We start from the raw sequence: 138,497 nt of genomic DNA on the forward strand, positions 1-138,497 counted from the left end.
CTAATCTCATAGTGATTTGCTGAAATCATTATCATCATTCCAGTTATGAATATCATCACTGGGACTCGTCCCATTCATCCTCATTGTGGTTTCGCTCAGCTTATTACATTTCAACTAAATTTCGAAAATCGTCATTTTTCAATCAGAATCCAATTCAATTCATCAATTCTCAAACAGAATTAAAAATCATATCAACCACATTCGAAATCATCATCTGGATAGCATTAACGCTTATAATTTCAAGTCTTAGATTTACTCGTATATACTATCGGTAAAGAGCTGCAGTTATACCCTCGGTATATACGGATAGTCATGATACTCGAAACTATAAGGTAAATACCATCATGTCTAGGTCTCAAGCAAGTCAGGGTTCCATACAATTGTGGTACTTCCAATTGAAGACCCAATTACTAATTTACGAATTTCAATTTGAATTAACAATTTGTATGAATTATATCAAACAATTACAACCTTTTTGTGCGTCTTGATAAACTTTTGACATAATTTGCTCCTCAGTTGATCTTATTGGAGATCTATGACTTAAGTCTGATAAATAGATTTTTCTTTATCCGATCGTCCGTAAAAAAAACATTTGTATATTTATATACAAGTTGCAATAATTACATAGAGTGGTTCGGCTCCAAAATTCAAAATCTCTTCGAGAGACGTATAAGACGACGGTACTGGGCCATAGTCATGCCCTGTTACATAAGTTCTCTAACTGCGAAGGAAATTATTATTTTCTCCTTAGGGATAAATCGACTAAGGAGTCTATAAATTTGACATGAAAGTCTGAAATTTCGAGGTGTCGAATGATATAGAATGACACCACGCACCATTTTCAGCTTTAACAGGATCATAGTCAATGAGAGATTCTGCCACAGCATTGTACGGCGGTTGCAATGAGCGTGGACATATTGCCCTGCAACCCACTTATGTTGTATTCTCTCCACTGGGGTAGGAAAATATAAATCCTTGAAATGGCGTGCAAGTCTTACTCGGCTTGTTTGAGTTGAAGCGGAAGAGATGAGATGCTCGAAGGCAAATGCAATCATATCTTGAGACTGGGTGAGGTCGGGAATACCAGATAAATGTGGAACTTCCATCTATAAAAACAATTTCTTTGATTAAAATTTCTTCATTAAAGAAGCTTACGGGATGAAAATACATTATGAAAATGCTGTTTCTGAATTCTTATTACCAATTTCAGATAAGAATTTAATTATCTTTATTAGCTTTCAAAAGCGGCTCTGATACCAACTGTGAGATCCCTGTTCCCCACCGATCAACGGATTCGGGGTACTAGCAGCGGAAGTAGCACATCATGCGTGGGTAGGGGTCTCACACTCGGGGCCTCGCCCACGGATATCCGGACAAGAGACTAATCCGTCCTTTATGCATGATATTAAAATTCAATTTCTCCATGATTATAATGAAATTCTTTCAATTAATCTAGGATGATAATTCCTAGAATATGGTAGGAAGTCCTCTTTTTATGCTTTGAATGAAATTATTTTATGCATATTTTTTATAAAAATTTTGCCATAGCTCCGCTGCTATGACTGATAAATCTCAATTTTTTCTAAGGGATAAAGCTTATCATTAAGGAAATAATTAAAATGATCTCTAATTAGATCATTAATCTATAATGGATTGAATAATATTTTATTATAAAAGTGTTACTTTTAGCATAATTGAATTTCATGCATAGAGGTATGCATAAAAGATATGGGAAGTGATAAGATATGATAAGATGCATGTGGATGTGGATATGGATGTGTATGTATGAATGTGGATATGGGATGTGGATGTATAAATGAGGATGTGAAAATGGAGATAAGCATGTAGATGTGGATGTATGGATGTGAATGTGGATGTGGATGTGGATGTATGAATGTGGATGTATGGATGTATGAATGTGGATGTATGGATGTGAATGAGGATGTAGATGTGGATGCATGGATGTAAATGTGGATGTGGATGTATGGATGTATGCATGTAGATGTGGATGCATGAATGTGGATGTATGGATGTGAATGAGCATATAGATGTGGATGTATGGATGTGAATGTGCATGTAGATATGGATGTATATATGTGAATGGGAATGTGGATGTGGATGTATGTATGCATGTGTATGTGGATATGGATGTGTATGTATGAATGTGGATATGGGATGTGGATGTATAAATGAGGATGTGAAAATGGAGATAAGCATGTAGATGTGGATGTATGGATGTGGATGTGGATGTATGAATGTGGATGTATGGATGTATGAATGTGGATGTATGGATGTGAATGAGGATGTAGATGTGAATGCATGGATGTAAATGTGGATGTGGATGTATGGATGTATGCATGTAGATGTGGATGCATGAATGTGGATGTATGGATGTGAATGAGCATATAGATGTGGATGTATGGATGTGAATGTGCATGTAGATATGGATGTATATATGTGAATGGAAATGTGGATGTGGATGTATGTATGCATGTGGATGTGGATATGGATGTGTATGTATGAATGTGGATATGGGATGTGGATGTATAAATGAGGATGTGAAAATGGAGATAAGCATGTAGATGTGGATGTATGGATGTGAATGTGGATGTGGATGTGGATGTATGAATTTGGATGTATGGATGTGAATGAGGATGTGGATGTGGATGCATGGATGTAAATGTGGATGTGTATGTATGGATGTATGCATGTAGATGTGGATACATGAATGTGGATGTATGGATGTGAATGAGGATATAGATGTGGATGTATGGATGTGAATGTGCATGTAGATATGGATGTATAGATGTGAATGGAAATGTGGATGTGGATGTATGTATGTATGTGGATGTGGATGTATGAATGAGGACGTGATAATGAATGTATGCATGTGGATGTGGATATAGATGTGTATGTATGATGCGGATATGGATGTGGATATGGATGTGTATGTATGAATGTGGATATGGGATGTGGATGTATAAATGAGGATGTGAAAATGGAGATAAGCATGTAGATGTGGATGTATGGATGTGAATGTGGATGTGGATGTGGATGTATGGATGTGGATATAGATGTGAATATATGATATGTGATGTGAAGGAATCTGAAGTGAAGAGATGGAAAATGATGTGATTGGATGAGTACACATATAAATGAAATGTGGAATAAGTAATGTGGATTGTATGAGGGATAATGTGGAAAAATGAGAGTTAACATAGAAATTGTATTTGTAAACTGTTTGTAAATGCTGTCTGTAAATGGCTGTTTTATGTCAAGAATGTTGGGAAAGCATTTTGACCGTCTTGTGATTAAGGTCGTGGAGACCTAACTGATAAAGTTGCAACTGCTGACGGAGAGTCAATGGAGGACGTCTCACGTAGCAAGGTCGGCCGAGGTCTTGACCAGCCTCGGTTCGATTAAAATGGTGAGCTTCCGGTACGGTGGATGAGGGACCAAGGAAGCGGCCTATGAGTGAAGCTCTAGGTCACCTGCGAAGGATCCTAGAGGGTGCTGACCATACAGTGCTCGGGCTCTGGGTCGCCTAGGATACCCACGCGTGCGTCGAGGAAGATATTGGAACAAGGAGTAAGAGTTGTTTTGTGAAACCGGGCATGGATCTGGTTGATTGACCTTGCTGGTCTTCAATGGATGAGTCCATGGCTCTTTATATGGATCTGTTGGTTGATCTTGCTGATCTTCAACGAGAGTCCATCTTGATTTTTATAAGTGATTATATTGCCGAGTATTATGGGCTAGGAACTATTGAAAAGGCCCCTGTGTGGACAGGTGGTGAGCGTTCTAGTTGCCAATGATGCCATAGATACTCTGATGAAGGAATGATGGGAAATTATGAATCAATTGGATAAATTGGAAGATCGTGATCAGTGGTACTATGGTTTCATTAAAGGATTGTTTTAAAGTTAGCTGATGCTAAGAAAAGGCAATTTTCATATTGGGTGTGTAAGTGGTGTGGCTAGTTTTATGTTTGCATGAACTTCCGGCTAGGGTGCCTTGGAACTCTTTTCCTTGGTACCCGGGACAAAACCTAACCAAATTCCAAATTGGATCCCATCACTACAGTGGTTGGGTGGTTGGCTAACCCATGGGATCGGATGGGGTTAGGCTGGACTGATGGATCCATAAATCGAGATTTAATTTCTATTATTACGATAGATGAAGTAAATCCCGGATAGAAATTGTTCTATGGATAGGAATCAACGGCTGTGCCTCTTGATGGGGAAAAAAGCGTTGATCCCAATGATCCAAGTGCAAGTTTCTTCCTTGATTTGACCAAGTACCGTTAAAGGTGCAGTCAGATCAGTTGATTCGTAATGATCTTGACTACGTTAGAGTAAAGAGTTATCCTGGTGGAATCGCCCATGCTTTCCGGGTAAAGGAAGTTTTTCCGGTTTTGGTTTTGGACAAACCGACGGATTAGTCTCTTGTCCGGATATCCGTGGGCGAGGCCCCGAATGTGGGACCCCTGTCCCGCGCGAGAAGTGCTACTTCCGCTGCCAGTATCGTGAATCCGTTGCTCGGTGGGAACAGGGATCTTACAGTAAATCCAATATGATAAAAGTAACACTTTTGATATAAAAAAATTATCCTTTATGCATACTTCTATGCATGAAAATTAAAAATGATAAAAGTAACACTTTTGATATAAAAGAATTATCCTTTATGCATGATATTAAAATTCAATTTCTCCATGATTATAATGAAATTCTTTCAATTAATCTAGGATGATAATTCCTAGAATATGGTAGGAAGTCCTCTTTTTATGCTTTGAATGAAATTATTTTATGCATATTTTTTATAAAAATTTTGCCATAGCTCCGCTGCTATGACTGATAAATCTCAATTTTTTCTAAGAGATAAAGCTTATCATTAAGGAAATAATTAAAATGATCTCTAATTGGATCATTAATCTATAATGGATTGAATCATCAATATGCATAAACTAAAAGCATATGAAAAAGCCATTAATTTGGCCTCAAGCATAGCTTAATCTTGGATTAAGGAAAAGCTTTATGAAAAGCCTCATGTGGATGGAGAATGGGTCATGAGTATGACCATTTCTTGAGTGAGAGAGAGAAATTACATAAAAACCATTAGAGTTTAAACATAAATAAAAATTAACTTCAATAGCATTTATTAAATTATGTAACTCTTCACTACTATTCACCAATTAACTTTAATAGCATTTAAAAAAACCATACCAATTAAGCTTCTCAAGCTTGAGAGGGGTTGAGAAGAGAGAAACATTGAGAAATTATAGAAAAGAGCAATATTCACTAATTACCTTACAAATTGCTTGATTCTTTGTTCACGGTAGAGGCCCCCAACCAATCAATTGGTTAAGTATGTTGATGGAGCCACTAATGGGGATTGAAGAAAGAGGGAAGCTCCAAAAACTAGTGAATTATTAAATGAATTCACAGTTCTTGGCTTAGGTGGAGTAGAGTAACGATGCATAAACACTATATATTTTTCAACAAGGGGGAGGCTTCTATTTATAGGAAAATTTGAGCTCCTAACCAAACAAACTGATTCTAGAATTTTCCAAATCAGTTTGGTCAATTTTTGACCATTTTTAGGTCAGTTAAGCTAATTTTTTGGAACTAGACTTGAATGAGGAGAGAGGAGAGATGAAATATCTCAATTTTTATGAGTTTAAAACTCATTCAAGCATGTGAAATATGCACCTCCTTTAAAGAACTCCCCTTCCTTACATATGTCATATTTTTAATATTGCTCATAGTTTTTTTACTAATAAACCTTGTACATTTTCAACTCTTCATCTTATGTGAAATATGCACCTCCTTTAAAGAACTCCCCTTCCTTACATATGTCATACTTTTAATATTGCTCATAATTTTTTACTAATAAACCTTGTACATTTTCAACTCTTCATCTTATGTGAAATATGCACCTCCTTTAAAGAACTCCCCTTCCTTACATATGTCATACTTTTAATATTGCTCATAATTTTTTACTAATAAACCTTGTACATTTTCAACTCTTCATCTTATGTGAAATATGCACCTCCTTTAAAGAACTCCCCTTCCTTACATATGTCATACTTTTAATATTGCTCATAATTTTTTACTAATAAACCTTGTACATTTTTAACTCTTCATCTTATGTGAGCATTTACTCATTTTTGGGTATCTTCTTTTACAAATAGGATTTATCTCCTCCCTACACATGGATTGATGCTATTGGCCCATAGGAACCTTAATTGGACCATAATCCAAAAATTTCTGAAAATCTAGACCCTTAGGCTAAGGTCCTTTATACCCATTTCTAATTAATTCCAATTGCACATTGGAAAGTTCTTTTTGAATTTCTGTTTCAGGGGAACTTATTTTAATAAGATGAGATAATTTTCTATCCAAAAATATTCAAAATCTGAATATTCTCTCTCTAGAATATTTTCTCTCTCTAGATTAAAACAGTTAGAAACAAGTCTTTTATATTTCTGAAGAGGGATTGATTATAGGAGAAGATGCTGGACATTTTGAGAGGCTGGGGAGGAATCTTACATTGTCCTCATCTCGCAAACTGGGATAATTTCGCAAGATGCACGAATATGAGACTTAGAGAAAAATTTTAATCAAGATTAACCACCAAGATAAGTCTTAAAGAGAGCAAGATTCAAAATACGAACAAGATTTAAACTTTATTCATTCTCGAAACTTATACAGTAAAGATAGAGGAACTCTTTACACTTCCATAAGCCCGTCCATCATATGGTCACAAAAGCAGTCCTCACAAGCTGCACAAGTATAAGGTAACTCATCTATGGGAATGATTCTGTGGGTTATTGCTGCGCCTATCTCAGTGGTATTGTGACACGAAGTTGGGGTTTGGACTTCGATCACTTCTCAGAATCAAAACACACTTGTATGAAACCTCACAGCCTCCTCACCTCCCTTTCTCTCCCTAGATTAGGATAAAGATATACACATCAAAGGTGAGATCATAATTCATGGAAGGAAAGATGAAAGGCTCCGGAGAAGCAAGAATTTCTGCCAGTCTTGCAGCTCCAAACAAAAGGGCGATTCTTTGTTGGAAGAAAATCTTCCGACTCAGGATTATGTGAACGGAAACATATGGGGAATATTGGTAAGGTTCATCTGTTCGAATTGGGCGATTCGGACGGAACATATTAAAGAAAATGAATATGGCAATCACTTACAAGAGGATAAGACACATGGGGTTTGCCTTTTGATAAGGGATTAGGAGAAATTAATCATGATTAAGAAGAAAGAATAGCCAAAAAGCTATAAAAACAGAGATACACAGAGAATTGCAGTTTTTAATCCATAAAGGCTGTGCAAGAGAGGATTATATAGATGCGTAGAGCTTGAAGAGAGCTTCGCGCCTATATAAAAACTTTCAAAAACGGGCAACCGAGCGAAAAGTTATGAGCATTTTACTGCAAGACTATAAAACTGCCAAAATTCTATAAAAACAGAGATACACAGAGAATTGCAGTTTTAAATCCATATAGGCTGTGCAAGAGATGATTAGATAGGTGCGTAGATCTTGAAGAGAGCTTCGCGCCCATATAAAAACTTTCAAAAACGGACAACCGAGCGAAAAGTTATGAGCATTTTACTACAAGACTATAAAACTGCCAAAATTCGCCTAGAAATTAGCAACTTTGGGAGAAATTCTAATCATCAATGAAGTAAGTGATTAAGAAATTAGTTACATGAGTGGAAAGAGCATAGAAAGAGCTTCCTAGCCATATGATCAATTTAAGAAAACAATACCCGAGTGATGAGTAATTACCGGTTGAAATTTGGGTATTGGACCACAAAAAACTGCACTTCTCTCTCTTTGAATGAAACCTCAATTTTCACATAGCCTCTTGCCTTTCATCTCCTTCATGATTCAAGCTAGAGGGTAAGGGTTAACATTGCTCAGCGGACAATCGTGAAGATTTACCTATGGTCCCCAAAGTCTTTCCACATGCTCATTACCGCTAAAACCATTGGTACCTCCAAAGGAGGGCGGCAATAAGGCAAGGGCTACCTTGAGAAGTCACAGGCCCGCCAAGATAATAACTCCTTATCCCCCTTATCATGAATCATCAAAGAGGTCCAAAATTGGGTTAAGCATGAGGAGCTAATGCTAAATGAGACATTCACATGTAAAGAGAGTGTTTGAATAAGGGTTTGAAAGATAAGGGAATGGCAATGACACAAAATGCTCAATTGAGGAGGCTCATTCCTTGATTTGAAAGGGAGAGGAGGGCTCCTTTTATAGGTGGAGAATCACCCTCTCTTCCATTGTTACAAATTACAACATAAAAAACTTCAACCCTTCAGTGACATAAGGGTAGATGTCACCATCAATTGTCTTCTTAGGCTAAGTCTTCTATTGATTATTAAATTGAAGACTTTTTGACTTTGAGGGTGTGATGAGATAATAGCCAAGCCTAAGTGGCATGTAGGTGGAGATCCCACTTACACATGGCGGAATTCTCCTCTTCCATGTAGGCATTCTAGAAGAATCTTTCCCAATTATGCACCTACACACACTCCTCCACATGCCTTCCACACTCCCCAACTTGTAGCCTTATGGTGAATACCATATTAATAATACAATTAAAATCCATGTGAGCATGAAGGCCCACTTTTATTTTCCACATCACTAGCCTATCTACCATACCAAAGTATTTATCAAGCATACTTGTGGCATTTACAATGTGTGCACCCTAAATCAAGTAAAACCATTATATTTGAAGATAGAATGTTGTTATCGGGGTAGCCGCCAAGCCGCCGCATCACCACGCCGTTATTCCATTGTGGGCGCCGCAATCTTCTTGGACAAGCTTCCACCTTATTACCATTGCGAAACCATCAAAATATGCACAAAATTGACAATGAAAGATATTAATTTTTCACGTCACATCTTTCCCCCCCCAGCAGATCCTCCATGCTTGTCTGGGGGGTCTGCTGGCCATGGTGCTCGAGGGTAGAATATCTTTAGCCGGTACTCATTGGCACGTCCGGGAACCTCCTGGCCACTTGCATCCTCTAGAAGATAGGTGTTATTTTTGAACTTTTGCTTTATCCTGAAGGGGCCTTCCCAACGTCGAAGAAGCTTCTTATCTAGCCGTTTCTCCACACGGCCATCATACCTCATGACTAAGCTTCCTTGCTTGAGTTCTGGCTTCTTCTTCTTCCTCACGAGAGTGTCATGCCTTGCCTTGCGCCGTTGTTGTGCAGCCTCCAGATTTTGAAGTGCCTGAAGTCGCCTCTCATCCAAGATCTCCAGTTGTGCTAGGCGTTGGACATGTGTTTCTTCTGCATTATTCAAGCGTGCAAAAGATGTGCGAAGGCTTGTGATTTCCAATTCTATTGGCAAAATAGCCTCCATTCCATAAACTAACTGAAAAGGTGTGAAACCAAGAGAGAGTTTGTGAGTTGTCCTATAGGCCCATAGGACCTCTGGCAAATGCACATCCCACTTTCTCTTCATAGCATCCACTAGCTTAGACAAAGATCCACAAAGCAGTCCATTAGTTTTTTCTACTAAACCATTGCATTGGGGGTAATAGGGAGTTGACATAGCATGCTTTATTTTTAATTTCTGCACCAAAGCTTCAATCAAGTCATTCCTGAAAGACCTCCCCCCATCCGTAAGGATTTCTAATGGACACCCAAATCGGGCACATATATATTCCCTGAGAAAGGATGCCACAGCCACTGCTTTATTATTGACCATTGCCTTTGCTTCTGCCCACCTTGTTGCATAATCTGTGGCTACCAATATGTAGTACTTCCCATGTGAGGAACGAGGAAGTGGGCCCACAAAATCTAATCCCCACCTTTCAAATGGACCATAGGCTGGGATAGGGTTTAAGGGTCCGGGAACCAATTGCTTATGCCCATATGCCTGGCATACTTCACAGCTTCTGCACCACTCATGGACATCTTTGCTGAGTCGAGGCCAATAATACCCTGTGTTAAGGATCCTCCGAGTTGTGCTGGCTGAGGCAAAGTGACCTGAACATTCATGACATAATTCCATAATCCTTTTAGACTCCTCTAGGCTCACTACCCTCCTAAGAATCTTATCCTTACCTTGCTTGTAAAGAATATCCCCTAGAATGGTGTAAGGATGAGCTTTCCTGGTAAGCCTTTGTTTTTGTTGAGGATTCAATCCAGGAGGGAAGTATCCTGTATCTAAATAGTGTTGAACGTCTTGGAGCTCAGGCCAACCTGTATCCATTAATGCAAGAGTAGCTTCTTTGAAAGAAGCCAAGGTTTTAGTAGCCAATTCATCAGCCTTTTGATTATCCTTCCTGTTAACATGCACAAATTTACAAAACTCAAAAGCTTCTTTCAACTCCATTGCCCTTTTATACAATTCTTGGAGATTAGGACTCCTTGCCTTATACTCTCCTTTCATTTGTCGGATGACCAATTGTGAATCCCCTTTAACCTCTACCTCTTCAATTCCATCTTTTATGCAATCTTCTAATCCCCAAATTAATGCATTGTACTCAGCCACATTATTTGATATAGCCTTTGGAAATTCCCTACCCTTGGCCCATACCTCTTTTCCTTCTGGATCAAATAAAACTATCCCCCCAGCCCCACATTGCCTGGAAGGGCTAAAGGCTCCATCAAAATGCATAGTGAAAGCAGTTGGTGGCGTTTCCAAATCTTCATATACCTCTTCCTTTGCTCCTGTTTCTTCTTCCTCTTCCTTCCTGGTAAGCAAATCTGCAAGAGAGGCTCTAGTGGTGTTTTCTGTGATAAAAGTGAAAGAGAATTCTTGAAGCTCACAAATCCACTTTGCAAACTTTCCTCCTGCAGGATTGGGCTTGCGGACCAAGAATTGTAAATAAGGTTGAGATGTGAGGAAGAAAAAAGGGCGAGGTAACAAGTATGACCTGAACTTCTTTACTGCAAAAACAAGAGACAAACCACCTTTCTCCATTTCATCATACCTCTCCTCGGCATCAGTGAGTTGTCGGCTTGCATAATACACTGGTTGCATACGCCCTTGCTCTCCCTTTTGCAAGAGAATAGCACCCACTGAATGTGATGAGACACTTGGGTTCACATAAAAGTCCTCCCCCCACTTAGGAGGCTGAACAATTGGACTTTGACTCATGCATTCCTTGAGCAAACAAAAAGATTGAATTTGATCGGGCCCCCATTGGAAAGAAACATTCTTCTTTGTTAACAGATTCATAGGATACATCTTTTCAGAGAACATGTCAACAAAGCGTTGGTAATACTTTGTTTTACCCAAAATCCTCCGTACCTCCCTTACATTGGTAGGTGGTGGGAGGGCCACAATTGCCTGCACCTTCTCAGGATCCATCTCTATGCCTTCTTCTGAGATAACATGTCCCAAGAGAACCACCTTCCTTCGTGCCAAGCGGCATTTTCCAGGATTAAGACACCCTTTTGCATCATCAATACTTTGCAAGGCCAACCTCAACTTTTCCAAGTGATCCATGCGGCTTGAATAAATGCAAAAATCATCCAGAAAGACCCTTATAAACTTCCCCAAGTAAGGTGCAAATACCTGACTCATGAAGCGTTGAAAAGTTGCTGGTGCATTGGTCAAGCCAAATGGCATCACCCTATAGGCATACACTCCCCAAGGGGTGATAAATGAGGTTTTCCTTTGATCTTCTTCACAAATCCGGATTTGAAAGTATCCAGAGTATCCATCACACACTGAATACAACTCATGACCTGCAACTTGATCCAAAATCTCATCCTGAAAGGGTAGAGGATAATAATCCCTCTTTGTGCATGCATTCAGAGGGCGAAAGTCCACACACACACGCCATTTTCCACCCTTTTTTGGAGTGACTACAACTGGGGAAATCCATTCTGAATTCTCTACTGGAAAAATAAATCCAGCTTCAAGCAAATTTGTTACCTCCTTCTTAAGCACCTCTGCTTGCAGTACTCCCAAACGCCTTAGTCGCTGCACCACTGGCTTACTTTGGGGCTTGAGATCAATCTTGTGCTCTACTAAGGTAACTTGGCGTACTTGTGAGTAGCTGTTTGCAAAAAGGTTAGGAAATCCATCTAACATTTTTAAGTAATCCTCCCTTTCAGTACCTGCTATGGACTCATCAAGAAGAAGTTCATTTTGTTGGTGAAGACTAGTGAGGTCCACATCTCCTTTCTTGCACATGGTTGAAGAAGCTTCCCCTTCCAAGGCTCCATTGTCTTCAGCATCCCCTCGATCCCTTCCTAGGGAAAGACCAAATGCAACTCCCTCCACCTCTCCTTCTGAGATGGAATCCTCGGAGCTACCACTTGTCTCTTCTTCATCGGATGACTCTGACTCTGAACTTTCGGAAGTTGAAGGTTCACCTCTTACCACCTTCTTGCGACGACTCTTAATGTTGTAGTGGACCTTCTTATTCTCACCTTGTAGAATAAGATCACCTGTCTCCCACTTTTGAATTGCCTTCACTTGGCGAAGCCATGGCCTACCCAATATCAATGGGTAAGCCCTAGCATCAGGCTTTGTAGGAATGACCTGAAAAGTTGTAGGCACAGAAATACCACATACATCCACTCCCAAATTCCTGACAATTCCTAAGGTTTTCACCCTAGTATTATCAGCAAGTTTGATGCGATAGGGAGAGTTGGTAGAAGACAACTTTAAATCAGCATCTTTCATTGTTTTTTCACTCATGACATTGATTGATGCACCTCCATCAATGTATGCATTAGAAATTGTCTGCCCTTCAATGATGACATCAATCACAGGCACATCATCTCCTACATCAATATCCACCTTTTGAACCATAGGAGTCCCATTATCCCTCTTCTTCTTTTTCTTAGATTCCCTTGTGCTAGCCAGCTTACCCCATTCCTTTCTGAGCTTTGGAGAGAGTGCCAAAAGCTGCCCAAAGGTGATTTGTGCCGTTTTCTCCCTAAGATCTGTCAAGAGGTCATAACTAAGAGATCCTTGTCCAAGAGGAAAGTCAGATTGTCCAATTTTTCTCCTAGATGACTTCTTCTTCTTCTTATTTTTCTCCTCTTCTTCAGATTTATCTTCTTCTTCTTCTTCTTGACTCCTAGTTTTACGACCTCTTTTTGCCATTAATGGCATCAATGTTTCCTCTTCTTCTTCTGAGCATGTTTCCTCTAAAAGTGCTAAACTTTTATCCTCACTTTTCCTCAATTTTGGACACTCAGTACGATAGTGCCCCTTCTCTTGACATTCATAGCATGTGACACTACTTCTATCCCTAGGTTTATCCTCAGCTCTTGGAACCCTAGGCGGCCTTGCATTGACTAAGTGTAACTTCAAATCAGCAAATTCTGCCATAAGTTGTGCAATGTTATGATCCAAGGATGGAGCTTGTACCTGAGATGTTGAGGCTATCTCTACTCGTGGTGGGGTTGGCACACTTGGAGAAGATTGGAATGTGGACTCAATATGAAGAGTGGCCTCCTTCTTCAAAGCAATACGAAGGGCCTCTTTAAAACTAGTGGGATCTTTGCTAAGAACTTTTCCATGCAAGCGGGGATCCAAAGCCCTAATAAACTTGCTCATCTTAAGGTGCTCCATTGCTAAAGAACTCTTTGAATCTTCCATAGAAGGTGAAGAAGAAGAAGAAGCAACAACATGTAAAGCAGCTTGTTGATATTTGATAAATAAGGCTTCATACCTCACTGAAAAGGCAGAAACTGACTCTCCATCCTTTTGGAAAATTTGATCCAATTGCAATAGTAAAGCATTTGGCGACTCCACTGTCCCAAATCTCTCCTTCATTGCTTTGGTCAACCTTTCCCAATCATTCTTGGACTCCTCTGGCAAAGCCTCATGCCAAGTTAAGGCCATACCCTCCAAGAAATCTGGAAGTATTTCTGCCCTCTCCTTCATAGACCAAGCCGTCAAGCGACATGCTCGGTTAAACTCTCGGAGATAACTCCCCGGGTCTTCTCCTTCCGATCCACGGAACACCGGAATGTTGAACATCTTGCACCAAAAGATGAGTAGTGACAAGGGAAATTTACTTGTTTCAAAACAACTTTCCTTTAATCATGCAGGACCTTGAGGTTAAAATAGAATAATTCTAAGTAAAACCTGCCCGTCAACTCCACCAAAAGATGTGACACGAAGTTGGGGTTTGGACTTCGATCACTTCTCAGAATCAAAACACACTTGTATGAAACCTCACAGCCTCCTCACCTCCCTTTCTCTCCCTAGATTAGGATAAAGATATACACATCAAAGGTGAGATCATAATTCATGGAAGGAAAGATGAAAGGCTCCGGAGAAGCAAGAATTTCTGCCAGTCTTGCAGCTCCAAACAAAAGGGCGATTCTTTGTTGGAAGAAAATCTTCCGACTCAGGATTATGTGAACGGAAACATATGGGGAATATTGGTAAGGTTCATCTGTTCGAATTGGGCGATTCGGACGGAACATATTAAAGAAAATGAATATGGCAATCACTTACAAGAGGATAAGACACATGGGGTTTGCCTTTTGATAAGGGATTAGGAGAAATTAATCATGATTAAGAAGAAAGAATAGCCAAAAAGCTATAAAAACAGAGATACACAGAGAATTGCAGTTTTTAATCCATAAAGGCTGTGCAAGAGAGGATTATATAGATGCGTAGAGCTTGAAGAGAGCTTCGCGCCTATATAAAAACTTTCAAAAACGGGCAACCGAGCGAAAAGTTATGAGCATTTTACTGCAAGACTATAAAACTGCCAAAATTCTATAAAAACAGAGATACACAGAGAATTGCAGTTTTAAATCCATATAGGCTGTGCAAGAGATGATTAGATAGGTGCGTAGATCTTGAAGAGAGCTTCGCGCCCATATAAAAACTTTCAAAAACGGACAACCGAGCGAAAAGTTATGAGCATTTTACTACAAGACTATAAAACTGCCAAAATTCGCCTAGAAATTAGCAACTTTGGGAGAAATTCTAATCATCAATGAAGTAAGTGATTAAGAAATTAGTTACATGAGTGGAAAGAGCATAGAAAGAGCTTCCTAGCCATATGATCAATTTAAGAAAACAATACCCGAGTGATGAGTAATTACCGGTTGAAATTTGGGTATTGGACCACAAAAAACTGCACTTCTCTCTCTTTGAATGAAACCTCAATTTTCACATAGCCTCTTGCCTTTCATCTCCTTCATGATTCAAGCTAGAGGGTAAGGGTTAACATTGCTCAGTGGACAATCGTGAAGATTTACCTATGGTCCCCAAAGTCTTTCCACATGCTCATTACCGCTAAAACCATTGGTACCTCCAAAGGAGGGCGGCAATAAGGCAAGGGCTACCTTGAGAAGTCACAGGCCCGCCAAGATAATAACTCCTTATCCCCCTTATCATGAATCATCAAAGAGGTCCAAAATTGGGTTAAGCATGAGGAGCTAATGCTAAATGAGACATTCACATGTAAAGAGAGTGTTTGAATAAGGGTTTGAAAGATAAGGGAATGGCAATGACACAAAATGCTCAATTGAGGAGGCTCATTCCTTGATTTGAAAGGGAGAGGAGGGCTCCTTTTATAGGTGGAGAATCACCCTCTCTTCCATTGTTACAAATTACAACATAAAAAACTTCAACCCTTCAGTGACATAAGGGTAGATGTCACCATCAATTGTCCTCTTAGGCTAAGTCTTCTATTGATTATTAAATTGAAGACTTTTTGACTTTGAGGGTGTGATGAGATAATAGCCAAGCCTAAGTGGCATGTAGGTGGAGATCCCACTTACACATGGCGGAATTCTCCTCTTCCATGTAGGCATTCTAGAAGAATCTTTCCCAATTATGCACCTACACACACTCCTCCACATGCCTTCCACACTCCCCAACTTGTAGCCTTATGGTGAATACCATATTAATAATACAATTAAAATCCATGTGAGCATGAAGGCCCACTTTTATTTTCCACATCACTAGCCTATCTACCATACCAAAGTATTTATCAAGCATACTTGTGGCATTTACAATGTGTGCACCCTAAATCAAGTAAAACCATTATATTTGAAGATAGAATGTTGTTATCGGGGTAGCCGCCAAGCCGCCGCATCACCACGCCGTTATTCCATTGTGGGCGCCGCAATCTTCTTGGACAAGCTTCCACCTTATTACCATTGCGAAACCATCAAAATATGCACAAAATTGACAATGAAAGATATCAATTTTTCACGTCACAGTATGAGGTGTTCTAAGAAAAGGACATCTGAGAGGCAAGCCAAAAACGGGGTAAAGGCATATCTTCTCATGAGGAAGAAAACACGCCAGTAAGAAAACCCGCTCAGAAAACCCAGGATGCCTTGATCTCATGATGCAGTAGTATCGGGGACCCAAACCCAAAGCTTCAATAACCATGGCCAAGCGGACATTGTTACGAAAGTGCTGCTGACCCCAGGGTGTTACCCTAGTTATGTCTTGATAGGTCCGCCATTTTGTCTGCGCTACAGAAGTTCCCAAGTGAGGGAAAAGTGAGCGCTCATACTGCTCTATAAAATCTTTCTTCACAGACTCCCTTGCGTCTTGAAGGTGAGAAATCATCATGGATAAAACTAATTCTTGTTGCCAAGCCATGAAGGAGATTAAGAAAGAAAGGAGATCGATGGAAGTAAGATTACTGTGAACGACAAGTAAAAGTTACGACTTATATAAAGGAAGGAGCTAGCGTAACTTAGAAGCCAACGGTAACTTGCCACTGAAGTTTTACCGTCTTTCCATGATTTGGGTTTGGCACATTTTTCTATAGAAGGCATTCAAACTTTGAGATGAGGAGATAAAAGAAGCTCGTAAGCTAAATCACCTACTTTCTTTGGTCCACAATATCTGGGAGATAACTTCTTCCCAAGAGATAAAGAACTTCTTTTGGGCCGTACTCGAATGAAGACCAAAACCTTGATATCCAAAACATCGATTCTCCTTCTGAACTCATTGTTCTGAATCTTAAAACAGGTGGGACTCTTGAGAAGTATTCAGGAAAAAGGTTCTTCCTTTTTTAAACAGAATCTTTCTTTTATTTTAGAGAGAGAATAATTATAAGATCAGAAAGGGAGATTCTTACTCCTGTATACCTCTAAGGCTGGGGGAGAATCTTACATTCTACCCCACTTGAAAAGTGCGAGATGTCCTCATCTCGCAAGGTAGAGGACAACTCTTTTTCTTAAGATCCAATTTATTCTGGGGTTCCTTATATTCTGGTCAACCCAACAGAATACGGGGATAATTATCCCTTATATAGAACTCATCATTAAATAACAATTCATTCAGATCATATCATTCATATCTTTAACACGATAATGGTCCATTAGTCTGAAAATTTTCCTTCTGAACATTCCTCCATAGGAATTTTAGTTAAGCAAGTTCTCAATTTGTCATCCCTTAACTTAATCTACCGTCTCAAGTGTTAACAGTAGCAATCTGACAGCACAATCCACTAATCTCATAGTGATTTGCTGAAATCATTATCATCATTCCAGTTATGAATATCATCACTGGGACTCGTCCCATTCATCCTCATTGTGGTTTCGCTCAGCTTATTACATTTCAACTAAATTTCGAAAATCGTCATTTTTCAATCAGAATCCAATTCAATTCATCAATTCTCAAACAGAATTAAAAATCATATCAACCACATTCGAAATCATCATCTGGATAGCATTAACGCTTATAATTTCAAGTCTTAGATTTACTCGTATATACTATCGGTAAAGAGCTGCAGTTATACCCTCGGTATATACGGATAGTCGAAACTATAAGGTAAATACCATCATGTCTAGGTCTCAAGCAAGTCAGGGTTCCATACAATTGTGGTACTTCCAATTGAAGACCCAATTACTAATTTACGAATTTCAATTTGAATTAACAATTTGTATGAATTATATCAAACAATTACAACCTTTTTGTGCGTCTTGATAAACTTTTGACATAATTTGCTCCTCAGTTGATCTTATTGGAGATCTATGACTTAAGTCTGATAAATAGATTTTTCTTTATCCGATCGTCCGTAAAAAAAACATTTGTATATTTATATACAAGTTGCAATAATTACATAGAGTGGTTCGGCTCCAAAATTCAAAATCTCTTCGAGAGACGTATAAGACGACGGTACTGGGCCATAGTCATGCCCTGTTACATAAGTTCTCTAACTGCGAAGGAAATTATTATTTTCTCCTTAGGGATAAATCGACTAAGGAGTCTATAAATTTGACATGAAAGTCTGAAATTTCGAGGTGTCGAATGATATAGAATGACACCACGCACCATTTTCAGCTTTAACAGGATCATAGTCAATGAGAGATTCTGCCACAGCATTGTACGGCGGTTGCAATGAGCGTGGACATATTGCCCTGCAACCCACTTATGTTGTATTCTCTCCACTGGGGTAGGAAAATATAAATCCTTGAAATGGCGTGCAAGTCTTACTCGGCTTGTTTAAGTTGAAGCGGAAGAGATGAGATGCTCGAAGGCAAATGCAATCATATCTTGAGACTGGGTGAGGTCGGGAATACCAGATAAATGTGGAACTTCCATCTATAAAAACAATTTCTTTGATTAAAATTTCTTCATTAAAGAAGCTTACGGGATGAAAATACATTATGAAAATGCTGTTTCTGAATTCTTATTACCAATTTCAGATAAGAATTTAATTATCTTTATTAGCTTTCAAAACCTGGCTCTGATACCAACTGTGAGATCCCTGTTCCCCACCGATCAACGGATTCGGGGTACTAGCAGCGGAAGTAGCACATCATGCGTGGGTAGGGGTCTCACACTCGGGGCCTCGCCCACGGATATCCGGACAAGAGACTAATCCGTTGGTTTGTCCAAAACCGAAACTGGAAAAACTTCCTTTACTCGGAAAGCATGGACGATTCCACCAGGATAACTTTTTACTCTAACGTAGTCAAGATCATTACGGATCAACTGATCTGACTGCACCTTTAACGGTACTTGGTCAATTCAAGGTAGAAACTTGCACTTGGATCATTGGGATCAACGCTTTTTTCCCCATCAAGAGGCACAGCCGTTGATTCCTATCCATAGAACAATTTCTATCCGGGATTTACTTTATCTATCGTAAAAACAAAGTTGAGTCTCGATTTATGGATCCATCAGTCCAGCCTAACCCCATCCGATCCCATGGGTTAGCCAACCGCCCAACCACTGTAGTGATGGGATCCAATTTGGAATTTGGTTAGGTTTTGTCCCGGGTACCAAGGAAAAGAGTTCCAAGGCCCCCTAGCCGGAAGTTCATGCAAACATAAAACTAGCCACACCACTTACACACCCAATATGAAAATTGCCTTTTTCTTAGCATCAGCTAACTTTAAAACAATCCTTTAATGAAACCATAGTACCACTGATCACAATCTTCCAATTTATCCAGTTGATTCATAATTTCCCATCATTCCTTCATCAGAGTATCTATGGCATCATTGGCAACTAGAACGCTCACCACCTGTCCACACAGGGGCCTTTTCAATAGTTCCTAGCCCATAATACTCGGCAATATAATCACTTATAAAAATCAAGATGGACTCTCGTTGAAGATCAGCAAGATCAACCAACAGATCCATATAAAGAGCCATGGACTCATCCATTGAAGACCAGCAAGGTCAATCAACCAGATCCATGCCCGGTTTCACAAAACAACTCTTACTCCTTGTTCCAATATCTTCCTCGACGCACGCGTGGGTATCCTAGGCGACCCAGAGCCCGAGCACCGTATGGTCAGCACCCTCTAGGATCCTTCGCAGGTGACCTAGCGCTTCACTCATAGGCCGCTTCCTTGGTCCCTCATCCACCGTACCGGAAGCTCACCATTTTAATCGAACCGAGGCTGGTCAAGACCTCGGCCGACCTTGCTACGCGAGACGTCCTCCATTGACTCTCCGTCAGCAGTTGCAACTTTATCAGATAGGTCTCCACGACCTTAATCACAAGACGGTCAAAATGCTTTCCCAGCATTCTTGACATAAAACAGCCATTTACAAACAGCATTTACAACAGTTTACAAATACAATTTCTATATTAACTCTCATTTTTCCACATTATCCCTCATACAATCCACATTACTTATTCCACATTTCATTTATATGTGTACTCATCCAATCACATCATTTTCCATCTCTTCACTTCAGATTCCTTTACATCACATATCATATATTCACATCCATATCCACATCCATACATCCACATCCACATCCACATTCACATCCATACATCCACATCTACATGCTTATCTCCATTTTCACATCCTCATTTATACATCCACATCCCATATCCACATTCATACATACACATCCATATCCACATCCATATCCGCATTCATACATACACATCCATATCCACATCCACATGCATACATTCATTATCACGTCCTCATTCATACATCCACATCCACATACATACATACATCCACATCCACATTCCCATTCACATCTATACATCCACATCTACATCCACATTCACATACATCCACATCCACATTCCCATTCACATCTATACATCCACATCTACATCCACATACATACATACATCCACATACATACATACATACATCCACATCCACATTCCCATTCACATCTATTCATCCACATCTACATCCACATTCACATCCACATTCCCATTCACATCTATACATCCACATTCACATTCATACATCCACATTCACATCCAACGATCCATATCCACATTCCCATTCACATCTATACATCCACATCTACATCCACATTCACATCCACATTCCCATTCACATCTATACATCCACATCTACATCCACATTCACATCTATGCATATACATCTTCATGTATACATCTATTTTCACATTCATACATCCATACTCCCATCTCCACATCCACACATCCATATACATACATCCATTTCCACATTCCCATTCATATAACCCCATATGCCTTCACATCTAATCTTTTACATCACATCCATTCTTGCCCTATCACAACCCATATACATCTTATCCTATCACATACACTTCTTACCTCATCCCATACACATCTTATCACATCTTAATTCATCTTATCACCTCTTATACACCTCTTATCACATCCTATCACATCTTAATTCATCTTATCACCTCTTATACACCTCTTATCACATCCTATCACATCTCATATCTATTTATAGAATACAAGAGAATTCTTATATTTGATATAAGATTTCTTTACACATTTACTTATCCATAAATTCTATTTAAGGAGATTAATACTTCCGAAGTAAAATCAATCTTTTATGCATCTTCCTATGCATAAATTCATTTTAAATGAAAATGACACTTTTGAATTAAAATTCAATCTTTTATGCATCTTCCTATGCATAAATTCAATTTAGATGAGAATGACACTTTTGAATTAAAAATCAAATTTTTTATGCATCTTCTTATGCATAAATTCAATTTAGTAGGAATTACACTTTTAGAATAAAAGAATTTCTCTTATGCATCTAAGTTATGCATAAAATCCATTTATGAGGAAAATCACACTTTTAGTATAAAAAGAATATCTTTTATGCATACCTCTATGCATGAAATCCAATATGATAAAAGTAACACCCTTACAATAAAATAATCAACTTTTTATGCATACCTCTATGCATGAAATTCAAATTTGATAAAAGTAACACTTTTGATATAAAAATTTATCCATTATGTATACTTCTATGCATGAAATAAAAATGATAAAAGTAACACTTTTGATATAAAAATTTATCCTTTATGCATACTTCTATGCATGAAAATAAAAATAATAAAAATAACACTTTTGATATAAAAATTTATCCATTATGCATACTTCTATGCATGAAAATAAAAATAATAAAAGTAACACTTTTGATATAAAAATTTAAGCATTATGCATACTTCTATGCATGAAATAAAAATGGTAAAAATAACACTTTTGATATAAAAATTTATCCTTTATGCATACTTCTATGCATGAAAATAAAAATAATAAAAATAACACTTTTGATATAAAAATTTATCCATTATGCATACTTCTATGCATGAAAATAAAAATAATAAAAGTAACACTTTTGATATAAAAATTTAAGCATTATGCATACTTCTATGCATGAAATAAAAATGGTAAAAATAACACTTTTGATATAAAAACTTATCCTTTATGCATGATTAAAATTTAATTTCTCCATGATTATAATGAAATTCTTTCAATTTATCTAGGATGATAATTCCTAGAATATGGTAGGAAGTCCTCTTTTTATGCTTTGAATGAAATTATTTTATGCATAATTTTTATAAAAATTTTGCCATAGCTCCGCTGCTATGACTGATAAATCTCAATTTTTCTAAGGGATAAAGCTTATCATTAAGAAAAATAATTAAAATGATCTCTAATTGGATCATTAAACTATAATGGATTGAATCATCAATATGCATAAACTAAAAGTATAGAAAAAAACCATTAATTTGGCCTCAAGCATAGCTTAATCTTGGGTTAAGGAAAAACTTTATGAAAAGCTTGATTTGGATTGAGAATGGGTCATGAGTATGACCATTTCTTGAGTGAGAGAGAGAAATTACATAAAAACCATTAAAATTTAAACATAAATGAAAATTAACTTCAATAGCATTTATTAAATTATGTAACTCTTCACTACTATTCACCAATTAACTTTAATAGCATTTAAAAAAAAACCATACCAATTAAGCTTCTCAAGCTTGAGAGGGGTTGAGAAGAGAGAAACATTGAGAAATTATAGAAAAGATCAATATTCACTAATTACCTTCCAAATTGCTTGATTCTTTGTTCACGGTAGAGGCCCCCAACCAATCAATTGGTTAAGTATGTTGATGGAGCCACTAATGGAGATTGAAGAAAGAGGGAAGCTCCAAAAACTAGTGAATTATTAAATGAATTCACAGTTCTTGGCTTAGGTGGAGTAGAGTAACGATGCATAAATACTATATATTTTTCAACAAGGGTGAGGCTTCTATTTATAGGAAAAATTGAGCTCCTAACCAAACAAACTGATTCTAGAATTTTCTAAATCAGTTTGGTCAATATTTGACCATTTTTAGGTCAGTTAAGCTAACTTTTTGGAACTAGACTTGAATGAGGAGAGAGGAGAGATGAAATATCTCAATTTTTATGAGTTTAAAACTCATTCAAGCATGTGAAATATGCACCTCCTTTAAAGAACTCCCCTTCCTTACATGTGTCATATTTTTAATATTGCTCATAGTTTTTTTACTAATAAACCTTGTACATTTTCAACTCTTCATCTTATGTGAAATATGCACCTCCTTTAAAGAACTCCCCTTCCTTACATATGTCATACTTTTAATATTGCTCATAATTTTTTATTAATAAACCTTGTACATTTTCAACTCTTCATCTTATGTGAAATATGCACCTCCTTTAAAGAACTCCTCTTCCTTACATATGTCATACTTTTAATATTGCTCATAATTTTTTACTAATAAACCTTGTACATTTTCAACTCTTCATCTTATGTGAAATATGCACCTCCTTTAAAGAACTCCCCTTCCTTACATATGTCATACTTTTAATATTGCTCATAGTTTTTTTACTAATAAACCTTGTACATTTTCAACTCTTCACCTCATGTGAGCATTTACTCATTTTTGGGTATTTTCTTTTTACAAGTTGGATTTATCTCCTCCCTACACATGGATTGATGCTATTGGTCCATAGGAACCTTAATTGGACCATAGTCTAAAGATTTCTGAAAATCTAGACCCTTAGGCTAAGGTTCTTTATAGCTATTTTCAATTAATTCCAATTGCACATTGGAAAATTCTTTTTGAATTTCTGTTTCAGGGGAACTCATCTGAATTAGAAGAGATATTTTTCTATCCAAAAATATTCAAAATCTGAATATTCTCTCTCTAGAATATTTTTCTCTCTCTAGGCTAAAACAGATAGAAACAAGGTCTTTATATTTCTGAAGAGGGATTGATTACAGGGAAAGATACTAGACATCAAAAAGGGGGTGGGGGAGGAATCTTACAGGTCAAAGAAGGTGTGATTGCCAATACTAGTGGAGCTTCATCTTCGAAGCAAGAGAATGCCTTAGTGTGACTGGTGGTATTGTCATGGGGTAGAGGTAGAGGCAACATGCGAGGTCGTGGTGGTCGAGGCCAAGGCTGAGGTGGACAGAAGAACTATGACCAACATAGTCAACAATTTTAGCAGCAAAATGGACCATATTGGGGTGCATATGCTAGAGGCAAGGGGAGCAATCGAGGCCACGGTGGACAACACCACCAAGCACGAAAGCCAGGTTCATGTAACTACTGTGGTATACCATGCGTATGAATGTTGGAAGAAGCAAGCTGATATACCGTCAGGCAAGCTACCGCAAAGCAATTATGCATCTAGTGATCAGTCTCACAAGAAGCAGGGGATCTTTTGGTTATAGATCATGTCATGAATGTGGTGCATGCATGTGAGGATGATTGGTATATGTAGACTCTAGAGCTTCCAATCACATGACACCAAATGCAGAGTGGTTTGAGAAATTGAAGCCAACCCAATGTACATAGTTTGTGCATACTAATAACTCACGGCATGAGATTACACATATGGGAAATGTGCCAATTAAATCATTGTCTGGAAAGAGTCAAAAGCTTGCCAATGTTATACGTGTGCCTGGCATAAAGAGGAATCTTGTCTCAGTGGGTCAAATGACAGAAAGAGGCTATGAAATTTGGTTCAATCAGAAGGATTGTCAAGTGTTTGACACAAATCAAAACATGCGGGTAGCTTCCCCCACTGGAAAAAATATTGGTCGTGTGTTTAAATTGGAAGCGGTAATACTAGAAGTAAAAGCCCAAATGTATGCCTTAACCAATGCTGAAATTTCAAACATAGAGATGTGGCATAAACGCATTGGTCACATGAACTACCAAAGGTTTAAAATGTTGCCAAATTCTAGTCTTGTGACAAGTATACCATCCTTTAAGGTGGCTGGTCCGTCATGCGTATGTGAAGCATGTCAGTTTTGTCACGTGCATCCCGCACTTGGATGCCACGTAGACATATATGAACAAGAAGGTACAGGACCTGGGGTGGAAAACTAGTCCCATGTGAGCCCAGTTAGGGATGAGTCAGCTAGGGTTCCACTCCATTCGTGCGAGGTTAGGTGTGCATTGTCCTGCACATGCATCCAAGGTCAGGTGTGCATTGTCCTGCACATGAAGCAGTGCCAGTCCACGCTGTGAGTCTCCCTCTGTAATGATGTCAGTTGCTCTGTGTGTTTGGTCTGTGACCAGATGCTAGACAACTGTATAGGTTGCATCATGTAGAAGGGGGCATCCATTAGGGCTACCCGAGAAAGGGGTATTATGCCCCATGTTTGGGTAGGGGGTAGGCCTTAGGCCACCCCAAGGGGCCCATGGCCCTTGCCCACTAGCCTAAGGAGGGGTTGGGCAGGCTGTCGGCTAGCCCAAGAGGGCTTGTCCAGGCAGCATAAATCAGTCGACCAGCATCCTAGAAGAAGGGGTATATAAACCCAATGCATAAATCAGTCCTAGCTATCTCATATTTCACCAAGTGCTTAAGCCACTCAAGGGTCCAGAACATCCAAGGAGAAGCTAACACAAGGGTGGAATCTGCAGGTTAAGGGTAGAGGATTCTCCTCAGTCAAGAAGGTTCAGATTCAGTCTTTTATTTCAGATTTTGCATCATTCTAATAAAAGCAAATACACCATCCGCCCGTAGTGGGGGCCCTATAGAGGGTATTCAGGACCCAATATTGTGTCCTCTTCTCCCTCCCTCCCTCCCTCCCTCTCTCCCTCCCTCTCTCTCTCTCTCTCTCTCTCTCTCTCTCTCTCTCTCTCTCTCTCTCTCTCTCTCTCTCTCTCTCTCTATTTTATGCACATCTATATTCAGTTTTGTGCGTTATTCTTGTCGTGAAAAGTGTGCTGATTTCTGAGCATTGATGTTACCGATCTTCCCTGAAGATTTCGCATGTTATAGTGGTATCAGAGCCTACTTCAAGTGTAAAGATTTAGCAAGAAACCAATATTTTTTCTCGCGCATGTGGTTGGTTTTTAGACTCCGGTGGACCATCCCTTTCAGAGTGACTCTTGTCTCTTGAAGGACGGTTGGTTTTCAGCCTCCGAAAGTCTCCCACACACACATAGTGGATGGTTAGATTGTGCTCTAGAAAGGAGGTGCATTTTCCTGCTATGGCGAGCTTCGACGACGAGAGAGACCAAGAACCTTGGGACCAAAGTGCACCAGGCAGCCCAGCTAGGGCATCAGGCATGAGTGTAAAAGAGATGTTCTACCAAATGATGCGAGCAATCGCAGAGACGAGAGTACCAAGTTGGAAGAGCAAAAGGCATAGATACTAGCTCTGGAAGAGCGCACCCATTCTCCAGTTGCTCCGCGTTTTCCATCTCGTTGGAAGAGAAAAAGGCATAGATACTAGCTCTGGAAGAGCGCACCCATTCTCCAGCTGCTCCGCGTTTTCCATCTCGTCCTCCCTCTCCTTCTGTTTCCCAGATTCTAGATCCTCTACATAGGGACTCTCTTGAAGGGTCATGACTGTAGCAGCCGAGTTCGATGCTTGGGTTGCAGATGCATGCATTGGAGAACCGACAACAACAAGAAGATGATGCCATGTGACGTGTGGAACATGAGCGATACCTTGCGGCTTTGGATGCAAGATTGATACCAACGGCTTCCTCAAATCATTTTCTTGAGAAAATTAATTTCAGGAATGGTAAACTCGACCCCACAACTCTTTATTCATGGTTACATCAATTTGAAGCTTAATTTGCCATAGTTAGAAAAAATGATATTGACAGGGTGATCTTAGCTAGTTGGTACTTGAAAGGTGAGGCCGTTCCTTGGTAGACCCAGTGGGCTCATGCCCACACCAAATTAGGTATGGCAGCTTATGTGGACGAGTTTGTTCGTGACCTTAAGCAGCAGTTTCTATCGCCCCATTACCTTGAGCGACTCGAAGATGCATTTAGGGAAGCGCGTCAGAACACGCAACTAGTCCTTTAGTTTGCCAATAAAATTTTAAACTTATGTTTGCAGTTAGGCTTATCTGATATGGACAAGAAAGGGCAATTCCTGTATGGTCTTGATAGGAAAATCCACTAGGAGGTGCATATGTTTAGGCCAGCCACCTTCGAGGATGCACTCTTGCTTGCGCAGAGTGCTGAAATGAACCACAATGGCGGAAAGACCGACTTTCTAGCCGGCTACTCCCAAGGCTACCACTCAGGGGGGAAAAAGGCCAAAACCAGATGGGTTCTTTCCCAGGACAGAGCACGGGAACCTGTGGCTCCAAGAACTCGACCAATACGTCCAAGCTTACTCTAGACCAGAAAGCGAAGGCAGGCAAGACCAGTGGTGGCAAGTTGAGTGTTGAGGAGATTTCTCAGTGTACGAGAAGGAGGGTAGGTGTTTATTTTGTCATACAAAAGAAAACACTTCTCGGGAGTGTCCTAAGAAGACTACTGCTCCAAAGAATGCTGCCTCAGCCTCCACGGCTTCAGTGGGGTGAGCCCTGCTCCCAAATAGCAAAAGGGATCCCATGACCAGGAGTATGAGTGCAATGAATTGCTCAAAAGAACTTTGGCTACATAGGTGTCCAGAGAGTCGTTGTCTTGTTTGACAGTGCGGCGGTAACGTGGTCATGGAACAGGCCGCTTGGCGTGCCCGTTTCGTCCTGACTTTCGTGGACAAGAAAGTTGAGGGTTTTAGCACAGGCATGATAACGTGCGTCAAGTATGAAGCTCTTGGTGCTAATTTAGTTATTTAGGGCATAGCGTTTGTGCGTGATTTTATGGTTTGCCCTCTTGTAGGAGTAGACATAATATTGGGCATTCAGTGGTTTCACAAGTTCCTTCCTGATGTCAAAAGTGGGACAAGCACACTTTCCAGATTAGTTGGAATGTGTCCAACGCCCCAGTGACCATTAAGTGTGAGCTAGGAATCCTGAACTTTCCAATCATAATCCACTTATTACAAGCTAAACGAGCAATTAGGAAAGGCACACATTGTGCGATGATTTACATCCATACTGCCTAGACGGTAGCCAGTGCTTCCGGGAAGTATTTGGCTCTCCATGAAAAGTTCCAGAAGATTTTTCTTCAGGATAGTCTTCCTCCCTAGATCCCCCCGTGAGGACCATAAGATTGATCTCCTCCCAGGCTCAGAACCCCTGAGCAAGTTTCCATATCGCCTTTCCAAGGCAATGGAATCAGAGTTGGACCACCAACTCCAAGAATTGTTGCAATCTGGCTTCATTCTCCCCAGCGTGTCACCATTTGTAGCACCGATCCTGTTTGTCAAAAAGAAAGATGGGTCTTCTCATTTGTGTGTTGATTATCGTGTACTCAATAAGATGACTATCAAGAGTAGATTCCCGATGCCTCGAATAGATTATATTCTTGAGAGGCTGAACGGGGCTAAGGTGTTTAGTCCTGAAGTTGTTGGAAAGCAACGAGCTCTATGTCAATGAGAAGAAGTCAGAATTTTATTTGTTTGAGGTTCATTACCTTGGATACATAATTAGTGCAGAAGGCATTCGACTTGATCTAGCCAAGGTGGCCTGAGATTGTAAATTGGAAAGTACCTCAGATCACTTATGACCTCAGATCCTTTGTGGGTATATGCCAGGTATACTCCACTGACATAGACAAGTTTTCTGACCTCTCGTATAGCGGATCTCACCACCGATCCACTAAAGGGTGTCAAGACTAAAAGGCAATGGATTCGAATGACTCCACGAGCGTTGAAGGCATTCAAGAACCTCAAGGTGGCTTTATCAGAAGCGCCTTGTTTAGCACTTACCTTGTGGGACGAGCCATTCTAGGTGATCATCGATGCGAGTAACATCGCAATTGGAGGTGTATGACAATAGAATGGTTATCCAGTAGCTTACATGTCTCGTAAGTTATTGCCCGCACAGAAAAGAATTACTCCATCTACGATTGGGAACTCCTCGCAGTTATATAGGCCTTGAAACATTGGAAACATTTTCTTTATGGCCGTGACTTTGAGGTTCGCATTGACCATCAAGCATTACACTGGATTTAGACAATGCCAAGTGCACAGTGGAGTGATCGATAGCACCGCTGGAGCTAGATATTCCAACAATTTGGTGGTATGACTGAGTACCTTCCAAGAAAGGCCAATCCAGTGGTGGCCGATGCTTTGAGTCGGAAGGGACATATAACTTTGATTTAGACCATTAGACTCAACCTTGTTGGTATGGGACTAAATGACATGAAGCACACGTACACGGATTCTGAGGAATTTGGTACACATTGGGAACATGTATTGGATGCCATAGGATCATGACACTTTTTGATACGTGATTGGTTGGCTTTTCTACTACAAAGGCCAACTGTGTGTCATAAAGTCATTCAGGGAAACTCTTCTCCTCCATGACTTCCATGACACCATTATTGGTGGTCATAGGGGCATGAATTTGACTTTGGAGAAGTTAGAATGGTAATACTATTGGCCAAAGATGAGGTGAGATGTGTTTTCATATGTATAACACTGTGATATTTGTCAAAAGGTGAAAGGTCCTCATGGGAAGAAGATAGGGTTGTTATAGCCCTTGCCAATTCCTGAGGGATCTTTCCAAGATATTTTGATGGATTTTATGACGAATCTGCCTCCCAGTGCGGGTAAGCGTAATACTCAGTGCTTGACTATAGTTGATAGATTTAGCAAATTTCTTATGCTTATTCCATGCAGGGCCAATGTGACCGCCAAAGATGTTGCCCATTTGTTCATTCGGCATTGGTACCCGATTGGCGGGATCCCTAGGAGCATAGTGTCAGACCGAGATGCCAAGTTTACCAGTCATTTTTGGAGGGCATTGTTTGATAACTTTGGTACTAAATTGAAATTTTCCAGTGAATTTCACCCACACAGACGGACGGCCAGACAGAAATCTACAACCAGTTGGCCTTTGATGTGCTGAAGTGTTATGTCCATGATCAGGTCCACGATCAGCAAGGTAAGTGGGAATCTTGTTTGCCTTTAGTTCAAGGTGTTTTTTGAATGATTCTTTTTCTCCAGCTATTGGCAGGACTCCATATGAAGAAGTGTTTGGAAGACCATTCCATCTTCAGTACTTGAAGCGAACAGATTGATGAAGACTTACGAGGAGATTTTAGAGTCAATAAAAGACAAGTTAGCTAAAGCGTAGGAGGCCTACACTCGACAGGCCAACAAAGACCAAAGGGATATGAAGTTTTCAAAAGGTGATTGGGTGTATCTTTGGATTATGAAGCAAACGTTGAAACAGGTGGGCAAGCGATGCCCAAAGTTGTCATTTAGGAGCTTCGGACCTTTTCCCATCTAGAGAAAGATTAACAAGGTTTGAATGAAGTTGAAGCTACCTCCGAGTTGGACTATGCACGATGTGTTCCATGTCAGTTGGTTAAAACCGTATGTAGGTCCGATCCCTTGAGAAGTGAAAGACGAAGCGGAACCAGATATCATCGACGATGAAGCTGAAGTGATGGTTCTAGAACAGATCCTTTTGTACCGCTTCAAGCATTGCTCAAGCGGAAGGCAAAGACAATTCCTCACAAAGTTTCAGGACTGAGGGACCCACAAAGTTTCAGGACACTGAGGGACCCACAAAGCGGTATAGCTTGACAAAGCGTTTATCTGGCTTTATTGATTGACAGATTATTTGGAGGCTATGCAGCTTGCTTCCATCACATTAAGCAGAAGGGGATGCCACATGCATCCTGCACGTGGATGCCACATACATCCTGCACTTGGATGCCACAAAGACATATTTGAATAAGAAGGTGCAGGACCTAGGGTGGAAAACTGGTCCCATGTGAGCCCAGTCTGGGGGGATGAGTCAGCCAAGGTTCCACTCCATTCGTCCGAGGTCAGGTGTACATTGTCCTACACATGAAGTAGTGCCAGTCCGCGCTGTGAGTCTCCCTCTAGAATGATGTCAGTTGCTTGTGTGTTTGGTATGTGGCTAGATGTCAGACAACTGTGTAGGTTGCATGTAGAAGGGGGCATCCATTAGGGCTACCCCAAAAATGGGTATTATACCCCATGTTTGGGCAAGGGGTAGGCCTTAGGCCACCCCAAGGGGCCCAAGGGTTGGTATGTGGCTAGATGTCAGACAACTGTGTAGGTTGCATGCAGAAGGGGGCATCCATTAGGGCTACCCCAAAAATGGGTATTATACCCCATGTTTGGGCAAGGGGTAGGCCTTAGGCCACCCCAAGGGGCCCAAGGGTTGGTATGTGGCTAGATGTCAGACAATTGTGTAGGTTGCATGTAGAAGGGGGCATCCATTAGGGCTACCCCAAAAATGGGTATTATACCCCATGTTTGGGCAAGGGGTAGGCCTTAGGCCACCCCAAGGGGCCCATGGCCCTTGCCCACCAACCCAAGGAGGGGCTGGGCACAGCAGCCCAAGAGAGCTTGTCCAGGTAGAGGACTTGCCTCTGGGCCAGCCCAGCCAATCGGCTAGCCCATAGGGCAGCCAATACTACTGGCAGCAGCCAGAGCCCAGAAGGCTGCCCATCAGCATGCACAAAGTGGCCAGGCATTATAGGTGTGAACACATGGTATTTTTAACATTTAATGCTCCTTTAAACAGGTTGTGGGTTTTTTCTCAGCAAACCAATTTGGATAAAACCAGTCGACTAGCATCCTAGAAGGTGTATATAACCCCAGTGCATAAATCAGTCCTAGAAATCTCATATTTCACCAAGTGCTGAAGCCACTTAAGGGGCCAGAAAAGCCAAGGAGAAACTAATGCAAGGGTGGATTTTGTAGGTCAAGGGTAGAGGATTCTCCTCAGCCAAGAAGGTTCAGGTTCAATCTTTTATTTCAGATTTTGCATTATTCTAATAAAAGTAAATACACCATCCGTGGTGGGGGCCCTACAGAGGGTATTCGAGACCCAATACTATGTCCTCTTCTCCCTCTCTCTCTCTCTCTCTCTCTCTCTCTCTCTCTCTCTCTCTCTCTCTCTCTCTCTCAAGTCATACATGTCACATTTGAAAGTATTTGGGTGCATATGCTATGTACACATTTATGATGAGAAGAGGAAGAAACTAGATCCGAAAGCTGAAAAGTGCATCTTTCTTGGTTATGCATTGAATACAAAAGGTTACCAGTGTTACAATCCGGCTTCGCATGAATTGCACATAAGCTGTGATGTTGTAGTTGATGAATTGAACTCATGGTACAAAACTAGTGAATATAGTGTTGGAAGAGAATGCTCGAGATGCATCTCATGGATAGCCTAGTGCAAACACTCAGATGGCAAGTGATAATGGAGTTACTAACAATAATAATGTCAATCCATGGTTAGGTAGATTAAGGGGTGATATTACAACTTGGAGCACGTGGAAATGCACGAAGTATGGGTGATATTATAGCTGAAAATCAGTAAATAAATGCTAGTGTACATGGTCATCTTTGGCGCCAACAAGTCTGAATGCATATAGAGTTGGTAGTACTAAACAGATGGGCAAAAAATTACAGTTGATGGTAGCCCTACTGTGACCAATGGTGCTGTTGTTTTAGAGGATGAAATGGGCTTAAACGGAAGCCATAATGATGTATCTTAGAGTAATGCACTATTCAAAAGCACTAGAGTGCGATACCCTGTCAATAGGCTTACCTATGGTGGTTTTATGAAAGCACATTATGCATACATGTCAAAGGTAGTGCAAGAAAAAGAACCAGAGATGTTGGACGAAGCACTTCAAAGCCCAAAGTGGATTGAAGCCATGGATGAAGAAATGAATGCATTGGAAAAGCAGGGTACTTGGACACTTGAAGAACTACCCGAAGGGAAGACATCTATCGGATGATGCAAGTGGGTGCATAAGATAAAATGGAATGCTGATGGTTCAGTGAGCATGTACAAGGCAAGGCTAGTTGCCAAGGGTTATGCTCAAGAGTATGGTATAGATTATGAGGAGACCTTCAGCCCCATAGCAAAGATGGCTATAATTTGCACAGTGGTTACATTGGCCACAACCAACAAGTGGAAATTTCATCAAATGGATGTTAAGAATGTATTTCTTAATGGAAAATTAATAGAAGAGGTGTACATGGAGCAACCATCGTGGTATGTTCCCCATGCATTAGCCGATCGCCTTAATTCGTCAAACCGCGAGAAGAGCTGCTGATTTTTGTGATTTCGTCGGTGCCCTGTTTCTAGAGAAAACCCTAGACCTACACTTACAGAAGGTGAATTAATCTAATTCCTCTTAGCCCCTCCAGGGGTTTTCAAGAATTCTCTACAAGCCTATGACCTCAGAATCTTGAAATTCTTCAAACGAGAAGTGGAATCTCTGCATCAAATCTTCAAGTGACTTTGGTAAAATAGAGATTAAGCATTTAATGTTTGGTCAAATCTTTTGTTTCTTGGCTTGATCCTCTACTAGACTAACTGCTATTGATGCCTTTGAAAGGATTTGAGCTCATTTGAACTCTAAGGTACCAGATCTGGTCTCCCCGTACACTCTATTTTTTTGCACACAAAATAGGAAATTATTTCACTAATCAATGATTAATTAGCACTAATCACTACATTTTGGTGCAATTGATGGTTCTAATTTACCATTGGGTATTTGATACATATCTCTATCACTTTAGATTGCAATTTGGAGATGGTTTGATATCCCAACCATTCAGTACAAATCAAATACCCTTGGCTTTATGCAAATTTTGGTGTATTCATGCTTGTAAATCTGTTGTAATCATCATTTAACACCATATTTGAGTTGTAAAAGGGTAGATACTACCCTTGAATCTTGAATTGGATCAAGAGGTAAGACCCCCTTCACATTATCATCAGCACTGTACAAGAAATAGCTAAATTTAACAAGGAGCAGTTCCATACATGGTGGCTAACAAAGACCATGTATTTGCTCATGAGGAAGAATCTGTGGGGGCTAGTTGAGGGAAGAGATGAATGTCCAGAGGAGCATGGGAAGGATGAGTGGAAGAGCAGGAATGAGAAGCATAAGGGCTCATTGTACTTAGCTTAAATGATGAAATCATTCACCACATTGCAGGGATACAATGGGCTAAAGATGCATGGGATGAACTTAACAAATTGTTTGGCACTCAAGCAAAAAATTCAAAGATAAATCTTCTAATGCAATTCTTCAAACTTGACATGAAGGAAAGTAAACCTCTAACCACACACTTGAACAAATACAAAATCATTAAGCAACAATTGGTAGCCATTGGGAAGAAGGTAGAAGATGACGAGGCACTAGCAGTGCTTCTAAAGAGTGTGGACAAGGGAGAGTATGAGAACATTGTGGAAACCTTAAAGAATGTACCAGATTTGAAGCTACATGAGATAGAAGGAGCTCTACTAGAGCAAGAGAATAAGGTCAAAGAGAAGAAAGGGTTGGACCCCACAACTGGAGAGGAGAAGGCATTCTGCACCCAAGGAGGCCTCGCACGAGGACGAGGACAAGGACGAGGAAGAGGCAGGGGAGGAGAAAGGACCTTCACTTTGCCACAACTGTGGGGGAAGCCAGGACATATGGCTAGAGACTGCTCAGCAAACCAAATGAAGAAGGATCGACATCAGCAAACTTCATGGTGGACCTTGGAGTGGAGGTTGGTCCCTCACACGATGGAAGTAGGGTGGGTGTGGCTACTAGTCCTTGCACGACTAATAGCCCAAGTATGGGAACTTTGCATATTTTGATGTGAAGCCATGGGATGACCTACATTGGTTTGGTGATGTGGCTACACCTGATGCTTTGATACCAATGTTACATAGTGGAAGCTTTCATGCCTTTAATGCCCTTAAATACCTTGTAGGAATATTAATGCAAAACACATGAAAGAAGAGAGAGAAATAAATAGGTTTTCTAGTATATGTATTATGTACATGTAAAAAGGTTACATTTATGCTTGGCCATAGGGCTACTAACTACTTATGACCAATTTTCCAAAGGGAGAAAGGTAAAATGTTGCAAAAGATGCTACTTCTATCATATAGTCTTCTAGAATGTTGGTCACATTGTGATGGTGTCGGGCCTATTCTCGATGTCCATAACTGAGGAAAATGTAACATTAAATGATATGTTTCTCATGTGTGGGGTATTCATGTTGCCCATTCTCCATATGATGCAGCCATTAAGATGCTACATGCCCTAAATGCACCTAAAGCTAGCTAATGAGGGATTTAGATCTAGGATTAGCCATGGTACTGCCTTGTGCACCTGACATCCCCTCTTGCCGCCTGAAGGAGGCTAAAGGAGGCTTAAGGAAGGCTTGGGACTACATAAGCTCAGCAAAATGAGAATGATGGTGGAAAGGGAAGTCAAAGGTTACCCAACACTACTAAACCAAGCCAAATCAAGGTGGATTTATCACTATGTGCAAATCAACTTTAGTTCTCATGCCATGAGAGTAGACCGACATTCTCATGCCATGAGAATATGGACCATAAAAAGGATATCAATAAATAAGTTACACTTTCTAACTCTCATCAGACATTCTTGTTTGTCTCACTAACTTAAGTCCAAACAAGTATACCGACATCTAGTCAGCATGCCTTAGAGCACCCCTAAGATTCCCAATTACCCTTTGTCTTGGACACAAGCTATAAGGCCCTGCTCTCACTAGCCTACTAAAAACCAACCTGATTATTATTGCTTTATTTTTATAAGAGGATGCCATTACCACACCAAAGAAAAAACAATCTTTGAACTTAATTAATTGAATATGACCCTTTGACTTTGAAAGAGGAAGAGTTCACCCCAACAAAGCCTATGTGGAGAAGTGCATAAAGGAGCTAGAAAGAGAGCTTAGAGAGTCCCATAAATGAAGAATCATTTGGGGAAGTACATGGACTAGGTGGAAGGCCACATAGTCCTTAATGAGGTCGACACCACAAACAAAGGCCCAATAAGTTTCCAATACCACTCTCTAGAAATCATTATTTTCATGCAAGCTTTGGATGTGTAGATAGGCTAGAAGTCATGGGTTTAAAAGAGACATGTGTAGTGAAGATAAATTGTGTGTGTAGATTTCCTAAGAGCTATGACATGTGTAGTGAATGATAAACCGTGTGTGTAGAATTCCTAAGTGCTTTGACATAGGCACTAAGTTTGGTAAAGTTACCAGGACTAAAGTATAGGTAAAGATGATAACTCTTCACACCATACACAACACATTAGCAATACCTTTTATATTTGTCACTTAAGCCTAAATACCCTAAGCCATACTTCAATAAGAGAGCCACTTACATGCATCATGGTCGCATCTTCTTCAGTCTACTTGTGTCCTCTCTGCAACCGCCTTCCCACAATCGTAAGGTGTGGTAGTAGCTACTAGTGTCTCAGTAATTGCAACTAGCTCTTGAATGGTGAAAGAGCTCTTGAATGGTAATTGCAACTAGCTCTTGAATGGTAATTGCAACTAGCTCTTGAATGGTGAAAGAGCTCTTGAATGGTGAAAGGTACCTCCATCTACCTAGTGATTCGTCTCCTCTACATAGAGTCAATAAACTCTCTAATCTAATTTTTTGTATAGAAAAAGACATGAAGGCCATGGAAACCAAAGAAACATACATCTACTAAGATCTGCCTAAGCAAGATCAACAATCTGGTAATGGTAGGATCCATAGTTAGGAGCACGGGAAATGTTAACTATATCTAACAAAGCAGGCTGCCTAGGGTGTGCAAAAACAAGCTAATATAGAGATCTAAGAGGGTGCATTTGTAGGTATGAAAATGCACCCTCTACTATAAGTATCTAAGAGGGTGTGCAGGTATGCAAGCAGCTTTGGAAAAAAGGTGGGACATAGAGCACAATGTAGAAATGAAAAATTTGAAGTACAGTTGCTCTATAGTATACCTTGTTATTTGATGGGAATCGTTGGCAGTGTCACTTATTAGCGACACAAATCTAGCGACACTCTTTGTGTCGCTAAGAAACACATGTAACTGTTTTTTAAAATGAGGATATTACTTGCTTATAATGTCGCTACAAGAGTCGCATAGTGACACTCGTAACTTTTGCGCTAGGGTGTTGCTTTATGCCCAAATGCCTTAGTGATACTCACTAGAGCCAGTGCAATGTCAAACATGCCTCTAGATTTACTAGAAGGTAGTAGAAGAGAAGTCAAAGAAAAAAATGATCAATTTTGTAAGACTCAACAAAATCTATGAAGGCAGTATGAAATTGATGTCAAAGCATGGCAGTTAAAGGAGAAGAAGATGATGAGTATTATTGCTCAGGTAGTGAATCAAGTTATAATTCCACACATTGAACATTGTGAATCAGTTAACTCATATGTGGAAAACACTTTCAAGCATGTTTGAAAGTGTGTCAAAAGATACGACTCACATGAGAATTGCATGGGATTGAGAAGAACTTTTAAGTGTTTGACTATGTTGCATACAACTCAGAGGAGAGTTGCATACGATTGGGAAGAAGAACTTGTTAGTTTTTGAATCTTGTGAGATATAACTTAGTGGAGAGTTGCATATACGATTGAGAAGAAGAAATTGTTAGTGTTTGAAAGTGTGTCAAAATCTTGCAAGATATAACTCAGAGGAGAGCTACATACGATTGAGAAGAAAAACTTGTTAGTGTTTGACTATGCTGCTGCAAAGATCAGAGGTATATGTGATCAATTGGTCATGATTAGTGAGACAAACAAAGAGATGTGCATTAGAGGTCTTGAAAGAGACTTAAAGATGTTCAGAGAACATTTATCTGCTCTCAAGATCAGTTTTGCCAAACTTTGAGGAACTTGTGGCAAAGGTTATTCTTGTTCTTGAGGGGAAAATAATTGGGGGAATCTCATCAAAAGAAGATTGGAGTGATGAAAGAGCTCTATATATTGGTGATTCTTGAGATGATTCTTGAGGAAGAGGCTAGGGAAGCTCATCAAAAGAAGATTCGAGTGATGAAAGAGCTCTATATATTGGTGATTCTTGAGATGATTCTTGAGGAAGAGGCCAAGGACAAGGACATCAAGGCCAAAGAGGTGGCAACTTTGGAAGATGTCAAGATAATAATAGCCATGATGACTCCACAGATAGGGGAGTCAAAGGAACACTCAAAGAGGATGAGGTGGCAACTTTGGAAGATGTCAAGATAATAATAGCCATGATGACTCCACAGATAGGGGAGTCAAAGGAACACTCAAAGAGGATGAGGTGGAAGACAATCCTTAAATCAAGGAGGTTGTAATGGTAGAAGAAGACAAAATAACAAAGATCCTTGCAGCTATTGTGGGAAGATGGGATATTGGGCTCAAGATTGCTATTTGAGGCAAAGAGACATTAGGAATGGTACTTTGATGTAAGGGAATTATGCCTCGATAGAAGGAGAGAAGAAGACAAACATAACTTGTTTGCTATGTGTCATTAGTTTTAGTGGTGGAGTTTTTGGAAAAAGACAAATGGTATATAGATTCCTGCATGTACAAATCACATGATTAGAAAAGAAGAATTGTTTACATCAAAAAAAGAAGTCACTAAGAAGACGAGTGTATCCACTAAAGATGATAAACCACTAAACAAGAAGTCACTAAGAAGATGAGTATATCCACTAAAGATGATACACCACATCCTGCTACTCATATTGGAAGCATACCTTTGGAGATTCCCAAAGGAGGAGTTCAACATTTAAGCGATGTTCTTTATATTCCAAGCATTACAAGCAACTTGGTGTCAATTGGACAAATTATAGAGCAAAATATGTTAATAATAATGAGGTAATAATGAATCCAAATGATTTTTGTGCAAGATTATAACGAACTCAAGGTTTTGGCAAGAGGTGAAAAAGTTGGAAGGATGCTTATTTTAGATGTCATGCCTATGTCAAAGGCATGTGCATATACAAGAAGGTCATCTATTTTAGAGATTGAGCTTTGGCACAAGAGACTTGGTCTATTGATTGAAAGAGATAGCTTATAAAGGTTTGGTAAAGGGATTGCCAACTCTTAAGGAAAATCATTGTCTAGATTATGTGAACCATGTGAGAAAGCAAAGTCAAGAAAGCCTTTCAACACAAGAAGGATATATTCATCAAAAGCCTTTGGAGCTTATATTAGAGGAGCAAGATTTTACATAACCTTCGTTGATGACTATCAAAGGAAGGTTTAGATATATTTTTTGAAATCTAAAAGAAAAGCTTTTAATAACTTTCTAATTCAAAGCATAAGTAGAAAAGAAAATTGGTCTCAAGATCAAGGTATCATTTAAAAGACAGTTGACTCCAAGATACATGCCACAAAGAGATGGAATGGCAGAAAGGAAGAATTGGCACATTGCAAAGATGGCAAGAGCCATTTTATATGAGAAAAAAATACCAAACTACTATTGGAAAAAGGAATGTGATTATGTAGTTTTTTTTAATTAATTAATCTTCAACATTGATTGATCCAAACAAAAGATAAGTTCACAAGACAAAAGTCTGATGTGGAAAACTTGAAAATCTTTAGATGCTCATGTTATCCACATGTGCTAGATGAGATACGAACAAAGCTTGAGCTAAAAGCTTTGAGATGTGTTTTCATTAGAATTGATTTACAAAAGGGTGTCTACAAATGCTATGATCCTACAAACATGAAGATGTAAGCCGATAGAGATGTTAACTTTGATGAGATGCGTGGATGGTATGCCAAGCATGAAGAGATCATCATCAGATATAATCCAAGTGAAGTTCAACCTTTACGCAAACAAGAAAAAGAGGAGAAGATGTCTCCATGGAAAGAAGGCCTTCGCACTATCACTAGTGAACCACGCACTAGTGGTACTCAAAAAATGATTCCTTAAATCAATCAAGGGAGTGAAAATATGGAAGAAATTCAACCTTGAAGATCTACAAGGGTAAGACATCTAGTGTAAAGATTAACGGGTGGTTGCAAGATGAGGGTATTCACTTTGGTTCACTCTCTCTAAAACTGGGACATTCACGCATCTCGGGCGGAGTACCTCGATCGTGATATTGCCATCAATTAAAACACGACACATGCCTCCCAAGCCTAAAATGACATATCTCGAACGAGATACCAACTAATGCCATGCTAGCAGGTCCGAGTTTCTAGTCATCATCCATGTCACCAGTATAGGTCACCGCCACCACACTATCTCGATCGAGATATTCATGCCACTTGGATCCACATCAATGTCACGGTGTATCCCCCTAGACACACCACTCAAATGTACATTCAGCATATTTGACTAGCCCATCTCCACCGTCCACATATCTCAAACGAGATATTGAAATAAAATCTTGACCATTGAAATAAAATCTTGACCATTGAAATACCTCGTTCGAGGTATAGAGATGCAATCTCATCCATCCACATATCTTGTTTGAGGTACAGAGATGAAATCAAGACCGTTTAAAAACCTTGAACGAGGTTCATCTACAAAATCTGACCCGTCCATTCATGCACATTTGAAGATGTGATCCCAGTCGTTTAAATATCTCGATCGAGGTATTAAATGAATCTCGATCCTCAAACATACCTCGATTGTGGTAATGACTTAAAATCTAAGCCGTCCATTTACCTCAACGAGATACTGAATTCAAATATCAACCGTCGATCCTTCACCAACCCTAAAATTAAGTGCGTATCTTGTCCGTTTGTCTCACTAACCCTAAAATCCGCCGGAGCGTACATCTTGCAAATCCTAAAGTGCATGATGCCACCGAACTCGTTCGAGGTTATAAAACTAGAAAAAAAAATTGCCTCATTATCAGAAGTCGTTTTCACTCTCCTTACTCTCTTGATTTGGATTAGCATTAGTGGGCCCATTAGCATTGTTTTAGTGCTTCATTAGTGCTACTTAGCACTAAGCATTGGACCTTTGTGTTAGGCTTAGGTTTTAGCATGGAGTCACGCGAGGAGGGCCACAAGGAGGGCTGCTCGTCTATTGTGGACCTCATCATGGAGATAGACCACCGCGAGTTAGCGACTATCCATAGGAGTGCTAGAGACACATTGTCTACATTATATATCGTGGCAGACTTGGAGGCGATGCTATCATCCCTTCGTAGCCTTCACGATATTGTTTATGTAGATAAGTGGATAACCCACCATCGCATTGCTCGTGTCACATGGCCTGACATATCGTCAGGTCTGTGATCTTGGTCCGATTAGGGATGGAGCCTACTTAGATCTTTTCCTTGATAGCCGTGGGATGAGGCCTGGGGCGGGCAAGCCCCTTACTATTTCGTAGTGTTCGCATCCTTGTATGGTGGCACATATCTATAGTCGATATGTTGCCGCATATGGGAGGATGCTGAACAACCACCAGCAGATTTCCATATACTTTGCAAAGCAATTATATGCAGAGTTTGTCTTTGGGGAGGAGGTGGATTACACTAGTCATCGGCCTGGTGGTGGTGCTGCTGTGGCCGAGGCCGTCTCCAAGACTAGGGTAGGCGGCCTCAGTCCTTCATGTAGCTCCTACAGATCTGATGTTTGTGCCTATGTCGATAGTCGATGCTCTTGGCACCCAGGTTGGCATCGACATACGGAGTACCACGGAGAGTATCCAGCACGTGGTGCGCTTGTTCTCACGATCGATACCGACGACAGATGTCGAGGTATTTACATATTTATTTCTTCTTAATTTTTTTTAGTAATTTATTTACATGTTTTTATGTACTTTTCTATATTTTTACATGAGCGGCCATCGTACCCAAACATGCTCCGATGGGGACCAAACTTTGCAAGCATACGCGGGTACCCAACCCCACATGCTTGCAAAGTTTGGTCAGGATCGGAGCATGTTTGGGTTGGTAATTAGCACCCAGTGTTGATTTTTTAAGTCTCTTGGTGCTTAACAGGCCATGGAAAATCCCATACCATCGTACCTAAACATGCTCTAATGGGGACCAAACTTTGCAAGCATGTGAGGAGGGCCCACCCCCACATGCTTGCAAAGCTTGGTCATGCACCCAGGTGCGGATTTTTCAAGTCTCTTGGTGCTTAAGAGGCCATGGAAAATCCGGGTCTTCCTGATACCATCCTACCCAAACATGCTCCGATGGGGGACCAAACTTTGCAAGCATGTGGAAGGGGCAAACCCCCACATGCTTGCAAAGTTTGGTCATGATTGGAGCACGTTTGCGTTGATAATTAGCGCCCAGTGCGGATTTTTCAAGTCTCTTGGTGCTTAAGAGGCCATGGAAAATCCAGGTCTTTCCCATACCATCGTACGCAAACATGCTCCGATGGGGACCAAACTTTGCAAGCATGTGGGGGGGGCCCACCCTCACATTCTTTTGTAAATTCTGGTCATGATTGGAGCATTTTTGGGTTAGTAATTAGCGCCTAGTGTAGATTTTTCAAGTCTCTTGGTACTTAAGAGGCCATAAAAATCCAAGCTTTCCCCATACCATCATACCCAAACATGCTCTGGTCATGACCAAACTTTGCAAGCATGTGGGGCGGGCACACCCCCACATGTTTGCAAAGTTTGGTCATGAGACCAGAGCATGTTTGAGTTGATAATTACCACCCAGTGTGAATTTTTCAAATCTCTTAGTGCTCGAGGCCATAGAAAATCCGAGCCTTCCCCATACCATTGTACCCAAACATGCAAGCGTGTGTGGCGGAGGCCTACCCCACATGCTTGCAAATTTTACCCATTATCGGAGCATGTTTGGGTTAGTAATTAGTGCCCAGTGCGGATTTTTCAAGTCTCTTGGTGCTTAAGAGGCCATGGAAAATCCAGGCCTTCCTCATACCATCGTACCCAAACATGCTCCGATGGGGACCAAACTTTGCAAGCATGTGGGGGGCCCACCCCCACATGCTTGCAAGGTTTGCCCATGATGGAGCATGTTTGGGTTAGTAATTAGTACCCAGTGCGGATGTTTCAAGTCTCTTGGTGCTAAAGAGGCCATGGAAAATCCGGGTCTTCCCCATACCATCGTAACCCAAACATGCTCTGATGGGGACCAAACTTTGCAAGCATGAGGGGGGAGCCAACCCCCACATGCTTGCAAAGTTTGGTCATGATGATCGGAGTATATTTGGGTTAGAAATTAGCACCCAGTGCAGATTTTTCAAGTCTCTTGGTGCTTAAGAGGCCATGGAAAATCTGAGATTTTTCCATACCATCGTACCCAAACATGCTCCGATGGGGACCAAACTTTGCAAGCATGTGCGGGGGAGGGGGAGGCACCGCCATCATATGCTTGCAAAGTTTGGTCATTGATCAGAGTATATTTGGTTTAGTAATAAGTACCTAGTGTAGATTTTTAAGTCTCTTGGTGCTTAAGAGGCCATGGAAAATCCGGGCCTTCCCCATACCATCGTACCCAAACATGCTCTGATAGGGACCAAACTTTGCAAGCATGTGGGGGGGCCCATCCACACATGCTTGCAAAGTATGGTCCCAATCATCGGAGTATGTTTGGATTAGTAATTATCACCTAATGCGGATTTTTCAAGTCTCTTGGTGCTTAAGAGGCCATGGAAAATCCGGGCGGCCTTCCCCATACCATTGTACCTAAACATGCTCCGATGGGGACCAAACTTTGCAAGAATGGGGGGGGCACCCCTGCATGCTTGCAAAGTTTGGTCGTGATCGGAGCATGTTTGGGTTTGCAATTAGCCCCGAGTGTGGATTCTTCAAGTCTCTTGGTGCTTAAGAGGCCATGGAAAATCCGGGTCTTCCCTATACCATTGTACCCAAACATGCTTCGATGGGTATCAAACTTGGCAAGCATGTGGGGTGGGCACACCCCCACATGCTTGCAAAGTTTGGTCATGTGATCAGATGTTACGATGGGACTTAACTTTGCAAGCATGTGGAGGACTCCCACCCCCACATGCTTACAAAGTTAAGTCATGATCGGAGCATGTCTGGATTAGTAATTAGCACCTAGTGTGGATTCTTCAAGTCTCTTGGTGCTTAAGAGGCCATGGACGGGTGGTCCGTCCCACATGCTTGCAAAGATTGGTCCCCATCGGAGCATGTTTGGGTACGATGGTATGGGGAAGGCTTGGATTTTCCATGGCCTCTTAAGCACCAAGAGTCTTGAAAAATCCGCATTGGGTTCTAATTACTAACCCAAACATGCTCCGATCACATGACCAAAGTTTGCAAGCATGTGGGGGTGGGTCCCCCCCCACATGCTTGCAAAGTTTGGTCCTAATCAGAGCATGTTTGGGTACGATGGTATGGGAAAGGCCCGGATTTTCTATGACCTCTTAAGCACCAAGAGACTTGAAAAATCTGCACTGGGCACTAATTACTAACCCAAACATACTCCGATCTCATGACCAAACTTGAAAAATCCGTAGTGGGCACTAATTACTAACCCAAACATACTCCGATCATGACCAAACTTTGCAAGCATGTGGGGTGGGCTCCCCCCCCCACATGCTTGCAAAGTTTCATCCCCATCAAAGCAATTTTGGGTACGATGGTATGGGGAAGGCCTGGATTTTCCATGGCCTCTTAAGCACCAAGAGACTTAAAAAATCCTCACTGGGTGCTAATTACCAACCCAAACAAGCTCCGATCATGACCAAAATTAGCAAGCATGTGGGGGTGGCCCTCCCCCTCATGCTTGCAAAGTTTGGTCCCAATGGGAGCTTGTTTGGAAACGATGGTATGGGGAAGGCCGCCCGGATTTTCCATGGCCTCTTAAGCACCAAGAGACTTGAAAAATCCGCATTGGGCGCTAATTACTATCCCAAACATGCTCTGATCATGAAAAAACTTTGCAAGCTGTGGAGCGCCCCCCATGCTTGCAAGGTTTGGTCCCCATCGGAGCAAGTTTGGGTACGATGGTATGGGGATGACCTGGATTTTCCATTGCCTCTTAAAAAAGCACCGAGACTTGAAAAATCCGTACTGGGCAAATTACCAATACAAACATGCTCCGATTATGACCAAACTTTGCTAGCATGTGGGGTTGGGCCCATCCCATGTTCTTACAAAGTTTGGTCCCCATCGGAGCATGTTTGCATACGACGGCATGGGGAAGGCCTGGATTTTCCATGGCCTCTTAAGCACTAGGAGACTTGAAAATCCTCCCCACCAACTGGGGACTAATTACCAACCCAAACATACTCCGATCATGACAAAACTTGGCAAGAATGTGGGGGTCGCTTTCTCCCCCATGCTTGCAAGGTTTGGTCCCCATCGGAGCAAGTTTGGGTACGATGGTATGGGAAAGACCCGGGTTTTCCATTGCCTCTTAAAAAAGCACCAAGCAAGAGACTTGAAAAATCCGTACTGGGCACTAATTATGAACCCAAACATGCTCCGATCATGACCAAACTTTGCAAGCATGTGGGGGTGGGCTCCTCTCACATGCTTGCAAAGTTTGGTCCCCCCATCGAAGCATGTTTTGGTACGATGGTATGGCGAAGGCTCAGATTTTCCATGGCATCTTAAGCACCAAGAGGCTTGAAAAGTCCGCAGTGGGCACTAATTACCAACCCAAACATGCTTTGATCATGACCAGACTTTGCAAGCATGTGGGGATGGGCCCCCCCCACATGCTTGCAAAGTTTTGTCCCTATCGGAGCATGTTTACGTACGATGGTATTCGGAAGACCCGGACTTTCCATGGCCTCTTAAGCACCAAGAGACTTGCAAAATCCACACTGGGCACTAATTACCAACCCAAACATTTTCTGATCTCATGACCAAACTTTGTAAGCATATAGGGGTGGGCCCCCCCCCCACATGCTTGCAAAGTCTAGTCCCCATCGAAGCATGTTTGGGTACGATGGTATGGGGAAGGCCCAGATTTTCCATGGCCTTTTAAACACCAAGAGACTTGAAAAATCCGCACTGGGCACTAATTTCTAATCCAAACATGCTCCGATCATGACTAAAGTTTGCAAGCATGTGGGGGTGGGCCCCCCTTCACATGCTTGCAAAGTTTGGTCCCCAATGGAGCATGTTTGGGTACGATGGTGGTATGGGGAAGACCTGGATTTTCCATGGCCTCTTAAGCACCTAGAGACTTGAAAAATCCACTCTGGGCACTAATTACCAACCCAAACATGCTCCAATCATAACCAAAATTTGCAAGCATGTGGGGGTTGGCCCCCCCACATGCTTGCAAAGTTTAGTCCCCATTGGAGCATGTTTGGGTACAATGGTATGTGGAAGGCCCGGATTTTCCATGGTCTCTTAAGTACCAAGAGACTTGAAAAATTTGAACTGGGCGCTAATTTACTAACCCAAACATGCTTCAATAATGACCAAACTTTGCAAGCATGTGGGGGTCCCCCCCCACACATGCTTGCAAAGTTTAGTCCCCATCGGAGCATGTTTGGGTACGATGGTATGGGGAAAACCCAGATTTTGCATGGCCTCTTAAGTCCCAAGAGACTTGAGAAGTAAGCATACTAGGCGCTAACTACCAACCCAAACATACTCCGATCATGACCAAACTTTACAAAAAGCATGTGGAGTGGGCCCCCCCATATGCTTGCAAAGTGTGGTCCCGATCAGAGCATGTTTGAGTAAGATGGTATGTGGAAGGCCCGGATTTTCCATGGCCTCTTAGGCACCAAGAGACTTGAAAAATCTACACTGGGGCGCTAATTACTAACCCAAACATGCTCTTATAATAACCAAACTTTACAAGCATGTGGGGGTCCCCCCCCCACATGCTTGCGAAGTTTGGTCCCCATCGGAGCATGTTTCAATACGATGGCATGGGAAGCCCCGGATTCTCCATGGCGCCTTAAGCACCAAGAGACTTGCAAAATCCGCACTGGGCGCTAATTACAAACCCAAACATGCTCCAATTATTATGACCAAACATTATAAGCATATGGGGGTGCCCCCCCTCACACACATTCTTGCAAAGTTTGGTACCCATCCGAGCATGTTTGGGTACGATGGTATGGGAAAGACCCGGATTTTCCATGGCCTCTTAAGCACCAAGAAACTTGAAAAATCCACACTGGGCGCTAATTACAAACCCAAACATGCTGCAATCATCACCAAACTTTGCAAGCAAGTCCCCCCACATGCTTGCAAAGTTTGGTCCCCATCGGAGCATGTTTGGGTAGGATGGTATGGTGAAGGCCCGGATTTTCCATGGCCTCTTAAGCACCAAGAGACTTGAAAAATCCGCACTAGGTACAAATTACGAACTTAAACATGCTCTGATTATGGCAAAACTTTGCAAGCATGTGGGGGTGGACTCCCCCCCACATGCTTGCAAAGTTTGGTCCAAATCAGAGTATGTTTGGATACGATGATATGGCGAAGGCCCGGATTTTCAATGGCCTCTTCAACACCAAGAGACTTGAAAAATCCGCACTAGGCGCTAATTACTAACCCAAGATTGCTCCGATCATGACCAAACTTTGCAAGAATGTGGGGGTACGCCCCCCCCCCCACATGCTTGGAAAATTTGGTTCCCATCGGAGCATGTTTGTGTACGATGGCATTGGGAAGACCCCGATTTTCCATGGCCTCTTAAGCACCAAGAGACTTGAAAAATCCGCACTAGGTGCTAGTTACCAACCCAAACATGTTCTGATCATGACCAAAATTTGCAAGTATATGGGGGTGGGCCCCCCCACATGCTTGCAAAGTTTGGTCCCCATCGGAGCATGTTTGGGTACGATGGTATGGGGAAGGCTCGGATTTTCCATGGCCTCTTAAGCACTAAGAGACTTGAAAAATCCGCACTAATTTCTAACCCAAACATAATCCGATCATAACCAAAATTTGCAAGCATGTGGGGGTGGCCCCCCTTCACATGCTTGCAAATTTTGGTCCCCAATGGAGCATGTTTGGGTACGATGGTATGGGGAAGACCCGGATTTTCCATGGCCTCTTAAGCACCAAGAGACTTAAAAAATCCGCACTGGGCACTAATTACCAACCCAAACATGCTCCGATCATGACCAAACTTTGCAAGCATGTTGGGATGCCCCCCCCCCCCCACATACTTGCAAAGTTTAGTCCCCATCGGAGCATGTTTGGGTGGTATGGGCAAGGCCTGGATTTTCCATGGCCTCTTAAGTACCAAGAGACTTGAAAAATCTGCACTTGTGGGGGGACTAATTACCAACACAAACATGCTTCAATCATGACCAAACTTTGCAAGCATGTGGGGATCCCCCCCTCCCACATGCTTGCAAAGTTTAGTCCCCACCATCGAAGCATGTTTGGGTACAATGGTATGGGGAAAACCCAGATTTTCCATGGCCTCTTAAGCACCAAGATGCTTGAAAAATCCGCACTAGGAGATAATTACCAACCCAACCATGCTTTGATCATGACCAACTTTGCAAGCATGTGGGGGTAGCCCCTCCCCCGCACACATGCTTATAAAAATTGGTACCCATCGGAGCATGTTTGGGTACGATGGCATGGCGAAGCCCTGGATTCTCCACGGCATCTTAAGCACCAAGAGACTTGAAAAATCCGCAATGGGCTCTAATTACTAAACATGCTCTGATCACATGACCCTCTTAAGCACCAAGAGACTTGAAGAATCTGCACTGGGTGCTAATTACCAACCCAAATATGCTCCGATCATGACCAAACTTTGCAAGCATGCGGGGTGCCCCCCCCCCATGCTTGCAAAGTTTCGTCCCCATCGGAGCATGTTTGGGCACGATGGTATGGGAAAGGCCCAAATTTTCCATGGCCTCTTAACCACCAAGAGACTTGAAAAATCCGCACTGGGCACTAATTACTAACCCAAACATACTCCAATCATGGCCAAACTTTGCAAGTATGTAGGGGTGGGTGTCCGCCACATGCTTGCAAATTTTGGTCCCCATCGGAGCATGTTTAGGTTCGATGGTATGGGAAAGACTCGGATTTTCCATGGCCTCTTAAGCACCAAGAGACTTGAAAAATCCGCACTCGACGCTAATTACCAACCCAAACATGCCCCGATCATGACCAAACTTTGCAAGCATGTGGGAGTGGGCTCCCTCCACATGCTTGCAAAGTTTGGTCCCCATCGGAGAATGTTTGGGTATGATGGTATGGGGAAGGCTCGGATTTTCCATGGCCTCTTAAGCACCAAGAGTTTTGAAAAATCCACACTGGGCGCTAATTACTAACCTAGACATGATTTGATCATGACCAAACTTTGCAAGCATGTGGGGGTGCCCCCCCACATGCTTGCCAAGTTTGGTCCCCATCGAAGGATGTGTGGGTACAATGGTATGGGGAAGACTCGTATTCTCCATGGCCTCTTAAGCACCAAGAGACTTGAAGAATCCGCACTGGGCGCTAATTACCAATCCAAACATGCTCCGATCACGACCAAACTTTTCAAGCATGTGGGGGTGGGCCCCCACCCATGCTTGCAAAATTTTGGTCCCCATCGGAGCATGTTTGGGTACAATGGTATGGGAAAGGCTCAGATTTTCCATGGCCTCTTAAGCACCAAGAGACTTGAAAAATCCACAACTGGGCGCTAATTACTAACCTAAACATGCCCCGCTCATGGCCAAACTTTGCAACAAGCATGTGGGGGTGCCTTCCCCACATGCTTGTTGCAACAAGCATGTGGGGGTGCCTCCCCCCCACATGCTTGTTGCAAAGTTGGATCCCTACTATCGGAGCATGTTTGGGTACAATGGTATGGAGAAGGACCGGATTTTCCATGGCCTCTTAAGTACCAAGAGACTTGAGAAATCCACCCTAGGCACTAATTACCAACCCAAATATGCTCCGATCATGACCAACCGATCATGACTAAACTTTGTAAGAATGTGGGGGTAGCCTCCCCCCTCCCCCCCACATGCTTGCAAAGTTTGGTTCCCATCGGAGCATGTGTGGGTACGATGGTACCTACGGGGAAGACCCGGATTTTCCATGGCCTCTTAAGCATCAAGAGACTTGACAAATCTGCACTAGGTGTGCTAATTACCAACCCAAACATGCTCCGATCACATTGCCAAACTTTGCAAAAACAAGCATGTGGCAGTGCCCCCCCCCCCCCCCCCCCCCCACGTGCTTGCAAAGTTTGGTGCTAATCGCAGCATGTTTTGGTATGATGGTATGTGGAAGTCCCGGATTCCCATTGTCTCTTTGGCACCAAGAGACTTGAAAAATCTACACTGGGCATTACTTACCAACCCAAACATGCTCTGATCATAACCAAACTTTGCAAGCATGTGGGGGTGGCCCCCTCCCCACATTCTTGCAAAGTTTGGTCCCCATCGGAGCACGTTTGGGTACGATAGCATGGGCAAGCTCCGGATTCTCCATGGCAACTTAAGCACCAAGAGACATGAAAAATCTGCACTGAGCGCTAATTACTAACCCAAACATGCTCCGATGGGGACCAAACATTACAAGCATATGGGGGTGCCCCCCCCAACACTGTATAATTCCCTTTATGGTATCAATCCCTTTATGGTATCAAAGCAATCCTCTTTATAGCCAGTGAATCCCTTGCACAAGGTAGTCTCCTAGAAGAAAAGACACAACACATTTAGAAGAAAAGACACAACTATTTTGAGTAGAGTCCGTGACAAAGCAATCCTCTGTAGCCCCCTGAACTTTATAATATGATTCTTCAATCATTTTATTTACAAATGTGAGTGATAGGCAATCTAGCTATCTATACCATTAATTAATTCCTTTTATGGTATCAAAGCAATCCTCTTTAGCCTCGTGAATAGGTAGTCTGATCTTAGAGATGCGCGTGAGCTCCCTGGAGAGGAGCTCTTTGAAGAAGTCTGCTGACGGGCATCGTCTCCCAGCAACATCAGTGCACCAGTTGTACTTGGGCATTGCCAACAAACCTGCAGCAGCTCTACGCAAACGCTATCTACTCGGCCTTTGCATCAGCACGCAGCTGGTCAAGCGCTTCAAGCGTGCTTTGCATCCGACGACTAGGCCGGCACCAAGCAACGGCACCTCGCAGCTCCCGTTGCGTACTCTCCATTACCCGCTCCGGCCTTCATACGAGGCGCACTGTGCACATGGTGCTGCCAAAGTGGCCGTGGCGACAATGCAGCGGCAACCCTATTTTTCTGATACTTAGTGAATGGATGGACGCAGCGGCAACCCTATGAATCAAGCTCTACTTGGGCGGCTGCAGCACTGCATCACAAACAACCGAGATTCTCTCCAGCAGAGGCACTCCTCGTCTCTTTCTACAAAAGTCTCCACCCACAGGGCTTCACGACCTGGTCTTCATCATGGCACATTCCCACGAGAACACTCCCGCGACAACGTCTTCGGAAACGAGAACACTCCCGCGCCGCTGTGCATACCTTGCGTAGGCCGCCGCGTTAGTGGTGGCTGTTACTGTCATTGACAGGGTCGCGTCGTGAGAGTAGCCAAACCCTCCTTTGCAAATTTCAAAAGCTCTGCGAGGAGCGGAATCGGATGGCCGAGGATGGAAACCCTAATCACATTCAAGCAACTGCAACTATACAGTTCCTCTGCAACCAGCAACACAGACAAATAACCCTTGGGCGCCTTCAAGATGTCTGCAGAGTACAACGTCCAAAAGCCTCTCGTACCGATCGCGGCCACAACTCATGATTCAGGTGTTTTAAGTCCAGCTCAATAACGCAATTAGATGGCAAGCTTTCTAAGCAAATCTAGCGCCCATGGTGTCTGTGTGTTGTGTGAGGGAGAGAGCCTTCGTACATGAAGATTTTGCGACCGACACGACGCGAAAGAAATATATTACAAAACTAGTTAAAATATATTTTAATCGTTTTCAGCCGACCGCCAGACGAACGACCGATTCATAGTCTCCAATCACAAGTTGCCACATAATAGGCCATCTAAGGGGCGTTCTGGGAACTGCGTTTGCATTTCATGTGCGGGATCCGGTCGGCGACGTCCGTCAAGTTCTTTGCCATCGGTCAGACTTTTTGGAGATCATGTGCGAAATACCACTCCGTCCGATGAGATCCGATCGATCACTCTTTTGCCGGACGAAGCCCACCGGTCAGAAACAGGTGCGCAGGCTAAGAGACTTCTCTTCAATAGTGTACTTCTCCGATTTACTTTATGTGGTGCAAACTTAGAAGATCCTAGTGCCCACCTCCCCCTTTCTCTCTGTATTGATTGATCAAAAAAATGCTCCTCAACCTTCTTCAGGACTCCAGAGTCACTTTCCTTTTTGCCCAATAATGGATGCTGTGAAGAGGCAAATGCATGCTTCGAGATGGCTGGCCTTTCACAGAATGTTTTTTTCATTCCTTGAACTGTTCAAAAGCTTTGGTATTAGGGCTCCTTTGAAGTTTCTCCTTGATCTTCATGATTGCAACAACTCCTGTGCTTTGAATGGAAGCTTTGGCCTTGACCACCACCATCTCCATCATGGCGTTTTTGTGAACCCTTGTATACACATGAGGTAGAAGCTTTCCCTTTGATTACACGTTGTTTGAGAAGCCATGCAGGAAAGCCTTGCCCCTCAATACCATAGGAAAGCCATTCTGGTGAAACCATGCCTTCTCAACAAGCAGTTTTTGGTTGCAGGCGGCTGGCCTTAGAAGATACTTGGCAGAAGTGGGTTCTGCAGGTGTGCTTGCCTTTGTTGCACCTTGCTGAAGCTTAGCCCATATATGAATGTCTAGTAAGAGTTCTTCCTGCCCACTCCTATGTGGTGAAGAGAGGGAAAGCCCATTTGACAATATAACATTGAGCTCAAACTCGATACCAATAATTAGGTTGAATTCAAATGCCATGACTGGCATTGCCGATGTGCAGGTGTTGATTGTGGCTTTCTAAAGCAAGGAAACAAAATCTGTATTTTCTCCTACACATCATGCGCAATGTTTTGTCAATCATGAATCATCCATCTACCTGTGAACATGTCTTTTTATGGTGCTCAAATGCATCTAGACGCATCATAACATATCTTAGATGAGTCTATGGGCCTTCTCCTCTATTTAGAGGCATTGACCTCATATCATTTGTACTCTCTTTGCTAGTGATGTGCTAGTGATGTTTGACGAGATTCCTTTGTCTTTTACACTAGTAGTCGTAATTACAAGGTATCGCCAGTGTTCAGAGATCATTGGAAAGGTCTCGAAGAGTAGATTCCAAATGTCTAAAGTTCGCTCACTTCTGAGTTGATTTGTGAAAATTTCACCATGTGCCAATTTTGTAGAGAGAGAACGTGTAGAAATCCTTAAAGGGTACATTTTGAGTCCAAATTTTCACAAGATCTTCAAGTGATTCAGAAGAGGACGACGTAAATTTTGATCTCAATGTATTACCTATGGATGAAAAAGGTTGAATGCATTTGTGTTGAAAGAACATTTGTGCAAGATGCTTTCAATGATTTAAACATGTTTCTTAATCTTGGAGTTTTCAATTCTATCAAGCTATTAAACCCATCTGCTCATCCTTTCGATGTAGTTAAAAGGGGGGAAAAGTTTGAAGAATGGTTGCAGAAGCTTATAAATTATTACCTAATGTTGATGATTCAACAATTGACATCAAAAAATGTCTTGGTAATGAACGAGATAATTTTGTTAGCATGTTGTAAAGAGTTTCTAGGAGTAGAGGTATGCATGATTCTTGGACAATCTTCAGCAACACAAAGACTTGATGGGATACATTTCAAGGATTGACACACTTGTTGTGCAAGCAAGCGTAGTTTTTCGAGTAACAACAGCATCATGTGAGTGAGGTTTCTCTTGACAAAATCCCATAAAGAATAATTTGCAAAGCAGCTTATGTTTGAAGACCCAAGTGATGCATTGAAGTTATTATCACTTAATGCAAGTGATGCATCTCTTGTTTGTTGGAAAGACTTTTTGAATGCATTAAGAAATTCTAGATTTAAAAAATGGCCCTTTAAAAAGAGCCATGCCATCACTTTTCTAAAAAAATAGAGGGTGTAATAAAGTAGGAACTTTAGTTAGGGTATGGAAATGGGCTCAACTATAAAAGGGGCTCATGGTTCTTCATTTGTTCTTGATCATATGACTTTTAAATGCACATTGCACCCTAGAGCTACCATGCTTGGTGAAAGGCTAAATCATTTAGACATTATGTAAGATTCTTGCTAATTGTACGTTAATCTACATAATGATTTGTCCCAAATCTTAGCTTATGGTCACCTCATTCCAATTGGTATCAAAGCTCTTGTGTTTTGATCCATGGTTCCATTTTTTGCCCAATTTTTGGTTAGACTATGGTTCTTGGATCAAATCTGAGCACAAGACGAAATTTTTAAAAGGCTGTGGACCAAATTTGAACTAAGTGGGAGTGATTAGTGTTAATTTTTTGATAATCATGTTTTTACCTTCTCTTCCACTTTTCCTCAGGCCTTCCATGGGTAGGGTTCATCACACAGTAGCCATTTGCAAACATAACCTTGGGGCTTTGATCAAGGACATTCTTGGCAACACATAAAGCATCATTTGTGTTGAAATTAGAGCAATGTGATAAGCTATGGTGGATCAAATACTAGAATCAACATCATTAATAAAGTGATTAGCAAATAATTAAGATGTGATTAGTGAGTAATTAACAAATAGCTTAATGTAGGCATGGATAATCAAAAACCAGCAAATTCTCATTAGACCAATGCCTCAATTTATAGAGTTTACATGCAAGCATGTAATCCCACTGATTTCTCCTTGATTCACTCCACCTCTTTTGCTTCATTCTCTCCGCCTCTTCACTTTTCCTAGAATATCTCCACACTTCCTAAATCTTCTCATGCTACCCTTTATTCTCTCCCAGTAGATTTTTCTCACCTTTTCACAGGTTCTCTCACATTTACAGATTCTCTTTTACAGCCTCTAACCAAGGGCTTGTTCCCGCCCGCACACACCCTATTCACTTGTATATTTCAACACCTCCCCTCAAGTGAATACGCCTAGCATACCTGGACTCTATACCAATTTTCTCTCTTACTTGATAGTCCGCCGACCAGTGCGCCTAGCACACCTCCCCTCAAGTTAACTTAGCACACCTGGACCCTGCACCAAGTTTCTCTCTTACTTGATAGCCCACGACCAGTGCCTCAAGTCCCTAAACTCATAGTCCTTGACACTCTCTCTCTCTATGTGTCCAAGGCTACTACAAGTGCCCGCGACCTTGACTAAAGTGCTCACACATACATTTACCACATGGCCTACATCATCGGTGGCTCAGAGGTGGTTTTACTTTGTTGGGGCAGGTTACATTGGGTTGTGGGGTCTCTCTCTCTCTCTCTCTCTCTCTCTCTCTCTCTCTCTCTCTCTCAGAGATTTTCACATGGCTCCTCACTTTTTGGAGCCTCACATCTTCTCTTGTCTTCAGTCTTCTTGTCGTGGCAGCTTCTCTCCACGCGTCCATCTCTTCTTTCAGTCTTCTTGTGGCAGCTTCTCTTCTTGTGGTAGCTTCTCTTCTCGTGTCCATGTCTTCCTTCAATGCTTCCTCTAGATCTTCTTGGTGTGGATCTTCCTCTTGGAAGGAGATGTTCTTCTTCTTCCATGGCTGGGGCCATGAGCTTGTCCGTCTAGTCTTCTTGCTCCATGTGAGCAACATGTTTAAATGTTTTGCTGATAGTTCTTTTGGGCTTTTGACGTTTATCTTGTGTCATTATGCAATGCAAACCCAAATTTATGCGGTAGGTCTTACCTCTTGCCTTATTCTGGACAAGGGTAGTGTCTGATCCCATATTTACACTGATGTAATGTCATGCCCAATACATAATGCATATGGCATTCATTCTAATGCACATTCCCAAATGCAACTCTGGTTGTGAATAATCTTGAATTTGAATGAGATTTATAGGCATTAACCAAGGGTTAAATGTAAAATGATGATTATCACAAATTTATGAGCACAATTTTAGGGTAACCAATTTGTACGGAATGGTTGGAGTATCAAACCAACTCTGAATTGCAATATGAAGTTATAGGGATGTGTATCAGATACCTAATGGTTAATTTGAACCCTCAATTACACCAAAATATAGTGATTAGCTCTGATTAATCATTGATTAGCAAATTAATCCTCTATTTTGTGTGCAAAAAACAAAGTATGCAGGGAGTCCAGATCTGGTGCCTTAGACTTCAAATGAGCTCAAATGCTTTCAAGGCCATCAATAGCAATGAGTCTAGTAGAGGATTAAGTCATTAAATATAATATTTGACCAAATATTGAATACTTAATCTCTGTTTTACCAAAGTCACCTCTGCAGATTTGATGAAGAGCTTGGATCTCACTGTAGACTTGATCAAATTGAATTCTGACTTCACCAGCTTGTAGAGCATGCTTGAAAACACTTGGGGCTAAGAGGAATTAGACCCATTTGATTTGTGGAAGTGAAGATCTCAAATTTTCTCCCAGAAATAGGTGCCATCAAAAAACGTAATTTCTCCTTTGTCCGACGACGGTTTGCTGCGTTGTTTCGACTGGCTGGAGCACAAGAGTAATGGCTATGTTGGGCTAGAAGCAATAGGCCTAATTTTTAGTGTGCAAGGAGCTAGAGCTCCTCCTCCAGCTGGGGGTACAGAGGTGAGTTGAAAAATAACTAAAATGATTAATTTTTAATTATCTACTAATCTTGATTAATTAGATAATGGGCTCATAAGCCTGATGGATTCTAGGCATGGCTCTGATACCATGTTGAAATTAGAGCAATGTGATGAGTTATGGTGGATCAAATACTAGAATCAACATCATTAACAAAGTGATTAGAAAATAATTAAGATGTGATTAATGAGTGATTAATAAAGTGATTAGCAAATAATTAATACATGATTAGTGAGTAATTAACAAATAGCTTAATGTAGGCATGGATAATCAAAAACCAGCAAATTCTCATTAGGCCAATGCCTCAATTTACAGAGTTTACATCCAAGCATCTAATCCCACTGATTTCTCCTTGATTCACTCCACCTCTTTTGCTTAATTTTCTCCACCTCTTCACTTTTCCCAGAATATCTCCATACTTCCTAAATCTTCTCATGCTACCCTTTATTCTCTCCCAGTAGATTCTTCTCACCTTTTCACAGGTTCTCTCACATTTACAAATTCTCCTTTATAGCCTCTAACCAAGGGCGTGTTCCCGCACACACCCTATTCACTTGTATATTTCAACAATTTTGAGGTTACCGTATTTTTGAGGTGTAGATTGTTTTATTTTCTTCCTCTTCCCATGTGTTCAGGAAACCTCAAAAATGGTGATCTCAAGCTTCTAAAGTGTCCAAGATTCATCATACACACCATCTACTAGCTATAGGGCACATTTGGGAGAAAAATGTGTGTTTTCTTCTCTTCCAAAACTCCCAGGGAGCTGGCGGTGATTTCTAGCCCATAGAGGTTTTGTTTTACTTTAAACACTCACTAGGGTACAAGATTTTTTGGCTTCTCTAGCTTAGCAATGGTCTTGGCAGGTCAAATGGGACATTCTTGAATTTCTTGAAGATCTTGGAGATTTTGAAGCTCTCTTGATGTGGACAAAACCAGAGAATAGTGCTTCACAAGTCAACACAAAGAGAGGGAAAATCTGCATTATCTCTAACAAGCATTGGCAATGCCTAAGCACCATTGGTGAGTTGCAATTGCCATATCTTGATTCCTTTGTTGCTTTCTTGCAAGATTCAATGGCATTTAGGGGTTTCTTCAAGAGACCCTAATTTTTAGAAATTGGCCATTTCCTCGTCACATTGGGATCTCATTAAGGCTATTGGAAGCATTATTAATGCCATAATGCTTGCATAGGCTTTCATTTTGGACATTTGGCCAAGATTTGGCTTATTGTGGCATCATTGAATGGAATTTCAAGCTTATGGATTGCCAATTTCATAAGTAATGATGTAATGAATGACAATACATGCTATGGATGCACCATTGATGCTTTGCATTGCATTGCATATTGAAGCCATTTACATGCTTATGAAATCATTTGTAGCCATCTAGTCATTGTGGTTTCATTGAGTTGAGAGGGAATTCATAAAAGATTCTACACTTATTTGATGCCTTGGAGTGCTATTAGGTTTATATGCATGAAGAAATTGATGGCAATATGCTCTTATTTGGCATGAGTTATGGTTGTTGGTTATGGTTTTGATATTTGGGAGCTACTATGGACAATGGAAGGAAGCATGAGTCCATGCTAATTTGGTTAGTGATATGAAATTGTGGCATGAGTTCATGCTAAACTTATTGTAAGCATCTCTACTTTGATAATTGATATTCATCTACACCAACACTACACATTGAACTCACACATTACTTTTCCTAGCATACTAGTGATGTGTGAGGGTACCTTGGCATATGATGGAGAGGCCAAGGGAAACGTGTTTTGAACCGACTGTTCTGTGAGTGCCTTGGTAATGCAGTACGAGAGGGGATTAGGTACATTAGCATGAAGACTTGGCCCCAACTCTTATCTTGGACATAAACTTGGTAAGAGGATGGGAAGTGCTTGGCCGTGAGATCGGCAAGCATCAACGTGCATCTTTGACACTTTAAAACTTCAAAGGACACTTGCATGAGAGAAATGGGGCCCATCTTGTGCACACATTGACACTTGGATTGGTCAAAGAGTTTCATTAAGTGCTGCCTACTAGTGATGTATACAATGTAGGTAAGTGCAAGTGATTAATTGGATATTAGATTAGATGCATTAGGAAAATTGAGATTTGGTTCCAAATGCAAAGGAGAACATGTCAAAATTTTTCCAAAATTCTATGCACATACGGGATTGAAGGCAAATATGGCGATTATGATGTGCTTTGGAATGCTTATTATGCTTATGATGCAAGGGAGGATGACCTAGTGCAATTGGAAGGTATTTGGAGTCACTTTGACAATTTTGTAGAAATTAAAAACCCTAATTCAGTCCATGCACAATTGGATTGAGGTTTGGGCATTAGGGTACTCTTAAAGTACTCCCTTAGATCTTCTTATCAAGTCCTCTACTTGTCAAATGAGGCACGGTTTGACTCCCAAATTGCCAAACTTCATCGGAAGGCAATCTTTGGCCCAAAAAAAAACAAGAAGTTGTTTTGGGCATTTGACTTCATGCAATGATTGTAACCTTACGGCTCTCCAACAAACCAAACTACACCCAATTATGATGTCATTTGGATGGTCAAATCTCTAGGATTAACTTCTTTGACCTAAAAATCAAAATATAGAATGATTGCACATTGACCAAACCCCTTATACCATTGTTTAGTACACTCCTAGAGCATTCTCAACTTCATCGGAAGGTAGTCTTTGGCCTAGTCAAAAACAACAAGTTGTTTTGGGCATCTCACATTGTGGAATGATTGTACAACCTTAGGGATCTCCAACAAACCAAACTACACCCAATTATGATGTCATTTGGATGGTCAAATCTCTAGGATTAACTTTGACCTAAAAATCAAAATATAGAATGATTGCACATTGACCAAACCCCTTATACCATTGTTTAGTACACTCCTAGAGCATTCTCAACTTCATCGGAAGGTAGTCTTTGGCCTAGTAAAAAACAAAAAGTTGTTTTGGGCATCTAACATTGTGGAATGATTGTACAACCTTAGGGATCTCCAACAAACCAAAGTACATCCAATTCCGACGTCATTTGGGTGGTCAAATATTTAGGGTTGATTTTGACCTAAAAGTCAAAATAGAGAACGGTTGCACATTGACCAAGTCCAAACCCCTTATACCATTGTTTAGTAAACTCCTAGAGCATTCTCAAGAGCTAAGAAACTTTCAATTCCGGTAAGTTTTGAGGATTTTAGGAGAAAATCTTCATTTTTAGCTATATCCCTATTAACACTAAAACAGAGAAAACTAGAGCATATCCATTTTAAATACACTATTTTTCCATAGACAAAAAGGGCATCTTAAGAGCTTTCTAACAATCCTTAGATCATCTCATTCTGACATCTCTACTCTATTTTATCATTCACTTTTGGAAAAACTGTATTTTCATGGGTGGCAAGCTAAAAGAGAAAGTTGTCCTTGGCCATTGAGGGAATGGATAAAGGAGATATGAATAATCATGAAACTATGGAAAATATGGAGGACACAATGGGTCAAGCCTCAAGGGAAGTTCAAGAGGAGTTGAATGTGGGGAGGAGTGCTCATAAGCCGAACCCTCAAGCCTCACAAACCACATTGAATGACAGCCTCCTTCAACCCTACTGGTGGATCGACTTAGCTTCAAAGCTCTCATGGAGAAGTTGGAGTCTATTAACTATACTTTGAACTCCAAGTTTGACACCATGGCCACTTTTGGTATTTTGACATAGATACTAGATTTACCATCTTATAATGTTTATTGACTTTTGTAGTGGCAGACACTGGAGTTTGATTATTATAGATACTTAGGTGAAGCAATGTTATCTTGCCAATTCAACTACAGGATTTCATGGCAACGTGAGGCAATAAGTCCACGCGATCATTTTTTATATTACTCTGTGTGTGTGTGTGTGTGTGTGTGAGAGAGAGAGAGAGAGAGAGAGAGAGAGAGAGAGAGAGAGAGAGTATTAACAATTGAAAAATGGTGTGCAGATCTATTAGAAAGTTAATAGCTAGTATTGAGCCCCTTCCTCAGGAGGAGATTTTAGAGGCAAAGGAGACCATTAGATGTAGAGTCCCAGAATAACATGATGGCTTTAGCTGTGGTTGGAGAGTGTGCTACAACACCAAGTTTCTACCGCACTCAATGTTGGGACTGCTCTTAGAAAATGTAAGAATACACTTCTTCTAATTATACCTTAGTTTCTTTTTACATTCACTAATAGCACATATGTAATTTTTCCTATGTGTAGAATCTACGATTAGCGGATCATACAAATTTGGATGTACGACTATACAAGGCCACAACAATTGAAACTCTAATTAATGATATTGGGCAACGAGATCCTACCATATGCATTTGTGTCCCCTCCACAACAGCCAAGACCAATGCCGCCGCCATGATAGTATCCACAAACGCTAACCGACAGAGAGTGGATCCACCTTGGAGATTCACCATCCCCTCGATGGGAGTAAGCACAAAAAGAGCAAGCTGCTAACTCTCCCCAACAAGTAGAGCACTCCCCCCCCACAGCAAGAGCAAGCTTCCCCTACCCAATTATAATATTCTACGTCAGCCTAGTCACCTTTGATACAATGTGTAAATTCAATATAATTGACAATGTGTAAATTCTTTGTATTAACTGCTCTCGACATGTACAAAATTTTGTTATGCCGAATGTTAACAAGGCATTTTTGTATCTCCATGTTGTAATGGAAAACTTGCTTTATGGTAATGTCTTTACATGAAATGTTCCTTTCGTTCTCCATGGTTCTGAATTCAAGCTATACTAAGTTTGCGTTGTTAAAATTTCAGCCAACACAACTATGAGACAAAGATATGGAATAGGATTCCATATTCGAGCTAAAACGACCTTCTATATTGCATGTCAATACAATGCAATTTATGATGGACATTGGCAAGGGGAAGCCTTATATCGCGTTGTACTGATACAAGGTCTATATTGCACTAATATGCAACAAACTAGCCTCTAAAGCTCATGATACTAAGTTTTTCATTGTATACAACAATCGTATTGGTTCATGTTCACAAGTATGCAATGTAGCCGATCGGACATAGGCTTCCATATTCGTGCTATATTGACCATGTATATTGCAAGTCAGTACTACCTATATGTAGAATTCAAAGTAGTGTATGTAGATAATAGCCTATTATGGCTTAATGTTGAAATCCAGATGTTTTCAAGGTAGAGGAGCAGGGATGCCCAATATGTGTGGTAAAATACAAAAAGAAGAAAAAAGTAACATTTGTACAACATATAGACCAAAGATAAGTCTTGAAATTTTATCATAGATGGAAAGGTTACAATTGCAAAGATGATTCCACAACCTCTAGGATATGTGGTTTGATACAAACAGAGCAGGTTTTGGAAGCTTCACTCCTGCTTTCGATTTTCATACCATCTAACTTAAAATAGAAATCCCTTGGTGCATCACTACACATCAATTAGATCTCTTATCTAAGAAAGGCCGATGGCCAATGGCTTTCTAGATTGACCACCACTAACAGGTCTCAACCTTGTAATTAGATTACAACATCGATGATGGAAGAGTGAGTTCCATCACGCATGTCTTGATCCAAGCTTTGCCAAACGCCTCTCCATAGTCCCATCTTCTATAACGAAATCGCATGCATAATTTTTACCTCCCAATGAAATATTTGGTCATAAAAACAATCAATGCTTAAAATTAATAGATGTCACCCTAACAGAATTTGGTCATAAAAACAATCAATGCTTAAAATTAATAGATGTCACCCTAACAGAATTTGCTACAAACTTTATGTTTTGATTTCACCTGAATGTAACATCTGGCATTGTTACTTTGCATTCAATGGCATCTTCTACAAAGGCCCTCTTTACATCTCATCCCTCCCCCAAAAATTGGTTCATCCAATCATTATCAAGGGACCTCACTTGATATATTAACTTTGTTTTCTTGACGCCCTCACATGATGCAAACATATGTGCAAAGACACTAAATGGTATAACCAACTCAAATGGACATCCTTAGAACATGTTGATGGTTTCATTTGCTACATGCATATCTATTCTTATCTTATTCTTGTATGCTGCAATGATGTCTGTGCAAGAACAAACCCATTCTTGGCTAGACAATGGTGGTAGTGGGATAGACTCCATTCTACCAACATTATCATTTACATTAGGCAAAACAAACATGGAACTATAAAAGAAGATCCCATGTGTTGTTAAATGGTTAGGTGGGTTATCATATAGCAATGTGCCTATCTCTATATGGAAGACATTGATTCTTCCATTGATGCACTCTACATTCTTCCACTCCTCCACATTTGATGGATATAAAGCTGTAAGAAAATTTTAATGCTTAGCCATAGAGCACAAAACAATTAGGTATTGAATACAAAAAACAAAGACTATTTATTGAATCTTACTATTTATCTTAGATCTTATACTTTCATTGTGGTGATGTAGCATTATATCAGTGTGCATGTAAACATGTTGCACAAGGACCTCGATTGCACCATTTGGTCGCTTGCAAAACTACACGATCCTACCTTTCCAATACTTGTTTAGGATCACCAATGTCTTTTTGTTTTACCTTGAATGCTCCTTGAGTGCTGGGTCTCATCGTGATCCAGCCTGACTTCCTAAACCACCACTGGACGGATCCACAGCCGCCACCACTAGCAGTATCTTTCCTATTGAAAAGCTCCACACTTTCAATGCCATAGATGTGTTTTCTCCTAGAGATCATCTACAAAGGAAAAAGAGAACATTATTACCATTTCATTGAGCTCAATAATCTAAATAACAAAAATAAAACTTGCACTCCATTTTCCCTGTAGTCCAGTTGACAAATAAACCCTATAAGTTTTCACATATGGAATCATGGTCACAAAGATTAATGAACATAACAAACAAAATAGAAATCATTAGCAAACATAGCTTAATGAAGTTTACTAGACTATTAAGATGGAATAAAAAAGAGGCTAAGAGAAGAAGAAGAAGAAGAGATGAAACAGATATGGCAGAAATAAGTAGTGTTATAAGAGAGGTGGGAAACGAAGAGAACTATGTTAAAATTGTGGAGAAAGTTTTCAATTATACTAGCTTTCAATCAGTCTGGCCTCTTTTCCTGATATTCTTTTTGACATACATTTTGGTAGGTGGTATTCAGACTTGACATTCTTCTATTTTTTGAGTTTTATGCCAATATATTTTATTCCTCTTTTTTGAGCTCAAAATTATAGGTACCACTCTAACAAAAACGATCCATGTTACATGGATCTAGAATCCAAGCACCCTCATTAGCTTGGATCTAGAATCCAAGCACCCTCATTAGCTGGCCTTCCATTTGGAGCCCAAATGTCCCCTAATGTATAGGAGATCCCAACCTATGGTTACCATAAAGGACACTTCTAAGACAACCTTCAATCCTTCTTACTCTTCTAAGACAACCATCACTCCTTCCTAATTTGGCAAAAGTTCCCTTCCTTCGACCCAATCATCCATTCCAAGATTCCCTACTAGTTATGGAGGTGGACAGCCCAAGAGTGAATCCTATTATGATGCAAAGGAAGGGGATAACTTTAACAAGAAGCCTATCCAAACCTTCAATAAAACTCAAAGAGTAGATGACCCTAATATTGAAGAGTTGAGGATAAAAGGTCTATGTTTCACATGTAAAGAAAGGTGTTCACCTAGGCACAAATGCAAGTCAAAGAAGGTTGTAGCCACTATGATCCTCATGGATGAAGAGGAAGATACCAAGGACTTTCATGATGGGGAAGAATTTGAGAATTGAAATGAAGAATCACATGATGAGTCACTTGAGGGGATCACTCCTTTATAAAAGAAGATGGGGAATTTGCTTTTGATCTTGGTGGAGAAGACAAAGGAAATGTGTTGGATGAAGTTGCATCCACAAACGTAGAAATTTCAGCAAGTATATTCTCTATTTCCCAAGAGTTAATGGCAGGTTGCAAGAGCCCAAACACCCTATGTCTGGTTGGATCCATCAATGGGAGAGTTGTGCATATATTAGTGGATTCTATAAGTATCCATAGCTTCATCAATTCCAAATGCATTAACTCTCTCAAGCTTGCTCTAGTGGAACTACCCATAACCTTTCAAGTACAAGTAGCTAATGGAGAAAATGAGAAGACTAGCTTGGCATGTCCTTCTATTGAGATGATTTTATCTCCTTCATACACTTGTAAGGGTGACTTGGTAGAGTTTTCCTCCTAATATAGAGATTGATCATGCCATTGTTCTTGAACTGAATGCAAAGGCCATCAACAAGCCTCCCTATTGGTTGTCCAAGGTTGAAAGAGAGGAAGTGGCAAATCAAGTGTAAGATTTACTTTCCATGGGTCTTATTCAACCCTCACAATCTCCATTTGCTTCTTCCGTTATATTGGTGAAGAAGAAGGATGGGTCCTATTGATGTGATTTTGGGGTGTGATTGGTTATCATCACTTGGGGATTTCCACATAAACCTTCAACAAGGGATTATAACATTTATTCATCATGGACAATAAGTGTTATTGGGGCTGTAAATCATTCAAAGAAGCTCTCTTTGATCACCCCAAAGAAACTTAAGAGGGAACTCAAGACTCTCAAGCGGCACTATTTATGTGTTGCATCTTTCTCAAGAAGGGAAAGAAAGCAGTGGACAACATGTGGACAAAGATATGGTAGCCCTTCTTAATGAATTTGAAGATATTTTTCAAGTGACGAAGATTTTGCCTCCTAAGAGAGAGATTGATCATGCCATTATTCTTGAACCAAATTCAAAGGCCATTAACAAGCCTCCCTATTTCTTGTCTAAGGTGGAAAGCGAGGAAGTAGCAAAGCAAGTGCAAGATTTTCTTTCCATGGGTCTTGTTCAACCCTCACAATCTCCATTTTCTTCTCTTGTTCTATTGGTGAAGAAGAAGGATTGGTCCTTTCACATGTGCATTGATTATCGTGATTTGAACAAAGTCACGATCAAGAATAGGTATCCCATTCCACGCATTAATGATCTCTTAGATGAGCTCAAGGGAGAAAGATTTTTCATCAAGATTGATTTAATATCAGGATACCATCAATTAAGGTGAAGGAGGATAATGAAGAGAAGAGCACATTTAGGACTGAAAGGGGGTTGTTTCACTTTATGGTCATTCCCTTTGGTCTTACAAATGCACCACTTTCCAAGCATTGATGAATAGGGTATTGGCTCTTTTTCTAGTCAAGTTTGTGCTAATGTTCTTTGATGATATATTGATATATAGGAAGAGCAAAGGAGATCACCTATCTCATGTGAAGAAAGTGTTTCAAGTGATGAGGGAGCACAAGCTATTTGCAAAAGAGAGCAAATGCTCATTCATGGTGGTCAATGAAGTGGAATATCTTGGGCATTTGGTGGGAGAGAATGCCATAAGAGTTGATCCAAAGAAGGTGGCATGTGTCAAAGATTGGCCAACACCAAGCAATTCAACTCAATTGAGAGGGTTTTGGGGTTATCTTCTTTATATAGAAGATTCATGCAGCATTATGCATCTATAACGGCACCACTTACTGATCTTCTCAAGAGGGAAGATTTCTTTTGGGATTCTATTGCCGATAAAAGCTTCAATGACCTGAAAGATTTGCTTACTTTGGCCCCCATTCTTATTTGTCCCGATTTCTCCAAGACTTTCTATGTGAGAGAGGATGCAAGTGAAAGAGGACTTGGGGCTATTTTGTATCAAGAGCATGGAGTCATAACTTTTGAGAGTAGAAAGCTTACCAAAAAGGAGATGGCATTGCATGTTTATGAGCAAGAGATGTTTGCTATCTTTCATGCTACCAAGAAGTGGCATCATTTCTTGTATGGTTCCCGCTTCAAGGTGAGAAGTGATAGGGTGCTGAAATTTTTCTTATCCCAACCAACTCTCTCCCCAAGCAAAAGAGGTGGCTGGCCACTCTTCAAAGTTATAATTTTGAGATACCATACACACCAAGCAAGGACAATGTAGTAGCGGATGCATTGTCAAGAATGTGGGCTTACACTATGGCATCAATTATGAAGGTTTATAGTGATTGGATTAAGGAAATTCAAGAGGAATACCTCCTAATGAGGTTGCCACATTTACAGGAAATTATAGCAAGGCAATCATGAAGATATTCTTCATTTACAAGCTTCACAACCACCTCTTTTTGTACAAGGATCGAGTGTATCTTGTTTCCTCCTTGTTTGTACCTCATCCTACATACCAAAAGTGCGTCGTGACATGCATTCTTCTCCACTTGCGGGTCATGGTGTGTTGAATACACATGACAAAGTGAGTAAAAGTTTCTTTTGGAAAGGCATAGGGTGGGATGTTAAGAAGTTTAAGATGGAGTGTCCTTCATTTCAAAGAAACAAGGATAGCCCCCATCAACCAATGGTTTACTTCATCCTTTACCTGTTCTGGATGGGAAGTGGACTCACATATCAATGGATTTCATGGGATCAAATATTTGTGGTGGGTTGATTGGCTTATCAAATCAACCCATTTCATTGCTTCCAAAGTCACATATGAAGCATCTCAAATTGCCAAAAAAAATCATGGAGCATGTATTTAAGTTGCATGGGTTGCCACTCAACATAGTGTGTTACCGAGACACCAAGTTCATGGGGACTTTTTGGAGATATTTGTATGAGAACATTGGGCATAAACAGCACTCCATCTATAGCCTATCATCCTCAAATGGATGGACAAACAGAGTGTACCAACAAGTGGCTTGAGGTGTACTTAAGGCACTATTGTCATTATATACAAGCTTCATGGGATAATAATTGGTTGCATCTTGCTGAATTTTGTCATAACTCAAGAAAGAATTTGAGCATTGGGATGTCCCCTTTTGAGGATCTTTATGGGTATCAAGTGCATATGCCATCCGTAGTTTTTTAAGAGGACAAGGTGGTTAATCCTTTAGCCAAAGATGAATTGGAAAGGATGAGATAGCTTCTTCAACTTTTCAAGGACAACATGAAGAAGGCTCAAGATGTCATGAAGGCTAATGAGGCTGAGCATAGATGCATGTGAAGTTTCAAGAGGGTAACTATGTGTTGTTTAAGCTTCCAACAAAGAGTTGTCATAACATTCTCAAAGGCTCCACCAACTCAAAGTTTGCTCATAGATTTTATGGGCCATATTTGGTGCTCAAGAAGGTTGGTCACTTGGCCTACAAGCTTGATTTGCCCACTTCTACAATAATCCACAATGTATTTAATGTATCCAATCTTAATATGTCTAGATGTGAACCTTATATATCTTATGTCTAGATGTGAAAGCTCTTAAAAAGTACATTCTAAATCTATTGTCTCAACAAATTTGGAGTTGATATGCTCATGTTATGCCTTTCCATTTGAAAGGTAGATTCCAACAATTATGACATCCATGTAATCTACCTTTGAGTGGGGAAGGCATAACTTGATTATATCAACTCTAAATTTGTCGAAGGTGGTGTTACAGGCTGCACTATCCTTCTCCAAATGCAATAGATAATGTTTACCTTAACACATCATGTGGAACTTGTCTGCATCCAAGCTTGTAGATAGTGGGAAACTTGTGCTAGTGGTAGTGGTAGATAGCTGCCTCCTTTCTTAAGATGTCACCATGAGGATGTTTATCCTCATACAAGGACACTCACTCCTCTCTACTCTCACACTCATGAGCACAAGCATAAGAGGAACATGCACCAAGAATGAAGCTCTCTCTCCTCTCAACTCTTATGTGTGTGTCGCTACATTGATCTTCACTTCAACAAGGGTAGCTTAGGGTTTATTGTTATTATTTATTAATTATCATTATTTAACTTGTTGGGAGAGTGTGTGCGGAGGGTATGTGTGTGTATGTGTATCTTAGGGGTGCACTACTAAGAAACCCTATGTATCACGTATGTTCAAGCGGTATTAAAAAAAACCTCTTACCTGTGAATTTTTCATAAATAAAATGATCCTTTTTTCTTTATAGACTTACGGGTTTTTTTTCAAGATCCATTAAAAAAAACCTTCTGTAAATGTACTTCTATAAAATTATCTTAAATTTTTAAATTTAAAAACCCCTTCATTTGAACTCATGTGATGTACTTACATATTTTTAGGTGACCACCTCCCCCCCGGCCGCCCCCCGAGACGTTATGTACATGTGCACATACAAATGTGTGCACGCATGCATGGAGAAAGCGGTGGTTGTATGCGTGTAAATGCAAAATCGTTTGTGCACACTACGAGCACAATTATGTGTAGGATCGAATGTGTAAGAGTGGATGCATGCGAATGAGTGTGTGCGTGACACGGGCAAATGTGAATGCAGATGCACATGCAAGTAGGTGGATGTGAATGTGTGAGAGAATGTGAACATGCAAGTAGGTAGGTGTGAATGTGTGCTACGAGGAGGCTGGTGATGAGTCTTTTGTTCCCTCCTCCATCATTCACTTTATTGACATCACTCCCTGACGTTGAATGGTTCGCGAGCAGGTTGAGCAGAGGGTTGAAGGCGGACTGAGAGAGAGTCAGGGAGGTGAGAGCAACATGGCTTCTTGATGCTATATGAAGAGACAATAAGAATTGGGAGTTGCATGGGGACATAGGAGTTTGCATGGTTAAGCAAACGGAGCAGAACTGAAGGTTCATCCATGAGTGAGGCACCGACAACCACCAACCCTAGAGACGTATAACTCTATTGGCCGTACGTCCTCCTTCATACCAAAACGCTTTTTGTACTTATTTCCATCCTTTTTTTTATATATTTTTGGTTTTTTTTTATTTGTTTCCTTAAAAACATCCAAAAAATCCATCAACGTAGAGCCTTGCCTTCAGGGATATCTTATAGAGAGATTAAATTCCTATGATTGGTTAAGAGCTCGAGCATATTTAATGTTCTTGGCCATCTTTCTTATTTCTTCTATTTGGATTTACTCCAAAGGTCAAGAACATTAAATAGAGCCTTGCCTTAGGGGTGTCTTTGTAGAGATTAAAATCATGCGATTGGTTAAGCTCAAGCGTGTGTAGCACCTCTCCATCGACCAACAACTCTTAAATCTATCCTGGTTTTTGTTTCTGAAATCTCTACTATATGCTGATTTTATAACTAAAATATAAGAAAAATCGTTCCAACCTACTTCATATATGAAAATTATATTAAGAAGGCCTACTTAATATATTTTATAACTAAAATCTATGAAAAATCATTCCTTAAAATAAGGCCTTGGCTAGCATGGTGGGTCCATAACCCTCACGTCATAGGATCGAACCTAGAAAACAGTCGGTTTTTCTTAATTCTAATCGGTACAAATACACTAGAAGGTCGTTTTTTTTAGCACCTCTCCCTCAATCTTGATCCTCCACGACTTTGAGTACTTATAATACCAGTGTTACAGCCAGCTTATTGGCTATCTCCAAAAGATGTGATGAAAAGGGAGATGCGTGGCTTCCATGTTTTTTTACCTTTGTCCTTTGGAACATCATGAATCTCTCCGATTGGATTGAAGGTGAGGTTGTGGCTTCAAAGCATGAGGTTTGAGCTAGGGTTGTGGATTTGAAACTTGTGGTTTGAGTTCAAATTGTGGCTTTGGCTATTGTTGCGCTGGTTCTATTGAACCCTAGAACCATATCTATTGATTCCCTAGAACCATATCTATTGAAACATCGAGGCAATGTATGTCTTGCCTACCCTTCGGGCCAACTCTAGTCATTTGACAAAACAAATTTTGGAAAAGACTTTTGTGGCCAAAATGTTCCCACCACTTACTCTCTATTTGGGAGCTCTTTTTAGTCCAAACGCTTGCTTGGGAGAACTTGATCTCTTCTTGGACTAAATGTTTTCATCACTTGATCTTACAAATTTTGTTCGAGAGACCTTTGTAATCAAGGCCCCCTTTTTCTTTGAGGAGAGATTTGTTGGGAATTCAAAGAAAAAGGTGAGAGATCTCTATGTAAATGAGGTAAGCAATGATGTCAACATCACATGGAATGATGGAGAGAAATAAGCAGATACTCTAGCAAAAGATTGAGAGAGAATTTAGGAACTGATTGAGGGAATCAAGGATAAAATTTATGGAATATGCTTATAATGCCCCTTGGGTCACTTGAGCTTTGGAACAAACAATCTACTTCAAGAACACAAGGCATGGTGGAGCAATGCAACAGAGCAACGCACTTCATGATATAATCAATATGGGTTGCTTGAGCTTTGGAGCACACAATCTACTTCAAGAACACAAGGCATGGTGGAAGCAACACCCTTCATGATATAATCAACTAGTTCTATATGTGTTTGGGTGGGAGAAAGCACGTAAAAAAATATTTTAATAGTTAAAAGGTTGGTGATCCCACGAGTAAGATTACTATGAATAACCTCAACAAGTGCACGCAAAGGGAATTGCTACTCGATGTCGAAGTGGAAGTGCATGGTTGCCGATCAACATCACAATATAGGATATGAATTATTTAGTTTTTCTAAAGCTAACAAATTCTGCCACCAATGCTAATAGAAGAGTCCACAGAAGAAGAGTGTACCAAAACTTCTCCAACCCTCCTAGACAGTTGAATGCATCATGTCTGCCAAAAACATGTAAGAAGAGGAAAATCCAACAAATCCTAGTCCTAATCCAATCCTCATTGTCGAGAAGTGCAATCCAAATCCTAATCCCATGCTCGAGAACCCTAACCCCCATGCCCAAGAACCCTAATCCTAATCTATACCCTCACCCCATGCAAGAGAATCCTACACCTAACCCCATCCATGAGAACCCTTTTTCAAACCCTAAGCCCATCCATGAGAACCCTTTTCCAAACACTAATCCCATCCCCTAATCCAAACCCACTCAATCCTAACCCTCCCATCATGAGGGCTACCCACTACAAGAACCAACCTCCCACTAACCATAGATTTTGAAGACCTAGATAATATACCTAGATGAATCTAAGAACATGCCCAAATTCACCTTTTAGGAACGGGCATGTTATATACTCATGGTAGTCAACCCACAAGACTATATAACTATCAACTCCATTATGCATAGTATGGACTAGATACTACGGCATCCCCACTAACGTCATCAGTGCCCAATGGTGGGTGTAGAACTATGTATCAAGATATGCTCTCTCTCTCTCTCTCTCTCTCTCTCTCTCTCACACACACACACACAACACACACACAAAAACCTGGGTTCAAGTCTCTCCGTCGATTGGGTGTATAACCCTCTAAGTCGACGTAAAGCGACTCCGTCTCCGTGGGTGTGTGTGTACAAAGAGGACAATTCTCACTACCTTTCTATCACCCAAGTGTGGTAGAATGGCTAGTGGAATTGCCCTTGGGATGACATGAACCCACCTGGGTTCAAGTCTCTCCGTCAATTGGGTGTATAACACTCTAAGTCGACGTAAAGCGACTCCGTCTCCCTCTCTCTCTCTCTCTCTCTCTCTCTCTCTCTCTCTCACACACACACACACACACACACATAAGAGCATATATTCACACAAAGGCCTTCGTACTAAGTTTCTGTCAAACCTCCGGAGATGCAGGGCAGACTCAGCCATAATGCAACCTAGCACTAAGGGAAGTAGCAAATAGAAAGAATTAGTACAGCAAATAAGTAGTTGATAGGGCAAATGCACCGCTAAAGATGGAAAGAATAAGCACCCCATTTTTGAATACCTAGATAATATCAAAAACAATGAAAATTTGCATAATCAATGCATCCAAGGCAAAACCAATATCAAATTGAAAAAGGTTATCCATTCTTGAGATTTAGCAGAGAAGCTATACGGCAAAGAGCTGAAAAGGCCACTCAAAGAGCAAGAGGCGGCGGCTCAACACAAGCAGCAAGAGGAAGTTGTAGAGCAACCTGAGCATGAACCCAAATGCAACATTTAGAAGATGCTCTAAGCATCTTGTATTACAGATTGTATATATCGAGTGGAGTTTTTGGTCGCACAGGCCATTTTCGCCTTTCGTAAAAGTTACCAAATCTCTCTCTCTCTCTCTCTCTCTCTCTCTCTCAATCACCCACACAATGATATAAACTGGGAACTATAGATTGAAAACTTTTTGTGTACAGGCCCTATCAATTTTGTTCTGGTATAGATTGTGTCACAAATGGTACACTGACCACCACCCCAGATCTTTCACCCACTTGCACTTGTAGCCCTAGCCCACCAACTTTTCTGTTGACATATCCAAGGCCGAAGTAATCACCATTTCCACTTTTCGATGTGCAGCTCGTAACCTTGCCAACCTAAAAGTTGGTACAAATGATGTTTAAATAAAAGCTTGCAACATCTTCCATGCTTAAAACAGTATCAGACTTGAAATTTCTCATGCAAACTTGAAATAACTAAGTCACCGTGTGTGTTTCACTTGAACAAACATCTTCCTTCCATTTGCATGCGTGCCTTTGTACTCGAGTTTTTCAAGACATTGATCATCATGATTTGGTGATACATTATGTTGCAAACTTAATGAAGGACTTGCAATCTTGAGATTATGAGAGTACATGAAAAGCTTCTGGCCATCCACTGCATTAACTACACTGAAATTTCTGATGTGATCATAAAATAATGAGACTAGTCACCGGACTGTGTATGAGGCATGTTAGCCTTAGCATCTACAATCCTATAAGTTCTAAACAGAAGCTTAAGAAACACTAAAAGCCACGTCAATCAAGTGTAATCAAGAATCCCTCATTCAGCTTACACAACCATCATTCACAGCATACACCCTATGCCAATCCTCATTTCGCCAAGTCCTAACATACATTGCAATGTACCTCATAATGAACCAAGAGGCAGTGTATGCAGGGCTGTTGCACTAATTTGAAGCAATATCAATTACGCCAATTTTTAATGCCCTGGAAATTCTGTTGCCTAATGTGACCCAGACGTGCATGAAACGGAAATGGAAACAGTGCTAGGGTGCCCTCAAGGCATCTGAATCCTGCGGCCCAGCCGCACGGTGTATGCGAAGAACGGGGTATCTAGAGTCTCCTCCCGACCAGCAGGATCACACCAAGTCTAATCCCCTCAGTCCCACTGCAGGCGCGTGAGGGGCCAGCTCTCCCAACTCCATAACCACCAATGTCTTTTCTTGGCCACCTTGGCCGGTGGGGGGTTTGTGTGCCACTCGTGTGCCTAAAATCCAATCACCCTCACCCTCTGTAAGGTGCAGCCACTGAAATCATCTTGAGGGAGCTCTGATCTCTCTAATCTACCATGGGGACCAATAGAAAAAGTGAGCAAACCACAGCCCTCATCCACACCATGGACTGCTAAGAGAATATTATGCCTGGTAAACACGCCTAGCCACTACGGGGGGGCGGGTCTGGGATAGGGGTCAGCCACTCCTAGGGAATAGCATAGTCAATGTCGAGGCTGAGTCTGTCTCTACTCTGGATCCCAACCACGCCTCTCCTGAGCCTCCGGGGGAAGAAGTCTGTATGCAACCCAATCTCCAAGGGACCTAGCAGGTCCTATGCTAAATGCTCCTCATGATACATGAGGTCGGGCCCCCCACATATGGCCACTGGGTAAATGGATCTCGGAATTCCACACCAAGGACTCCTGAAGACGCTCCTCCAAGGCTACTGGAGCTAATTGCCTAAGGACCGGCCTAAGGTGATGCCAAGCTCAGAGTAGGCTGGCTACAAATCTATCCTCGAAAGATGGGCTAAATCCACAGGCCCGTATCTCTGTGAAGATCCATCTGGTACTCCGCGGCCAGGGGCCCCCGAGGCTCGGAGTACGGGCTGAAATCCAGGCCAAGAGGAAGTCCTTCCAAGACTCACCACCTAGAAGGAGTCCTCTAACAATCAGCTTGCCTAGTAGGGCACGGTCAATGATGCCTAGGCCCCCTCTGCCCGGGCAGGCCTCTCATCACTGTGCCGGCCCACAAGAAGTTCCAGATCAATTGCTATACTTGACCAATGCATGCTCGGGAGAAGGCCCAACAAGAAGTAATGTACCACATGTTGGCAAGGAGGACCTGGTTCACCACCACCACTCTGCCGGCTAAGGAGAGCCTCACAGAACTCCAGTACAAAATCTTCTTCCGAATGCTTAGAAGAAGAGGGGCGAGCTGCTATTCCAAGGAGATATCAATGCCCACCTGGCATCCCAGAGAGCGGACTGGAGTGCCCCTCGGGATCCACTGGAAAGCCTCAACTAGGCGCCAAGTTGGGGCGGGGGCCTACCCAAAAACCACACGACTTGTGCCAGTTGATCTACGCTCTTGATGCGCAACAAAAGATCTTGATCACCTCTACGAATCTCTAGAGATTCCCCACATCTCCAGATAGGTATGAGCTATGTCATCTCCAAACTCTGAATCCAGCAGCTCCTCTTGAGTACGGATGGGGAGACGCAAGCGCTAGAGCCCCGTCTTCTGAGTTGAGAGAAAACTGCTCATGGCCTTGACGACAAATGGGAAAAGGTAAGGTGCCAGTGGACAACCTTGCTGGACTGAATGAGAAAGGAGGAATCTATCACTTTGGGCTCCTTGAATGAGAACCTGACTGTAAAGGCTGAGTAAAGTCCTGAAACACCACGGATCCACTCCACTAGGATGTTAGAATATGCAACGGAGATGAAGACAAGATCTGAAAACACAAGAGCAAGTGCCCTGCAGAAAAACACCGCAATAGAGAGGGAGAGAGAGAGAGGCGTGTAACTCTACTATATACACAAGGAAATCCCGAAATACCGAATACAATGAGTGGGGAGCCAAGGGGCTATTTTATATGTGGCCCCTATCAACCAGTCGGCCAGTAGAAAAACAGCCGACAGGAGCAACATGTGTCCACGACTTGCTCAGGTGCAGTCGGCCAAGTCAAAGCAATCAGTCCAGCAGTCGGCCAACATACAGAGGTAGCCGACATGCACAAGACAGCCTCCCAAACCAGAAAAAATAGGGAAAAATATGGAGTGTGGGGAAAAATGAGAAAACACCTAATCGGGCGGGCACACCCACAACAGAGGCCCTGGTGTAAATATATAGACACGAGATGACTGCTAACATAGGAACCCCATCAGGTACATCATGCCCTCCAAAAAGCTCTAGTCAACTCTATCATAAGCTTTCTCAAAGTCTAGGAGGAGCACAATGAGGTCATGTTTGTTGCATCTTGGCCGAAGCTATCGTCTCCCAGAAAGTGAAGATGCTATCCAGAATGCTCTGATCCTGAACAAAACCTGTCTGAGTGTCATGGATCAAGTCAAGGAGGAAAGGCTGAAGTCTCCAGGTGATGGCCTTGGCCAAAATCTTGTTAGCAGTCCCAAGGAGGGTGATGGGTCTCTGCTGCCGGATCGCCAATCTGTCACCACCCTCCTTAGGAATCAAGTGAATCAAACTCTGTGAAAGCCTCTCTGGCATGTTACATGTGACAAAGGCCGCCTTCCATGAGATCCCAGTGGCAAAGAAAGAAGGAAACTGGAAGCCCATCCGCCCCCGAGAATTTGCCCCTAGAAAGAGTGTCAATGCCTCCGCCAGCTCCTCTGCTATGAAGGGAGTCAATAAGAAGGTTTGGAGAGCGGGGGGGACCACCTCTCTTGTGTGCCGCCAAACCCTTTGGCATGTGTCCACCACCTGTGGGGATGATGGGGCGCCTATGAGGGGGGATCGAAAAAAATCAATGGCAATGGCTCTCACACGGGAGGGGGGGGTCAGAAACAAGAGCTCCATCCTGGCCACGCACCCTGCGAATACCATCTCTCTGCTTATGGGGGCCTGCAATCTCAAAGAAGTCCCCGTGACTCTATCTCAGGCCTGGGTCCAAAAGGAAGCTCTAGCATGGTATCTGTACTCCACCCTCCTCTCCTCGATGGATCTGATCTCCGTACGGGCGGCAACAAGCTCACTCTCTATCCACAGGCTATCAGGGGAATTTTGAGAGAGAATTCTAGAGACAAGCAATGCCCATAGGGTGATGATGGCAAGTGTTTCTCTCACATCTTTGCACACTTGCCATATTCATAACTGCTCATTGCAATATAAAAAGAAAGGAAATTCATGCTACGGCTGTATTTTGCAGGTAGGGTGCATACCTTGGCACCATCTAATGAGATGATGCTGCCTGGATCCACAGGCCCATCTAAGGATAGCCCCCATAGATGTTGCTTAACACCTTGATAAGTTATGAGCCTTGCAACTGTCTCCTGTCCAATGTAGCATCCTGAAAACCAATCACATATTTGAGTCCACATGTGAGCAAGCCCGAAAGGATAAATAATATGAATACAAAATGTGGTCAAGATGAAAATTGATCACAGAAAGTACCAAGAAAGGATGAGGTGAATCTCAATGGGTTCACCAAGAATATGCAAGCACAAGGGTTCAACAAGAGGGGTTTTGTTTTTATGAAGTTAATAAAACATCTACATACGTAAAGGGAATTTCTTGCACAAGGGTTCAACAGAGGGGTTTGGTTTGTATGAAGCTAGTACAACATTTACATACGTAAAGGGAATTTCTTGAAGAAGCGAAAAAAAACCATTTAGTTTGGGTGATTTTATAAGTCCAAAACACACACAGGGTAAATTTATTATCTCAAAATTCCACCGAGAAGGGGATTTTCAAATGCCCATTTATATTCACGGAGAAGATCCATTCATTTGAAAATTCAGAAAGTTACCTTTTGACAATGATATGGTATCCCAAAGACCAGCCTCTAAAACATTGAATTCATCTGTTAATTCCTTGCCAGGAGCAGGACGTCCTGTGTATGAAAATCCCAGTATACCATTTCAGAAAACATTCAAGATACCTCCTAGGCTTCAAAGCAAACAGTAGCTAGTCCCAATATACAGGGAGCATTTGAATTTTGGACAAAAAATATAACAGAAGTGAAGCAGTGGAGGAGTAGGAAAAAGCCCTCAGGAAGAAATTCCTTCTTTGAGGCACCAATAAGTCAAATTCTGATGGGAATTTCTAACTTGGTTGCTTTCCTGACCATTATAGTTCTTAGCGAGTGGGTGTCACCAATCTGACAAACACAGTGTTATGTGGAGTTTGCTGACGACTCAGCAAAATCAGAATCTTGCAAAATTGATGTGACCCCCTGACGTGATGAAGCTCTTCCATTTCAGAGCTCTTGGAATAAATGCAGTTGGTGTCAAGATTGTATGCTAATTCTCATGTGGAAAGCTACCTGATTTTAGAGCTGAGATCAACCTTCCTACAACCCACAACCATGACACTTGGAGAGGTTGCAGACCAGTGCAGCAATGGCTGCATTCCCACAGTTGATATCTGTTTTATTGTAAGACCCCATCATGCAAATATCCCTTTTGGAATCATCACAGCCAGCATCCTCAGCAAGCCAAATTGAGACATCACAACATGGAAAAGACAAAATTTCCCAAAATTGAGATGTGTCAGAAACACAAGATTTCATGTGTTCACACCTTTTTGTATGCGCAAATGCTCCCAGCAGTTAGCACCCATGGGCACTGCCCCATATTTCAGCAGTGTCTCCCATACAAGAGCAGCAGTGTCACTTGACAGCATCAATGAATAGCCAGTTTTTGAAAGCAAGTTTCCAACACCAACTGTTACTGGAGTTCCTTCTACCTGTGTGTCATAATCTCTGCATGTTACATTTTCTATCACCAACAATGACAGGAGGTTTGATGAGCAACTTCAACGAATTACATAAACAACATGTACTTCTTTTCACACAGGCAGCAGTTGGTCATGTAAACTTACAGCATAATGTAGATGTGTTCCATAAGGTTTACCCACTATGTCCTTCATGTTTAGCTGCTCCATCAACTGCTTAACACATCAGATCGTCAAGAACATCTGAGTTAACAATAGCCCCATCACTACTGTATACATGTATAAGAGTTTCTTTGAACTGTCACAGTCGTTGGGGTCGCCTGAGTAGAAATCTCAGCTGTACAGTCAGGGCTTCTTATTTTTTGGCATCTGCAGATCTTAGCTTCTCCTGTCACCATCTCCCTTAGGTTTCTGCAACTCCTGATGTGTATATATCAGCCGGTCAACATCAACCTTCTGGATTCTGCAACCGCTGATGTGTAAAAGCCTGCTGTACCTGCCTGTCAGTGTCAAGCCATGAACCATCGACTTTTCAATGTCAGCCTCCCCACGACTGTGACAGTCCGGAAAGACCAGCAGTCATTTTCCCCTTGAAAAGGGCTCACAGCTGTTGCTGCTGCTGCTTGCCCCTTGCCTTGTGGGAAAGGCCTCCTGATGGCCTTTCCCTACTTCAACTCTACTTATGTAGCGAATATATAACTCTATATAACCAGCGAGTTCATACCAGGTCACTTTTGGGTCCAATGATGGTGAAGAAGAAAGTCTTTTCTGTAATATCCTCAATTTCGACCTTGTCTGCAAAGAAAATGTACCTGCAGTGGAGATGTATTATTAAATGTGCTACATGTATTCAAGCTGCACTCTTGAAATCCTTCAAAAACAAATCCTAAAAGAAAAAAAAAACAACTTGTGACACGTTCATATATGGCATGACACATTAGACACATCACCAGTATCATTGACTTAATTCCCCAGAAGCCAGCCAATTCAACTGTTACTAGTAGCTTCCCTCAAGCACACACATAGAGATAATCTCAAGAGCTCATAATCCTTCCCTATCCAAGTTCACTAGAATCAGCTCTAGCCTGCAACCATATAGCCTATTTTACACCCAATGTGATGCCTAATCGGTTGTCCGAATATCCCCAGATGTGATTTTTTCATAGCCCCAACAAGATACTTGTTTTGTTGCCAACCATGAAATCATGACACACCCCAATGCATTCCCAAAAACATCTCACATTTTGGCAAAGATATAACCAAGGAATATACATACACAACAAAACCTTGCACATGCACAATTGGCCAATCACTAGCAAGCATAACTGGGGCTGATTTTGTACGTGGCTTGCCCACAAGCTTTGCACCAACTTTCATTCCAGGTATACATAGTCCCTGCATCATGAGTGTCACATGCACTCTGCACTGTAGTGCATGGTGACAAGCTGGCTCATCATCATCAGAGCAACACTGTACAGTATTAGCACCTTTTAGGATGATATTTGTCGTACGCCGTGACCCCATTGTAATCCTCAGTCCAGGATAAGTCAAGCACGAGCTACGTAGGTCATCCTCAGCCTTAAACAGTCAGTCAGTCAGTCAGTCCAAGTCCCTTAACCCACTTGAAGAGACGCATTCATGCATGTAGAGTCAGTAAAAACCTTAGGGTTTGCATTAGAAAGCACTCTGCATATTGCATATCATTCATCCATTGCATATAGATCATTGCAGAAGCCTTGAAATAGCATCTGGTAGCCTTAGAATATTTACTAGGATTTATCTGGCATTTTTTCCACAATTTCCAACATTTAAACACGATTTATCAATCGTGTAGCATTTTATATCCAGTCGGCCAGCATTTATGCCAACCAACCAGCCCTCAGTGTAGTATAAATAGGCATGCTTTGCTCATTCATTCAAATTATCTCATATCTCAACAATCATCAGCAAGCGCTTCAGCGTTTCAGTCTTCAGCCCATGGTTCACTTTAGCAACCAGCGTTTTGGAGAAGCGTTTCATCCTACGGCCATAGGGGCATCAACGCATGTGCATCCAGCCCTCCATCAGCAAAACACAGCAGTCTACAGCATTCAGCCATCAGTAAACCTTGTGTTTTCTGCATTCAACCAATTTTCAGCATTCATCTCTTCATCGTTTTGCTACAGCCAATTGGTGAAGGTAAAACTCAGCATTCATATTCATTACAGCATTCATACATAGCCTAGAACAGTCCCAAATAGCCCCTATCTCAACCTCAGATTTGCAGCCTTCCCTCATTCCATTGGGAAGAGTGCATAGGCTTGATATTGGACATCATTGGTGCTTCTACAGCCGTGTACAGTTCAGCCCGACTCTCGGTCCTCCGAGATCTTGCATTTGGCTTATCGTCGGTCCACCGTCAATCTCTTCAAAGTAATAAAGCAAATACTATTCCGGTAACGGGATAGGGGGCCCTTCAGTGGGTAATTCGGGACCCCATACGGTGTACAGTTTCCATCTCTCTCTCAAATCTCTTAAAGTTTGAAGTCTTAAAGTGGATTGCTAAACTCGCGAAACTCCGGATATAGAAGACGGTGTGAGCATTTGTGTGACAGGATCCTCAATACGAATACTTCCGCTGCATGTTACAATGAGTTCAAGCCGACACTTTTGCATCACTAAAATTTTGTAGAGGGCATGGTCCATATACCCAAACATGTTTGTGAGCTGAACTTGCTATAGCCTAGGACTTGCATGAGTATTCCTCCCTTGGAAAACTTCCAACGCCATCCTATCTTATGCACTTTCTAATCTATGGCAGCTACCCCCCTCCTAGAGGCGTGAAGACCAGAAGATGCCAACACTCACCGAAGAGAAAAACAACCTGAAAGCTCAAAACACCTGAGGAAAGGATAGGGCTTGGACGACAAAGAAGCTCAAGCCGCGCGGGAGGAGGAGGAGGAGGAGGAGGGAGAGGGGAGGGGGAGGGGGGGGTGGTGGGATGGGGGCAAAACAAAAGAGGCAGTGGCAGAGCTAGAAGGAGAGAAAAGGTGGGAGCTCAACAGGGCAGACAAGGAAGGTGGCAAAGGAGCACGAGGGCAGGGGGCAAAAACATGCAGCCAGGGGGGCTGGAGGCAGACGAAGGCAGATGGCGGGCTGAAGTTTAGAGCAAGAAGGGGATAAGGCAAAGGGGGGAAGCAGGGGATGAAACCAGGCAGCAAGGAGGCAGGGGAACGCAAGGAGACGGAGGGCAGCGCGAGAGAGAGGGAGTTGGGCAATGGTGAGGGCGACAACAGGTGCACAGAGGGGGGAGCTCCAGCGCTCACTTCGATGTTTTTCCCCAAAGGTGCCACTTTGAACATGCGACATTCAAAAAACACCCCAAAAGCCAATAGGGCATCCCCCAAGGTCTCCGCAACCCGAAACTGGTTCAATTTCTTCCACTTGCCTCTCATGGGGGTGGCTAGGACTACACCACTAGTGTCCACCGTCATAAGCAACTTCAACTACTCAAACATACAGTCTCTAATGACTAAGGCTCCTCCATCAGAGTATGGACACCATGTGTCCATAAAGCATCCCTCAGCACATCACCGTATCATGCCGGTCGAGCACCACTAAGATCCTCCCAGACCAGGCCAAGTGAAGAGCAGTTATGGTACTCATGGAAGCAGGAGGGGGAGTAGATGGTGCCGGTGTCGACGATACTGCTGCAGGCAGAAAAACTGGCCTTCTCCTTGGACTTCTCCTTGCCCTTACCATTTTGCTTCCTCATGTTCTTCAGACAACCCCATCCAATATTATCGGTGGAATCAAATAAAAGCATTGTCCACCAACAGCCATCTTGGCACAACGCTCACGGGTGAGGGGAGTCACCAAGGCTCCCCACTTGCCTTGTCCTTGTCATCCTTGGCCTTGACTGGCTACCCTTGTCTTTGCCTTTCTATTGCCCCTGTTGTTGAGTCCCAGACTTGGAACTCTCTTGAGTCTTACCAAAAAATAGAATTTGGAGATGAATGGCTTGCTCCTGTATGGTCAGAGTAATCACGCTAGTAATCTACGAGAATAAATTGCTTCAAGGACAGCCTTGCGAGACAGTCATCCTAGCAAGTCACGAAGTGATGCCTAAGGTGGTCTTCCCACTACAAGAGTGAAGGAGAATCCGGTGAAGGACTCTGCGAAGGGACCTTCACTAACGTGAACGACATCTCTCCTACCGACTACGCGCAGGTGTATTGTCGGATTGGGAGCAAAGCTCATCGAGTACATCCTTACCTACATCCAAAGGAGTGAAACTTGAAACTTCCTCCTCTAGAAAAGTTTGCCACTTCGTCCTTTGAATCATCCAACACTTGCCTACGAAGCTCGGGCCCTTGTAGATTCCAGATCCGGAATACTAGGTGCTCGAGGTGCCGACTCCATCCTGTCAAGACAAGCAGATACATCCTCCAGTTTAGCCACGTGTGTATCCATGGATGCCTTCATGCTGAGAAGCAAATCATCCTTACCTGCATCCAAAGGAGTGAAACTTGAAACTTCCTCCTCCAGAAAAGTTTGCCACTTCATCCTTTGAATCATCCAACACTTGCCTACGAAGCTCGGGCCCTTGTAGATTCCAGATCCAGAATACTAGGTGCTCGAGGTGCCGACTCCATCCTGTCGAGACAGGCAGATACATCCTCCAATTTAGCCACATGTGTATCCATGAATGCCTTCATGCTAAGAAGCAAATCAGTGAGTTGTGAATCCATGACAAATATCAAGTGATCAAGAACCAGATGAGGGATTTCAAACCTCCACGATGAGACAAGGGTTTGGTGGGGCAAGGAAGCTATGATTGCAACTATGGTCCTACCTCCATGGGTCCTCCAGGGAGATAATGACGAGTGCATGATTGGAGAAAGTAGTGCTTGCCAGAATACCAATCATGCCACCTCACCCACAAGCCCACTCATCCACATAAAACCAGTCTAATCTAGGAAGGTTGGGGCCTTTACTCCTCCTGTCAGATCGCGAGAAGCATAGACTCCTGGGGCTACGTCCGAACTCCAATAAATGCCAAGGGTCCTGTACCCTCAAAGCCAGAATCCGGTGTCCATATTCAATCATGGACGAGCCTCAGAGGACATCATTAGAGACCCTGTGGTTGAGCGGTTGAAATTGCCTACGATGGTGGACACCAGTGGTTTAGTCCTAGCCCCCCCAATGAGAGGCAAGTGGAAGAAATTGACCAATTTCGGGTTGCGGAGATTTTGGAGGATGCCCCATCGGCTTTTGGGGAGTTTTCTAAACATTGCACGTTCAAAGTGGCACCATTGGAGAAGAACATCGAAGCGAGTGCTGCAGCTTCCCTGTCTACGCACCCGTCGCCTTCGCCATTGCCCAACTCCCTCACTACCACGCTGCCCTCCGAGTCCCTGTGTTCCGCTTGCCTCCTCGTCTCTTGCCTGGTTTTGTCCCCCCGCTCCCCTCCTCCAGCTTCCTCCTCCGCCGCTACCATCCCCCCTGGGCTGCCTGTTTTTGCCCCCCACCCTTGTGCTCGTGCTCCTCCGTCGCCTTCCTCCTCCTCCGCCCTATTGAGCTCCCGCCTTTTCTCTCCTGGCTTTGCCGCAGCCTCTTTTGTTTTGCACCCCCCCTCTTTTCCGCAAGCCCCTCTTTCCGCCTTGCTTTCTTCGCCTTCCTGCCCCCTTTGGTCAGCCCCCCACCTGCCTAAGCCTCTTCGTCCCTCCACCTTGGTCTGCAAGATTGTGGGTACGTGTCTAGCACACGGACAACTTAGGGATCTTTTGCAAAAAAGCCTTATCGGCGAGCCAGGAAAGATCATTGATATTCATCCCTTGGGGTGTGGATACTACCACGTCGAGTTTGATTCACCTCCAACATTGGACAGAGTCATGCAGCTAAGCCCCATCACACTGCGTGGCCCAGAACTTCTTTGCGAGGTGGTAACACGGCTTCAACCCAGCATCCGACCCTCTAGCTGGCGTCTCGGGCTTTCCCGTGACAGTTTGCTTTCCTAGCCTTAGGAAGGAAAAAATTCCCCGCCTCCCAGTGATAGGTGGTATCAGGAGAGTGATGGAATCCCCCCCCACCCCCAAACCACCACTTCGGTTCTAGCTCGGACGGCAAGGATTCCCTCTCTTCGTATCTACATAGCCTCTCCAAAATCAATTCCTTGTGTCATATTGCTTCATATCTGCATAGCCTCTCCGGAGTCAATTCCTCGTGTCATATTGTTTCCTTGCCTCCGTGGAGCTCCTATTTTGCAAAGAATTGAGTACTCGGGCCTCCCTAGGGATTGCTTCATTTGCCAACATACGGAACACCTTGCTAGAGCTTGTCCCCAGTGTCAGTCGAGGAGGGCGCCTCTAGTGCACCCCCCTCCCCCCCGAAGGGGCGTTGCCAGCTCAGCTCCTCGTCACGAGGAGGGGGGATCCCGACCCCAGGATCCAAAGCTGGGATCCTCACGGGCCGGGAATTGGTGCTCTGAACCCTGGGGGCTGGGATCCCCGCCTCCCCCCTAATGAGGAGTTGAGCTGAGAACTGGGGGCCCAAGGGGCTTGGGGGGGGGGAGGGGGGGGGGGGACAAGCTCTGGCAAGGTGTCCCATCTGCTGCTGCCGGCAAATGAAGCATTGGTCGAGGAGGCCAGAATACTCAACTCTTTGCAAAATAGGAGCTCCACGGAGGCAAGGCAGCAATATGACATGAGGAACCGACTCCGAAGATGCTATACAGATACGAAAAGAGGGAATCCGTACTGTCAGAGCTAGAACCGCAGTGACGTTGCGGGGGGGGGGGGGGGGGGGGGGATCGCTCTCCGCTCTCCCTATAACACCACCCTATCACTAGGAGGAGGGGAAGATATTCCTTCTGTCACCGAAGCATCAAAATACAAGTTGCTGATATGCAAAAATGCAACCTGCACGCCCCCCAAAAAAAAAGTTCCAATATTTTTTTTTGAAAAAAAAGGTGGCGTGGCATTGATGACATGGTGATGGTATCGTGGCACTGACACGTGGCAGAAAAGCAACGATGCAACTAGCTTTTGGAAAGCAACAGATCAAAAGCTTTTTAAAAACTAAAAAGAGAAGAGCTTTTATTATTAAAAAGATGCTTTTGGGCAAGAACTATAAATTCGGTTATTCTCTCATTGTTGAGACATGTAAAAAGACAAGAGAGCTCTCTAGCTCTAAGAACTTGTACTGAAGACTCTTGCAAGGAGTTTTATCTAATATAACTCGGAAGAGGGGGGGGGGGGGGGGGGATCGGCCCAAGGCTATTTCGACCCCTAGTGTGGCGTCTTCTCTCTCTACTCTCTCTTTTGTTTATTTTCAGATTTTCTCAAGGTTTTATGTGTGAAATTGTTGTTTCTTGAAGATAAGCTAAATACCCGTGCCACAACCCTTACAAAGGTCTATTTCACCTTCCTAAGGCCAAGAAAGCCAAAGGGTCGGACGTTGGGTTGAAGCTGTGCTGTCACCTCACAAAGACGACCTCGACCATGCGCAATGCGGCAGGGCTCAACTACCATGACTCTTTTCGATCCTACAAGCAAATCAAACTCGACCTAGTAGTATACACGCCCCAAAGGGTGAATATCAGTGATCTTTCCAAGCTTGCCTACAAAAGATCCTGAACTGTCTCCACGCAGGGCGGCCACCCACAATCTTGCAAGCCAAAGGTGGAGGCCTCCAGGGAGGCGATTATCGAAGCAAGGAGCTCAAGGTCCACTTCAGAAAAGCAAAGGCAAGGGATGGCGGCCTCCGTTCAGGATGACGGAGCAGTTGCCATGGATTCCTCCTAGAGGTATGAAGACGAGGATATGCCGACACTCACTGAAGAGAGAAACAACCTGAAAGCTAAAAACACCTAAGGAGAGGATAGGGCTCGGACGACGAAGAGGCTCAGGCCACGAGAAGGGGGGGAAGGGGGGGGGGCGCACAAAAGAGGCGGTGGCAGAGCTAGAAGGAGAGAAAAGGCGGGAGCTCAACAGGGCGGAGGAGGAGGAAGGCAGCAGAGGAGCACAAGGCGGGGTGTGTGTGTGTTGGGGGGGGGGGGGGGGGTGGTGGGAAACCCGACAGTGAAGAGGCAGGCGGAACGTAGGGAGTCGGAGGGCAGCACGAAAGAGAGAGAGATGGGCGATGGCAAAGGCGACAGGTGCGCAAAGGGGGAAGCTCCAACGCTCACTTCGATGTTTTTCCCCAAAGGTGCCACTTTGAACGTGCGAAGTTCAAAAAACTCACCAAAAGCCAACAAGGCATCCTCCAAGGTCTCCGCAACCCGAAACTGGTTCAATTTCATCCACTTGCCTCTCATGGGGGTGGCTAGGACTACACCACTGGTGTCCACCATCGTATGCAACTTCAACAACTCAACCACACGGCCTCTAATGATGTCCTAAGGCTCCTCTATCAAAGAGTATGGACAACGGATGTCCACGAAGCATCCCTAAACACATCACCATATCATGCCGGTCGAGGACCACTTAGATCCTCCCTGACCAAGTCAAGTGAAGAGCACTTGTGGTATTGGTGGAAGGAGGGGGAGTAGATGGTGCCGATGTCGTAGATACTCTTGCGGGCAGACGAAATGGCCTTCTCCTTGCCCTCACCATTTTGCTTCCTCGTGTTCTTCGGACAACCCCATCCAATATGCTCGGTGGAATCAAATAAACCACCAGCAACCATCTTGGCACGACGCTCAGGGGTGAGGCAAGTCACCGAGGCTCCCCCGCTTGCCTTGTCCTTATCATCCTTGGCCTTGGACTAGCTACCCTTGTCTTTGCCTTTCTGTTGCCCCTATTGTTGAGTCCTAGACTTGGAGCTCTCCTAAGTCTCTAGGGTTGTAGCAAGACAAACTGCATCTGGAAGATCACGAGGCCAATGTGCATACAAGTTTGCATGCAAAGACAGTTTCAAACCATCCACAAATCGCTTAGCCTGCTCCGATCGTCAGATGGTCCTTGTTGGGAGCATGAGCAAAAGCTTCCAGAAACAAGTGAGATAGTCGGTTATCGATCCGCCATGTTTCTGTCAGAATATGCAGCGGAGATGATGACCAAATCTGGGAACACAAGAGCAAAAGCAAAAGCGCAGGCAGAAAAACAGCACAAGAGAAAGACAGATGTAGGCGTGTAACTCTGCTCTATATACACAAGAAGATCCCGAGGAATGATACAAATGAGGTATGGGGGCTGAGGACCTATATATACTCCCCTAGAGGGCAGTCGGCCAGCATAAGAGAAGCCCACGACTGATAAAAAAGGTCCACGACTGCATAAATGCAGTCGGCCAGCTATCTGGTGCCAAAACCTGATCAAAACCAGTCGGCCAGCAGCAAGAGTGCCCACGACTGATAAACATCCAGTCGGCCAGCACTGTACTGCTCTTGGCACCCTCTGGCAGCCCTCCCAAGCCTCAGAAAAATGGGAAAAAATAGGGGAAAAATGCGGAGAGTGGGGAAAAATGGGAAAACACCTCATAAGGGCGGGCACACCCACAACAAAGGCCCTGGTGTATAAATCTAGGAATGCTTCCCCCCTCTGCCATCGGGAACTATCTCCATCCTGCCCTCACTGTGAACTGGGATAGTGGACGTATCCCCAGTAAGAATATGACCAGAAAGCCTGCAGAGATCCTGTAAACCAGAACGGGAAGGAGTCATGTGCCTGGAAGCACCACTATCGAGAATCCACTCCCTAGTATCCTTTGCGGAGAGTCCTCCAATCTCCTCCCTGCCTGAAGAAAATGAAGCATCGGTGTCCATCACCTCCAGGTGCACAAAAGCCCGAGTCTTCATGATTGCTGCTGCTGAGGAATCTTCACCCTTCTCGGTCTTCCGCTTGGGACACTGCCTCCAGTAGTGGCCTTTCTCACCACAATCATTACAGGTCCTCTCTGCCTTCAGCTTCTCGCGGTCAGCGTCGGACTTCTTCTCATAAGACTTCTCCGATGAAGCCTTCCCTTTGCCCGAGTTACGGCCTTTCGACCGTTGGCCAGTAAAGGCCTCCGAACCTCCACCCTGAGGAGGGTTCGTGAATCGTTCCTCCTGGTCCAGGACCATGGGCACAAGCTCCTCCCACGTGATGGTGCTGAGCCTGCCACCACTGGGAATCAACGACGAGTAAAATGCTGAGTACGAAGAGGGCAAATGTGACAGCAACGTTATGGCCATGTCCTCTGACGATATCTCCTCCCCAGCCTGAAGAACCTCCTGCTGAAGAGCCTGCAGCTTGTTAATATGCTCCCGCATCGTCGACGACTTTGCAGGGCTCATAACCCGCATCTGTACTTCCAGGGAAATCCTCTTCATGGGCGATACCCTGTTGTAAAGTGAGGCCAAATGCTGCCAAATACCTCTGGCCAGCGTCATGTGCTTTACATGATTGATTACATGTGGTGTGCAGTTGAGGAAAATAAACGAACGGACCCTGGCGTTGACGCGATCCCACATCTGCGTCTGGGCCTCCCGGTCTTTTCGGGTTGACGGTAACTCCCCTTCCTCTACTTCCGGCCGTGGAACACCAACAACGACGAAATCGGCGAGATCGTAGGACTCCAGAACGGATTCCATCATCACCTTCCATATGCCGTAGTTGCTCCCGTCTAACTGACGGTCCACCGGGAACGTGGGGAGTGTCGGGATCTTCACATGTCTCTCGGCCATCTCAAACAGATCTGCCATAGCGGGGATGTACTTTGAAAATGGTGGGTGGGTGGGAACAAAGAAGAACTGATACCTGCAAGTGGCTGTCCAGCAAATCAGCCCGCCTTCCTCTGGCTTCTCCTCTTCCCGAACAGTCCAAAACAGTCCACCAATCAGCCACAAAACAGCCCCCTCTTGCTCACACAAATCCCAAGACCTATCTAGAGCCTAGGGCTCTGATACCATGTCAGAATATGCAGCGGAGATGATGACCAAATCTGGGAACACAAGAGCAAAAGCAGAAACGCAGGCAGAAAAACAGCACAAGAGAAAGACAGATGTAGGCGTGTAACTCTGCTCTATATACACAAGAAGATCCCGAGGAATGATACAAATGAGGTATGGGGGCTGAGGACCTATATATACTCCCCTAGAGGGCAGTCGGCCAGCATAAGAGAAGCCCACGACTGATAAAAAAGGTCCACGACTGCATAAATGCAGTCGGCCAGCTATCTGGTGCCAAAACCTGATCAAAACCAGTCGGCCAGCAGCAAGAGTGCCCACGACTGATAAACATCCAGTCGGCCAGCACTGTACTGCTCTTGGCACCCTCTGGCAGCCCTCCCAAGCCTCAGAAAAATGGGAAAAAATAGGGGAAAAATGCGGAGAGTGGGGAAAAATGAGAAAACACCTCATAAGGGCGGGCACACCCACAACAAAGGCCCTGGTGTATAAATCTAGGAATGCTTCCCCCCTCTGCCATCGGGAACTATCTCCATCCTGCCCTCACTGTGAACTGGGATAGTGGACGTATCCCCAGTAAGAATATGACCAGAAAGCCTGCAGAGATCCTGTAAACCAGAACGGGAAGGAGTCATGTGCCTGGAAGCACCACTATCGAGAATCCACTCCCTAGTATCCTTTGCGGAGAGTCCTCCAATCTCCTCCCTGCCTGAAGAAAATGAAGCATCGGTGTCCATCACCTCCAGGTGCACAAAAGCCCGAGTCTTCATGATTGCTGCTGCTGAGGAATCTTCACCCTTCTCGGTCTTCCGCTTGGGACACTGCCTCCAGTAGTGGCCTTTCTCACCACAATCATTACAGGTCCTCTCTGCCTTCAGCTTCTCGCGGTCAGCGTCGGACTTCTTCTCATAAGACTTCTCCGATGAAGCCTTCCCTTTGCCCGAGTTACGGCCTTTCGACCGTTGGCCAGTAAAGGCCTCCGAACCTCCACCCTGAGGAGGGTTCGTGAATCGTTCCTCCTGGTCCAGGACCATGGGCACAAGCTCCTCCCACGTGATGGTGCTGAGCCTGCCACCACTGGGAATCAACGACGAGTAAAATGCTGAGTACGAAGAGGGCAAATGTGACAGCAACGTTATGGCCATGTCCTCTGACGATATCTCCTCCCCAGCCTGAAGAACCTCCTGCTGAAGAGCCTGCAGCTTGTTAATATGCTCCCGCATCGTCGACGACTTTGCAGGGCTCATAACCCGCATCTGTACTTCCAAGGAAATCCTCTTCATGGGCGATACCCTGTTGTAAAGTGAGGCCAAATGCTGCCAAATACCTCTGGCCAGCGTCATGTGCTTTACATGATTGATTACCTGTGGTGTGCAGTTGAGGAAAATAAACGAACGGACCCTGGCGTTGACGCGATCCCACATCTGCGTCTGGGCCTCCCGGTCCTTTCGGGTTGACGGTAACTCCCCTTCCTCTACTTCCGGCCGTGGAACACCAACAACGACGAAATCGGCGAGATCGTAGGACTCCAGAACGGATTCCATCATCACCTTCCATATGCCGTAGTTGCTCCCGTCTAACTGACGGTCCACCGGGAACGTGGGGAGTGTCGGGATCTTCACATGTCTCTCGGCCATCTCAAACAGATCTGCCATAGCGGGGATGTACTTTGAAAATGGTGGGTGGGTGGGAACAAAGAAGAACTGATACCTGCAAGTGGCTGTCCAGCAAATCAGCCCGCCTTCCTCTTGCTTCTCCTCTTCCCGAACAGTCCAAAACAGTCCACCAATCAGCCACAAAACAGCCCCCTCTTGCTCACACAAATCCCAAGACCTATCTAGAGCCTAGGGCTCTCATACCATGTCAGAATATGCAGCGGAGATGATGACCAAATCTGGGAACACAAGAGCAAAAGCAAAAACGCAGGCAGAAAAACAGCACAAGAGAAAGACAGATGTAGGCGTGTAACTCTGCTCTATATACACAAGAAGATCCCGAGGAATGATACAAATGAGGTATGGGGGCTGAGGACCTATATATACTCCCCTAGAGGGCAGTCGGCCAGCATAAGAGAAGCCCACGACTGATAAAAAAGGTCCACGACTGCATAAATGCAGTCGGCCAGCTATCTGGTGCCAAAACCTGATCAAAACCAGTCGGCCAGTAGCAAGAGTGCCCATGACTGATAAACATCCAGTCGGCCAGCACTGTACTGCTCTTGGCACCCTCTGGCAGCCCTCCCAAGCCTCAGAAAAATGGGAAAAATGCGGAGAGTGGGGAAAAATGGGAAAACACCTCATAAGGGCGGGCACACCCACAACAAAGGCCCTGGTGTATAAATCTAGACAGGAGATGACTTCTAACAGTTTCTGCATAAAACACTCCCACTATTTCTTCAATTCACACTAGTAATCTACGGGAATAAATTGCTTCAAGACCGCCTTGTGAGACAATCATCCTAGCAAGTCACGAAGTGATGCCCAAGGTGGTCTTCCCACTACAAGAGAGCGGCACGTGTCAAAGCCGTACACACCAAATGGAGCTGAAAAATATCTGAACCACTTGCTACTGCTTCTATTGCCAACATGGTGGCCATCTTGCAGGTCCAATTGGTGACGACTTCTCCATCCATCTTCCCGTTGAACTTGGGAGGCTTTAAAAGCTTCAATAATAGAGCTCGTTCCTCACGAGGTATGGAGTAAGAACTCGGCAAACTGGTAGTCTCCCGACGTCAAGCTAGTGAAGGCGAGTGGGAACTGTCAGGGGAATCCGGTGAAGGAGGAGCGAAGCGCATCCAGTACATCCTTGCTTGCATCCAAATCCTCCTCCAGAAAGTTTTGCCACTTGGTCCTCCGAATCATCCAACACTTGCTCCAGAGCATGGGCCCTTGTAGATTCCGGATCTGGAAAACTAAGTGCTCGAAGTGCCGACTCCATCGTGTCGAGACAAACAGATATAGCCTCCAGTTTAGCCGCATGCCTATCCATGGATGCCTTCATGCTGAGAAGCAAATTAGTGAGTTGTGAATCCATGACAAATATCAGGTGATCAAGGACCAGGTGAGGGATTTCAACCCTATGCGATGAGGCAAGGGTTTGGTGGGTCAGGGAAGCACAATATACCCAATTAACCTAAGTGCAATGAAGAGAATCCAGTCGGCCCAGTATTGTTGTCGGCCACCTATACCCGACTGCCACGTCACTACCGCCACATCATCGCTGCCACATGGCAGTGCCATATGTCACATGCGCTGTCCAACTCTGCCTGTCGGCTGCTATCTCATGTCTAATTGTGCCCTGCATACTCAAAGGTGTGTCAAAGAAGTCCTCAAGGAATGAGGTCGAGATCCCCTGAGCCTGCTAGTGAGGGGAGTTAGTGGGGTTACCATCAATCTGCTGTAGGAGAATCCGGCGCCCCAAGTCTGGCCAAGTACTCAAAGAAACGGAATGGGGGGGTTTGTGGGAGGAGTGGTGGGGTCGCGCCAGCTCCACTCACCTTGGTCCCATGGGACATGCAAATCCATGAGCGCCATGATGCGACGCCCATGACCTCAAGAGGGGGGAAATCAATGTGCCACTTCCACTCCTGGAAGCCCACAATGCGGACTCTCTGGAGGGGAGTGGGGGTAGTGCCATCAAAGGTCTATCGTGAGCGGGTGAGGCTCCCGTGGGGAGCCAGGACTAACCTAGGAGCCAGTCGGGTCAAGAATGAACAAACTACACAAGGTTCGTCATTGAAGTTTTAAAAGGTCTCCCTTGCCCAAACCCTGACACGCCCATGAAGAGCACCACATACTTGTTAAGAAGTTTTGAAAGACTCTGCCGCATGTTTGAGGATATAAAGAGTACCACTGCTCGCTTCTGCACAAATACACATTAGGCATTCTCATGAGACCTATAGGTACAATTCAAAACAGAAGCTAGCATTACATAAGAACTGCTTGAATGCAGCAGAAAACAAGAAAAATGGCATGCATAATTTTGGCTTTAAAAACTTGATTTGTCAAAAGGCACACCATGATCCATGCTGCCGCAAGATCAATGGTCCTTGCCGTGGGAGTCACAAAGACGGTGTCACAACCCTGTATGCATAACCATGTATCCATAAGCATGTTTTTCGCTCCTTCTTTAAACAAGCTAACACTAGCTAAAATGTGCACTTTAAGCTTATAGTTTACATTAGGAAGACAATTCACCTGTCCCTCTTTTAAAGATTGGAAGTCTGCTGTACTTTGATTATGCAAAAAACGGATCCGATCATCGCCAGTTACTGCAGTTCACAACATGAAAACATGACAAGAGAGCATGGAATTATAAAGTCCTGAAATCAATTCTAAAAACGCCATGCCGTCTAGCCACCAAGGTGCGAAAACATCAGATTCTTCAACAAAAGCACCACATGTGGCAAGCTCTAAAGCTGAGTTACATGACTTAACATTATGAACCTTCTTACGCCCTCACCTCCTGTGATCACTTTCATTTGTGAGTCCTTGATTGCATTCAAAGTACAGATTCATCATCATGCAATTCCTAAATGGGTTCATTTAAAAATCACCTTAGTTGACTGATTTACGTAAAAAGGTAGACTGTTACAGGTTCATCATAACTATTTCAGATTCATACATGATGTCATGCTCACACGATGAATCCTCTTGTTCTTGATGACCTATAAGTCTAATGCTCCATAACACACTTACCATTTTGTTCTTTGGTAGAGTTTTATGTTCTTTAATCTTCATATACATCTTGTTCACCCAAAGCTCTTCTACTACAACCGCTAACTACCCACTCATCTTATTTTTTTTAATGAGTCACTTGAAGGTTCTATTGGAGCATCCCAAAACAATGAATCTCCTTTACCGGCCTTCCCATTTTAGGAAAAAGCTTAAACATTTCCAATACATAACCTGAATTGCCATTTTAATATTATCCTTTTCCTCATTGTGAAGCTAAGCATGGGTAGTTCAACTCTTTGATTACTTCGTTTTCTGAAGTGGCATACCTCAAGAGTCAATACCTTAGACCTCAAACTTGACAAAGAGGGGCTTTTAAGTTGGTCTTCATTAAAGTTTCTCACAAAGCTTTGAACCACCAAATTCATCATGTTAAGCGTGGATTCCACAACCCAAGATCCCTCCTCACATGTTAGTGCAAATTTGCATTAAAAAACACGGTACATATTGTAGTCTCTATACAACATAGAAACTATTGTGCCAGCTACAATATAAACAAAAAATGTCAAAATACTAAAGTTTACATAAGGAGTTTACCTCTTAATCTTCCAATGTGAGACATCTCAACAACCTGCCACAATGACGATAGCAAGTCATTAAAGAGACTAACTTATTGCCCAAGTTTTCATACTAATGGAAGCGAATCAAAGATTCTTCAAAAAATAAAAACTAGAAAGATGGACTTCAAACCTAGAAAGTAGTTGATTCCTCACTAATTTTTCAGTTAGCACTCGCAAAGGTATGCTATACAGAACTAATTTACAATTGATGAAGTGCTATGTTCACAAAAAGAGCTGTATGTAGTAAATCGGTGTAATGTATGAGATCACGATTGGGCTCCGAAGACATCACTAAAGAAGAAGAATCATTCGAAGAAACGCTTCCGCATAAAGAAGACGAAGACAACCAGAAGTTAAAGAAGCAAATAAGGCACTTCAAGATTCAACTCGAAAGAGTCCAAATGGAAAAAAGACTGGCAAAATTACAGGCAACCTTGGCCCAGCAGGAGACACCTAAAGAACAAAGTTCCTCAATTCAACAATGCTATCGATGGATGACTGACAAAGAAGAGCGAGACAGTGAAGCAAAACTCGCCGAACAACTGGGAGAGAGCCAAACGCAAGGCCAAAGAGTGATTGCACAGGCAGAGCTTGAAGCGAAGGTGAACCATGAGTGACAAACTTGAGCAACCAGTTCCAACAGACACTCTAGACTCTGGTAACTTCTTTCCACCCTACTCAATCCTCCACAACCCCATCCATAGCCTCGACAACAGTTATCTGTGCCTCACTGAACTTCACCAAGTACGACGGCAAGTGCGACCATTCGATTGTGACTCAGTTTATTCACCAATTTGTTGCCCACTTTCCACTTTCCAAGATCACAGATACCCAAGACAAGGTCCATCTAGCGGCTCCATACCTCACAAGTGATGCAATCACTTGGTGGCAACATTGGTCCCGTTTACACAAATTCTTACATTGGCTTACCGGACTATGATTGGACACCTTTGTGTCCAATTTGAAGACCAGGTTTCTACCTCCGCAATACATGACAAATCTTGAAGATGAATTCTACAAACTCACCCAGAACGGTTTCCCTGTGCTCACCTACTCCAACAAAGTGATCACATCAACTCGACAGTTGGCAAAGTCCGAGGAGGAGAAGCTAAAGCAGTTCATTCAGGGATTGGATCCAAACATTCAGTTCCCCATGCGAAATTTTGAACCCCAGACTCATGACAGGGCTTTGACTCTTGCACAAAACCATGAGATGATGCTCAATGGAGGCAAGCCCAAGACCGCTCCAATCACCCCCTAACCTCAGCAAGCAGGACGCAGACTGCCCAGCAGAACTAGGCGTCTAACCAGCAGGCAAGTAAGGGGGGTTCCAACAACAAGGATCAAAAGAAGAACGGCCAGAATAGCTCGTCTACTGGGAAGGAGTGACAAGATGGACCTAAGAAGACCCCTGAAGAAAAGATCAAGGAGGGCCTTACCTTACAATCAAATGAGAAGGAGCGGTACTTCAAAGAGAACCATCGTTTTTTCTGCCACCACACAGGACATGCAGAGAAGGATTGTACCAAATGGCAAGCAGAAAAAGGCAAACAACTAGCCTCTACAGTGGCTACCGCCACAACTGTACCACCCCCTCCACCCCTGCCCTCAACCACCAATGTTGTTCAACTTTTTCCCGCTTAGAATGCGGTACCTACAGTGGTATTCGATGATAAGCAGGAGGGGTTTCATTGAGGAGCATCAGAAAGGTCTTATCAGAGCTTATGGCACAGCAAAGGGACGACAATTTGTTGTTCTCTTCAACATGGGCAGTTCAGAAGATGCCTTCTCTCCGCAATTGGCGACCAAGATGAAATGTGCCCTTGTGCTGTATCATTTGGACGTGGACATGTTCACTCCCAGCCTACGTACCCATATTTACCAGAAAGCTCAACAATTTGCCTTCACAGTCCAAAAGGTTCAATTTTAGAGGAATTTCATCGTCTCGCCCCTCCTCGGGTGTGTGACATGATCCTTCGGGTTCAGCGGTTCCGCCAATATGCGCCCATTCCTGATTGGAGGCAAGACACCTACACGATCATTGAAGGTTTTCCTAAGCCTACTATCGTTCGCGGGAATCAGAGCATTCAAGGTATTCCGCTTATTTCCCACCTTCAAGCTAGTAGAGCTATTAGAAAGGGAGCTGAGTGTGCGATGATCTATGTCCGCCCACCGCAAATAGCGACATCCACCACCACTCCATTAGAGCCACAGATGACAAGTCGCCTCCAACAGTTTTAGGACATTTGAGCGATGATCTTCAACCAAGACCCCTACCCTCTCATCCTGAAGACCATAGTATCGATTTGGTACCTGGAGCTGAGCCACCCAATAAGTTTCCATATCGTCTTTCCAAGGCATTGGAAGCTGAGTTGGAGACGCAACTAGCACAGTCCCTTAGGTCTGGTTTCATCATTCATCCTCTCCAATTGCTGCACCGATTCTTTTTGTGCAACAGAAAGATAAGACCACACGTCTCTGTGTGGATTACCGAGCCTTGAACAAGTTGACAATCAAGAATACGTTCCCCATGCCAAGGATAGAGTACATTCTTGAAAGACTCAACGGTGCTAAGTACTTCACCAAGATCGACCTCAAAAGTGGCTATCATCAAGTCAGAATTTTGGAGGCCGATATCCCAAAGACGGCCTTTCGAACAGAACAAGGTCATTCTGAGTTTGTGGTCATGCCTTTTGGTTGACCAATGCACCCGCGATATTCAACAAGATGATGTCTGGAGTCCTCGCCGTACTCATCGGTGTATTTCTATTCATTTTTTTGGATGACATTCTTATTTTTTTTGCCACTGTAGAACAGCACGAGAAGGATGTGCAAAAGGTCTTGCAGATTTTGCGAGACAACGACTCTGCATCCATGCAAAGAAGAGTATATTTGAAGTTCAAGAAGTCCAGTACCTGGGCTGTGATCGATTCCAATGGAATTCGCCTTCACCCTGAGAAGATAGGGACGTTCCGAAGATAGCCCAAGTGATACGTTCCTTCGTGGGCTTGTGCCAAGCGTATAGCTCACATATGGATTGGTTTTCTAACCTTGCAACACCATTGACAAATTTGCTCAAGGGAGTGAAGACTAGAAGACAGAAAGTTTCAATCCACAGGTAAGGCTTTGAAGGCGTTCTTTGCTCTTCCAAAGGCGACTTCCGAAGCACTAGTCCTTAAACTCGCATCATGGGATGATCCCTTCAAGGTGATCATCGATGCCAGTAATCTCGCCATAGGAGTAGTTTTGCAACAAGAAGACAGACCCGTGGCCTATTACAGCAGAAAGTTAAATGATGTAGAAAAAAATTATATGTCTATGACAAAGAGTTGCTAGAGGTTATCACAGCCTTGAAACACTGGAAACCTTTTCTTTATGGAAGGGAATTTACTGTAAAGACAGACCACCAGGCCTTGAAGTGGTTACAAGCTATGCCAAGTGCCCAGTGGACCGATAGATAGCACCGGTGGTAGTAACTCAATAAAGCATGGAGTGAAATAACTTGATCTACACAATACTACTACTCCAGCTTACACAAATGATAAAAAAGATTAATAACCTCACTTCAAAAGGACAAGTTCGAACAGCGAGCTGGTCCTGAAGGGAAAACATTGACGCCAGTAACTGTTGTCTCAGAACCATCAAATTAACTGTAGCGGGAGTACCCTCCCCTCCCAACAAAAAAAAAAAACTGCATGGTTCCTCTTAAGCACCCTAAACAAACTATAGAGTGGCCTTCTAATAGATCTGATCATACACTCATTGGTGGTGACTCTTACACAGCAGAGGATAGAGTTTTGCTGCCTTGATTAAGAAGGTAGCTGAACAGACAAGATTGCCCGTCCATCCCTCATCGACAGGTCACAGCCCCCTGCTCACAGGCATGCATTATTTTGTATCCAGGCTGATAATCCAGCCTTAGAACACTTGTTGACTCTGGTGCCAACCTTGAGAATTATTTATCTTGCTTATGCTTCTGATAAACTAGTGCAAATACAACTTGTCTTCCAACTCACTGCACCTTGCTTTGATCACAGAGCACAAGAGCATTGAGCATCTCAAACAATTTCCAGCTGGAAAAAGAATAGTAAGAAATGCTATTAGCCACATGATTTTGGAAGAAATAAAAGGATAGGTTGATTTTAAGAACCAGGGAGTTTTGCAGCAAACAGCTTTTCAATCTTTGGCAATGCTCAATAACAGGACAAGCATACTTTGAGAAGCAAGAGCATGGTTCAAAAGTAAAAAGGCATCTACTACTTACTGCAACACCACTGTCAACAGCTTTCAGAGCTTCTTCATCATTGCCAAATGACTCAACGATACCATCTTCAGAAAATTCTGCTCCCATCTCTCTCATCGTTGACTGCAATGTGTGAAGAACAGCAGTAATTGATAGTTAAACACAGCTTCCAAAACATCCGATGAATCACTCCACTTTCATTTCCCCATATCCAGGACTTTTTTTAAAGTGGGATTTTTATGTTACATTAAGCACATCCACAACACTTAACAAGCGCTGACAGTGTACAATAAAAGTCAAAACTACATAAAACTGCAAGCAAAATAAATATCGTTTTTAAAAAGCAAGAAAGAATGCTTGTGAAATCAGAATGGCTTGAAGGGGATCTTTGAAACACTATAACAAGGAAGACTACTCACAACTGTCAAATACTAGAAGTTTTGATTCGTAAAACTACAATGTGCAGATTCTGGAATACTAGTTGCATGACTTCTCAGATAGCTTTCACAACTATGAGGGCTTCTTGCTGTTAGAAGTCATCTCCTGTCCAGTTTTATACACCAGGGCCTTTGTTGTGGGTGTGCCCGCCCTTATGAGGTGTTTTCCCATTTTTCCCCACTCTCCGTATTTTTCCCCTATTTTTCCCATTTTTTTTGAGGCTTGGGAGGGCTGCCAGAGGGTGCCAAGAGCAGTACAGTGCTGGCCGACTGGTGTTTATCAGTCGTGGGCACTCTTGCTGCTGGCCGACTGGTTTTGATCAGTTTTGGGCACCAGATTGCTGGCCGACTGCATTTATGCAGTCGTGGACCTTTTTATCAGTCAAGGGCTTTTCCTTATGCTGGCCGACTGCCCTCTAGGGGGGTACATATAGGTCCTCAGCCCCCATACCTCATTTGTATCATTTCTCGGGATCTTCTTGTGTATATAGAGCAGAGTTACACGCCTACATCTCTCTCTCTCGTGTTGTTTTTCTGCTTGCGTTTTTGCTCGTGTTCCCAGATTTGGTCATCATCTCCGCTGCGTATTCTGACATGGTATCACAGCCTTAGGCTCTAGATAGGTCTTGGGATTTGTGTGAGCAAGAGGGGGCTGTTTTGTGGCTGATTGGTGGACTGTTCGGGAAGAGGAGAAGCAAGAGGAAGGCGGGCTGATTTGCTGGACAGCCACTTGCAGGTATCAGTTCTTCTTTGTTCCCACCCACCCACCCTTTTCAGAGTACATCCCCGCTATGGCAGATCTGCTAGAGATGGCCGAGAGACATGTGCATTGTGAAGATCCCGACACTCCCCACGTTCCCGGTGGACCGTCAGTTGGACGGGAGCAACTACGGCATATGGAAGGTTATGATGGAATCTGTTCTGGAGTCTTACGACCTCGCCGATTTCGTCATTGTTGGTATTCCACGGCCGGAAGTGGAGGAAGGGGAGTTACCGTCAACCCGAAAGGACCGGGAGGCCCAGACGCAGATGTGGGATCGCGTCAACGCCAGGGTCCGTTCGTTTATTTTCCTCAACTGCACACCACAGGTAATTAATCATGTAAAGCATATGACGCTGGCCAGAGGTATATGGCAGCATTTGGCCTCACTTTACAACAGGGTATCGCCCATGAAGAGGATTTCCTTGGACGTACAGATGCGGGTTATGAGCCCTGCAAAGTCGTCGACGATGCGGGAGCATATTAACAAGCTACAGGCTCTTCAGCAGGAAGTTCTTCAGGCTGGGAAGGAGATATCGTCAGAGGACATGGCCATCACGTTGCTGTCACATTTGCCCTCTTCGTACTCAGCATTCTACTCATCGTTGATTACCACTGGCAGGCTCAGCACCATCACATGGGAGGAGCTTGTGCCCATGGGCCTGGACCAGGAGGAACGATTCACGAACCCTCCTCAGGATGGAGGTTCGGAGGCCTTAACTGGCCAACGGTCGAAAGGCCGTAACACGGGCAAGGGGAAGGCTTCGTCGGAGAAGTCTTCTGAGAAGATGTCCGTTAGTGACCGCGAGAAACTGAAGGCAGAGAGGACCTGTAATGATTGTGGCGAGAAAGGCCACTACTAGAGACAATGTCCCAAGCGGAAGACCGAGAAGGGTGAAGACTCCTCAGCAATCATGAAGACTCCGGCTTTTGTGCACCTGGAGATGATGGACACCGATGCTTCATTTTCTTCAGGCAGGGAGGAGATTGGAGGACTCTCCGCAACGGATACTCGGGAGTGGATTCTCGATAGTGGTGCTTCCAGGCACATGACTCCTTCCCATTCCGGTTTACAGGATCTCTGCAAGCTTTCTGGTCATATTCTTACTAGGGATACGTCCACTATCCCAGTTCACAGTGAGGGCAGGATGGAGATAGTTCCCGATGGCAGAGGGGGGAAGCATTCCTCCCAAGTGTTGTATGTTCTGGCACTTGGTTTTCATCTGTTGTCAGTGCATCAAGTTTGCAAGACTCGCGTACGGGTGGAGTTTGATGAGCATTTTGTTGCTCTCCGGGACAAAGCAACAGGCCAAGTGGTTTGGGAAGGTGGAGTGGAGAATGGAGTTTACAGGCTTTCATCACTCTCTCTCCCAGGTCCTCAGGTTTGTGATGAGTGGCAGTCTGGTAATGGCTACTCAAGTGTGGATACGTTGCAGGTACAGGCTTTCCGAGACCAGATGGTGGATAGCGTACCAGTAGATGGCAGCAGTTGGCAGGAACTTTCCAGTACTGATGTTGGTAGTTCTTGTGTTCGTGAGTCAGAGGAAGCTAAACAGGTCACTTATGCTCTGATGTCTCGTCGTGTTCGGGACATAGAACTTCCAGTAGTTGAGGATGTTCTTTCCACGGGGACCTTTCGGAAAGCCAGGCAGGTGGCAGGTGCTTACTTGCAGAAGGAGGTGGTTTCTCCAGGCTTTGTGGTTCCGGATTCAGAGGGGGTGGTTGACAGGTTTCAGAAGGCCTTGCGTGGTCTTCAGAAGGTTTCCAGGACTTGTTTGTGCACCGTAACAGGTGTTGATCCTTGTGAGCAGTGTGATGTCTCTGTGACTCAGAAGCTGTATGGTTCATTGATCTGGTTGATGGACACCAGATTGGACGGGAGCTTCCTGATGAGGCGGTTGAGCTCATGGTTGCAGATGTCTCTTTGGGAGGCAGGATTGCGTTTCCTGTGGTTTCTGCGGCATGCGAAGGATCGTGGACTCTTTTACACAGGAGGGGATGGAGTCCGACTCCACGGTTGGAGTGACTCGGTTTGGGGAGGAGATTCGGACACGAGGGGATCTACTTATGGCCCACGAGCAGTTTTTCGGAGCAGGAGGAGGTTGCATTGCAGGTTTGGGCTTCCACTGGAGGAACCCATGGTCATCCCGAGGCACTTTGTTCGTGAACAGATCGTTGCTGATGACATCTTGCTAGAGTTCTGTTCGACGGAGGACAGTACGGTGGACCTCTTCACGAAGTCGCTCTCTCAGGATTTGCTCAGGCGGCACCCCAGCTCCCAGTGGTTGGTTACACAGCCAGGAGCTGAGAGGGGGTGTTAGAAGTCATCTCCTGTCCAGTTTTATACACCAGGGCCTTTGTTGTGGGTGTGCCCGCCCTTATGAGGTGTTTTCCCATTTTTCCCCACTCTCCGTATTTTTCCCCTATTTTTCCCATTTTTTTTGAGGCTTGGGAGGGGTGCCAGAGGGTGCCAAGAGCAGTACAGTGCTGGCCGACTGGGTGTTTATCAGTCGTGGGCACTCTTGCTGCTGGCCGACTGGTTTTGATCAGTTTTGGGCACCAGATTGCTGGCCGACTGCATTTATGCAGTCGTGGACCTTTTTATCAGTCGTGGGCTTTTCCTTATGCTGGCCGACTGCCCTCTAGGGGGGTATATATAGGTCCTCAGCCCCCATACCTCATTTGTATCATTTCTCGGGATCTTCTTGTGTATATAGAGCAGAGTTACACGCCTACATCTCTCTCTCTCTTGTGCTGTTTTTCTGCCTGCGTTTTTGCTCTTGTGTTCCCAGATTTGGTCATCATCTCCGCTGCGTATTCTGACACTTGCTTCACAAACCAACCAGCCATACACCAGAAGTCCCCATGATTGTATGCCCTCTACCGCCTTGCCTTTCCAAATAGTTTCTTCTAGATTCTGCAAAATAGCAAAGTCCACAGTGTACACATGGCACTAAAAGGATTCCAAATGCCACCCTAGCCCTTTCACATGTGGAAGCTCTGGGAGTCTTCTTTCAGCCCTAAACACCATCCTGGAACAACCTGATCCAACACGCATACTGAAGAGAGAGAGGAGAGAGAGAGAGAGCTGAGTTTCCAGTATATTCATAATGTACAAACAGGTAGTACAAATCCTACAGCCACAGGCTGTCTTCGAAAAGGTAGTAATACCTAATCTATATCTAAATCTAGGACTCAGCCCAAGGCTGGACTGAATGCCTCAAAACGATGAGCAACATTGCCTTTTATATGAATTGGCCGACTGCTGGTTGGCCAGGTCCTAGACAAAACTCCAGGAAATGCTGCAGCCGACTAGTCATAATTCTGGTGTATGCTGGCCGACAGCCCTTCCATGTCCTCTACCAGTCCTTCCCCTGCCAAAACAGCAACCAATACTCCCGATTCATTGAGTCATTCACTCATTCATCATCATAGTCATCACTAGAAGTTATGTAAGGGGCCAAAAGTCAACCCCTTTGGAGCTTACCAAGGGCCCAACCATGTACAGACAATCATGTCTCCTTTTTTTACCATATAAAATACAAGAAAACCTGACACCAACTATGTCTCTCTTATTCCCTCTACTCTGTCTTAATCGTGTTTAAATCAACATCTTGTTCTTAATCACGCTTAGGGTTGTGGATCAATACAGCAAGGCTTCCACGCATGCTATATTGGGATCAAAGCATTCAGGCTCAGCCCACTAAGCATAGTCCCAAGAAAGGTGCACAAATCCAGCAGAAGAATGCAGCAGGGTAGCATATGGAGTGGTCTGCAAAAACAGGCAAAGCTAGAGGAAGCATTCCCTAAGGGTTATGTACGCATAACCAGTACATCATTAAGCTCTCAAATTAGTTCCAAAGGCCTAGCAACATGCATGATCAGTTCCGGCAGGTGACCCACCACTGTGTTAAGGGTAAGGTATAGCAGGCATGCAGACAACAGTAGAACAAGGCTCTTGGAACTGGAGATCAGAAGAAGTAGGTGTTCAGACAAAATTAAAGTCAAAGTCAGAGTCAGAAGTAGCAGGTCAAAGTTAGAAGTCCATGGAGGAAGAGGATGACAGTGTCCACCTCGTCATCAAGTTTAGTAGGAGGGGATGTCACGTGCACGCCCGTGCTATGGCTAATCCTCGGCATGAACAATAGAACCCCTGGTTCCAAGGCCGTCAAAACGGTTAGTAATTGGTGTCAAGTGGGTTTACAAGACCAAGTATACATCCGATGGGTCCGTGGACAAGCACAAGGCAAAACTTGTGGTGGCTAAGGGCTATGCTTAGCGGCCTAGCATCGACTATGAGGACTCTTTTGCACCGACAGCTAGGATGACCACGATTCAGATAGTTCTTGCCCTTGCCTCTACTCAACAGTGGCCGGTGTGTCAAATGGATGTGAAATCTGCGTTCTTGAATGGTTACTTGTAGGAGGAGGTGTATGTTGAGCAACCTCCAGGCTTTGAGGTTCATGGATCAAAAGGTATGGTTTATAGGTTACGGAAGGCCTTGTATGGTCTTAAACAGGCTCCCAGGGCTTGGAACCAGAAGATTGATTCTTTCTTTCTTAGAAATGGTTTCCAAAGATCAGTTTTGCAAATCCGAACTTATATCTCTTTCGGAACCGTGGTATGGTAAGTCACCTTGATTATCCTCTATGTGGATGATCTTATTCTCACTGGCGGTCATGTGGAGCACATAGCTGATGAAGGCTGCCTTGTCAGCGGAGTTTGAGATAACGGATTTAGGCTTACTTCATTTCTTTTTGGGATTGGAGATTTGGCAAACCCAAAGGGGTTTCTTTGTTTCTCAGTAGCAAAATGTTCATGAGTTGTTGAAGGCCTTTGGGATGGAGAACTACAAGCCTATTTCATCTCCGATGGACCCGAATACCAAACTTACAGTACATGATCCTTGTGAGCAAGTTGATGCCTCCTTGAATCGGAAGCTTGTTGGTTAATTGATTGGGTTGCTCAACACCAAATTGGACTTGAGTTTTCCAGTGGGACTGTTGAGCTCATTTATGCAGACACCTTTGAAGACTCATTGGGACGCAGGATTGCGGATCTTGCGGTATCTGCAAGGTACAAAGGATCTTGGACTCTTTTATAACACTGGAGGGGACACGAAGAACCGAGTCAGTCTCTGCGGTTGGAGTGACTTTGATTGTAACTATTTAGCCCTCCTAGCTCTATTCCACATGATAAAACCCATGCCCGGACACTAGACAAGTGGAAGAAGACATGGGGATAGGGTCCATAAGGTTTGATTAAGAAAAGGCACCATTCCTAGTCAAAAAAGCAAGAAAAAGCAAAAAGTCAAACAAGGTTGACCATGAGCCAAGGGCACCATTGGAAAGACCAAGGGCACCATTGGAAAGAGGAGACTAAGCTGGACCGAAAAGCTAAAAGCCGCTTTCTCAAAAAGCAACTCTAAGACCAAAAAGCAAGGCCTTAAAGCTAGAAAAGCAAACCACCAAAAGTTGAGTAAATATTTTATTAATAAAAGTAAAAAGAGCAAAAGCAAAGGCAAAAAGAGAAAAGCAAAGCATGAAAAGGCAAAGCAAAAGCATGAAGGCTTTTTGGCAAAAAACAAGGCTTCCCCAAGTGTAAAAGAAGCATGAGCCTCTCTTGAGCATCAAGTTGAAGAAGAACCTCTTCATCGCGTTGCCATCTTCGTTGAAGCGTGGAGATCCTCTTCTCCATCATCATCTACTTGATCATGAACCAAATTATGGAATTTTACATCACTACCCACTGATTTAGGGCACCTTCATCGGCTGTAGCACCACATCATCATCTGTCCGTAGCTGTACGGATCCATACAACCGTACGGACCTGTAGGGACATGTACGAACTAAAATTTCAGAAACCCTAAAACTGCTCCAAAAACCCTAAAAACTACTTTTTGGAGGTTTTTATCACCATAAAACAATTAAAACAGGTTTTATATCAATTTTCTTGCCAGAAAGAGATTTTCCATGGTTTTCTTCATCGACAAGGCTGTAGGAGTTGTGGAGATTACTCATGGGATGAGGGAGTGATTCTTGGACTCGGGTTTGGATTGGGACTAGAACTTGGATTGGAACTTGGACTCGGATTTGGATTGGAACTAGAACTTAGATTGGAACTTGGATTTGGCTTTGGACTTAGATATAGACTTGGATATTGGATTGGACATGGAGCTTGGAGCTTAGACATGGAGCTTGACCATGGAGCTTGGACATGAACATGGAGTTTGGACATAGACCTTAGACATGGAGCTTGGATTTTGGACTTGGATCTAGATTTGGATCTGGAACTAGAACTTGGATTGAACTTGGATTTGGATTCACTGGACTTGTATTCATTGGATTTGGATATTGGATCTGGTACTAGCCCAGTGAAAGATACTTGTGGGTCATCCCCATGGTGTGCTCGACATCAGAGATCTTGTGCCTCGACATCGACATCAACTTAGATATCCTACATCGACATATCTGTTTGTTTTGTATTCATTGATTGTATTGATCCTGGCCAGCGTGCCCGTGGATTGTTCCTGAACAAATTCCTGAAAGGAGGCGAGGCTTGTTCCCCGCTCAATGTAGTGTACTGTGCAAGATCCTTATTCCCTTCTCTCTCTCCCCCCTCTCTCTATATCTCTATCTCTTGGACACGTGGTTGAGTTTATCACGACATGCCCCGCCGGGCTTACAGTGGTATCAGGGCAAGATTTCTCTTGAAGAAACTTTCTTGGGGTGACAGAGCCATGTCGAGAGAAGAGGGAAACCAAGGGTCTAATGAAGGAAACAACTATCAGGCCGATCCAGGACTTCATGATAAGAACAAGGGTCGTTGATTCATTACTCATGAGACCACAACCATGTCATCAAAAAAGTACCATGACTTTCAGCAGTTCAGACAATTTCTCAAAGACGAAGAATTCCTTGCTTGGAGAACCAAGAGGGAACGGGAACAAAGAAGGGCTCGAATGTTTGAAGATTTCACCAAGGATCGAGCCACCGAAGCCGAAGGAGTTGAAGCTGCTAAAGCTTACCTTCGTGCTAAAGGAATCACCATCGTAGAAGGATCTAGAGCTACTTGGTCTATTTCTTGTGGAGAAAACAAGGAGGCTATTCCCAGGCCAACTTTTTTTTTTTTAGATGCCACTTCTTCGGGACAAGTAAGGGAAAGAAGGGACACTTGGCTGCAAATTGTCCCGACAAGCCAAAGCAAGAAACCAGAGAGATCGGAAGATCATCAAATTGACATCATGCCAAGAAGCTCAACAAGAGGAGACTATGAAGCAAATGATCGAGCTATTGGAAAAGGGTTTGATTAGACCTAGCTCATCATCTTTTTGCTCCCCAGTCTTATTGGTTCAAAAATAGGATGGTTCTTGGCATATGTGTATTGATTACAGGGCTCTTAACAAGATCACTGTGAAGAACAGGTTTCCTATTCATAGAATTGACGATATCTTGGATAGATTGGATGGAGCCACTATCTTTAGCAAGATTGACTTGAAAAGTGGTTACCATCAAGTCAGGATTATTCCAGAAAACATTCGTAAGACCGCATTCAGGACTACTACTTGGACTCTATGAGTATTTGGTGATGCCTTTTAATCTTACAAATGCCCTGGCTATTTTCAACCGAATGATGGAAAGAATATTTCGAGAACATGGAAAGTTTGGAGATACTTTCTTAGACAACATTATTGTGCATTCAAAGAATGAGAAAGAGCATCGAAAGCATTTGGATATGGTATTTCAGGAACTCCACAAGCACAAGTTATATGTGAACGGCAAGATGAGTGAGTTCTTTTTTTTTGGGGGGCGAAAATTCACTACTTGGACCACATAGTGTCCAAAGAAGGGGTCAGGATGGATCTAGACAAGGTCAAGGCTATTATGGAATTAACTAGTGTGCATGCAGTTCGAAGTTTCCTTGGCTTATGCTCTTACTATAGGAAATTTATCAAGTGGTTTGCCGTAGTAACAAGTCCACTACATGATTTGACAAAGAAAGCCATGGGATTTTGGTGGGCCGAAGCTGAAAAAGAATCTTTTCAAGCATTAAAGTTTTATGCTAGCAAAGGACCAAATTTATCAAAGCCTTTTATGGTAGAGTGTGTAGATGCATTATCTCAGAGATCCTTGAGCCATGGGGTTTCTATGGATTACCATATGGATTTCACTTTGATGAAGGATCCTTATGCTACCATAGAGAATTTCAAAGATGTTTTGGAACAGATTGCAGATTAGAGATCAAGTAGGGCTTTCTTATGATGTGAACCCAGGTTATGTGTGACACAAGGAATTGAGGCCAAAGTAAAGGAAGAGTGCCATGATCCTTCCTACATGGGACATAGAGACACCTTGACTACACTTCAAGCTTTGGAGAGCCACTTCTATTGGCCTACTATGAAAACGGACATTGAGAATGTTTGGTTTGTCAGAAGGTCAAGTTTGATCGACGAACACCGGCAGGATTATTGCACCCATTGAATGATCTATGGGAGAATATTGCTATGGATTTTATGGATTACCAAAGTCAGGAAATGATAGTATATGGACCTTTCTCAGACGAGCTATCCGCAAGGGAGCAGAAGAAGCACTCCTTTATGTTCGTGCTCAAACAGCCCCTCCCTAAGTAGTAGCATCCCTTACATCTTCAGTCCCTCAGTTAGCACACCTCCTATCCAGACACCAGGACATTATGCTTAGGGACGATCTCCCGCCCAGTCTCCCACCCTCTCGCCTTGAGGACCATCACATTGATTTGGTCCCTGGATCAAATCCTCCTAGCAGGTTTCCCTATCGTCTTTCCAAGACTTTAGAGGGCGAGTTAGAAAAGCAGTTATCTGAGCTTCTCCGAGCTGGATTCATTCGGCCTTCTTCCTCCCCATTTGCTGCACCTATCCTATTTGTCCAAAAGAAGGACAAGTCTGCACGCCTTTGTGTAGACTACAGGGCATTAAACAAACTCACTATCAAGAATAAGTTTCCTATGCCCAGGATAGAGTACATTTTGGTGCGTTTAGACGGTGCTAAATTTTTCACTAAGATCGACCTCAAGAGTGGTTACCATCAGGTCCGCATTTTTGAAGCTGACATTCCAAAAACAGCTTTTCGAACAGAGCGTGGTCACTTCTACGAGTTCGTAGTCATGCCTTTTGGGCTTACAAATGCACCCGCAACGTTCAATAAGATGATGTCTAGGATTTTCGCAATCCATATTGGGAAGTGTGTTTTCATATTCCCCTTGATGACATACTAGTCTTCTCAGCCACTGCGGAGCAGCATGAGAAAGATGTGGAGAAAGTCTTGCAACTTTTGCGAGATAATCAGCTCTACATAAACGCCAAAAAGTCTATCTTTGGTGTTAAGGAAGTTCAATATTTGGGCTACATCATCGGTTCCGATGGGATTCGATTGGACCCATTAAAGGTTCAGGAGATCTTAGACTGGGACATTCCTAAGACCGCCCAAGAAATCCGTTCATTTGTAGGTCTTTGTCAGGCCTATAGTACACATGTCCATCACTTTTCCAACCTTGCAGCACCTCTTACCGACTTGCTCAAGGGGGTGAAGGCTCGGAAGCAGAAAGTCTCAGTTACAGGTAAGGCACTTGATGCATTCCATGCACTCCAGAAAGCTGCCTCAGAAGCACCTGTATTAAAGTTAGCATCATGGGACGAACCTTTCGAGGTCATCACCGATGCCAGCAATGTAGCCATAGGTGCAGTCCTCCAGCAGGACAATAGACCCGTGGCATACTATAGCAGAAAGTTGGATGTCGCCGAAAAGAATTATTCAGTATATGACAAAGAGCTTTTGGGTGTGATCACAGCGCTCAAACATTGGAAGCCTTTTCTTTATGGACAGGCTTTCATAGTGAAAACAGACCACCAAGCACTTAAGTGGCTTCAGACTATGCCAAGTACCCAGTGGAGTGATCGGCAGGCCAGGTGGAGTCAAATCTTCCAACAGTTTGGAGGTATGATTGAATACATCCCTGGTAAGCATAACCCAGTAGCAGATGCTCTCAGTCGAAAGTCCGGCATCCAGGCAGTCCAAGAAGCTACCATTCTTGAAATCACGGGGAAGGACTTGGATAGTATGAAAGACCAATATGTCGACTCCCCTGAGTTTGGTACTCAGTATAGTTTGGCCCTCACTTCTGAGCCTGGCCACTATTCAATACAGAACGGTTGGTTGTTCTACAAGAACCGTCTCTGTGTTACTCGGGAAAAGCGTTCTGCTCTTCTCCACAATGCCCATGACTCCTTAGTTGGAGGACATAGGGGTATCAACAGTACCCTCGAGAAATTAGAACGGTCCTTTTATTGGCCAAAGATGAGGCGTGATGTCTATGCACATGTACAAGCCTGTAATATTTTGTCTCTTATTTAGAAAAGTTTTAAATTGGTCAAAAACGTGTACATGACTAGCTTAACACATAAAATCGTCAAAAAGTCAAGGTTCCCCATACAAAGTAGGCAGGTTTACTTCAACCTTTGCCTATCCCCGCGACGGACCTTTCATCGACATATCTATGGACTTTGTAGGGCCTCTACCAGCATCCATTGAATCCCGTAACACTCAGTGTTTTACCATTGTGGATCGCTTTAGTAAATTCCGCATGCTCATCCCATGCAAGCATACGGCCACAGCCGAGGACGTAGCCCGTCTGTTTCTCAAGCATTGGTATCCAATTTGTGGTTTGCCTAGCACCATAACATCAGACAGAGATTCCAAGTTTACCTCGCATTTCTGGAGGGCATTATTTGAAAACTTCGGAACTAAGTTGCAGTTGTCTAGTGCATTCCATCCCCAGACAGATGGCCAGACAGAAATTTATAACCAGTTGGCCTTTGATGTCCTCAAGTCATACTGTCATGACCAACAGTTCAAATGGGAGCATTATCTTCCATTGGTCCAAGCTATCTTAAACGACACTCATTCATCCAGTGTCGGACGGACTCCATATGAAGCAGCCTTTGGTCGCCGTTTTTCTTCTCTTTTGACGAGAATGGTGTCTCCATCTTTAGAGGCTAATAAAACCACGGAAGCATTTTTCGAGATCATTGAGTCAGTCAAGGACCGCTTGACCAAAGCTCAGGAAGTATATAGCAGACAGGCAAATAAGTCTAGACGAGATGTCCACTTCAAGGAAGGGGATTGGGTCTATTTGCGTATCATGAAGTAGAGTCAGTAGAAGCCTTAGGGTTTGCATCAGAAAGCACTCTGCATCCTGCATAATATGCATTCATATGCCTGTGCATCATTTAGAACATCCCAGAAGCCTTAGGGAATTTACTAGGATTTATCTGGTATTTTTCTCATATTTAATAGTATTTATTTAGCATTATTTGCATTATTTGGCATTTATAAATATAAACTTTATTAAATGACCAACCTCCAGTTAGTATAAATAGGCTTGCATAGGGCTTAGTTATTCATTCAGTCTTCATTGTGCTAAGAGCTCTCCTCCTCAGCCCCAGGAGTATCCTTGCCCTCAGCCCTAGACTAATCCAGCCCTTGGAGCTCATAAGCTTGCTTGTCCAGCCCCTTGAGAACCCCTTGCTTCAGTCAGCCCTAGGCGCCTGCTATCAGCATCCAATCAGCCTGCATTCAGCATCACTTCAAGCCTTGATTCAGCATATAGATCAGCCCTAGTTCAACGCCAGGTTTCAGCCAGTGTTTTCTGCATCTGTCCAGCATCAGATTCTCTGCGTTTCTGTCCAGCAGCATCAGATTCTCTGCGTTTCTGTCCAGCAGCCTCAGAACACCTGCGTTTTCAGTTCAGCAGCTTCCCTACAGGTCGGCGTTTTTGTCCACAGCAGTTTCCAGCCCTGAATCAACAGTTTGCAGCAATTTCCAGCCCTGAATCAACAGTTTGCAGCAGTGTCCAGCCTTCTGTGCATCATCCATGCATGCAACAGTCATCTGGTGAAGGTAACACAGCATTCATAAGTGTTTTCAGCATTCTAACATAGTGTAGAACAGTCCACCTTCTTCTTCTCTCAGCCTCAGGTGTGCAACCCTTCCTCATGCCCTTGGGAAGAGTGCATAGGCTCGAGATCAGGTCATCGAGGTGTTTCTACAGCAGTGTACAGATCAGCCACTCTCCGATCCTCCGAGATCTTGCGTTTGGCTTATCTACAGTCCACAGTCATTCTCTCTAAAGAAATAAAGCAAATACTATCTCGTTATCGGGATAGGGGGCCCTTCAGTGGGTAATTCGGGACCCAATCTGGTGTACAAGTTCTCATCTATCTCTCTCTCATCTCTTTAGAGTTTGAAGTATTGAAATGGATTGCTAAACTCACGAAACTCAGGATACAGAAGACGGTGTGAGCATTTGTGTGACAGGATCTTCCAATACAAAGACTTCCGCTGCATATCACATGCACCTTCTGTACAGATATGTCAACGTGGCATCAAGTGCAGGATGCAAGTGACATCCCCTTCTGCTTAACTTGACGGAAGCTACATAGCCTCCAAATAATCCGTCAATATACTGAATTTCCAGCCATCTCTCTCTCTCTCTACTCTCCCTTCTATCTGCATTTTGCATCAATAGGTTCTCAGTGGTGTTTAGGGCTGAAAGAAGACCCCCAGAGCTTCCGCGTGTTACATTGGTATCAGAGCATCAGGCTCAGCAAAGCTAAACACTAATTCAGTCCCATATGATGGTGTGCAGGTCCAAGGTACAGGAAAGTGCACGGATACGAAGCCCAAGGCAAGGAACACAAGATTGGGAAGAGCTCCCAAGAGATTTGTTGGTGGTGTTCCACAAAGCCAGAGGGGATGGCAGTCCTGTGAGCCAGATAGGTTCTCAGGCAACGGTCCCAAGGGAGGATTATCCTCCAAGGGGTGATGTGAGAGTGCCAGACTCATTTCTCAGGAATGAAGACCAAGAAAGTGTTCAGAGTCGGGGCAAGAATGGATTGGGGACTGGAGGGAACAGGTGCATAGATCTTATTCAGAGTCAGAGTGGTTTTGGAGACCAGGTCGGGTGTTCAGTGAAAAGGGTTGCCAGAGTTGGATGGATGACAGAGGGACTTCGGGAAAAGATTGGGATGATGACAGTCATCCAAGAACAGGTTGGAATCCCGTCATCAAGTTTAGCAGAGGGGGATGTCATGTGCATGAAATGCCATGTACATTCTCAGGGCTAATCCAGAAGGGGCAGCCAAGAAAAAGACCATTAGAACTAGGATTTTGAGCACAAGGTGCAAAAGAGAACCAGTTTGGACTTGGAGCAAGGGCATGGAAGTCATAGGATGTTGTCGGCTGCTGGAAGGGATCTGTCGACTGAAGAGTCGGCTGTACCAAAACAAGGCGGCTACTGGCGTTACAGATTATGTGAATGTGTGCCCAGTCGGACAGCGTTTAAAAGCATTAAATGCACTGTAGACTGGCGGACCAGTAGTCGGCGAGTATGCCAAGTATTCAAGAGGCCTATAAATAGACAGTTTGCTCCTCATTGTATTCATTCATTCCTTTATGGGATGGGTCCTTAGGGTCCCAGTTAGGGACAGATTTTGGTGATGTTCACTTTTTGTATGAGGTAGCCTAGGGCTGTAGAAAAGTACCTTTTTGTCCTATATCTCTACGTGGCATCCAAGTGCGGGATGCACGTGACATCCCTTCTGCTTAACTTGATGGAAGTTGCATAGCCTCCAAATAATCCGTCAAGAACGCCGGATAGTCTTCGAAAAACTCTTTGTCAAGCCATACCACTTCGTGGGTCCCTCGGTCCTAAAACTTCGTGAGAAACTGTCTTTGTCTAAAGCCTGAGCCATGCTTGAAACGGTGCATAAGGATCTGTTCTGGAACCATAACTTCTGCTTCATCAACAATATCGGGTTCCGCCTCGTCTTTAACTTCTGAAGGGATCGGACCTGCATATGGCTTTAACCAACTGATGTGAAACACATCGTACCTGCTTCAACCTTTGCTTCATAATCCGAAGATAAACCCAATACCCTTTCGAAAACTTCATATCCCTTCTGTCTTTATTGGCCTATCGAGTGTAGGCCTCCTATGCTTTAGCCAATCTGTCTTTTACTGACTCTAAAATCTCCTGGTAAGACTCCGTCACTCTGTTCGCTTCAGGTACTGAAGACAAGGTCCTGGTCAACGACGACTGGAAAGGTCTTCCAAACGCTACCTCATATGGAGTCCTGCCAATAGCTGAAGAAAAAGAATCATTCAAGACAGCTTGAACTAAAGGCAAATAAGATTCCCACTTACCTTGCTGATCGTGGACATAACACTTCAGCACATCAAAAGCCAACTGGTTGTATATCTCTGTCTGGCCGTCCGTCTGTGGGTGAAATGCACTGGAAAAATTCAATTTAGTACCAAAGTTATCGAACAATGCCCTCTAAAAATGACTGGTAAACTTGGCATCTCGGTCTGACACTATGGTCCTAGGAATCCCGCTAATCGAGTACCAATGCCGAATGATCTGTCCTGGGAAAGACCCCGTCTCGTTCTGGCCTTTGCCCCCCCGAGGCGGTAGCCTTGGGAGAAGCCAGCTGGGAAGTCTTGGGCTTGCCACCATTATGTTTCATTTCTGCACTCTGCGCAAGCGAGAGTGCGTCTTCGAAGGTGGCATACGCACCTCCCATTGGATTTGCGTGTCAAGGCCATACAAAAACTGCCCTTTCTTGTCCGAATCAAATAAGCCTAATTGCAAAAATAAAGTCGAAATTCTATTGGCAAACTGAAGGACTAGTTGCGCATTTTGACACGCTCCCCTGAACTCATCTCCGAGTCGCTCAAGGTAGTGGGGCAGTAGAAACCGCTGCTTAAGGTCGCAGACAAACTCGTCCCACACATAAGCTGCCATACCTAATCTGGTGTGGGCATGAGCCCACTGAGTCCACCAAGGAATGGCCCAACTGGCTAAAGATCACTCTGTCAGTATCTGTCTTTCTAACTGCGGCAAAGTAAACTTCAAACTGATGCAACCATGAATAAAGAGTTGTGGGGTCGAGTTTACCATTATACTTACTGAAGTTCATTTTCTCGGGTAAATGATTCGAGGATGCTGCCGGTGTCAATCTGGCGTCCAAAGCTACTAGGTAACGCTCATGTTCCACGCGTCGCACCACAGGCCCTCATGATGGCACGCATGATACGCAGCAAACCGTCAGTTCCTCATGACATTATCCGAGCAGAGTTTGCTGCGCCTCCTATGATGGTAGAAGTCATATTCTAGACTATATGCCTGCTAGACAGATTCAGAGAGATGCCACAGGACAGATTGTCATACAGAGCTTTTGAGGCATCTAGACAGCTGGCTGAGGCAGGAGACAGACAGCGCGGACTGGCACTGCTTTATGTGCAGAACAATGCACACCTGACCTTGGACACATGTGCAGGACAATGCACACCTGACCTCGGACGATTGGAGTGGAACCCTGGCTGACTCGTCCTGGACTGGGCTCACATGGGACCAGTTTTCTACCCCAGGTCCTGCACCTTCTGTACAGATATGTCTACGTGGCATCCAAGTGTGGGATGCACATGACAGGTGTTGCTGATGGTGATGATGCTTAAGTTGATGATGGTACCGATGGTGCTACTACTAATGGTTATGCTTCTACTGCTAATGATGCTATAAATACTGACTTAACTCAGGGGCTCTACTATTCATGCTAAGGATTAGCCATGGCATGGACGTGCATGTAACATCCCCTCCTGCTAAACTTGATGACGGGGTGGACACTCTGTCATTCTCTTCCTCCATGGACTTCTAACTTTGACCTACTATTTCTGACTCTAACTTTGCCTTTAATATTTTTGTCTGAACACCTTTTACTTCTGATCTCCAGTTCCAAGTCTTGTTGAAGAACAATTTGCATGTCCGCTAATACAGCATAAAGATATACATCGATGAATCCAGGAACATGCCCAAATTCACCTTATAAGAAAGTGCAATTTATAACCTCATGGTAGTCATTCACAAGACAATAAACCATCAACTCCATCTTGCATAGTATGGACTAGATACTACAACATCAACTCCATCTTACTCCATCTTTATGATAAGGATGGTGTTACACACGTCACTTTGGCCTTCCCAAGACATTAATGTAATTTAAACGAACACAAAACCACACCCAAATGATACTAAATGATACTTTTTTATGTTTGGCATCGTAGATCTACTAGTTGATTAGTGGAATGTTTGTTCTTTTGCTATACCACAGATATAACTCAAGACGGACATGGTCTTCATCATCATTTTTGTCTTCCCAAGACATTAATGTAATTCTCTCTCTCTCTCTCTCTCTCTCTCTCTCTCTCTCTCTCTAAATATTCAAAGCCTGCACATATGACTTTTTTCTAAAGCCTTCGCAAGCCGAGCCTTGCAGTGCAAAACAAAAGACAAAGGACATGAGCTTACGTGCAAGTCGAAGTCAACTGGGGGAGAAACAAATTCGAGAGAAGCCGCCGCCTTCAAGACACAGGATCGCCGGCTCCGCGTGACTCCACGCATGTAAGCAATGGCAATTCCATGAACGCTCGAGCCGATGGTAAAGGAACACCTGTGCCTCTTCGCATCTGCAGGAGAATGAGAAACCCTAGCTCCTGCTATGCAAGAAAAAGAGGAGGAGACAGCGAATAAGCTCGTTGCATCCATGGTGGCGCGCGCAGACCTCTAAGACCCGGTTTACATGCAAAGATCCGCAAATAACAAAAATCTTATCCGGTTCAAACCTCTAAGACCCGGTTCACATAGTAATTTGGTGGGCTTTATACATGGGCGAGGGGACTATTCTCAAAGTATTAAGAAAGCATATTCAAACCTTTGAGACCCGGTTCACATGGGCGAGGGGACTATTCACAAAGTATTAAGAGCTTTGAGACCCGGTTCACATGGGCGAGGGACTATTCACAAAGTATTAAGAGCAAAGTGTTAGGGTATTTCACCAACTAAAGCAAGGTCATGTTAGCGTTGGAAAGAAGAGTACTTCCTTCACAATTTTAACTTATTTTCATGGACAGGAAGAATCGAGACAATACATGAAACACTCCTAGTAAGAGTCCACTAACATTTGTGTCCGACCAAGACCGATCCTCACAAATATATGCCTGAGAAGCATGTCCAAGCCTCTGCAAACATGCACATCCAATCATCACACGAACACGCGTACAAAGGAAAGTAAAGGGGTTTGGCTAGCACTCGTCACCCAACCATAGGCTTCAAACCATAAATACACTATGGCAACCACACCCACATTAAAGTATATATGTCCCACACCATGCTCCTTCACGACCATCAGTGGTATACAACTCGTCTCGCCACTGGGTTAACACAAGCTGGGTTCCTTGGGAGGCCTCTCTCCCAAAGGTAGAATTCCACATATGAACTCCCTCCAAAAACCCAACTATATACCCAATGACCACTTCACTCTATAATATAAATGGTGTCCGGACAGTCTCCTATGACCATTTCACACTATAATATAAATGGTGTCCGGTTGGTCTCCTGATACTAGCCCAACAACCATTTCACACTATAATACAAATGGTGTCCAATCGACCTCTAATACTAGCTACATTATGTCCTATCTCACAGGACATAACATTCTCCCCCTCCTAATGAGAGGAAGACTAGCAGATAAAATTTTGATACTACTGAATTAGGTAACATTAACCCCCTCCTAATGAGAGAAAGACTAGGAGATAAAATTTGGATATTGTTGAATGAAGTAACATTCTCCTAAGTCTTATCTTCATCCATATGATCTTTCTATCTAAGCAACCATTCAAGGATAATCCAATTCTTGAATTGAGCGATTCCTAATATCCATAATAGCCATTGGACATAGATAGATGCATCGACTTAATTGATTTGGCATTGCTAGCAATTTCAAACATATTGTTCAACATTGGCCTTTAGTTTTGGCCACAAGAAATTTCATCCTTGGTACCCTTTGATGCCCTATAGAGTAGAAGGCATGTCATGACACTCAAACATGATGCGACTCCTCATACCATCTACATTGGGTACACAAACCTTTCCTTTTTGGAAGAGCAATCCATTCCAAATAGAATACTCTCTCAATCCAATACTCTTAATAGGGTTCACGTATATCTTAGATTCTACTAAAGATCTATCTCTTGGATATAAGCCCTTGAGGGAGTTAAAAAGGTCAGACTAAATCTCAACAAAAGAATTGATTCGCATGTCCAATCCTTTTCAAGGCATTTGCCACCTTATTGCTAGATTCTTTTTATAAGGATCTCAAAATCAAACTCATTATAAGCTCAGATAAACGAGCCTTTCTCCCCCTTAACTTTTGAGAGTTGCAAAAGTGTTTAAGAGATGAGTTATCAATGCACAACGAAAGTAGTAGAGCCATACATGTCTCCATTACTTTAAAGCATGAATCACAAAAGTAGAGCCATACATGTCTCCATTGCATAAAGCTCCTTTTCATGTATTGGCCACTTAATCTCTAGGTCAGTTAGCGTTTTACTTTCAAAATTAGTTGACCTGCAATCCTTAAAAGTGTCTAATTGTTATGAGGATTACCCTAGGTAATAGCTCAATATTATGTTCTATAGCCCTCTTTGGAGGTAAAACAAGTAGTAGTTCTTTTAGAAACACGTCTGAATAATTAGACATAATCTAAAGAGTCATCCCTCTGGAGTGTCCACACTCCGAAGATCAATACCTTTCGACTCGGCCAAATTCATGGCACAAGAACTCAAGCAAGCTTGTTGGACCCCAATAACTAATCTCTTAAAAAGTGTCGAATCATTCTTTTCTCCCTTTGCTCAAGCCAAATTCATGACTCTAGCAGTTGACACAAGTGTAATGTCAACATCATGCTGTGGAATACAACTAGCATAGATTAAACTACTCAAATCAACAAACACTTGATACTTGTTCTTAACATAGAAGAAGCATAAATATTATCATAACATTTTACTTAAATTCTTAAGAACACAATAAATAACATCACATTCTTCATTACGAAGCATTTCAACAGTTTCCTAGGTAGAACAAACATGACTATTATCATGAGCTTATAGTTGATAAAAGTACATTTTATTCACTAGACCTACAGAAAGGGTCTGCATACAATGTAAAATCCTTCTCATTATATACAAAAGTGATTACATGATGGTTATAGTCAATATTTATATTGGGGCTCTTGTGGAAAAAACCACTCTTTACCTAGTAAAACATATATCCTATCTGAGTACATAAATCAAGAAAGAGAGCTCCTCTCCTCATGGCCTTGAATCTTCAATTTGAGTTGAGGAACTTTTCTTTTCCAACACTAGGTCTCACCTTGCATCTTATTTTATAATGTATCGATGGTCACTTGACACCACTGGGATACATAATCTTTACCTAGTAAAACATATATCCTATCTGAGTACATAAATCAAGAAAGAGAGCTCCTCTCCTCATGGCCTTGAATCTTCAATTTGAGTTGAGGAACTTTTCTTTTCCCGCACTAGGTCTCACCTTGCATCTTATTTTATAATGTATCGATGGTCACTTGACACCACTGGGATACATAATCTCTAGATAAGAGAAGCATCAATGAACTTGTGATGAGTACTTCCACCATCAAATAAAATATGCATAAGAGTTCCCATAACTTCACCAATCATTCGGATTAAGTCATGCAAACCAAATACTCCCATGTTAAAATGATAGTTCTCACAATTAACATTAAATGAATAAACGTCAATAGAAGAAATGAGTGGATTATCTGGGACTATCCCAGACTGTACAAGATGTGCATATGCTTGTGGTTGCATCGCTTGTTGCATTACTTTGCCACCACCACAACCACCTAGAGGTTTCTTATTGAATGGACAATTATAAGCAAAGTGGCCAAGTTTATGGCACTTGAAATAGGCCCCTTTGTGAGCCTCATGGGTCATAGAAGAAGGATCCAATCAAGGTTTCTTTTTGAGAGGCCTTAATTTAGATTGCTCATTTAGGAATAGAGACTTGGTCGCTAGGTCTCTAGGCTGCGTGACTACTGTTTAGTAGTTTCTTTTTCCTTTCCTATTCTTTTTCTTGCATCTACTTTATGTTCAAAAGAACTCGCACTATTGTTCTAAGTGGCTACCGCCATATCATAGGTAGGAGCAAAGTGTAATGCTTCCTCAAAGAAATTTATGGTATTCCACCACACTTCATTCTAGTAATCTCAAGGAAGCTTCTGAAGAAAGTTAAGGCAGATATAATGATCTAGAAGGTCTAAGAATTTACAGATGTATACAAGGGAATTTTGGAAAAATGTGTGCAAGAGTTTCCCCACTTCACCATGCACACCAAAAAACACTCAATTAATCAAATTCCATGTGCCACTTCTATGGCACAAAACCACTTAATTTACTTGCAAATTAGCTACACATTTGTGCACATCACATATGCATAAAACTAAACACATTATGTAAAATTTTCAAATTTATGTGCAAATATTTATGGTATTATCAAATCACTTACACCATTAAATAGTTTATTAATTATAAACCTTGATTATGCAAGAAAAATACATGTATTTACCCCCATCACAAGAGAAAGTTATGTGTTTTAAAACGATTTATGTGCAAGGATTGATTAGTTTATGTTTCAAATTTATATATGCAAGATTGTAATTTTGGAAAATTCAAAGGAGATAAATCCAATGAAATAAATCATACTTACTTAGATTCGGAAGCTTTCCCTGAATGTTTAAAGGTGACAAGACGTTTGTTAATAGGAGAAACTTCAGTTTCACACATGCAATAAAAGAAAGCTCTATACCAAATGAAACACTCCTAGTAAGAGTCCACTTACATTTATGTCTGCCCAAGATCATTACTCACAAATATATGCTCAAGAAGCATGTCCAAGCCACTCTAAACATGCACATGTGATCATCACATGAACACACAAACAAGGGAAGGTAAAGGGGTAGCACTTGCCACCCAACTGTAGGCTTCATATCATACATACACTATGGTAAGCCAACCGTGAGCTAGAGGTTAAAGCAACCATGGCAAGTCCCCCACCCATAAGGTGCATACATGTCCCATACATGCACCCTTAGTCCTCACATTGTCATTATTATGGCTAACCAGTGGGCTAATGCAAGTTGGGCTCCTTGGGAGGCCCCTCTCCCAAGGTAGAGTTCCACATGTTCTCCCTCACAAATGAGCCACAAACCCAACTATATAGCCCAATGTCCAGTTTACACTGCAATATAAATTATGTATGGTTGGCCTCCACAATACTAGCCACATTATTTCATATCACGAGACATAACAATACATTACATCCAGTGTGCCCTTATAATATTCGCCTTGCAACAATGCAAAAGAGGAAAGAGCAAGATGTGCGCTGGCATGAATTTCAAATGTAAACATGTTCTAGTAATATGTTTCATGGGGAAAGATTTTTAGCATGACAAAGGCATTCTCATCATTGTCCCATTAGCATGTTGTGGGATGAGGCTCTAAGGTAAGATGGTCTCATATACACTAAACTAGGGGGCACTTTAAGGCCATGTTAAACTATGACTTGAAAAACAAAAAAAACTAAACTACACCCCCAAACGAATGCATTCATGCCACTATCATCTCCTACTATCTCAATTACTTTCTAAGTTGGACTTTGTCACTCCCTCTACCATTGCCAACCACAAAGAAGCAGTTTTGTGGAAAATGCATTATAACAACTCCATATTCCAACAATGGGACAATTGTATAAATTGTAGCACCCAAAATTTAACACTAAGCTTTTTGAGCTATAGTTGGCAAGGCGTGCCACTTAATGGGTAGCTTCTTATCATGCAAGCATCCAAAAAAGTGATTTAAGCATGTGAAGCATTAGACAACTTTTTAACTAGGCATCATCAAACAACATGTTAATTAGGTTTTTTTGAAAGGTGAAGATGTAAGATAGACAGGTGTAATAGTATGTCTCTTTGATTGACTAAATTTTTTATTTTGATCGATTAGACTAGCGGGTTTGTTCTTGTATTCATATGATTTTTTGGCATATATATCCATAGATTATATTTGGTTGAACAAATGATGTAGTGCTAGTGTTCATTGTTGTGTTAAGTTATTTTTGGTATTTCCATTTGCATGTGATTGTACGATCAGGCTTTAGTTTATGGTTCTATATCAAAGTCTTGTAAAAGAACTTCTGAGAATTAGAGTTTTACACTCCCTCTACCATTGCCAAACAACTAAGCCAAGAAGAAGCGGGTTTGTAGAAAATGCATCATAACAACTCCAAAATCCAATAATGGGGCAATTGTATAAATTGTAGCACCCAAAATTGCACCACTAAGCTTTTGGAGCTATAATCGGTCGACCACTTAATGGGTAGCTTCTTAGTATGCAAGCATCCAAAAAAGTGATTTAATCATGCGAAGCATTAGACAACTTTTTAACATCATACAACATGTCAACTAGTTTTTTTTTAATGAAATGTAAGATCGACAAGTGTAATAGCATGCCTCTTTGATGATTGACTAATTTTTTATTTTGATTGATTAGACTAGTATTTATTTTGATCGATTAAACTAGACTTAGGTTTATTCTAATATTTTTATGAATTTTTGTTATATCTAGCTATAGATTATATTTGGGTAAACAATATGATGTAGTGCTAGGGTTCATCTTTGTGTTAAGTTATTTTTATATTTCCATTTGCAAAGTGGTTGTAATATTAGCCTTTAGTGTATGGTCCTATATCAAAGTCTTATAGAACAACTTCTGTACATCGCGTTTATATGTTTATTTAGTGTTTGATGGATCATGTATATGAGTTGGCTCCACTCTTGGAAAACTACAAATATTCAATACTATATGTGTTTTTAGCTTCATATTGAACTGAGTGACACCGTTCATATTTATTTTTCTTTAATAGTTATTGATATTCTCGGGCCATTATTATTGTACAACTTGTTTACAGTGATCTAACTAATGATTAATAATATTGAATTTAGTAAAAGGATATTTAAGCTTTTTAAACTATGTTTAATTATTATATTATGATGGGAATATTATTATATTTTGGATGCTTTATTTACACAACTCCACCTAGTCACTGTTTCCAACCTTATTAAAACACTAATTTTACCATTTTTAGACCTTGTGCTCTATAAGTTGTGTGTGCAACGACAAGTTATATAGGGAATGGTTGCCTTGTGACTATGTTATTTGTCTCACCCTACTTAAAAGTCTTTAAATCATTTTATCGCCACCCATTAAAAAGTCTCTTTGATGATAAGTTTAACAGCATTGTGATTGACTAAATTTTTTATTTCGATTGATTAGACTAGTAGGTTTGTTCTGATATTTATATGATTTTTTGGTATATCTATCTATAGTAGATGGAGGACATCAAAGAAATCTTGTGGTAAGTCTCATAAAGAGGGTAGTGTACGATAAGTGACATGATTCCCTAGATGGTAGATATGATGTCGGGATCCCTATTCACCATTCCAATTAGAATTGTTAAGCTTACAACTACCATAAAAAGAATGTCCGAGGTGACATTGTCCCACTTTAATTAGTGAGATATAAAAGGAGTTATTGGCTAGACCAAAGGACATCCGCATTTAAGAGGGTCTAGTTGCAATAGCGGATTGCCAAAAGTATCTTGTTGTTATACTAGGTGGTATGGGGCATGTAGTAGATAATGAGGATGAGGTAATCAAAAAGTAGTTGACCGGTACGTGTTGAGAAGTTTCTCATACAATGATATTTCAAGCTAGTCGTCGCTTGAAATATAAAGATTTGGCCAAAGGAAGTAAAGTATATGGTGAGTCAACGCGTAAGATGTAGAACTCGAGAGTTCTAAGGGATTATCCACAACAAATAGAGGCCATGATTCAGTTTGGATAATCACGAATTGGTTGACTAAAAGGTGTTGGTTCATTCCAACAAAAAGACAATGAGTATGCTAGAGTTAGTTCGGCTATTCATTGAGTATATCAGTCGTATATATGTGGGATGATTGCCAATATAGTAAGCAATAGAGATATAAAGTTTAATAGTTGTTTTGGCATATTGTGTTCAAAATATTGGATATTATGCTAAGCTTGAGTATGACTAATAATCCATAGCGATGGTCTAACCAAGAGATTCAATCAAATCCAAAAGGACATGCTACGAGCATAATTAAGAAGCAAACTAGTTGGATGAGTATTTGCCCATATTGATTTGCTACTAACAACTGCACCAAACATTCAAAAGATACCAGGATCTAGTGTAGAGTCCTCATGGCCGTTGGACTTGAGAAAAAAAAGATACAAAAGGTTAAAGATTTTCTTGAAGATCTCCACGAGATGACGAAAATCACGAAAGATAATGTTCAAAGATGGCAAAGATAAGTAACATGAGCACTTGTTTGCCATGACACAATAAGCTCGCAAGTGAGTGAGACCACAAGCTAGTAAGCTCGCAAGTGAGTGAGACCACAAGCTAGTAAGCTCAAAGACTGAAAGCCCACAAGCCAATAAGCATGCATTTATGCAAGCATGTAAGCTCGCAAGCCAATAAATCAATAAGCTGGTAAGCATGTAAGCCTAAAAGTTGAGAAGCCAGTAAGCCTCAAAGCTTGCAAAATGGTAAGTTGGTAGGCCTATAAGCCTATAAGTTGATATGATAATAAGCTTGTAAGTCCTCAAAATGATTAATCGGTAAGCCTATAAGCTAGTAAGCATGTAAGCCTACCAGTCGATAAGTTAATAAGCATATAAGCTTGCAAGTTGATAAGCTAGTAAGCATGTAAGCCTACAAGTTGATAAGCTAGTAAACCTGTAAGCCATGCATGAGTACTCATGTCTCTTTAAAGATACTAGGTTATGATATGTAGAAGTTATGCTTGACCTCTTAGAAACCAATAGTTGCCACACCACCCATGAAGTGTCATGGTTCACACACTAGGTTTGGATACAGCAGTTGGCCAACATTTTATGCTACAAGTGTGCTTTCTAGAACCAATAGCACCCCTCGAGGCACACACATCTACATGGGCTTATGATTTATCATAGGTGACAAGAAGAAGCCCCAACTTCCAAAAGAAAATCCCACTCCATAATAGGTACATGTCTTTTAGGCAGCATAGAATGAGGGGGGTCAGCAAGGTTATGTATTGGCTCTCTACTATTAGTGTGTCTAATTCCATGATTGGTCACATATAGGAGGATGTAATGACACCTAAAGGTACGTGGGATAAAGTTACTGCAAGCTCTTATAAAATACCATATTTAGTGTAAGTGAAAGTTAATACATGTAATAATGTCTAACAGTCTATCCTAAATTGTGAGCATATAAGTTTAGGATGACAAACTTCCTCATGGGAAAAGGATATTAGGATTTATTATAGGTGATAAGAAGAAGATTGAGCTTCCAAAAGAAAAACCCACTCCATAATTGGTACATGCCTTTAAGGTGACATGGCATGAGGGGGGTCAACAAGGTTATGTATTAGCTATCTATTAGTGTGTCTAATTCCATGATTGGTCACATATAGGATGATTTGACACCTAAAGATGCATGGGATACCTCGATTAAGTTATATAACATAATTACTAAGGTTAGGAGGATTCAATTAAAGTAAGAGCTACATAATGTACAAAAAATAAGCTATATATCATTGAAGATTAAAGGACTTGCAGATGTCATCACCTCTATTAAAGCACCACAATTGATGGCACAATGACTTGGTGTCAGTCACTTTGAATGGGCTTGGAAAAGACTATGATTAGTTTCAGACATCTATCCAAACTCAAGAAAAAATTCTAAACTTTTTGGACCTTATAGCCCTTATAATCAGCGAGAAGATAAATGTTTGGTATAAATTATCGTTTAGTAACATCCTCTAATAATGTGCAAAAGCAGTCCTTCTAAACAGCATAAGTAGAGGTAGAGGTAGATCTTCATCTAGAGGCTGAGGTGTAGCTGGTATGGAAACATACATTATGGATAATAATAATAGGGCTCCAATTTACAAATAGGTGGAAGTGGCCATTTTAGAGGTAGGGGGAGATGAGAGGCTGAGGTGAATGGAAAAGAAATCACTGTGAAAATAGAGTGCTATTACTATGGAATACGCATATAGCAAAGGATCATTTTAAAAAGTAGAATGATATAAAAAGTGGGGAGTTGCAGAGAGCAAGGGAGCTATGCATCCTCAAGTAAGCATAGTGATGATAGAAGTGAGCAACTTTTTGTGATGTAGCTTTTACATGACTATAAAACGGCTAGAAATGTACCGAGTTTAGGAGATGTGTGGCATGTTGATTTGGGTGCCTCTAGCCACATGTCCAGCCATGGTGACTGGTTTAGAGAATTAAGGGATTTAGAAAACAATGGATGATGATACAACGCACCCTATTATGCATGTTGGGAAAGTCTCTTTGTCTATGGAGGATGGAAAAATGAAGTATTTTGTTGATGTGCTTTATGGGCCAAACATAAACAAAGACCCTAGTTTTTGTTTTCGTTAAATGATTGAGCAAGGTCTACAAGTGAGGTTTAACTCTCATGGATGTTGTGTGGAAGATTTCAATAAACAGTACCACTTAGTTGAAAAGAGAAATAGAGTTGGTAGAATGTTTACATTGAATGTATGTATGCCTAAAGTGAAGGCTGCAATGTTTGTACATGGTACAAATCTGAATGCAAACATTGATATTTAGCATAAAAACATTGGACGTGTCAATATTTAGTGAATATGCAAGTCCAAAGTATTGTTATTATAAGTTTGCTAAAGTTCAAAGTGGATGGAATGCACAAAGTCTGTGATGTGTACCAACAATCAGACAAGCAGGCTAAGCATGCATTTTTACATGATGTGAATGTAAGTCAAAAACCTTTGGACATTCTAATGTTTGGGACCAAAAAAGATGGCATCAAATAGAGGATGCCATTATTATGTTTCATTGATGAACACACTAGGAAAGCGTGGGTGTATTTTATGAAAGATAAAAGTGCAGTGTTTACTTACTTTCATAGCTTTAAAGTTATGGTAGAGAAAGAAAGAGACATTTACATAAAATCCCTAAGGTAAGATGGTGGGGCAGAATATTTTTCCAATGAATTCAATGACTATCTGAGAGAGCATGGGATAAAAAGGCAATTTGCATACAGGTATAATAGGGTTATATAATGGAAAAACATGCATATTACAAAAGTTGCCCATGCATTGATGAATGATAAAGAGATGCACCATTATTTTTAGTCTAACTGCATGCAGTTTATATCATAAAGAGGATGCCCATTGTAGTAGTTCATGGCATGACACACTTGAACAAAAGTTTATTAGTAGAAAACTAGATTTGGCATACTTGAAAGTGTTTGAATGCAGTGCTTATGTATATGTACTAGATAAGGTGAGAAGTAAGTTAGATCCCAAGCTAAAAAAAATGTATACTAATTGGTTAGTCCCTTGAGCAAAAAATGTATATTCATTAGTTATGCCCTTAAGCAAAAAGGTTATAGATGATATGACCCCACTACACATGAGAGATGCGAGTGAGGACTCCTCATGTTTTGGAGACACTTGGACATAAGCATTGGGAAGATGCCATAGATGAAGAGATGGTTGCGTTAGATGCTAAAGAGACATGGGATGCCTAAGGAAAGAAGGCAATTAGATGTAAGTAGATGTTAGTGGATCTACAAAGTGAAGCATAATTCATATAGTTTTGTTAGTAGGTGCAAGGCAAGATTGGTTGATATGCATAGATATATGGCATTTACTATGAGGAGACATTCAGCTTGGTTGCTAGGATGATAATAGCCATTGAGGGTAGTCATTGCTATGGCTATAGCTGGTCTTTACATCAGATGGATAATATAAAGAATGCATTTTTTAATGGTGACTTATAGGAGGAAGTTTACATGGTACAGCCACCAGGATATGAGGATCATGGACACCTAAATTTGCACAAAGCCTTATATGGCTTAAAGTAGGCATACTTAGAAAATAGCCAAACAAGATAGAGAAGTATCGTGTCACTATTGAATTTAAGATATCCAATGCTTATTTCTCACTTTATGTGAGAAATCCTGACAGAGGGGGATTGTGCTAATGGTCATCTATGTTAATGACTTGATTGTCACAATGATACTAATGATGACATTTATGAGGTGAAGATGCTTCTTAAGAAGAAGTTTGGAATGAAAGATTTAGGTGAGCTACGATAATTCTTGGGCATAGAAGTGATTAGTGATTAGATCACTTGATAGGACTTTTCCAGAGACAATACACTTTGGACATCATGTCCAAGTGATAGCGTGTAACCTAATTTCAGTGCCATTGGAGTAGAACACACGGTTGTCTACAAATATAGGTGACCTCTTGGAGGACCCTACTATGTACAAGTGTACAATAAGTAGTTTGATTTATATAACTACTATCACCGGGCTAGATTTGAGCTATTTGGTTAGATTGGTGAGTCAGTTTATGCAGTCTCAATGAAGCGAGATTTAGATGTAGCTAGGAGGACACTCTGGTACATAAAATCTACAGTTCAGTATGGCCTTCTTTATGAGGCTTGGATATAGGTGCATGTACATAAAGTTAGTATATTATGTACTTCTTATGGACTTTGTATACATGTCATAAAGTCCAACATCCACACCTACATCCATGTCATCAACAACTCCACCACATTCTCACTTTCTTTGTACCAACTAACGAACTCATCAAATATGGCATCCCAACTAATGAAATTTTATCATTTGTATGCTTTTCAATCTTGTGCATACCTAATGAAGATACATTTTTCATCTTTTACATTCAACTTAGTTCTCTTCTGATCCAACACTTGCGCATATGCAATACATCCAAAAACTTTTTAAGTGTCCAATGTTAGGCCTAAAGCCTGTCAACCTCATCTCTGGTGTGCTCTGATGTATGGTAGATATAGGTGTCTTTTCAACATATAAACCGTTGTAGCACATTACACAAGTTGTATGAGAGTTGTAGGGATAAAAGCCACCCACTACTATCTTAGTTGTCAATAATTTAGTGGTAACTAGCTTGATGCCTACAATAGCTACAAGGAACTCTAGATCCCCATGAGGCCATCCACTCAAACTAAGAATTAGTACTAGTATAGAGAAAATAAGCAACACACCAAACCAATCCCAAGTGTATTACAATAACCACAAGGAACTCTGGATCCCCACAAGGCCCATCAATAAAAACTAAGAATTAGTACTATTATATAGAAAATAACAAACACACCAAACCAATCCTTTAACAATTGTAAGTTCCATCTTGTTTAATTCTCTAAGCCTAAAGACATTATGAGTGTAACACTCCTTTAATAAGTGTTGCTTGCATCTTGTTGAATTCTCTAAGCCTAAAGACATTATGAGGGTAACACTCCTTTAATAAGTGTTGCTTGCATCTTGTTGAATGCTCTAAGCCCAAAGATATTGTGAGGATAACACTCCTTTAACAATAGTCGGTTCTAGCTTGTTTGATCTAAGCCCAATAATATTATACGGGTAACACTCTTGTTTGGCTACTACCAAAGCAATCCACATGTCCTTGCCTGCAATAAATCCCTAAGGAAAATCACCAATGGCCACAAAGAACATAGGGGAAATGGCCTCAAATGCATCAACATCGATGGGTGCCCAAACTTCTACAGATTCCCAAAAGTTTCATGAGGGCAACTCTCAATTTTGGCTTCAAAAGGTAACCTTCACAACCTTGTTATCAACAATGAGCCACCCAAAAATAAAAGAAAATATAAGAAAGGCCTAAAAACCTTACCAACAAAGAGCATCTCCAACAATGAGCCACACAAAATCAAAGAAAACATAAGCAAGGGCCAAAAGAATTACCAACAAGAGCCTCTAACACTTGATCGAAAAATGGTTACCCAAGATTCTCTTGAAAGCTCAAGATTTCTATAATTGTAATTTAATCGTTTGGTTTCCCAAAAACAAGACATGTTCCATTAGCTTAAATGGTGTCGCGGCCTAAGAAGATGCAAGTAGACCACATAATAACCTCTCCTTTGCAAACCTCTTCTTGTAATTGGAAAAGACACAAGAAATTTCTTGAAGTTTACTCGTACAAATGGACCTCTCTAGAAAATTCTCTCACCATCCCTTACACAAGTGGAACCACACGAATCTACATCCAAAAAAGGTGCAACACCATAAGAACCTATCTCAATGCTTCAAACTCATCTGTCTGCTTGTAATCTCCAAAGACCAATTCAAGTACATTAGGGATGGAAACAATGAAATTACTTCAGAAAATCTCCTCCACTTATCTAAGCAGTCAATTGAGGGAATTAAGGGTGATCTCTCGCTCTTTAACATGGCTACACAATTCTAGTGTCCTTAAACTTGAGCAACATGGCTATGCTAACATTACAAGTCTTGCGAGATGGTAAGCTAAAGCATCATAGGGTGATCTCTTGCTCTTTAACATGGCTAAAAAGTTCTAGCAGCCTTAAACTTGAGCAAGATGGCTATGCTAACATTACAAGTCTTGCGATGAGCTAAATCATCACAAGTTTGTAGTTATAGCAACTCAATAAAAGCACTCATGATATCAATATGTATATATAACAAAGCAACTAAATTTCAAAGAAATCATGAGTACTTGAGTGAATGAAGAAAGTAAAGAAAAGAAGGAAGTAAAAGTGTTGGAAAAAGAAGAAATAATTAGAGCAACTAAATGTCAGAGAAAGCATGAGCACTTGTGAATGAAGAAAGCAAAGAAAAGAAGAAAGTAAAAGTGTTGGAAAAAGAAAATAATAATTGGAGCATCATCGTAAATCACTTGAAGGAGAAACCAAAATCTCTACTTTGTAAACCATGTAGCCACTTTGTGACTTTCATTCATGACCATATTAATGCTACCTTTTCATAATTGGCAAAATTACAAAGAAAAGGCATTCAAGGCTTTCCTCATGTCAATCAAAAGCTTGGAAATGTTAGTGAATCCTATTTAACTCATTGATTTAAATAGTCATACAACCAAGTCTCACATTGGTGGTTGTAGCCACTTTGTGACTTTCATTCATGACCATATTATATACTATTGGCTCTATGAAGAAGAAAAAAATATAAAACCCAAAGATGTGTGCAAATTTTAAGCATTTAGTCAGCAAATTTACATATTTAATAGTATTGGATTTTTATTATTTGACTTCTATGGTTTTATTACAAAAGAGCTAGATAAAAATAAACTAGCATCCTAAGAGGGTGACTTGTTTATATACTTCAACGTTGATACAAGGGAGATAAAAAAAGGAACCACATTGAATTGGCTTTAGTGCAAAATCATAATAGCATTGAGCTAGCTAGAAAAGCAATGGATAGGAAAGCATCTTTCCTAGTAGTCAACCAAATCAGAAGACAATACTAATAGAGTCACACCAAGCCATAATGAAGAGGTAGGTACTTAATGTCATGCTAGATTATATCTAAAGAAGACCATATAACTTTTTGAAAATCCACCCATCAATTGAAAATCTATGAATTGAATAAACACCATAGGCATATATCTATGAATTGAATAAACACCATAGGCATATATCTATATAATAATCTTAAAAAACAAACCAAAAATCTACAAAGTGAGCATTTCCATTAATTATGGCTAGTTGAAGAGCCTTAACTAGCTTGGGTAGCATCACAAGTATGCAATGAACCATAATCAGTGTGCCATTGATTGACAAGGATCCACACACACCTTAAGTAACAAAACAAAAGGGCATCATAATTGGGATGTGATAGAGAAAGAAGGGCAAAGCACCATTGGGGATAAACAAGGAAGAGGTTTTAACAGGGAAGTCCATCATGGCTTAAAGGATCCCTACAAGGAAATCCTCGTAGGGAAGGCCCCCTTGTCTACAACCTACTTTTTTAAGTTTAAGCATTTTAAGGCTATGATAGAGAACATGTGGGATAGTTAAATCAAAGTCTTAAGGTCTAATAATGGAAGGGATTGAGAGTAGATTAGCATTAAGATCCCTAGAAAAACACCTTAAAATAATTTAAAATATAAAACATGATTGTACATGAATGTACAAAAGTAATGCTTGTTGAAAAGTCCCTACTAGGTCAAGGTAATGAACATTGTAAGAGTAGATTATATCATAACCTCTACAAGACAAGACTCCTTATGTTCTCTTTAAAGAAAAGACCAAGGTTAATCACTTGAAGATTTTTGGATGTACACACTTTATTAACATACCTTGCATGGACAAAAACAAGGGAGCAATAAAGTCAAGGAAATGCATTTTCTTGGTTATAATAATGTAAGCAAAGGCTATATATTCTATGATCCTAAAAGAAGATTATTTATGGTTAGTAGAGAAGTTTTGTTTTATGGTTAGTACAGAAGTTTTGTTTGATAAAGGTTAAGACCTTCTTATTAATGTTAATGGAACTTTGAGTGAAAATTGTAAACCTCACACATTGGTTAATAGAGATGTGAAGAAAAAGAGGATTAGACATAGGACATGGAATATATGCATAAGTATGAATGTCTGTCTTAACCTATACTAGCAATTTGAAGAAGTCTCAAGAAGAAAAAGGTCTAAAGCTCCCAAGAGTCTCATATCCATAAGAAAGAAAAGCAATATAATAGACTAGCCCAAGTATGCTTTATTGAAGATCATCTTCTATGTTAAGGATGCAAATAAAAGCATTAATGTTGTGATGATATAAAGAATATACTACAATTATGCAGAACAAGATATGGGATCTTATTGATTTTCCTAAAAGGAAAATGGAAAATGGGTGTATAAGCTAAAATAAAAACTCTAATGATAGCATAAAAAATGTAACCCTAATTGCCTACCAAAAAAATTGAAACAAGTTGCAAAATGGGAGTATAAGCTAAAATACAACCGTGATGGTCGTAGCATTAAGAAGTACAAAGCCCAATAAGTGATGAAGGCTATGCATAAAATCATGGCATAGATTATGAGGAGACTTCTCCTCCTATGGCCAACATTAAATAGAATGATGGTCTCCATGACTACCATTGACAGTTTACAAAATGTATTAAATGGATCTTAAGAATATTTCTTAAACACATTCCTAGATGAGAAAGTATACAAGTAGCAGCCTATGGGGTTTATTGTTCATGGTGGTAAAGAAGATACATTTTTTTAACTTAAAAGATGCTGGGGTTTACTGTTCATGGCAAAGAAGATACATTATTTTGACTTAAAAGATGCCTTTATGGTCTTATGCACGCTTCAAAGGAGATGGTATTCAAGCTTTAAATAAGCACATAATAAAGATGGGTTTTAAGACAATTGAATAGGATCACACTCTATACTACAAGCATGATTTCTTATATTGTATGTAGATAATTTGATACTCACATGGGTCAATGGAAAGCTATGGGAGAAAGTGAAAATATCTTTAAACTCAAAATATTGAGCTACATGACTTGTCTCTCCTTTATTGTATATTGGGGATAGAAGTAAAAAAAGCAAAGACTTCAACTTGCGTACATCTTCCCTTCTAAAGAAGTTTAAAATGAGTGATTTTATGTCAATGACAACACTTTTCAATTGTAGGGGTTGATTTAAAGAAATTTTCAACATGTGGAAAGTCAACTATGAGTCTTATTTATGTGATGGTTTTACTAGATGTGAACTATGTAACTGGCAAATTGAGTCTGTGAGTCTTATTCATGTGTTGTGAATGATGTAACTAGAAAATTGAGAAATGCATCCACCTACAAAGAGGCATTAGGAAATGGTTGATAGAGTAATAAATTATGTTCGTCATTTACAAGAATCATGGAAAAGAGTATAAAGGAAAGGAGCTTAGGTTGAAAGGACATTTAGAATCAAATTATGTATCAGATATAGTGGATTCATAAGTGTGTGTTTATTTTCTTTCTAGGAGATGGGACAATCTAATGACAATTAAAGAAGTAGGATACGATTTTTTGTTTCTCCACAAACTTCCCTTACAACCTCTTACAAGAGAGGCTTTGTGGCTAGAAAGGTTGCATACTAAATTTTGGATAAAGGATTTAGAAACTCCTACCCGAGGGCCTCACTCTTAAGAAAACATCTATATCACATCATACATTCAAACGTAGTAAAAACAAGGTATGTATACGTGGTTTTTACAAATGTATATATTATTTTCTATATTTATACATTTTATTCATATGAATATTTCACATACCTAAGTTGAATACACTAGTAGCTTATAAATACGTATCTCCTCTAAATGTAAGCACTATAAATGGACCTTCTTTAAAAATGGTATCTTGATATCATACATTTTTTAAAGTGAGCCCTTGGGAACTCCCACCACCATCTATCATCTCAAGCTTTAGCAAACAACCATGCTCACACATTGAAGTGGCACATCACTTTACTATAGAAAATGTCCTTTGTAAGAGAGATTATTCTTAAACATGGTGTTGGATATCAATTCTCCACCCTCATATTGTATTATCCAGGCACCAACTAGCTTATGTTTGCATGGCCCCCATTATGATGAGGAATAGCCATGGTTGAGTAGCTGGGTGCCTGACATCCACATATTCACATGCAAAGGTGGCCTAAGAGGCCACATGGTTTAGAGACAGCTTGGATCAGATTTGGCACACTCCCAATTAGGCTACATGCTACACTAAATTGTTATCTCATAATAGTTCACATATGAAGTGGGTAGAATTTACTCTTAGACACCCTATCTTGACATTATGGACCCAAACGGGGCTTAATATGAGCCCAGATGGTTATGGGAGGTGGGGTACGCATCATGTAGTACGCTTGTATGGGCTAAGTCTTTATCACAGATGGTGCAATTAACTATAATCCTAGACCTACGAAATCATCTCATGGTTGCCCCACGTTTATAAAGATACATGGCTGAGAGTCTACGTCATGAATAGTGGCATTGACTATGACCTTGAACCTACACGGTCATATCATGGTCGCCCCACATTTACATGCCTATAAAGATACACGACCAACCCCTTCTCCACAACTTCTACTAGCACACAACCTTAGCAGTCCAGATCATCCACCATCGAGCTCCCTTCAGTAACAGGAGCACACAGGTGTGAGGCTTTGCCGTATATTGTATCACTTCAACAATAGAGTATTCTTCTCTATTTGGGTTATTATGCAATTTGAGTTAAAGTTTTGTGCTATGAAAGATCCTACTTCTTGTGAGTGTTCTCTTGTATACATCGCACATTTTATCCTCTTACATGGTATTAGAGCTCTAGCTTGGTACAAAACTTCTTTGCTAATTGCTATCTATAGTAGTCCCTTAGAGAAATGACATCTTCGACAAGACCCCACCCACCACCATTCGATGTTGATGGAAAGCTTAAGGCACCAATTATCCTCTTTGAAAGTCCAAGCTTAAGGCACCAATTATCCTCTTTGAAAGTCCAAGCTTAAGGCTATTCTTTTCTCTTATAGGCTTTGGGACATTGTCATTGATATTGATGTTCACCCACCACCACCACCAAGGGATGTAGATGATAACCCTATACCACTTGCTGCCAAACTTGTCCATGCATGGAGATGAAGGGATTTAGATGCTCTCTGTGCCATCATCACACGAGTGTGGAAGATAGTGTGTTAATCATGGTTTAGCATGTCTCCATAGTGCAAAAGCATGGACCTTATTGTGCAAAGCCAATACTACGAGCCCGCAAATCCCTCAAGCATTCAAAATCTAAAAAATCAACTTCAACATGAGATGGTAAATGAAGGTGAAAAGGTGGAGGTGTTTCTCACCAGAATCAAAGATCTCTATGACCAGGTGGCTACAACCAGTATGAGTGTGCGCTCCCCGATTCTCACTCCATCATTGTCTAAGGGTATTGCTGCTTAAGTATGATCGTTTTATTACATCTTTGAATGTTGGTGTCATGCCTACTCCTCTCACATTTGAGGAGTTTAGCTCATTATTTAGGGATGAGAAGATGAGAATAAAGAGTCGCCACCGTGGTGAGACTAGACTTTCTCCACTAATACAAAGAAGAAGGTTAAGGATTCTAACTCTTTAAATGAGAAGAAAAAGGCTAAATGATTTTATTATAATAAGAAAGATGGTAAGGATTCTGACTATTTAAATTAGAAGAAAATGGTTAAATGATTTTATTATAATAAGAAAGGGAACATAGCAAAAGAATGCAAGAAAGAGCAAGCGAAAACCAAGAATGGCAATCTAAAGACCAAGAAAGAATCTAGTCATGCTGCAGAAATAGAGATGTTTGTTGCCATTGAAGCATTGTGCAATGAGACAACTAATGTTGCAACACATAATGATTCTTAGATCATTGATAATAATGGGGCTTCTAGGCACATGACCAACTCATAAGGATTGGCATTCCTCCCTAAAGCCTATGGGAGACAACATCATGGTGGCAACAGGCAACAATGGCAAGTGCCCAATCAAAGGTTTAGGTTGTACAAAAAGTCTTTAAAATGTTCTTTGGGTTCTAGATATGAGAGGAACCGCCTTTCTGTCTCGACTTGCGGGTTCACTTTGATGGAGATCAATAAGACATTGTAATGGGAATTCAGAGGAATAACTTATATGAGTTTTGATGTTTGTAATCTAGACTGACTTAGGTAGCAACAAACTTTGGCATGAGAGATATGGGCATCTCAGTATGAAGACTCTTTTAGAGATGTAGAAAGGTAAGCTAGTTGAGCATTTGTCGCCAATTTCTAATAGTCTGGATGTATGTAAAGCTTGAATGATGGGTAAGCACCCCTGAAAACCTTTTTCGTAATGTAATTTTTAGGGCGAAGGCTCCTCTTCAACTTGGACATGCTCATCTCTATGGAAAGATGAGTACAATTGAACTTGGAGGTTCTTCCTATTTTTCCACATTAATAGGTGATTATAGTTGGAAAGATGTGGGTGCTATTTCTTAAGGAAAAGTCTTTGGCTATTGGAAAGTTTAAGAAATGGCTTGCATTGGTTGAAATTGAGACATGAATAAAATTGAAGCATGTCAGAACAGACCGAGGAGGAGGATTCATGTCTGATGAATTCTTGGGTTTCTGCAAGGAAAGAGGCATCAAGAAGTAACTCACTACTGCTCACACTCTGCAACAACAAAATGGTGTTGTAGAGCACAAGAATCATGCTATTGTTGAGATCGCAAGGAGTATGCTATTGTTGAGATCGCAAGGAGTATGCTTAATGGCAAAAATCTACCCAAATCCGTTTGGGATGACTACTCGCGTAAGAAATCTTCAGCTGACACTTGAAAGTTTTTGGGTGTGAATGTTATGTACAATCTCTAGATGCCAAAAGTTAGAATTAGGTTACAACATGGAGTCAAAGGGATATTGCCTCTATAAACGTCATGTAAAGACGATTATATTGAGCTGTGATGTGGTATTCCAAGAATAACCGCGTCAAATGGAGGAGGAGCTTCCTTCTTCTTCATCATGTAACAAGGAAATCACTAAACCACATGCTGCTAGCACATGCTTTCTTGCATTCTAATGGAGGGCAAGCCCCCCCATTTCATATGGACATGGATTTTGAAGATGAAGAACAAGAGCGTGATGTGCCATAAAAAGGTAAGACATTCCCTAAGTGGACATGCAACTTTTGGATGGAGCACCATAGGCTCATGCCCCTCTTCCTCATGCCTGTGGCCATTATTTACGGCTTTGTTGCAAACCATCCCCACCCAATAAGTTTCGTCCTCGAAACTTGGGCATCATCAACATTCAATGTAGCATTGGAGATCAATAAGCCGCACTTGGACATGATTTCACCAAAGTTGGAAGCATCACTTTCCATAGGTTGAAAACTGTGTAAAATGCTCCCAAAACAGTCCCAAACAAGTGCTCAAGGTTGACACTTCACATGCATGAAGCTTCCAAAAGATGAGGATCCATATCTACCATGTTTAGGGCTGCATAACAGTGAATTTCCAGAAATTCCAGCAAGTATATTCACTGCTGTCCGCTCCATTTTCATTCTTGGTGGCTTATCCCTTTTGATTATTTGATTACAAGATGTAATCAAATAAGTATATTCCAGCAAGTATATTCACTACTGTCCGCTCCATTTTCATTCCTGGCTTATCCCTTTTGATTATTTGATTACAAGATGTAAAGGCATATGGTGAAGTTAGATTTGAGGGTTTAGAAGATAAATATCAACTTTAACTTACATGTTGGTTCTTTTAAACACGAAAGCATGTTTCAAGATTTAACAAGCATGCTAGTTCTTTTACAACAAGCAAGCACTTGTCCATTCCAATAAACATGCTTGCTTAGTTTTCCCCCTTAGAACTAGCTAGGCAGTCGATCAATGCCAACGTGTTGGGATTTTAGGTTCACTTGGAATGTAATACTTGATTTTGGACACCCCATACAGGTGAAAATTTGGAATCATGTCATAGATTTAGACTACTTGATTGCTATATTTAGAGTTGTAGAACTCAAGTTATGATTGTCGAGATGTGCCATCTCAACTTTCCAAACGTATGTAAAGTCAAAGACTAGTTTTTCCAGCAAGAATAGGTTAATAACTTAATCATAGGCTTAAAATCTACTATAGGTGGAGGTTGAGAGAATAAAACATCAATCATCTTCTTACAAGATGATGCTTATTGGCATATATAAAGGCTCGTAATAACAAGTTAGCTTGTGTGGGAACTTTTATAAAATTGTTTAATAAGTCGACAATGGGAATTTCTTTGTAAGTTTTCACCATAATACAAAGTTCTTTTATTGCTTCCCTCTTTTACCATGTTACTCCTCAATCTCTTATTTTAGCTTAAGCATTGCAGTTTGCTTTCACTTGTTTACATAAAAACATTTCATGAAAGAAAGTGTTTTACATTGTTAGGTTTTAGTGAACTCAGTCGTTTTTAAATTTACACTTTGGGGGAGGAGATACAAGAGATTCCCA

General features: G+C 42.1%; 1 protein-coding gene across 3 annotated transcripts; it reads right to left on the bottom strand.

Annotated features, from left to right (window-relative positions):
- Nucleotides 1-62,972: 62,972 nt before the first annotated feature.
- LOC147621825 (Glycine cleavage T-protein family) lies at nt 62,973-116,313 on the bottom strand. Of its 3 annotated transcripts, none has more exons than XM_086822845.1 (12): nt 116,002-116,313; nt 98,425-98,526; nt 94,138-94,171; nt 93,064-93,137; nt 92,884-92,949; nt 92,664-92,728; nt 78,725-78,812; nt 78,148-78,213; nt 77,847-78,012; nt 77,075-77,158; nt 76,488-76,615; nt 62,973-63,191 (listed from the first exon to the last, which is right to left on the bottom strand). In XM_086822845.1, the coding sequence occupies exons 1-12, from the start codon at nt 116,236-116,238 to the stop codon at nt 62,988-62,990; spliced, it is 1,314 nt and encodes a 437-aa protein (XP_086678971.1). In that variant the 5' UTR covers nt 116,239-116,313; the 3' UTR covers nt 62,973-62,987. The 3 variants fall into 3 exon arrangements, with proteins under 3 accessions (XP_086678971.1, XP_086678973.1, XP_086678972.1); XM_086822847.1 differs by lacking the exon at nt 116,002-116,313 and adding an exon at nt 113,177-113,316; XM_086822846.1 differs by lacking the exon at nt 62,973-63,191 and adding an exon at nt 72,450-72,688.
- Between the last annotated feature and the right edge of the window lie 22,184 nt (nt 116,314-138,497).

This window comes from Cibotium barometz, chromosome 29 (genome assembly GCF_041138505.1).
Source record: "Cibotium barometz isolate CiBa-2024 chromosome 29, ASM4113850v1, whole genome shotgun sequence".
NCBI classification, from domain to species: domain Eukaryota; kingdom Viridiplantae; phylum Streptophyta; class Polypodiopsida; order Cyatheales; family Cibotiaceae; genus Cibotium; species Cibotium barometz.

Excerpts from the sequence above, each read along its gene's own strand:
- LOC147621825 (XM_086822845.1), bottom strand. The coding sequence starts at position 116,238 with ATGGATGCAACGAGCTTATTCGCTGTCTCCTCCTCTTTTTCTTGCATA. Across the intron at positions 77,159-77,846 it reads GCATTTGCGCATACAAAAAG|GACGTCCTGCTCCTGGCAAG; the intron begins GTGTGAACACAT and ends TTTCATACACAG. Across the intron at positions 63,192-76,487 it reads TCTCATTAGATGGTGCCAAG|ATGATCTCTAGGAGAAAACA; the intron begins GTATGCACCCTA and ends TTTCCTTTGTAG.